The 144,179-nt window shown below is 43.7% G+C and overlaps 1 protein-coding gene across 16 annotated transcripts; it reads right to left on the bottom strand.

Moving 5' to 3' along the window:
* Window positions 1-62,958: 62,958 nt before the first annotated feature.
* On the bottom strand, window positions 62,959-142,679 carry MAB21L3 (mab-21 like 3). Of its 16 annotated transcripts, none has more exons than XR_014293414.1 (12): window positions 142,593-142,673; window positions 114,324-114,447; window positions 113,692-113,794; window positions 112,506-112,752; window positions 103,288-103,428; window positions 100,189-100,480; window positions 95,984-96,162; window positions 95,321-95,515; window positions 75,196-75,314; window positions 68,009-71,775; window positions 65,597-67,596; window positions 64,738-64,815 (listed from the first exon to the last, which is right to left on the bottom strand). XR_014293414.1 is itself a non-coding variant. In XM_082614117.1 (11 exons), the coding sequence occupies exons 6-11, from the start codon at window positions 112,551-112,553 to the stop codon at window positions 90,717-90,719; spliced, it is 1,089 nt and encodes a 362-aa protein (XP_082470243.1). In that variant the 5' UTR covers window positions 112,554-112,752; window positions 113,692-113,794; window positions 114,324-114,447; window positions 115,888-116,025; window positions 129,941-130,117; window positions 142,593-142,673; the 3' UTR covers window positions 89,082-90,716. The 16 variants fall into 16 exon arrangements, 13 of the variants coding, with proteins under 13 accessions (XP_082470238.1, XP_082470239.1, XP_082470240.1 ...); XR_014293415.1 differs by having other exon boundaries at window positions 75,200-75,314; XR_014293413.1 differs by lacking the exon at window positions 65,597-67,596 and having other exon boundaries at window positions 64,735-64,815; window positions 75,200-75,314.
* Between the last annotated feature and the right edge of the window lie 1,500 nt (window positions 142,680-144,179).

Below are 144,179 nucleotides of genomic sequence, written 5' to 3'. Positions count from 1 at the left end.
GAATCCAAATCGGAAAAGAAGAAGTAAAGCTGTCACTGTTTGCAGATGACATGATACTGTACATAGAGAATCCTAAAGATGCTACCGAAAAACTACTAGAGCTAATCAATGAATTTGGTAAAGTAGCAGGATACAAAATTAATGTACAGAAATCTCTGGCATTCCTGTACACTAATGATGAAAAATCTGAAAATGAAATCAAGCAAAATGAGAAGACAGAAAAACACACAGCAGGTGAAGGAGCAAGATAAAAACCTACCAGACCTAACAAATGAAGAGGTAATAGGCAGTCTACCTGAAAAAGAATTCAGAATAATGATAGTAAAGCTGATCCAAGATTCTATTTCCAAGATCCATAATCTTGGAAATAGAATAGACAAAATGCAAGAAACAGTTAACAAGGACCTAGAAGAACTAAAGATGAATCAAGCATCGATTAAAAACACAATAAATGAAATGAAAAATACTCTAGATGGGATCAATAGCAGAATAACTGAGGCAGAAGAACGGATAAGTGAGGTGGAAGATAAAATAGTGGAAATAACTGATGCAGAGCAAAATAAAGAAAAAAGAATGAAAAGAACAGAGGACAGTCTCAGAGACCTCTGGGACAACATTAAACGCACCAACATTCGAATTATAGGGGTTCCAGAAGAAGAAGAGAAAAAGAAAGGGACTGAGAAAATATTTGAAGAGATTATAGTTGAAAACTTCCCCAATATGGGAAAGGAAATAGTTAATCAAGTCCAGGAGGCACAGAGAGTCCCATACAGAATAAATCCAAGGAGAAATACGCCAAGACACATATTAATCAAACTGTCAAAAATTAAACACAAAGAAATCATATTAAAAGCAGCAAGGCAAAAACAACAAATAACACACAAGGGAATCCCCATCAGGATAACAGCTGATCTCTCAGCAGAAACTCTACAAGCCAGAAGGGAGTGGCAGGACATAATTAAAGTGATGAAGGAGAGAAACCTGCAACCAAGATTACTCTACCCAGCAAGGATCTCATTCAGATTTGATGGAGAAATTAAAACGTTTACAGACAAGCAAAAGCTGAGAGAGTTCAGCACCACCAAACCAGCTTTACAACAAATGCTAAAGGAACTTCTCTAGGCAAGAAGCACAACAGAAGGAATATACCTACAATAACAACCCAAAGCAATTAAGGAAATGGGAATAGGAACATACATATCAATAATTACCTTAAATGTAAATGGACTAAATGCTCCCACCAAAAGACACAGAGTGGCTGAATGGATACAAAAACAAGACCCATCTATATGCTGTCTACAAGAGACCCACTTCAGACCTAGAGACACATACAGATTGAAAGTAAGGGGATGGAAAAAGATATTCCATGCAAATGGAAATCAAAAGAAAGCTGGAGTAGCAATTCTCATATCAGACAAAATAGACTTTAAAATAAAGACTATTAGAAGAGACAAAGAAGGACACTACATAACGATAAAGGGATCGATCCAAGAAGAAGATATAACAATTGTAAATATTTATGCACCCAACATAGGAGCACCTCAATACATACGGCAAATACTAACAGCCATAAAAGGGGAAATCGACAGTAACACAATCATAGTAGGGGACTTTAACACCCCACTTTCACCAATGGACAGATCATCCAAAATGAAAATAAATAAGGAAACACAAGCTTTAAATGATACATTAAACAAGATGGACTTAGTTGATATTTATAGGACATTCCATCCAAAAACAACAGAATACACATTTTTCTCAAGTGCTCATGGAACATTCTCCAGGATAGATCATATCTTGGGTCACAAATCAAGCCTTGGTAAATTTAAGAAAATTGAAATTGTATCAAGTATCTTTTCCGACCACAATGCTATGAGACTAGACATCAATTACAGGAAAAGATCTGTAAAAAATACAAACACATGGAGGCTAAACAATACACTACTCAATAACGAAGTGATCACTGAAGAAATCAAAGAGGAAATTAAAAAATACCTAGAAACAAATGACAATGGAGACACGACGACCCAAAACCTATGGGACGCAGCAAAAGCAGTTCTAAGGGGGAAGTTTATAGCAATACAATCCCACCTTAAGAAACAGGAAACATCTCGAGTAAACAACCTGACCCTGCACCTAAAGCAATTAGAGAAAGAAGAACAAAAAACCCCCAAAGCTAGCAGAAGGAAAGAAACCATAAAGATCAGATCAGAAATAAATGAAAAAGAAATGAAGGAAACGATAGCAAAGATCAACCAAACTAAAAGCTGGTTCTTTGAGAAGATAAACAAAATTGACAAACCATTAGCCAGACTCATCAAGAAAAGAAGGGAGAAGACTCAAATCAATAGAATTAGAAATGAAAAAGGAGAAGTAACAACTGACACTGCAGAAATACAAAAGATCATGAGAGATTACTATAAGCAACTCTATGCCAATAAAATGGACAACCTGGAAGAAATGGACAAATTCTTAGAAAATCACAACCTTCCGAGACTGACTCAGGAAGAAATAGAAAATATGAATAGACCAATCACAAGCACTGAAATTGAAACTGTGATTAAAAATCTTCCATCAAACAAAAGCCCAGGACCAGATGGCTTCACAGGCGAATTCTATCAAACATTTAGAGAAGAGCTAACACCTATCCTTCTCAAACTCTTCCAAACAATATCAGAGGAAGGAACACTCCCAAACTCATTCTACGAGGCCACCATCACCTTGATACCAAAACCAGGCAAGGATGTCACAAAGAAAGAAAACTACAGGCCAATATCACTGATGAACATAGATGCAAAAATCCTCAACAAAATACCAGCAAACAGAATCCAACAGCATATTAAAAGGATCATACACCATGATCAAGTGGGGTTTATTCCAGGAATGCAAGGATTCTTCAATATACGCAAATCAATCAATGTGATACACCATATTAACAAGTTGAAGGAGAAAAACCATATGATCATCTCAATAGATGCAGAGAAAGCTTTCGACAAAATTCAACACCCATTTATGATAAAAACCCTGCAGAAAGTAGGCATAGAGGGATCTTTCCTCAACATAATAAAGGCCATATATGACAAACCCACAGCCAACATTGTCCTCAATGGTGAAAAACTGAAACCATTTCCACTAAGATCAGGAACAAGACAAGGTTGCCCACTCTCACCACTCTTATTCAACATAGTTTTGGAAGTTTTAGCCACAGCAACCAGAGAAGAAAAGGAAATAAAAGGAATCCAAATCGGAAAAGAAGAAGTAAAGCTGTCACTGTTTGCAGATGACATGATACTGTACATAGAGAATCCTAAAGATGCTACCAAAAAACTACTAGAGCTAATCAATTAATTTGGTAAAGTAGCAGGATACAAAATTAATGCACAGAAATCTCTGGCATTCCTGTACACTAATGATGAAAAATCTGAAAATGAAATCAAGAAAACACTCCCATTTACCATTGCAACAAAAAGAATAAAATATCTAGGAATAAACCTACCTAAGGAGACAAAAGACCTGTATGCAGAAAATTATAAGACACTGATGAAAGAAATTAAAGAAGATACAAATAGATGGAGAGATATACCATGCTCCTGGATTGGAAGAATCAATATTGTGAAAATGACTGTACTACCCAAAGCAATCTACAGATTCAATGCAATCCCTATCAAACTACCACTGGCATTTTTCACAGAACTAGAACAAAAAATTTCAAAATTTGTTTGGAAAAACAAAAGACCCCGAATAGCCAAAGCAATCTTGAGAACGAAAAACGGAGCTGGAGGAATCAGGCTCCCTGACTTCAGACTATACTACAAAGCTACAGTAATTAAGACAGTGTGGTACTGGCATAAAAACAGAAAGATAGATCAGTGGATCAGGATAGAAAGCCCAGGGATAAACCCATGCACATATGGCCAACTTATCTTTGATAAAGGAGGCAGGAATGTACAGTGGAGAAAGGACAGCCTCTTCAATAAGTGGTGCTGGGAAAACTGGACAAGGACATGTAAAAGTTTGAGATTAGATCATTCCCTAACACCATACACAAAAATAAGCTCAAAATGGATTAAAGACTTTAAATGTAAGGCCAGAAACTATCAAACTCTTAGAGGAAAACATAGGTAGAACACTCTATGACATAAATCACAGCAAGATCCTTTTGGACCCACCTCCTAGAGAAATGGAAATAAAAACAAAGATAAACAAATGGGACCTAATGAAACTTCAAAGCTTTTGCACAGCAAAGGAAACCATAAACAAGACCAAAAGACAACCCTCAGAATGGGAGAAAATATTTGCAAATGAAGCAACTGACAAAGGATTAATCTCCAAAATTTATAAACAGCTCATGCAGCTCAATAGCAAAAAAACAAACAACCCAATCCAAAAATGGGCAGAAGACTTAAATAGGCATTTCTCCAAAGAAGATATACAGACTGCCAACAAACACATGAAAGAATGCTCAACATCATTAATCATCAGAGAAATGCAAATCAAAACTACAATGAGATATCATCTCACACCAGTCAGAATGGCCATCATCAAGAAATCTAGAAACAATAAATGCTGGAGAGGGTGTGGAGAAAAGGGAACACTCTTGCACTGCTGGTGGGAATGTGAATTGGTACAGCCACTATGGAGAACAGTATGGAGGTTCCTTAAAAAACTAAAAATAGAACTACCATATGACCCAGCAATCCCACTACTAGGCATATACCCTGAGAAAACCATAATTCAAAAAGAGACATGTACCAAAATGTTCATTGCAGCTCTATTCACAATAGCCCGGAGCTGGAAACAACCTAAGTGTCCATCATCGGATGAATGGATAAAGAAGATGTGGCACATATATACAATGGAATATTACTCAGCCATAAAAAGAAACGAAACTGAGCTATTTGTAATGAGGTGGATAGACCTAGAGTCTGTCATACAGAGTGAAGTAAGTCAGAAAGAGAAAGACAAATACCGTATGCTAACACACATATACGGAATTTAAAAAAAAAAAAATGGCATGAAGAACCTAGGGGTAAAACGGGAATAAAGACACAGACCTACTTGAGAATGGACTTGAGGATATGGGGAGGGGGAAGGGTAAGCTGTGACAAAGCGAAAGAGAGGCATGGACATATATACACTACCAAACGTGGGGTAGATAGATGGTGGGAAGCGGCCGCATGGCACAGGGAGATCAGCTCGGTGCTTTGTGACCGCCTGGAGGGGTGGGATGGGGAGGGTGGGAGGGAGGGAGATGCATGAGGGAAGGGATGTGGGAACAGATGTATGTGTATGACTGATTCACTTTGTTATAAAGCAGAAACTAATAAAAAAATAAAAAATAAAATAAATAAAATAAAATAAAAATTTTGTGTGTGTGTAAATAAATATTTATTTTATGAACGTAGAATTGTACAGTATGTACTATTTTGTAATCTGCTTGAATTACATTGAATAAAACAACTGCATTCAATAAAACAGTTGAGATATTAAAAAAAAAAAAAAGACTTTGTGTGGACTTGTGCTTTCTTTTCTCTTAGGTAAATTCGTAGAAGTGGAATAGTTGGATTAGACGGTAGGTGTATGTTTAATTTTTTAAGAAACTGCCATAGTGGTGGCACCATTTTACATTCCCATCAGCAGGCTTCAGTGGGTTTTAAGAATAAGATCTGGGGCACTTGTTATAACAAGGAGCTACTGCATAACATAGGGAACTATATTCAATATCTTGTAATAATCTATAATGGAAAAAATCTGGAAAAGAATTATATATGTTATATATATATATTCTGGAAAAGAATATATATCTATATGTAACTGAATCACTTTGCTGTATACCTGAATATTGTAAATCAACTATACTTCAATTAAAAAACAAAGAATAAGATCTGGGGTACTTGTTAGGCATTGAAAAAAGGGCCTTGGGAGATGTAACTAAGAATCTCGAGGTGAGACCATTCTGGGTTTAGAGCAGGCCCTAAGTCCAATGACAGGTATTAAGAGAAAGGCAGAGGGAGACAAAGGCAGAGATTGGAGTTATGCTGCCCAAATCAAGGAATGCCTGGAGCTCCTAAAACTGAAAGAAGCAAAGAAGATTTCCCCCCAGATCTTTCAGAGAGAATGTGACCCTGCTGACACCTTGATTTTGGACTGCTGGCCTCTGGAACTATGAGATTAAATTTCGTGGTTTTAAGCCTCCCAGCTTTAGTAATTTGTAACAGCAGCCCTAGGAAACTAATACACTCACCATAGTCTTTACACTGGCCATTGAGGATCTGAAGATTAAAAGGTGTGGATCCCACTCTTGAGGAGTGTGAAAAAAGAAAAATAAACTTACAGAGAACAATCACATCAAAGTGAGATAATTGCTGCGACTCGGTGTATGTAGTAAGGAGAGTGATGGCAAACGTCTGACCAAAAGCAGCAGCCCTGTCCTGTCCTCTCCTTTCTCCCTCCCCTCCTGTCCTTCTGTGGCTTCTTTTCTTCTGTTCCCTATCTCAATGAACAGCATCTTCACTATGCAAAGTACACAGGCCAATAATCTACAAGTCACTCATATCTCACCTTCCCCTAACCAATCTGTCACCAAAACCCTATTAGCCCCATTTATTTTATTTTCTTAATATTTCTAAAAATCTCCACTTCCCTCCATCTTCACAGCCATCACTATAGTCCAAGCCCCCATTGCCTCTGGCCTGAGCAAAGCCCTCCTATTGGGTCTACCTGCATCCCTCTGCTTTCCTCCCATCTGGTCCTCCCTCTGCGGCTGGAGTGAGCTTCTCACAGGGAAATCTGGTGGCCCGGTCCTGCCCTGCTGATGAAACTCCCTGCCCCTCCGCCCGCGGGTCTGCGTGGCTCTGGGGGTGAAGGGTAAGCTCCTCCAGCTGGTCTAGGAGGCCTTGCTGTGCAGCCCTGCACTTGGCCCCTCTTAGCTCTGCCCACTGGTCCACCATCTGTCCCGGCACACAAACCCTGGCACATTCAGCTCCTTTCACTGCAGGCTGTCAGGAGAACTGGAACTCTCCTTTGCCAGGCTGACTCCTGCTGCTTCAGTGCCATCCCCTAAGGGAGTGCTGCTTTGTCTCCTGAGGAGGTCACCCTCCTGTTTCCAGCTCTGAGAGTATTATGTGCCTCCCAGTGACAATTTTACATTTACCTGTGTCTCCACTGCACTGGAGTCTGCTTCCTGACTACCTGCAGGCTCCTTAGCCGTGGGGACTGTGACCCTGTTCACTCATTTTCATGTCTCTGAAGCACAGCCTGGCACCTGGTGCACGTAGCTGCTCAGTCCGTATTTGTTGAATGAACAAAGTGCACCATTGTTTATAATAGTGAAAAACTGGAGACAATTTCTTGGGAAGAAGTTAAATAAATTATGCTCTATCCATGCTCTGTAATACCACGCATGTCTTTAAAAACCAGCAAGGTAGAGCTGTATTTACTGATGTGGAAAGTGGCCTATGATAGACTTTGTGTAAAAAACAACAACAACAAAAAGCAAGTTTCAGAACAACCTTAGGGCGAACCATTGTTTTAAAATCAAAAGCAGTATATATAAAATATGTTCTCCTGGGCCTGGGCGAAGGTGTGGAAAGACCGCACCAAATCGTTAACATGCTTTGTGGTGCCCTGGAGCTAGGGGAAGGAGACGAGCCATTCACAGTATTTCGTAAAGAATTTGGAAAATTTTGCACTGTTTGAACTTTGTATTTTTACAAGTATGTATGAGTTTTGTAAGTCAAACGTGTTTATAAAGAGTGCAAGGAAGACAAGACGCCCCGGGGGGGGGGAGGGGCATTTCCTGCCACCACCTCCTTTGTCTGCCCTCAAGCCCCATAAGTGCTTGGCCCTACCCACCTGGCAGTACACCTGTGCCCCTGCCCTCTCACCTGTGCCTGTGTCTTCTTACCTGTACCCCTACTTTCTCATGTGCACCATGCCCTCTCCCCTGTGTCCGTATTCTCTCACCTGTACACCTGTCCTCTCACCTGTGCCCCATCGTCTTACTTGTGTCCCATCCTCTTACCACTTCCCCAGAGTGTGTGGCTCTTTTGCAGTTTCATGAAGGGCGAAGCCCTTGGAATATAGTTAAGCTCAAGTCAATTCATATGAGTGAGCTTACCTCCCCAACTGGAATGTAAGCTCTCTGAAAAGTAAAGGAACTAATGTATTAAAAAAAAAAAAATTGAACTCCTACCCACTGGCAGGCATGTCTATATACTTTAGCCCATCAAATCCTCACAAGAACCTTGTAAGTAGATAATTTTATCTCCATTTCACTGAACGCTAAGTTCGGAGAGCTTGTCGGTTGCCCAGGGTCTCACAGCCAAGGACTCAAACAGAGCTCTGATTGGCCCCAACTCCGAGCTTTCTTTGCCTTGGCTCCGGGGACACAACTACACCACATCCTCCCATGTACTTCCCAGCTCATTTCCTCCAAGATGATAAGTGCTGGGTAAACGTTTGCATAATAATGGAGGTTGTTTATCCTTCAGCCAGTGAGTCCATTAACTAGTCTTTTTATTCACTTTCCATTAAAGCTTCATCTCCCCAGAGCTTAAAATAGGATTGGAAATTTGCTATGTTTGACCTATTTTCACTCATTAGCATAATTTATCAAATTAGAGAACTGAGAAGCTCTTGGATAAAGAGGGGGGAGCCCAGGCAATCTCAGGGTGGGGAGACAGGGTGCCACTAAGGGCCAGGGGTCCTGGGAGCATCGAGGGAGAGAAAGGAGGAGGGCTGCAAAAGGCTCAGAAGTTGGGGTGGGAAAGAGAAAAGACAAAGCGTTTCATGGCAGAGTGGAAGGATCCCTCAGACTTAGTAGAGGAAACCTGGACTCACATCCCAGCTCTGCCGCCCATTGGCTGGGAACCTGGGGCAAATCAGTTTACCACCTGAGCTTCTGCTGCCTCCTCTGAAAACGGTGAGAGGTTACCAACGTCACCAGGGTGATAACACCAGTTCTAATGAGATGTCGTGTGTGAACGCTGCTGGTAAAGAACTAAGACTGAGGCATTTACAATGTTCCACATCTACTTACATAACATTATCTTCTTTACTTTGGATTGAAAGTTCTCAGTCTGAAAGATGGGATGTTATGAAATCGCAGTAAGTGCTTTAGAGCAGCGGTCCCCAACCTTTTCGGCACCAGGGGCCGGTTTTGTGGAAGACAATTTTTCCATGGACGGGGCGGGGGGATGGTTCAAGCGTAACGCGAGCGATGGAGAGCGAGCGGCAGGTGAAGCTTCACTCACTCACCCACTGCTCACCTCCTGCTGTGTGGACCGGGGGGTTGGGACCCCTGCTTTAGAGGCAGGGATCATCTTTACACCCCCTCCCCCATCTCCTGGGACCTAGAATGGTCCCTTGCACATAACAGGTACTCATAGAGGTCCGCTTGAATGAATGATGAATGAATGAATGAATGAATTTAACTCGTAACTGCTCAAGCAGTGGCCCTATGCAATTATTGCTACCATACTCAACCCTCCTCCGGAGGGCCCTCAAGTACAAACCTGTGCAGCAACAGCCCCATGGAGGTAACTGCAATAAAGTGGGAGCAGCTATTTGGAGCGGGGCAAACATGGCGAGGAGAGTCCAGTTTACAGGTAAGAGGAGGCCCCTGAATCATCTCTTTGCTGGCCACCAAAGGTCTGGGGTTGGTGCAAGAGTGAGACTAGGGAAGGATGAAGTGACCTGACGATAAATGGAAAGGGGTCTTTAAATTATTAGCTGAAAGCAAAAGCAACACACAAAAATAATAATAGATCCTGATCACACGACTTTTTAAAATACATAACATGCATCCTAACACACAAACTGTGCTTATAGTCACTCTAGCTGATGATTTATCTAAGGAGAATAAGATTGTGTTTGGTGTTAGGGGCTTAAGATAAAATGTTTCCTTTGTGTGTGTGTGTGTGTGTGTATGTTTTCTCTATATTCCAGTAAACATTGTGCTGGGTTTCCATCCATAGGTTGTAACACACATACTGTTCATTTCCGGCAGCAATTCTGGATTGATTTTGGCAGCAAAAGCACCGCTTGGGGTTCAGATGAGAGAATGATTTGGTACTAACAAAAGATGGATTCTTACAGAGGGCTGAATGATGCCGCCCCCAAAAGATACGTCTACGTCCTAATTTCCGTAACTTGTGACTGTTATCTGATTTGAAAAAAAGATCTTTGTAGATATAACTAAATTAAGAATCTTGAGATGAGATTATGCTGGATTATCTAGTGGGTCCTAAATACGATGACCAGGGTCTTTATAACAGAAGGACAGAGGATGGTTTCAGACAGATGGAAGAGGTGAAGGCGATGTGAAGACAGAGGCAGGGACTGGACTGATATGGCTACAAGCCAAGGAATGCCAAGGATTGTCAGCAGTCACTGAAAGCTATGAAAGAGGCATGGAATGGATTCTCTCCCAGAGCCTTAGAAGAAAGTCTGGCCCTGCTAACACCATGATTATGGACTTCTGTCTCCAGAAAGAACTGTGAGAGAATAAATTATCACTGTGTTAAATCATCCAGTGTGGGATATTGTTACAGTAGCCATATGGAACAAATATGATTTTGAAATGCTATTTTCCCACGGATGTTCAAAATGAAAGATATTAGCACTCAAACTTCAAACCCCAGTGGTGAAAAGTCCCCACGGAAGCTCAGGTCAACAGTCTCTCAGAGTAATTTCCCAGTGCTCCCCAGGCTCCCTGATTCTTCCATCAGACCTTTGCCCCTTTCGCCATGTTGGGGGTCTTACGTAACCTTCCCCTGAAATGTGCTCAGCTGAGCCCCACACCCCAGCTCTTAAGAATGTCTAGTACTATGTCTCATCTACCCAAGTTCAAGGACTCTAAGGCTTGGGAAAGTCTAAGATGTACCTGAAATCTCCATGATGCGGGCACGTTGATTCTGACGCTGGGAGCACAGGGACTGTCTTTGTAGCACCGTGCTTGTCCCACGGTGTCTTATCACTACCAAGCACTAGATAACTGCATGCTGAATGGTTAAATCTAGCATATATCCCTACGCGACCTGCCTGGCTAAATGGCAAATGGGACGAAACTGTGTTCTAATTTCCTCCACATCTTCAGAAGCTCCTATGCCCCTAAGCACTCAGGGCCCCTGTGCTGGTCTCATCTTCTCTCTGCAGGGCCCATCTGCTGCTCCTCTCATCCCACCCACCAAATGAACCTGTCCCATGCCTGTTGATCTAGGCCTTTCTCTAATGCTAGGGACAATTATCAGTAATACATTAATTAGGTCAGAGTCCAGAGAGGAAAAGACTGAGGAAACATGTTTTCTATCTTCACATATCTGAAGAGCCATCCACTTAGAAGGGCTGGGGGTGTAGGTGGAGGGCAGGTTGAAATCCTAGATATCTAGGATTTCCAAGACAAAAGTCTGAAGGGACCAGATTTGGTTTTATGTCTGAGATTCAGAGGTGTACAGCAATAGGGTGGCCTGCCTTATGAAGAGGTGACAGTCCCATCCTCAGAAATATTCAAGCAAAACTATTGTCCCAGTGATCATCAAGTTGGGCTAGACTGGACTCACTGGCTGGTTGGGTTCCTCTTCCACCTTCACCACTGTGTGTATGCCCCCTTAGAAGCCATATGATTGGTGGAAAAGGATGCCTTTTACAGACCAGGGATGGCCATTTGTGGTTAGAGTCTCAAGTAGCATTGTCCCTGGTTAGAATCTCTAAATAAGCTCTCACGGGCCATTTGAACAAGTCTCTTGGATAATGTTACATTTTCTTATCATGATTATTTTCATTTCAGGTAAAAGATGCCCAATTCAAATCAACTTAAGGAAAAAAGGGAAGTTTTTCATATAACAAACATAATTCGCTCAGGTACTTCTGCAGGACAGCGGTGGAGCTGGCCTCAGACACAATCCGTCCGAGCCTCCCTCTCCATCTCTGAACTCTACTTCCTCCATTCGGAACCCAGGACCGCAAAGAGCTCTAGGCTGACTTCATCCTAGCTGGTAGCCCAAGGCAACAGGGCAGTACAATCTCTTCTTAGGGATGAGCTCTGATTGGCTCAGCCTGGGTCACGTGTTCACCCCTTGGACAAATCACTGTGCCAAAAAATTGGAGACCATGATTGGCCAGACCTGGGTCACTTTCACTCTTTTAGCCCCAGAGAGGGGACTGCGATTAGCAGCCAATCCAGAATCACATGGATAGATAATCAAAGGAAATTGCCTGGCAGATAAAACAACAGCCACCCATTACTGTGTTCAGTAGTTTAAAGAGCACTTGCGTACACATGATGTCATTTGATTTGCACTATAATCCTGTGAGGAGTGTAGATCACACATTATTTTTCTCCACCACACGACGCTACCTCACCTTACAGAGGTAGCTGGTCGCACATTCAGCAAAATACTATGACTTTCTTAAGGAATTTGTCAGGAGGATAGATTCATTAAATGTCCTTTACTGTCATCTGATACAGTCCTTGCACACCACCAGCTCAAGCTATTTCAACTTAACTCCTGACACTAGAAAACTCCCTTCTGAGTTTTCAGATAGCAGGTCCCTGGGAAGTAGAGCCTGACATCACACAGAGAGTGAATCGGTAGCAAAGCCATCACTTCACTCCCTGGTGACCCACTTCTGAAGCACAGGTCCTCCCTCTCTTCCCCAAACTGTTCCCTGGCTCTTCCTCTGCCAGGAAAACCAGAGATGCCATTAGGAAAATTAGACAGGTGTTATTTCAAGCAGAACTGCAGTTGGCAACAGGTCATTTTCTGATATGTGCACTCATTTTCTTTATTCTTTTATTAATTCATGCATCCATTCATTCACACACTAAAATGTACTGAGCACCTTACACTGATTAGTGATCAGGCTAAGCAATTTTAATAGAGATCCCAAAGTAGAATAGCTTAAGAAAAATAGGACTGTATCTGTTTCTCATATAAATGTTGGGGTGAGCTGTTCAGGGGCTAGGGAGCTTTGCTAGGGACCCAAGTGCCTTCCATCTATTTGCTCTGCCATCTCTGCTACCTCTGTGTCCCAGCCCATGGGAAAGGGAGAGCACAAAAGGGACAAGCTACTCTTATTAGGAATGAGAAGTGGAAGGTCGTCTAACTTCTGCTCTTACCTCTTTGCAGAAACTGGGTAGGGCCATGCCTAGCTGCAAAGGAATCAGAAAGGCAGCTCTAGCCAGGCAGCCATGGACTCGGCCAAGACTTACTAAAAGGAAGAAGGGGAGAATGGGTAGTTGGTACAGTAGCATTGTCTGCCCCAATCTCCCCGACGTCATGCAGGGTGCTAGATAAGATGACAATTGCACGGGGCTGCTCTCAGGTTGCTTGTCAACTCATGAGAACAAAGTGCCTTGTTCCCTAGTAGCAATACAAAGCAGTACGGAAAGAAGCAATACAGAGAGCTGAAAAAGTTCAGAGGAGAAGGAGGGATGGCTTGAACTTGAGATAATTATTCTGACTCCTGAAGGAGGGGGCATTTGTGCTGGCTGGCCTGGGCTTGAAAGGCGGATATAAACCTGAAAATGGAAATGGGGTGACGAGTGCAAGCAGAGCGAAGAGCAGTGATTACTGCAAACCAAAGGACAGGTTTTTACATGAATGAGGGACTCCTTGGCTACCCCTCCCTGACAGCACTACATACCCACTTCCCCGTTCCCCACTCCGTGTACCCATCTGTGTTAGCGCCGGCCAGTCACTGGCATCCTCCTTGGTCTGGAAGACACAGAGGCATGCAGATGTGCAGGATATCTTTCAAGTCATCTTCCATCCCCTCGGAGCAAGAGAGGCCTCGAGGCCTAAGGAGACAGGCCAGGCTGTGAGTCAGAGTCAAGAAACCTGCAGTCTAATAACTTATTCATGACAAACCTTTTCAGAGTTTTACAGTTTACAGAGCGTGCTGACCTGTAGAATTTCATTTGATTCTCATCTCAACTCAGAGGGACTGGCTCAAGGAAGACATCAGACAGGAAAATGCTTGGAAAACTCAGCAGTGCTACAGAGTGGAAAACATCACTATAGCAACACTAAAATCTTTTTATTTCAAACTTCATTGATTCAGAATTGGTGTTAATTTGCACAAGGGTCCAGGCTGAAAATTATCTTTCTGCTCACTATAATTAAAAAGCTCTGCTAAATGGCCAAGATTGCTAGCGGTGGGTATTGCGGCACTACTGTAAGCGTATTGCCCTTCAATTACTTTTGAACAATGCTCTTTTCATTAAAGTAGTTCTGACGGGACTTGTACAAGGCAATAAAACTTTGTTCGTCATTTCTTTGAGCTTCTGAATATTCTAAAGAGTAAGAAAATTACTAAGCAAATGAGTTTGGGGCCTCACAGAGAGAATGTGTTTAAGAAAAGACTGGACAACCATTTGGCCAGCATGTTGAAGAGGAGATTCTGGCACCAGTTTGCAGTTTGGATTAATTCTGGCAGTGAAAACACTTCCTTTTCCTTTCCCCTAAAATCTCCATAAAAGCTCCATCAAGCTGACTCATGCAGAGCGATTCTGGTTGCAGTGAGGGTGGATCCTCTTGATTTCTCACCTCTAACCCCACTCCTCTCAAGGCACCTTTGACCAGGTGCTGAAGCACTCCAAAACTTGGTGACATTTAGAATGTCTTTGAATCCTGTGTCTATAAGCTTATGCAGAACTACAGTAAATGACAGCCAACACTTAGCTTATTCTGTTGCAGGTCTATGCTAAGTGCTTGTTTTCACAGATGAGGAAACTGAGGCTTTGGCGGATTGCAGGATTTTAGTTCCCACGACCAGGGATCAAACGCACGCCCTTGGCAGTGAAAGCTCAGAGTCCTAACCACAGGACCCCAGGACAGTGAGAGTCTACTTTCTCTCTCCAAGTGTTGGCCCCAGGGGCTCTTCCACATCACTATGGAGACCGCCCTCCCCTCCTCCTGGTGTTGCTGCGGGAACATCTGTAACCTTATACTATCAGGCCCCCTGCTGCCTCCATGGCCCTGCCTGACATCCTACTCTCTGTGGATTCTTTTCAGTTTCTCTTTCTGCCCCCAAACCCACCAGCCCTCTCTCCATAACCTCCAGTTCACATTCCTGCTTGGCTAGAAATCTCTTGCAATATTACTTGCCCACTGCTGGTCCAAACAGCAACAGCCAGATGGTCACAGTCACATGGTATCACAGTGGCTTCTGATGAAGGAATGTCCCTTAGTAGAGGGCTTTGGACTGGTTCCATAACTCCCACCTCCCCCACCTGTCCCCAACCCCCTGAAAAGGGAAGTGTAGGCATTGGTGCATGAGGAGGCCTATCCTGCCCAGTTAGGGACTCTGCTTTCAGACACAGGCTCTGAGTAGGAGGGGCCTTAAAAGTCATCTAGTCCAAAGTCCCTATGAGACAGAGGTCCCTTGTACCACAGCCTGGCCAAAGCATCATCCAGCCTCTTTTTAAATACCCCCTGTGACAAGGTACCCATGCCTTCCAAAGCAATCCCGTCAACCTGTGGTCTACCCTGCCTGTAGAAGGAAATTCTCCTTCTATTGAGTTTGAATCTGCCAGTAGCCTGTATTCTGCCAAAGATAGAATCACTGGTCCTATTCTATTCTTCCAGGGCTTAATGGGCCAGTTTAATCCCTTTTAAATATCACGCCCTCTTAGATAATAGAAGACAGTTTCCTTGCATTTTCCCTTCAAGAATCCAAATCCCTCCAGTTCATACAAGCATCCCTCATGTGACTTATATTGAATTACCTTAGCACTTACCATCCTCCCTGGAACCTGCTCCCATTTACCTATTTCCCTCTTAAGATGCGGCCCCAGAAGAGGAGCAGTTCTCTAGGTGACAAGTTCCCAGCCAAGTGTGGCTAAGCCTGCTCCCAGTCCAGATTTCTGGTTGTTCCTCTTATACTTTACTCTAGCCAGGGGTTCCATGGTCCCTGCTGAGTGATCCTGCTGAGTGGCATACTATGTTCAGCAATACTTCTGTTTTCAGGATGTGCATATTTATTAAAACTGAATCAGCCAAAGACCACCAGGGACAACTGTGGTCTGGGACGGACACACACACGCACACGCACGCACGCCACAGTCAGATCTCCTGGCTTGCTGCAGTGAGGGAGGACACTCCAGAGGAACGGTGGCCGAGAGGAAGGAGAGAAGCATCCTCCACCAGGAGTGTGTTCCTGCAGAAGGATCCTGAGGGGGCTGTGAGGGGAGAGCGCTCTGCTCTGGACTGGTTGCCTTCTGATTCAGACTCAGGGGAAGTGGAGGGATGAAGGGCTGTTAAGAGACCACAGCGGCTTAGTAACTGGGTGTCTTCAGTACTGAGTGGGTTTAGCAAAGCGGGGTCTGGGGCACCACTGGGAAGAAAGTGGTGGTTGCTCATTTTACAGCCACTACAAGACCTTGGGAGAAACCAGGTCACCTGTTAAGTTTGCAGCTGCTTTTATCTGCGTCCTCCCAGCCTGATTAACTAGAGGATTCTTTTTTCTCTTTCAGTCTGCGCTGATTTTCACGCTTTCAATCCCAGCTGGATATGTATTCTTTCAGTATGTTCATGGATTCAAGGGGCTGCCGTGTGTTTCCAATGAGAGCCCCAGGTAAACCACACAGGCCCAGTGGTGGTTCTTGCCTGACCCTGTTCTTTTTACTCCTCCTACTGTCATTCTTAGGCCTCACTTGGACTGTGGCCACAGTCTCCAAGTCCCCCCAGACCTCTCCTCTGAGCCCCAGATCCATTCATCCAACTGTCTGCCCAATAGGCCCACTGGGAAGTCCAACAGGCCCTTCAAATTCAACACCCCCAACTCACCTCTCTTGTCTCCCCCCAGCCACCCTTGATCACTTGCGCCTGTCTTAGGGTTGCTATTCTGTGCACTGTGGCTCCATCCACCCAAGCATCCTCCTTACCCAAGACGCCTCCCTCCCCACCACGTACAAACTGTTGCCATAGCTTATTGGTTCTTCCTCCTAAATATATCTTTTAAACCTGCTTCTCTTCTCTCTCGGGTCCTTTGATCCTTTGCTTGGATTCATATAAGAGCCTCATGGGACTTCCCTGGTGACACAGTGGTTAAGAATCCACCTGCCAATGCAGGGAACACGGGTTCGAGCCCTGGTCCGGGAAGATCCTACATGCCGTGGGGCAACTAAGCCCGTGTGCCACAACTACCGAGCCTGAGCTCTAGAGCCTGTGAGTTACAACTGCTGAAGCCCGTGCGCCTAGAGCCCGTGCTCCGCAACAAGAGAAGCCACGACAATGAGAAGCCCGTGCACCGCAACAAAGAGTAGCCCCTGCTTGCCGCAACTAAAGAAAGCCCACACGCAGCAACAAAGACCCAACACAGCCAAAAAATAAAAATAAATTAATGTTTTAAAAAAAGAGCCTCATAACCCACCTCCCCCCTCCAGTCTCGTCTCCCTCTAATCCACCGAATGCCCTGCTGGCAGAAAGGAATCTTAAACATGCAAATCTGATCCTTTCCCTACCTGTGTAATGTCCTTTCATAGCATCTCATCACCTGGCGTGAGACCTGAAATATCTTACACAGCCCACGAGGCTTTTCATCTGATGGGCCCGTTTTCCCAACCTTGTTTTCTACCAACCTTCCCTTCGCCAGATGACCCAGCCACAGAGAACCACCGACTCCCTGGACTGGCTGTCTTTCACCCTCTCCCACCTTTGGGCAAGCTGTTCCCACTGTCTAGGATGTCAGAAATACTGATGACATCGTTACCAATGGTAACGATACTGTTACCATTTATTGATCACATACCGTAGGTCAGGCACTCTGCTAATGAATTCACGTGTATCAACGTAACAATTCTGTAAAATTGGTGCAATTGTTATCTCCATTTTACAGATGAAGAAACTGAGGCTTAAAAGAGGTTACGAGACTTACCTTAACACAGCTGATAAGTGGCTGAGCCGGGATGTGAATCCAGGTTTCAATGAGACAGATTCCACTGCCTCTCCTCCTGCATACGTGATAAATTCTAGTCATGCCCTAAAACCCAACTGCCACATCCCTGTATCCTGAACCTATCTCTCGCCTCTCCTTCATAAGCAGTTAGTTTCCCACCTTCCTGCCACTGCATCTTGTAACTGTGTTATATCAACCATCTCGCTGCTGGCCTGGGACTGTGGGTGGTGCCCACCCATGCGTCACAGCCCTCCTCAGCTAAGCAGCCAAGCTCCACACCGTGGGTTTTGCCTACAACCCAGGCTGTGGCTGACCAAACGTGGAACAGACACCTAACCCCAAAGGGCTAGTGTGCGGGCTTGGACTACGCCTATGTTTATCTGCCTAAACTGAGAGCTCCTGGAAGGCCGTGCCGGCCGTGGAGGTGCTCCACTCAGATCTCCTTCCAAAGCTGCTGTGGGAAATGTAACTGGCCGACAGCCTCCAGCTGCTGCCTTTTATATCCACCATGGTGTTCCCGTTTCTCCCAGTCTGTCCTCAGCCAGTGAGTACACTGCAGGTACTGGGGCTGGTCTGTTCCTGCCCCAAATGGGGTTCCTCCAACTGGCAGTCTTGGCTCAGGAAGCTCTCTGTCGGCCTGGCTGAGACCTTCTCCGACCTGCATGGCGTCTGATGCTCTTCCTTCCTGCTCTCCTTTCACAGGTGTCAGTCGTGCATCAAGCCTGAAGACTCTCCCCACCTGCTCCTGCTCTTTCGTCCTTTAGCTTTCATTAGCATTTCCCCCACTAAGTTTCTTGCACATCACATTCTGTTTTGGTGTCTGCTTCATGGAGGACTCTAAAACGACACAGAAGCAGAAACCATCTTTATACAGCTGACACATAGCAAGTGTCCAATAAATGTTTGCTGACCAAGCAGTCTCCCTGACTGTTGCTGGTTCTCCCCCACCCATCCCTATACCACTGCCAGAACAGTCCTCCTAGAAAGGACTGTGTGCACGTCACTTCCTTTCCTCCCCACAGGCAAAGTAATAGCAGATAAAAGAGGAAAAGATACAGTGGTTTAAGTATTTTTAAATGTGGCAATTAATATTAATAGTGATAGTAGTGATGTGGAATGCAATTTCTCGAATTGCATTATAAGGAGAAATTCAAAATGGCAGGATAACTTTTGACCATTGAGTCATGAAAATGGGTTTAAAAGTGGTTTTAGAAAATGGGAACTTCACTGGAGGGAAACTGCCTCTGTTCCTCCCACCCAACATGATTCCTTTGGGAGCTGTATGTGCCAGGCTTGGGTGTCTGCCTGATTGCCTTATTGTTCTCCCCCTGGGAAGAGCTCAGAATACTCGGCTATCCCCTGAAGCACCTGTTTCCCCTGTCATTAATCTTGAATTCAGGTTTCAGGGTCTTCCACAGTTGCCCACTTCCTGTGGGTGGCATCAGGGCTGCCAAGTGTTCACTCCAAGGGGGTACCATTCCCATCATAATTTTTCTGGATGGCAGCCCCTTGAGTCACACAACGCACAGCTCTGTGTGGACTCCTCTTCCCCAGGGCAGCCTCCAGAAAAATTTCTTTCTCCCCCAGACTCTACAGCTTGAAACCAACCCAAAACAATTCCTCTGTGATCAGATGCATTCTGCTTTCCCTGGCAAATTTCCTTGAAAAAGACTCTTCATGTAGTGTTTTTGGCATGATAGTCCAAGACAGGCTTATAATAAGCATCCTCCTGAAGACTTAAATACAGTCTCTGGCTCTGCAAATACCATTATGACAGACTTGCATTCTCAGTCCCAAGAAATGTTGTGGGCACTGGAGCTCAGAAACGTCCTAGGCATGGAAGCAGGCTTTATTCTTATTCGTGTCTGGGATCCAAGGAGAAAATGGCGGGGTTCCAAGTGCCAGTTCACACGACTCTCTCACGGAGGCCGAGGGAGGGTCTCTGCAAGTGTGCTTCTGTGATGAGAAGGTGAGCAGAACACATCTGGGTGGGTCGCGTGGTGCCTCTGGGCCACGGGGCTATGGGAGTGCAGTATCAGGGTCTCAGGTTAGCACGTTAATGGCCAAAAGCAGAAGCTGGGGAAAGGCCTCAGCATTGCTGAGTGGTCAGAAACACTCATGGTTACTGCTGGAATTGGAGACATGGGGCTCAAGTGACATCGGAAGGTTACCGAAGGGTTACCTCGCTAGAACCACGAAATTGAAAGGGTAAGCATCAGGCTCCCTGTGTGCCCCACCCTCCCCGACTCCCAGCCTTCCCTCATTCTCTCCAGCTAGTTGCCCGGGGCCCTATCCAGCCATTCCTGGGGCCTAAGGCAGACTCCTCCTCCCGAAATCAACTCCGATACTTATTTCAAATCCACGTGTACCTTTGTTTCACAGAAGATGAATGTGTTTGAGGAATTCAAGTAAAAATACAAAAATTTTGAAGCCTTGTATTTATGTTAGGAAGGAAGGCCTAATTGAAAGGACTTCGGTTGAGAGTATTTTTATAAATCACACCCAGTTTGGAAAGCTAGCTTTTTCATCCATTGAGTTCCTTAAGGCCTGGATAAAACTGCATTTTCCTAAGGAAACTGTGGAATCCTTGTAAGTTGCCTTAGCTTTCAGGATTTTTCAGAGAGGGACACAAAGTTGGTGGCCCATGAGTTGGCTGTCTGGGGGGCACTGTCAGCGCCCTAGTGCTGGCACAATACCGGCCTGGACAGTGGGGTGCAGTGAGGTAGGGCCAGAGTCCCAGGGGATGCTGCTGCCATGGCCAGAATGCTGGCAGTTTCCAGGGCACCCCTTTTCCCCCCAGGGCAGCCACTTGTCTGTTTCAGCCCAACCTGGGCTTCCAGTCTTCACCAGAGGCACAGTCTGGGAGGGACAAGGCAGAGGATTTCCTCCCGTGAGCAAATTCTCCATGAGTGGCACCTTTGCGATCATTTTTACAAGGTGATATTGTAACACAATGGTTACTTACACTGGAGTGAAAATTCATTGCCAGAAGCAGAGGGAAACTGAGGGTCAGCCTGCTCAGCTAGCAACTGACACCTTAGTGGTTGTATTAGTCAGCACCAGCTGCCGTAACAAATACAACAGTCTGGGTAGCTTAAACAGCAGACATTTATTTCTCACCGTTCTAGAGGCTGGAAGTCCAAGACCAAGATGCCAGCCAATTCAGTTTCTGGTGAGAGCTGTCTTCCCAGCTTGCAGACAGGGCTACCTCCTTGCTGTGTCTTCACGTGGCAGAGAGAGGGGAAGCAAGTTGTCTGGTAACTCTTGTTATCAGGGCACTGATCCTAACAGATGAGGGCTCCACCCTCATGGCCTCATTGAATGCTAAATACCTCCTTATAGGCACTATCTCCAAATACAGTCACACTGGGGGGTCAGGGCTTCAACATATGAATTTGGGGGTCGGGGGGGATAAATTCAGTCCATAGCAGTGGTCAAACAGTGAAACATTCAAGAATGATGGTACCCTTTGAGGTATTTGCTTCCCTTCCAATCAAAGTCTCAGGCCTCATCCTCTGGCCTACCCACCTGAGGCTCCTTCCCCCATCTTAGAATCTGGTCATGCTTCTGCCACATCACCCAGGGGCAGGGTGGGCACCCCTGAGGCCTGGTGCAGGAACACAGGCTGGCAGAGCTGTCTGGACAGCGGTCTGTGGGGGGAGCCCAATGGTCAGGCCCTGGTGAGCCTGGAGGAAGGGGAAGAGGAAGCAGAGGGACAAATCTCATCTGTTACTTAGCAGAAGCATGAAGCCACCCGCGGTCAGGACACAGCAGCCTTCTAAAGTCTGTCCTTGGGCAGACTTCCTCATACATTTCACAGGTTAAACCATTGAAACTTGGGGGCTTCCACATGCCTGGCCTGTAATGTGGAGACCATTCATCATGTGTTAAGGCCAGGTTAATCTGCTAAATAAAAAACACTTGGGTTGGGGGAGGGATGAGTGGGAGTTTGGGGTTAGCAGCTGTAAGATATTATGTATAGAATGGATAAACCACAAGGTCCTACTGCATAGCACAGGGAACTATATTCAATATCCTGTGATAAACCATAATGGAAAAGAATACGAAAAAGAATGTACATATATGTATAAGTGAATCACTTTGCTGTACAGCAGAAATTAACACAACATTGTAAATTAAGTATACTTCAATAAAAATTAAACAAACACCTGGGATTTATCTATCATTACCAACAGCTCAAATTATAGGCAAAGAAAAGTCTCCAATCCCCTTTATTCTTCCTGTTTCACCCTGGAAAGTTCTGCGGTCTCTATTCCTGTTCTCCTCAGCCTGCATTCCCACCCCTACTGCTGGCTGCTGTCCTTTCTCTGCCTTTGTTTTATAGCAGTGAATGGTAATGCCCCTCAAAAGCTCAGGGGACATTCTTCCATTGTTAGAGAATCCAGCTACGCCACTCAGGCTGCCCCCACTCAAGACTGTATTCTTCGAGCCATGAGTCACTGCTGCCATCTTGTTCCTGTGCTTCCTGCGAGGAGATAAGAGGAGGAAAAAGAAAGGGGGGGGGACCTGGCCGGCTCATGGAGCACCTGCAGGCCTGGGTGGGCTCCGGCCATAAAAGTCTGCAGAAGATGGAAAAGGCAGGAAGGGGAACTGGGCTGTTGCCCTGAGCAGGGGCAAAAGCCATGCCTCTATGGGGGCAGGGGTCACATTGGGCCGCACAGTCCTCTAGGTAGGGGGCCTAGGGCAGTACCATTAACACAAACGGCTCTGGGCTCCAACAGGTCTGGCTTTGAAGTCCAGACCTACTGCTTCTAGCATCCTGGACAGGTTCCCCAGCCTCCTGGAGCCTTCCTTTCCTCATCTGTACAATACGGAGACCGGTCCCCTTCATAGGATCATGGTGAAGGCTGAAGGACATGACCTATGCAAACCACCTAGAACACGGCCTGGCATAAAATAGGAACTGGGCATTTAGTAGGTTACCTCTTTCTCTCTCAGATCTTCCTTCTCTCCTTCCTCCTCCTAATGGGAGAGCAATCATCCCTAAGCAAGAGTACCATCCTCAGAAAGGTTCAGCAGTGCCCAGCCATCTCACAAATGCTGGCTGCCACACACACAAAGGGACTGTTTTTGCTTAGAAACGGAAACAACTGGGGGAAGGTCTGGGAACAATGAACCTTGCCCTACACCAAGGGGGACCTCAGCCCTCTCATTTGTTTGATCTCGACTCTGTTTGGCAATGGTTAATTCTCACATCTCAGATTCGTGGCAAGAATCTGAATCTCCATTTAAAGGCAGCTTTTATCATTCAGCTCCATAATCATCATTCAATATTTATTATGTTCAGGGCCTTCTTCCAGACATTATATATTTCCTTCAGTCTGGAAAGTGGAAGGCTGAGAGGGGCTGCTGAGAGGTCCATAAAGTCCCCAGGGACGCAGAGGGCTTGGGAGCAAGTCCTTGTTCCCCCAATCCCAGCAGCGTAGGTCCAGGAAGGGATTGGTGACATTGGAGCAAGAGGACTTTTAGGTTATGTGAAAGGAATCTATTTCATTTCCAGCAAGTAATAAACTCACAGAATTCATTACCCAAGAGGGAGCTGAGTGTAAGCATAGAAAGTACATCAAACGAAGTTTCAGGCAAGTTCATGGTTGGCTGATCTCTGTGTGGGGTGTCCCCTGACCTTGCCACCAGGAAGGACATCCAGCATTTGGCAGGACTTAAAGAAGGAGAACTCTGTCCCCTTGGGCCTTGGGTTCTGGTCCGTGCAGCAATTCCTATGCCCATGAGATTGTCCTAAATTTCTTAGATTTGTGATTTTTCAGTGTCATTCATCTGAACTGGGGGAGAAAGGGGGTAGCAATCCTGGAGAGAGGGGACTTTCAACAGTGGCATAAGAATCTCCCAGGCATCATACCTTACTGTGATTTCTCTTCTTGTCTAAAATTCCAAAGGCCTACACCCTTTTAAGACTGCAGCAATTTCATAAGAGCATGGAGCGTTTGCATTGGAAGTGAGTTGCTGGACCATTCCACTTACTGCAGTTTCTGCCCTGAACAGTTCTGTGCAATAGCAATTAGATTCAGAAATAGAAACAGTGACGATGCTAGAAATGCAGTGGCTGAGCTATGTATTTTTGAGGCAAAAAAAAGTCTATATACCTGAGGACTGAACGTTTACTTATTTATGCAACAAATATTTTGAGCACTAACACTCAGCCATGTGCTTTGAATACAAAGATGGATAAGACATAAAAATATCTGTCTTCTGAGAGGTTAGCCAGTAGGGAAAACAGGCAAACAGCTCTCATGTTGTGGGTGTTATGGGAACAGGAAGAACAGTGGGTCCATCCATCTCTATCTGCAGGAGTCAGGATTCGAAGGACCCCCAGGGGTTCCCTGGTGAATGTGAGAAGGGGAAGAGGGGTTCACGCAGACAGGAGAGTGTGGAACATTTGAAATGCTCAAAGTCACTACAGGTGGAGCTCAGGCCACCTGAGACAAATGGGAAGGAGGTGAGTCTGGAAAGAAGACACTGAGGGTGGTGGTCCAGGCTAAGGAGCGGGGCGCTGATTTTTGAAGGGAAGCTGGGATGTGTATAATCAGATTCTAACCGTAGGGAGATCATGGGATGACCTAGATGAGGATGAAGCTAGAAACAAGGATGGGAGTAAGGTGATTTGCAGGAGAGCAATGACTGGGGACCAAAACAAAGCCCTGAGGCTGGGCCAAAGGTAAGATCAACGGGCATAAGGGGAAGGGAGAGAAAGGGGGCGTTTGGGAACGACTTCATGATTTCTTTGAGTGGATGGAGGTATCATTGAATGGTAACTGAATGCTAAGGGAAGAATGTGATGGAGAAGATAACGATTAAGTTTGATATGCTGCACTTGCTTTCTGTATGAGGCAGTCAAACTGAGATACCCGTCAGCTGGTGTATATAGAGATCCAAGTCCCAGAGAGAGATGTGGTCTAGAGATCCCCGGTCCCAGGGGCATCAGCAGGCGGAGATGAAAGTTTGCCAAGGGAGAGTCCAAACGTGGACAGAGGAGTGAACTGAGGGTGCTGCACCAGAGAACGCTGAGGGCAGAGGAAAGTGAACTCCCCAAGGAGAGCAAGCAAAGAGGTGGGAAGAGACAGGCTTCTCAGAAAACAAAGGAAGGGTGATTTTTGAAGAAAGGGGAAGTGTTTGACAGTGTCAAATGATGCAGAGGTCAAGGAATATAAGGACTGAAGAGAAGCCATTAGACCTGGCAATAAGGACCTGGGTCCTTATTGCTGACCAGGTGGAAGAAGATTCTGTGGGAGATGCGGGGATAAGCCAGAAGGCAGTGGGTAAAGGAGTGAATGAAAGGCAGGAAGTGGTGACAGCAGGTAGGCTATTCCACCCAGAAACTCAGCTAGGAAGGGAAGGAGAGAGCTTGGAGGATGAACCAAGGAGGAAAGTTCAGTAGAGGATACTTGAACATAATCAGAAACAGACAGTTAAGGAGATGTAAGAGAGAGAAAATTGGAGCAAGCATGCGGAAGATGCTCAGAGTGGAGCTCAGCTCTCATGTGTCAATTTTCCCTCCCTGTTCCATTCCTTCTCTGCAACCCTATGACATCCATTTGGACCACTCATCCGTCTTCAGACACTGCTTTGCATTATGATTATTTGAGTGTATATCTTATCTTCTGTAATTAATTTTGTATTTCTTTCAGGGCAAGAACCCTGTCTTAAACATTTTTGTTGTAATCCATGGAGCTTTTATTTTTTTTAATAGAACTGAGTTTCATAGTCTTTTTTAAATTAAGGCATAACTTACATACAGTAAATTACTGGACACAAAGATAGTACAGCTTGATGAATTCTTACATACGTATAAACCCATGAAACCACTATTCCAACATACAAATATTTTCAGCACACTTGAAGGCTCTCATGGTCCCACCCAGACGGTATCCCACAACGAAGTAACCATCATTCTGACCTCTACTGCTATATAGTTTTGCCTGTTCTTGGTCTTCTTATAAATAGGATCACTTGGTGTATGTCCTTTGTTATCTAATTTCTTTCTCTCAGCAATATGTCTTTTGTTGTGTGCAATGGCTTAAGTTCTTTTTTTTTATCTGTGAAGTAGTCCACTGTGTAAATATATACCACAGTTTTTCTATCTGTTGCTAGATGCTAGGGCTTCTTCCAGTTTGGGGCTATTAGAAATAGTGCTGCCATGAACGTTCTTGGCTACATACATTGGGGTCATAGCACTCATTCTGTTGGGTGTATGTCCAAGAATGGTACTGAAGGGTAATAGGTTGATATTTGTTCAGCTTTAGTAGATGCTGCCAAAGTGTTTGTGCCAATTTATATTCCCTTGCAGTGTATGAGTGTTCTGGCCCTATAGTATTTTTAAATAAAATGCAATTCAATGAGGAATGCTTAAAACATTGAAAAGAACAACCGCTTTTAAGAACCATCAACACTTCAGAAGTATCTATTGATATGTTAACAATTACTGTGTAAATAACAGATCACTTCCCTATCCACTAAGACTTCTATCATAGAACCCCTGGTTGGTCCAGTTTGAATTGAGGTAAGTTCTCGAATATAAAATAAATGCATTTCTATATAATTAATTTCTATAATGTACTATTGTCACTAATTTTAAAAAAAGCTTTCTTGCCTGACATTCAGATCCATGAGATTTTATTTTTTTATTTTATTTTTGTTTTGTGGTATGCGGGCCTCTCACTGCTGTGGCCTCTCCCGTTGCAGAGCACAGGCTCCGGACGCACAGGCTCAGCAGCCATGGCTCACGCGTCTAGCCGCTCCACTGCTGGTGGGATCTTCGCGGACCGGGGCACGAATCTGTGTCCCCTGCATTGGCAGGTGGACTCTCAACCACTGCGCCACCAGGGAAGCCCATGAGATTTTACTTTAATACTCCATTATGTATCTGACTTTTCTGGGAGCTGGCAGAACCGCCTTATCCTAACATGACGTATGCATCCTGGATGTCTCAAGAGTCAGCGTTAATTCAATTATTTATTCGTTTGTTCACTCTGTAAATATATATTGAGCAGCTACTCTGTGCTAGGCACTGTACTAGTCACTGGGGTGTGTGGGGCGAGGGATATAAAGAATCCTCTGTTATGGATGCTGCCCTCAAAGAACTTGGTCTAGAAGAAGTCTTGGATACAAAGAACTTAATGCAGAGGAGAAAGTTAGCAAGCCTCATACTTCATCGAAAGCTTTTCTATGAGAGCAGAGCCATACCAACTTCGGTGGAAGTTTAGCAAAAGAAACTGTCATTTGATAGGTCAGTTATCTGTCTGAGTGGAGACAGCAAGTCCCCTGAGGGCAGATCTTTGTTTTCAAGTCACTTGAGTGTTCCCTCAATGTAAGCTTCATAGGTGCCCATTATCTAGAGGGGAAAAGAAATGACAAGAACCTTACTGGGTTTGACAAAGCCTGCTCTTTTAAACACCCCTATAGGGAGAAACTTCCTTGCTTGAAGTCAAGGAAACTCTGGGAACCCAGAAGTCCTAGACCCTGACATGCTTATAATCTTTCCAATTACTGAGATGGTTCCAGATGGTGTTGGCTGGCAGTAAAGGGCCCAAGGATCCCCAAGAGTAACTCATTAAACTCAACGCTAGGCCTAGATGGTTGCCACAGGAGTGCTGATTCTGGCACAGTGAGCAACCAAGGACAGAAGCTTTGCTCTCTGGACCCACTATGCCAGCACAAAGGACCTACTTTGGAAACAGCAGCTGAGTATGCGAGTGTGATCTTGGAATCCAAGTTAGAGCATCCTTAGCTGAACATCATTTGGGAGAGAGTGGGAAGTGAACATTTAAAAGCTGAATTCCTATTCACACTTCAAGCTGCTGAAGAGCTTCCTACCAATTATAGGCTTAGCAGATACTACTGGTTATTGTGGCAGAGTTTTCATCCCATATTCCCTCCAGACCCCTTTACTATTTCTTGAGCACATGGGCTTCTGAGGCCTTCCTACAGGAAAACTGTCAGAGAAAAATGACTGCTATGTATATTCTGCCTCTAACAATATGTATTCTGGGATTTTTTTGTACCATCCTCTTAGAAATACTTTTACTTTTCTCCTGTGTTGAAACTTCTGCTCCTGTTATATCTTTCCCTTTCTCAGGTAAGGTTGCAAGGGAAATACATTTTTTGAGATGTTGCATGTCTGAAGATGTCTTTATTCTATCTTTGTACTTTCTGGATAATTTGGCTGGGTATAGACCTCTAGTTTGGAGAGCATTTCCTTTCAGAATGTTGAATGCATTGCCTCATCTTCTTTCTGTTTCCAGTATTGCGAAGTCCAAAGCCATTCTCACTTCTGATTCTTTGTATGTGACTTTTTTCTTTCTCCAGAATCTCGTAGACTCTATTTCCTCCAATTTTTTGAAAATGTCCAGTGAGGTACCTTAATATGGATCTATTATTATCCAACGTGTTGGGTATTTGATGCATTGTTTTAAGCGGGAAACTTTTGTCTTTTTTTATCTCTGGGAAATCTGGGGGAGTCATTTCATTTGTGAATATCTTCTTTCCGTTTTCTGTTTTTTCTTGTTCTCTCTCTAGAACTCCTATTATTTACGTATTGGACTTCTTGGACTAGTCTTCTAATTTTGCTTTCTTTTCTTTCCAATTTTTAAAAATCCCTTTGATTTTTTACTCTACTTTCTGAGAAACTAACTATTGAGTTTTTTATTTCTGCTGTTTTTAATTTCCAAGAATTCCTTTTTGGCCTCTGAATGTTCCTTTTTTGTTTCACCCTGTTCTTTTTTCTTGGATGCAATATGTTCTCTTATCTCTGTAAAGATGTAATTTATACACACTTTAATTCTCCTCTCCTTGCATGTTCTCAGTTCCCACACATACTACTTTTTTTTTTAAAGTCTTTATTGAGTTTGTTGCAATATTGCTTCTGTTTTATGTTTTGGTTTTTTGGTCTCGAGGCATGTGGAATATTGGTTCCCTGACCAGGGACCAAACCCTCACCCCCTGCATTGGAAGGTGAAGTCTTAACCACTGGACCACCAGGGAAATCCCCACCCATACACTACTTTATTTTTAATTGTTGTTTGTCTTGGTGTTTATTGTCCACATTATTAGCTCTCCTCAGATAGTAGTATTGGGATATCTGTTCATGATTAAGAGAGTGGAACTATTAGTCTGATTGGAAGTTTTTAAGTTGATTGAAAACTCTGGGCAAGTGGGTGAAGCTTTGGACTTTGTGCTGCAATGAGGATTGTTGGAGAACCTCCTGTGTCAGTATTCCTACTCTGTCCCTTGTAGGTTACACAGATTCCCTAAGCACTCTAAATGTTTAAAAGAGAGCCTGACACATAGCAAGCAAGTACTCAATACTTGTTATTATTCTGAAAGCTACTGTTATTGTTATTGTAGAAAATACATTCACAGAGAAGCAAATATATACACAATTCAACTAATCAAAAGCCAATACCCTTGCTTGGATCTTCGTAGAGATTCACAAAGGTGCAATCATTCTCAGAGAGCTGGACACAAACTTTAAATGGTGCTCTGATGCTTCATGGTTGGGTGGGTGATAGAGAAGGTGAGTGGAAGGAAGATGTTTGGGGCCAACCTAGGAGACGTGGGGAGGCAGCTGATTGAGAAGGAGGAAGTGGCTAGAAGGAATGCCAAGTGGTCATGGTGGCTTCCAGAGAATACTAGTGGTTTCCTCATTTAAGCTGGTATCTAAACAGTCGTTATCTTTGCAGTTCTAGTGGAATGGGTTTTGGCACACTTGGGGGCAGATCTGTTAATTAGTTCCATGTCTCCTTGGGTGGCCATCAATTTTATGGGTGATAGCACCAGAGGACCAGCTCTGCCAGGGGAGAGAAGGAATATTCCATTAATCTAGCTATGGGTTATTAAGCCACTCTTTCTTCCTGTCCCCGACAGATTGTGAATAACACTGTGTTCTCTCCCACCCTCCTCCTCTGCCTCCTCTTCTCTCTCCACAGCCTGGGGAGCATAGTGAATCTAGAAAAGCCTCGCTGTTCTCAACCCTGGTGGGTCCTGGCCTGTCTGGCCCTTGGTAATGGGAAGGACCCCCTTTTTCCTCCTTCCTACACCTGTTGGTCCCCAGCCACCTGGGAGTCCCCTCCAGAAACCTGACTTGCAGCTTCTGCAGTGCCGGACCGCTGGCCAGAGTGGTGGATTCCTCCTGGGAGCTGGTGTAGCCTTTGGCAAGAGATCAGCTCCTCGGGTCGTTGATTTCAACTTCTCAGCATCTTGTCTCAGCTCTTCTTGTGTGTCTGCTTCTCTCAATTCAATTCTAATAACTTTATTGGCACAAAGATGCAGAGAAAGGACTGCCAAAGTCAATAATCAAGTTTCTGCAACCGAGATAATTTTTTTTTTTTTTGGTGGCTGTTTCGTGCAGATAAGAATTGTGTGGGCTCATATTGGGTTTTATCTTTGGATTATTCTCTCATAAGACAACACATATTAGGGGGTCTGAGTCAGATCATTTCTCTCAGTTATACAGCCTCATTATTCTCTACTTCTTGGTTTATGCTTGTTTGTTTGCCTGTCTCTTTTTTTTTTTTTTTGCATTACGCGGGCCTCTCACTGTTGTGGCCTCTCCCGTTGCGGGGCACAGGCTCCGGACGCGCAGGCTCAGCGGCCATGGCTCACGGGCCCAGCCGCTCCGCGGCATGTAGGATCTTCCCAGACCAGGGCATGAACCCATGTCCCCTGCATCAGCAGGCGGACTCTCAACCACTGCGCCACCAGGGAAGCCCTGCCTGTCTCTTTTTAACACAATTATTTTAATGACAAAAAAAATCAGGTAAGCGAATTTTTATTGATCACCTACTATGTCCTAGGCAGTGTGATGGGGTATTTAAAAACATACACTATATTTTATCGAGAGTAGGAAAAAGCTGGGTCAGGCTATGAAGAAGTGATGAAATGTGATTGCCCATTTATCCAAGGCAATTAATAATATAATTCCTATCAGTTAGAGAGGAAAGAGAGCTGAATGGTTAAGTGTGTGGGTTCTCAGCTCTTCCCCCTCTTTATGTGACTTTGGACAAACTTCCTTGTGCCTCAGTTTCTTCACCTAAAAAAAGGGAATAATATCAATAGCAATACCTCTTAGGGTTGTCGTGAGAATCATGTAAGATTGAACATAAAGCACTTAGAAAAAGCCCTGGCAATCAGTAAGCACTTAATAAATGTTAGCTATTTTTATTACTGTGATTTACAGAGACCTTAACAGTTTTCTTATCCAAGCTCCTCCTCTTCCCAGTGAGTATCTAGGGGGCCAGGAGACTGACTTGCCCAAAGTCACAGTTTGGTCTCTTTAACTGCAGACAACGATGCTAATGACCTCGACACCATGCTGCCCCTTGGTCAATGGTGTGAATTTTGATTCTAGAAACTCAAGCGAAATTTTGGTGGGGGATTCCTCTCCAGCCCACCATACCATGAATAACCACTCACAGAGTATGCTGGGACTTCCACTGTCTCCGACTCACTTGATTTCTTGGAGTGGAATTACACAGACATGACCAGCATCCGACTGAATGATGGTACCTCTGGTTCATACGGTGTCAGGATGGTACAGTGGTTAAGAGCCACAGTCTGGTGCCAGACAGACTTGATTCAAATCTTGGCTCTTCCCTTTATACATGCTCTGTGATCTCGGACCAGTTACTGAACAGCTCTAAGCCTCAAGTAAACATGGATAGTAATGACACTACCCCTCACTGCATCGTCATAAGGATGAAACACAGTAGCATATAAAGAGCTCAGCCTGGTGACTGGTACAGAGTAATTCTGAATACGTGGAAATTAATATGGTCTTTATACTAGTTTTTGGTACTTTCTTTTACCCATCCTCATTTTATCCTCAAGACATCCCTCTAAGAGAGGAAAGAGAGATTCTTTTATTCCCACCACCTATTCATAAAGGTTAACTTAGCATCATAGCTGGCAGTGGGACCTGAACATACAAAGGCTTCAGTGACCCTAAAGCAGTGCTCCTTCTCCTATACTTACACCTCAGGACTAAGAAAACCTGAAAATGTCCTCGAAATCAAGAGGGGAGGGGAAATAAAGAAGAAAAACTGGGAAAATTAATAGGGTCATCACAAACTGAAAGTCAGAGTGATGTTTTTGTTAGACACATTAAATCAAAATGCACACAAATGAAGCAGAGATGGAAAAAAGAAAGTTCCATGTAGCCCCAGAAGGACCAAACAACAACAAGGTGAAGCACGCTATCTATAGAGAAGGACAGACAAACCAATAATCAGAAGCTCCCTTGTAAGTTAAGGCCAGGAGAATGGTGTAGGGAATTAAACACTTTCAGCTTATCCCAGATCTGGTGCAAAAACAAGACAGGGAGAGGGAAGGGAAGAAGGCCATGGAGTGAAGGATCAGATCATTGTCTGCAAAGACTGTGCATTGTCACGAAAATGGTTCTGAAGATGAATGTGGTTGCTAAGATCATAAACTTTGCATTCATGTAACCACAAGCTAGGAAGTCAGTGCATTCTGGGATTGTTCGTTAAGTCAGGACGCAATTGGATGAGAGGAGGGAAAGGTGCCCATTTGCTATAGATCCTTCTTTTCCCTCTCTTCCCAAGGTGCTGCGAATCTGGAGGTCCTGCACAGTCAGCTGTCTACTTGCACTGGGAGAGGCAGGGGAGAGTCCATGCACTGACGGCCTACTCTATGGAGACAGGCGCCAGGTCTGTCCACCTGGGACCTCAGCACCTTGGACAGTTTGCCACCTTCTGTAACTCTTTGTTGATGGATCCCTTGGGAAACTCTACTGGGCATTTTGCTATCCAGTGGTAAACGGACAGCTGCCAGGGCAGTATGGCTTGACAAGGAAAGAATGCTATGAAAATCTGAGAAACAGGAAAGGAACCTGGGTCTTTTACACTGAAAGAAAGTAATGATGGGAAGGAGTATAAGGTGAAGAGTGAGAGCTGGGTACCACGGTGAGGGAACAGGAGCTGGCATTCCTGTCTTGAAGGGTCTGAGGGACTTGGAGCAGACTCACAGAGGGGACCAATCATGGCCTGGGATAGTCCCAGGGGTGGGTGCTTGCCTGGGACAAGCAGAGGAAGAAGCAACTGGAAGACTGTCCTGGTCTTTCAGCTACATTGGCATGTCCCGACTTCACCTACTGGGAATAGTGCTTGTCGATGGGTTAGGGGTATTTCAGTGGGTGCCTTTTCTCAAATCAGCTGCTGAAAAAAGGTACAGGGCTCCTCCATGAGCTTGAGGAGGACATTTGCTTATGGAGAAGGAACCTTCTGCTCCCTGAAACCACGAAGCCTACTTTCAGGCCTGTCCTCATGGGGGGCACTGTTTTGAATTCAGTAAATTAAATTGGGAAGTAAGAGTCATCACGCTGTTTGGATTTATTGCCATTTGAGTTTTTAAGCCAACATTTGTAAAGTGCTGTGTAATTTAAAACAATCTCATACATTATCCACTTGGTTCTTGAAATAACTCTGCTAGTTCCATTTTATAGAGGTAAAATCAAGGTCTTAAAGATTCAAATAAGGTCACGCAGCTAACAAATGTCCATCAGACTTCCTGATTTTGCTGTTTTGTTTTGCTTATTTCCTCACACATAATTTTTTTCACTATACCAATCAAGGTTATCATGAGGCTATAACTTAAGAGTTCATGAATGAGTGACAGGGCATCAGTGAATCTCCTAAAATTATTTGCAGAATTTGCATAAGAGGGCATATTTGCTCTTTTTTCTGGGGGTGGGGGGGAGAGGTCACAGTTTGAGCAGATTCATGAAAGTTTTCATGATACATGAAACATTAAACAGCACATCATAAAAAGAAAAACTATTGCTGAACACTTTTGCATCCAACACGTACCCCCATCCACTCCAGTGCAAACTTAGTCCAAACTAAGCCCTTTATAATTATTCCAATATTTGGAATTGGGCTACATAAAACACTCAGATCAATTGAATCTTCAATTTTATTGGAATGTTTTGGCTCTGTGTAGACACAGCCTAGCTCTCTCTTGTCCTAACTGTTCCCTGTGCCTTTTCCTCCCATTTACCACCCAGCCTGGGGAGGGGAGAAGGTAGACAGGCAAGAAATGATGTTTCTGGTCCTCTTTAGAATGCTAGCCTCCAGCCCACCCTCTTTAACAGACATTCTTGGTTTCCCACCCAGAATCCCAGTTTGTCTGTTTTTCCTCAGGGTGGTCACGGACTTTCCTGAACTTGGCCCTATTCCCAGGCCCAGCACATCAATCTTGATAATCTCACCAATCGTGGTAATTTTATTCCCCCTTGCTAGGAGCTGGCTTAAGAAGGAACATGTGGGACTTCCCTGCTGGTTGAGTGGTAAAGAATCTGCCTTCCAATGCAGGGGGACTCGGGTTGGATCCCTGGTCGGGGAACTAAGGTCCCACATGCTGGGGTTGGGGGTCGGGGCAACTAAGCCCTCGCACCACAACTACTGAGCTCGCACACCTCAACTAAGAGAGCCTGCGTGCTGCAAACTACAGAGCCCACGTGCCCTGGAGCCTGTGTGCCACAGCTAGAGAAGAGAAAACCCGCATGCCACAACTAGAGAGAAGCCTGCAAGCTGCAACAAAAGATCCCGCAAGCCTCAAGGAAGATCCTGCGTGCCACAACTAAGACCCGACACAGACATAACTAAATAAATAAATAGATAGATAGATAGATAAATAAATCTTTTTTTTTAAAAAAAAAGGAGGAACATGTAACTCAATTCTGGTTAACAAGATCGGAGGGTAACTCTTCTGGGAAAGATTTCTAACCTTTTAAAGAACTACAAAGAGTATAGAGGTCTCTTTTCTACCTCTGAACATGGTTGCACACAGATCTGATCCTTGGAGCTGTAGCAGCCATCTTGTGGCCACAAGGGAAAATGGCCAACAAGGTGAAGATGGCTGAGCAGAAAGTACAGAAAAACCTTAGGTCTTTGATGAGGTTGTTGAAATATTGAATTAACCAAGGAGCTGCCCTCCTTCTAAATCCTGTTATATGAGATAGCAAATGCCCTCATTGTTTAAGCCATTTTGAATTGAGTTGACAGTGACTTGCTGGCAAAAGCATCCTAATTAACATGAGTCCCTTGCCATGGAACTCCTTCTATGGAATGTCTGAAAGTAAGATCATTTGCTATTTTTGAGTTAGACCTGGCTTACAGAGAATAAAGAGCCAGTGTAACTGGATGAATGACCAGAATAGGAGGGGTTGGGTAAGATCTCATGAATTAACCTATATGACCCCAAATTCCAAATTTTAGAAGAGACTTTTGAGATAATTTAGGTGATTTTTTAAATTCTGACCAATGGACCCCTACAGTTATTCAGGGATGCTTTAGAAACCTACAAATGTTTGATTCAAATTCATTTAGAATTGTGTTCTACAATTTAAAATTCCTCAATTAAAAAATCACAGTTAAATATTTCACACATCAAATGCTTATTATTGGAGACAACCCAGGCATTAAATTGTACTTCTGTGTATACAGTTCCTAACATAAATATTTTGTAAATGTTCATTTATTCAGAATGTGCAGCTCTGTACTGGTTCTTTCTATATTATTATTATTTAAATGCAGGCCTTCCCATGTCTGTTTACATAAAATTATACACATGAGTATCAAATATACCATGCATGGGCCCTGTGAAATTGTCAGGTGAAATATACCTTTACTCAGCCCCTGTGTGATCATGGTATAAGTTTTTAAAAACTAATTAGGAAGGTGTTGTGGTGCAAAGATTGTGTCACCTTACATATAGTTTTAGCACCTATTATAAAATGTGAATGCTTCTCTCTTCCTTTTAAAGATAATAAGCTCACCTTGGCAAGGTAAAGCTTCTGGGTTAATCCTAGAAAATTGGTCAGCAAAGACATTATACCTAAAATACATATTCAGTGTTCCAAGCAAAATAAATTTGTCTATCTTAAAATTTTGAGTAAATATCTGACAGAGTTAAGCAATGGAGAAGCTGAGACATCACTGGACATAACTGCTCACGGTTGTTATTACGATGTATCCAGCACTGTTCTAAGGTCTCACCTGTATTGACTGATTTAAACCACCACGAACCTTGTAAGGTTGGTACAATTATTGTGCCCCGTTTTACAGATGAAGAGTTGAGACAGAGGCACTCAGCCAGCAAGTGGTAGGTAGTCCAGGATTTGAACCCACAAAGTTTGCCTCCAGAATCTGGACTCTCATTCACTACATCGTATTTTCCTTCAAACAATGAAGATTTACTTGGTTGAAAAAGCTGTTCACTGACTCCCTCCCTCCAGATTGGATGTTTGCCAGTTAAGGAATGAGAGAAGATCTTACCTGCTGTTATTGACTCCACTTTGAAGGGAAATTCTCCTCATAGCCTTCTTTCAAACTTTTGGACCTGAAATTGTAGGGTGAAAAACTGATATATTTGCAACCATTTATTTGTGTGAATTAAGATTCTTCTCAGTACTGTGCAACTAAAACAAATTTTTAAAATACATTGAATGAGAATTATTTACAAATTGCTAAGATGTGGAAGCAAACTAAGTGTCCATCAAGAGATGAATGGATAAAGAGGACGTGGTACACACACACACACACACACACACACACACACACACAATGGAATACTACTCAGCCATAAAAAAATGGCTGAGCAGTATTTCGCCATTTGCGAGAGCATGGATGGATTTGGAGGGTATTATGCTAAGTGAAGTAAGTCAGACAGGGAAAGACAAATACTGTAAGATATCACTTATATGTGGAATCTAAAAAATACAACAAACTAAATATAACAAAAAAGAAGGTGACTCACAGTTATAGAGAAGAAACTAGTAGTTACCAGTGGGGAGAGGGAAGGGGAGAGAGGTAGGGGACTAAGAGGTACAAACGATTATATATAAAATAAATAAGCTACAAAGATATAATGTACAACACAGGGAATATAGCCAATATTTTATAATAACTATAAATGGAGTATTACCTTTAAAAATTGTGAATCACTACATTGTACACCTGTAACTTATATAATATTGTACAGCAACTATACATCAATTAAAAAATACATTGATGAGGCTGATATAAGATTATAACTGTCATTGGTTTCCCTTGTTTTCAAATTTTATATATTCATTGGAACCTTTTTTTTCTTATAGATTAACGTGGTGACAAGTAATTGTTACAAAACTCAACTTATAAAGTGAATTTATGGTAATGTCCACCTCTGTCCTATTTGATGATGTGGACCTGTCCTTCCTGTTTTGGGCAATGAACTCTGGAAGGTTCTGCGGCTGGTAGAGAGCAAATATTAGAAAAGCACTTAGGAGCAAGGAATAAAAATTCAGTGGCTTAAACAAAGAGGGGTTTGTTTCTTTCACATAACAAGAAGTCAGGAGGTAGGTGGTGCTGGTGACGGTCTGGCAGTTCAACAGTATCAGGGCCAACATCTCTGTGATTCTCTTGGCCTTTCCCTCGTGGGCACGGGAAGACTGGTGTCAGCGTAGCCGACACATTCACCCTCTAGACAGGAAAAGGAGCGAGGACAGCACCTGTCTCCTCTTTCCCTTCCATCAGGAAAGCAAAATGTTTATAGAAAATTCCTGCAGCTTCTGCTAACATCGCACATGCCAAATCTGTCACCTGGTTACTTCCAGTGCAGGGAAGCTAGAAAAGCTTCCCTGGGCTTTATAAACAAGGTGGGTAAGAGAAATGAGGCTGGGAATGGATGCTGAGTCAACCCCAGAAGCTGCCACAAAGAAAAACGAAGACTTTCCAGGTTACCTTGGGCAAATGGTCCTTTAGGGAACCAAACGATGTTGGCTTTGAGGGATTTAATAAGTAGGACATACGTACACACATTTTAAAACATTTAATTAACTGCTTATTATGCATCTAACACTGTACTGGGTGCTGGAGAGTCTCAGAGGTTTGACTGTAGAGGCTTCTCCCACCTGAAGGAGGAGATGAACTTGCTAACCAATTTTCCACTGTGCTAAGGAATCATGGGAAATTCTCAATCTCCATTTTTGTATAAACAATAGGGTTAGATCTCTAAGAACACTTCAAACTCTAGAGTTCTCTGATTTTGCATAAAAAAATCACTTAAGATGTTCTCTGTCCCTGCTTCAATGTCACTATCAGTGTTACTGTCAGCAACATGTAATGACCCATATTTTTCTAGCAGCTTACGTGTCATGGCATTAATTTGATATGATGGGAGCAACCAGAATGTTACACGGGAATTATATTTTAATGGGAAGTAGTGCTACAAGCTTCAGAAGCAAGGACAGATGGTAGAAACTTGGAAAATAAAGGAAAAAGTCAACACTAACAGAAAATAAGGATTTAGACGATGAAGCTAGTATCAATAAGCAATTTATAAAGATGAATTTTTGTCCTTCTAAGATTCTATCAGTCGTTAGACCCCCTTTTAGGAACAAGTGGCATACCTGTTTCTGAAGGTGGTTGCTCTTCGTACGACCTCAGGTACTTACCCTGAGGGACCATGTAGACACAGTCCTTCACACATTCAGTAAACCTGCAATGAGCACCTATTATGTTCCAAGCACTGTAGTAGGTCCTTGGGACATAAACACAAAATAAGTCTTGGTCCCTTACCTTAGGATGCTTATGTCTACTGGAAGAAAAATGGATACTTTGACTAAAAGTTGAAATTCACTGCTACAAGCTGCCATAATAGAACTGTGCAGGGGAGACCCTGCAGCGATCTGGGTCAATCCCACCTGATGCAGGCATGGGGCAGGGAGGGGTAGGGTGGTGGAGGAATGGGAAGAGTCTTCACAGGCAGAGGAGAGGTAACTTTTGAGCGGTAGGACAAGTGCAAAGACATGGAAATGTGTTTGGAAAATTACATGTCATTTCATGCATCTCCTAGAATACAGTGTACATGGGGGAGAAGGGTGAGTGAAGCATTTGGAGCATTTAGCTCATTTTGAAAGTGTTTTGGGTACCTTATACACAAAAGGATAGGCTAGTAAATTAAGGGAAAGCTTTGCTGGATATTGGTTTTTCTTGATTTCTTTTTGCAACCAGCTTTTATTTCTACTATCTGTTTATTACAGGGGCTGAAGCCTGGGAACTACTCATCCCAGCCTCCTTTACCTCCAGGGTTTTGAACACCATTAACAGTCAGCCAGTGAGATGCACTTGCTCATATTTGGGGATGGAAAGGAGCTGTGTCATTCTGTCTCTGGCAGTGGCTTGTGTGTGTTTGGGCTTTGGCAGAAACAAGGATTTACAGAGTTCTCAAAGCATCCCTGTCGACTACCCCCTTCACTACCGTAGGACGGCTGTGATCATCAGTGGCAGCTTCCTGCAGTTTCCTGACCCGGATGTCAACAACAACTTTCTAATTTGTAGGACCACAGCTGCCACGGTGAACCTAAAAGCTAGCAGTAGCTCTCCCTACTCTCATTTTTGCAACAGTTGTGTAAGCATCCAATCCCCTCTATTAAATATCGCTGCTTGAAATACCAAGAGCAGTTTCTCTTTTTCCTGACTGAATGTTGACTGATGCCATATAAATATAAATGAAGGTAAGGGACAACACCATCCTTAGTGGCAGGCAATATAATTGTTTATGTAGAAAATCTACAGTTAAATTTTAGAACTGAAAAAAATGTTCATCAAGGTTGCTGGATGTCAATATAAAAAAAAATCAATGCACACATCACAAACCTGGATGTCATCCTTGACTCTTTCCTCTCTGTACCTCCCACATCTAACCAATCACCAAATCTTGTTGATTATACCTACTCGATATTTCTAAAATGTACCAACACCCCCCTGCCACCACCCTCAACCAGACCACCAACATTTTCTCCTAGATTACTTAGTCCATCTGGGATGCTATTTAAGGAATACCATAGACTGGGTAGCTCATACACAACAGAAATTTTTTTCTCCCTCTTCTGAAAGCTGGGAAGTTTAAGATCAAGGTGCTGGCAGATTGTGTGTCTGCTGAGAGTCTGCTTCCTGGTTCATAGATGGCTTCCTTTTCATTGTGTCCTGACACAGCTGAAGGGACTAGGGAGCTCCCTGGGGTCTCTTTTATAAGGGCATTAATTCTATTCATGAGGGCACCACCCTCATGATCTAATCATCTCCCCAGAACCCCACCTCCAATTACCCTCACACTGAGGGTTAGGTTTCAACATGAATTTTGAGGGGACACAAACATTCAGTATATAGCAATCACCATATCAGCCACCTAACTGGTCTTCTGGATGCAGTATTATCTTTTTGCATTCCTCACAGCATAGCTGGAATGGTCTTTCTAAAACACGAACTCAATCCAGGCATTCTCCTGCTTCAAAGTCTCCTCATTACTCTTAGGAACAATTCCAAACTCCTAAACATGGTTTGCAAAGTCCTTCACAATCTGCCCCCATCTGCCTCTCTAGTTTTATTTCTTTCTACACCACACTTCTCTCTTGAGAGCTCCAACCATACTGTAATTCTTCCACATTCTCAAATAAACCTTTTCATAAGCAGTTGTCTCCATCTGGGACATGGCATCCTTCTCCATAGCCCCACCCCACCCTCTCCTTGCCCCTTTAGCTCCTAAACAACCTTCAAGCTTGGGATTGGACCTCATTTCCTCTGACTTGGTAAACTAGGCCAAGAGTCCTACCAAGTGCTCTCATAACTCCCTGGACCCCCAGCCCCATCACGGCGCATACCATACTTTATTATTGTTGCTTGTTTAATTGTTCTCCTTCAGCCAACTGTAACCTCCACAAAGGCTGGAAGTGTGTGCATCACTGTATTTCTGGTGCTGACACACAGAAGATGCCTATTAAATATATGCTGAAAATAAACCCCTATTCTAGGTCCTTTTCAGAGGTTGGATTAAAGGATGAGGGGGTTTGGGGAAAAGGGTGAAGACCACCAAGCCTCTACTGATGGGTTATGGTCCTGCACAAACCACCACAGAGGACCACAGTGAAGTTCATTTGTATCTCAGTAAACTCCAGAATGAGGTGAAGTACTTGCCTTGGGGGCACAACTTAGGGAGGTACCAAAAAGCTCAGGAATTGAGATACAGAATACTTTACTGAATGTGATAGCCATAGCAGAGCTGGAGGCATAAGTAAAGACCAGGAAAAATACTGAGCCTGTCTATATTCAAAATTTGCCTATTTTGTATATTTTGTTCTTCAAGTTTTTGCATTTTGCTTTTAAAATACTGCATTAAAATACTATTTATTCTACCGATTACTGAGTTTTTTGGCATGCTCTTAAATTTTGTACCTCAAGTAAGTTCATCACTCACCTAACCATAGTCCCAGCTCTAAAGTATCTGTAAGGTGTTTTACCAGACTCACATGGTGAGGCTTTTTCTGTCTCCTTGTTCAATATAATGTTTGCTGTAGGTTTTTTTATATATATATACCCTTTATAAATTAAGAGCTTCCCTCTTATTCCTGGCTTACCAAACATATTTATTAGGAATGGTCATTGAGGTTAATAAGTACTTTTTAAGTATCTATCAAGATGATTATTCATGTCTCTCCTTTAAGAATGTAGTGAATTCAACAGCCAAGACATGAAAACAACCAAAATGTCCATCAACAGATGAATGGATAAAGAAGATGTGATACATATATACTATGGAATATTACTCAGCCATAAAAAAGAATGAAATAAAGCCATTTGCAGCAACATGGATGCAACTAGAGGTTATCGTACTAAGTGAAGTCAAAAGACAAATACCATACACCGATACCAAATACCACTTATATGTGGAATCTAAAATATGACACAAATGAACCTATCTACAAAACAGAAACAGACTCATAGACATAGAGAACAGACTTGTGGCTGTCATGGGGGAGCAGTGTGGGGGAGGGATGAAGTGGGAAGTTGGGGTTAGCAGATGTAAGCTATCATATATAGAATGCATAAACAACAAGGTCCTACTGTATAGCACAGGGAACTATAGAAAGAATATTAAAAAAGAATATACATATATATATAAAACTGAATCACTTTGCTGTACAGCAGAAATTAACACAACACTGTAAGTCAACTACACTTCAATTTAAAAAATAAAGAGAATGCAGTGAATTACATGGATAACAAGTTATATTTTTCCCAATTATTTTAATCATAAATAAACAATATGCGTATCTATGGATCAATTATCTTCTGTCATTTGAATTATAACCTTAGGTCAAATCCCCTATTAATATTCTCATAAATTAGTGTGTTGCCATTTTATTTTCAGCTTTTTCATTTTAAACTTTTCCCAAATGCAGCACATGTTTTTAAAAAATGCTATTATCAATAGCAGCAGTCTTCCTTCACTAGTGGTCTGGGGGAATTTAACAGGTTTTCATTTCCTAGTGCATCTTGTTTTCTGTCACATTTTGTGCTTGAGGGAGGGCCTGGAAGTACTGACAGTACAATAATCGTTAAACCTGAAATTTTCACTACCTTTTACGAGAAATAAGAGAAAATCTCCACACATGGCAGAATTCTGTCAGGGAAATTTACTGCCATAGAATCCTCTAACACATCTGAATGCTGCAGAAAAATAAAGTTGGAGCTTAGGTAGCCAACTCTTTTATGTCTTCTCTTCATATCTTGGCTGGGAATATAAAGTAAAAAATTATTTCATGACTGACTCACCAAGGGCTGTTCAGCCTCTTCTTTCTTTTCTAGGAGAATCTGTTGACTGTTGATTAATTGGATAAGTCAATGTGAAGCCCTGCATCAGAAGGTGCAAGATGGAACAGCTGCACAGGGTAAAGCCAAGGAAGTAAATAAGATTGTCCAGGAGAATTGTGGACAGTGGTTGTGGACAGTGGTTGAGGAAGTGGGCTAGACTCAAGTGTAAGCTTCAGGAGAGCAGGGGCCTCGTCTGTCTCCATGGCTGCATCTGCTGCACGTAGCACACGAGTACTCAGTAAATACCTAGCAATGGATAAAAGAATGAACCACTAAATCCTGCCAGACTCCACCGTCAAGGACTAAGCTAAGGGGAGGAACATGAGAAGGGATCAAAATATCCAGCAACACAGCGTCACGAATGCCAAAGAATGTTTTAAGTGGAGGGAATAGACATTGTGTTAAATATTGCCAAGAAGTTGTAGCAATTACAAAATGGTTGATTAGAAGTAAAAAAAGAAAAATACCACAGCAATGACTTAAAAAAATAATGGTTTTGGGACTTCCCTGGTGGTCCAGCAGTTAAGACTCCATGCTTCAAATGCAGGGGGCACAGGTTTGATCCCTAGTCATGGAACTAAGTTCCCACATGCTACACAGTGTGCAAAAAAAAAAAAAATGCTTTTGATGTTGTTGTTTGTTTGGTGAATGACAGGAAGTTCAGGAGGTAGTCTAAGACGGGGCAGTGGCTCAACAATGCCAGAGACCCAGCTCCTTTCTCTCTGCCCTTCCCAGTGTGCTGGACTTCCTTCTTGTGTCACAAGATGGCTGCTGCACCTCCAGGTGGGTCCACATCCGCAGCAAGAGGAGGCATGGGCAAAAGGGTAAGGGGCAGGCCAGCTGAGTCCGTCCATTCTTCTCAGGAACACCAAAACTTTCCCAGAAGAAGCTTTTACTTTCCTTTCTTTGTTGAGATCTGGGTCACATACTCACCTCTTGATCAATTCCTGACCAAAAGTCTTGAGATAGTGTTACCCAGCTATGGCTCACCGTCTGACGCACATAGAAGCCAATACTACAGCAGCAGCTTTTGAAAAAAGAAAGAGCTTTATCACGAGATCGGGAGACAAGGAGACAGGAGGCAAGACTCTCAAACCTGTCTCTATGATCCAGGGTTCAGCATGATTTTTAAGGGGTTAGGAGACTTTCAAATTTGGAAGCTGATTGGCTAGTCTTGAATTAGTCCATGAGCTACTCATGCTGCTGGAAGCCACATTTTCCTCACTGAAGAACTTCTGGCTTCTTAAAGGGCTCTGGCGGCAACATCTCTACCCTTTGAGTTCTGTAGACTGAAGAGTCTTGGTTCCGGGTCATCCTAGAGACAGGAGTTCCCACCTTGCCCATGCGCAGTGCTGCCTCTGTGAAACAACTCCAGGTTTGATTAATCAACAACCTATTTAAGGAGGCAAAACCAGTTTAAGCTGGTCAGTTTTACGTGTTTTAATCAGATTCGTTCCCTGCAGCTGAGGAAGGGCCTCACCCTGCAGTCAAGTGGTCTCCAATGGTGACTCAAAAAAATGGGATTCTGTTGGAGGGAAGAAGGGCAAATGCGTGTTGGGCGAACAATGGGTGTTGTCTGTTGCAAATGTTACGTTTTTAAATGACCCAAGCAGGATCGGCAGCATAATTTGCGGGGTTCAGTGCAAAATAAGAATTTAAGATTCCCGATTCAAAATGCATTAAGAGGGGCTTCCCTGGTGGCACAGTGGTTGAGAATCTGCCTGCTAATGCAGGGCACACGCGTTCGAGCCCTGGTCTGGGAGGATCCCACGTGCAGCAGAGCAACTGGGCCCGTGAGCCACAACTACTGAGCCTGCACGTCTGGAGCCTGTGAGCCACAACTACTGAGCCTGCGCGTCTGGAGCCTGTGAGCCACAACTACTGAGCCTGCGCATCTGGAGCCTGTGCTCTGCAACGGGAGAGGCCACAACAGTGAGAAGCCCGCGCACCGCGATGAAGAGTGGCCCCTGCTTGCCACAACTATAGAAAGCCCTCGCACAGAAACGAAGACCCACCACAGCATAAATAAATAAAAATAAATTAATAAACTCCTACCCCCAACATCTTCTAAAAAAAAAAAAGAGTCCAGCTATTTAAAAAAAGCTATTAAGAATTTCAAAACCACAACAGTGAAGCATTAAACCAAGCACGGAGGCCCTTCTGAGTGTGGAACCCTTCTGAGTGTGAGGCCCTGTGCAAATGCATTTATACCATGTCCATGAAGTCGGCCTCAGACCCAAAGCTGCCCATTGAGCTGGGCAGTTGGGAGATCATTGGTCAATTCAGGTGACTTGGGGAGGAGAGAAGCGGAAGAGAATGCAGTAGGCAGAGGATTGAATGGGAGGTGAGAAAGTGGAGATGGCACCAACATTTCTTGTAGAAAATAGACATGATGCAGTGGGAGAAAGATGGCTAAATAGGGAAAGAAAGTAGAGAGTGGGCAGAGACTGCATGTCCCCAGCAAACCACTGCCCAAGCATTTTCTTTTTCCTTTTTTTAAATAAACTTTTTAAATTTTTTTATTTATTTGTTTTTATTTTTTGGCTACATTGGGTCTTCGTTGCTACACGTGGGCTTTCTCTAGTTGTGGTGAGCCGGGTCTACTCTTCGTTGCGGGCTTCTCAATGTGGTGTCTTCTCTTGTTGCGGAGCAAGGCTCTAGGTGCACGGGCTTCAGTAGTTGTGGTTCATGGGCTCTAGAGTGCAGGCTCAGTAGCTGTGGCACACGGGCTTAGTTGTTCCGCGGCATGTGGGATCTTCCTGGACCAGGGCTCAAACCCATGTCCCCTGCATTGGCAGGCAGATTCTTAACCACTGCACCACTAGGGAGTCCCTGCCCAGGCATTTTCTCTCTCTCTCTCTCCTAGGCCAGTGTGTGTTGGAAACTGGGCGTGACTTTCATGTAGGGCAGCTAGAGAGGGGCTGGGGCTGAGAGCTCCACTCACCTTTATCAAGGCCCATGCCACCAAACCAGGAGACATTGGATGCAAAGGAGAGAGCCCTGGGTCAGAAAAGCTAGGTTCAAATCCCAGTTCTTCTAGGGACTAGCAAAACTGAGTCCCTGTCCCTTAATTAGCTCAACAGAGGATAGCAAAACATGTGTCGTGTGTTTTGTATGAGAGTGACTTGCTACAGAGGGAAAGCAGGGTTGTTGCCCTTTGAGCAGACACCCTCCATACAAAGCCTGGGCATCCCCTTCCTGCCTATTCCTCCACATTATTGACCCCAGCCCCTCAATACTTGTTATAAGAAGGTGTGTCAATTTTAAGAGATTAATTATATAATGATACTGTAAATACAAGTGGTGGGTGAGATGGAGTAGGGGATTGTGTTTGGGGAGGGGAAGGAAGAGGTAGACCAGTTGGTTTATGTAAACCCACTCTGTTCGCTCCCACGTCCCACCTTTGCCATGCATTGGAGACTTGGGCTCTGGGTTTATGCCACTTGGTGATGTAATCAGTGCTTCAGTGATGTCACCCCCATCAATGCCAGGAGACATAAATTTCATTTCCCAGATGCAGCAGACAGCTTCTGGGCAAACAGTGACTCTAGCAATAAATATTGGCAGAGAAGAGAGATTTTTAATGGAAAAGCTTTGTGAACCTAGAGTAGCCAGGCTGTAAATCCCAAAACAAAGAGGGATTTAATACTTTAGATCAGAAGACAGAGTCATCAGAAGCAAAATAAATAACTCCAAAGCCCATTTGAAGCAATCAACTATTTAAATCTAAGTATTAAATAAAACCACAGCTAATTCAGGTTAATATATATATATATATATATGAAAATGAGACAGAAACCCCCTGTCTAGAAAGAAAAACGCCTTGCCTAGGCTCTGAGCTGTGTGGCCAGGCAGAGGGCCATGTCCTCCCCAAAGGAGGGAGAAAGCAGAGACAGTCAGGAGATGGTGGGCAGAGCCCCTCCTCTGAGGCCAGGAAGAAGGATGGGGCCAGGAGAGTCACAACTTTGGATCACACCAGATGGAATCTATCTGATGGCTACAAAAACTGAAAGTATGAAGGGAGGATAGCAAAACAAAACAAAAAAGGACATGTTGTAAGCTTACGTAAAAATCAGAAAGTGTCCCCTGAATATCATATGTCAGTAAAATACATTAGGAAACTGAGTTCTATGACATATTAAGTAATTTAATGTGAATTTCACATTGTATTCCTCTGCAGTGAGTTCACTTCAAACACTGAGTGATGCAGGAAGAAACCTGAGGCTTGTCTTCATCCTAAAAGATGTCTGGGCACCTAACACCTAACAGACCCTGACACTAAATCCTGGTTCTAGGAATGACCTCCACCACCTGGATGGAAGGAGTGTCCTCTAAGGTCTGGAGTCCTGAGCAGGCAGAGGTGAAAGAGGATGCTCAGCTCATGGCTGAGAGTCCCAGCTAGATGCTGATACACTCAGGACAAGAACCAGGTCTTATTCATCTTTATATTCCTCCTGCTCAGCACATCACCTGACCTTTGGTGCCCTCAAAACTTGAATAAATGAACAAATAAACTCTGGATAAAATACCTATATCTGAGTCTTGGCTCTGCTACATAAAGGCCGTGTGACAGTAAGCAAACTCCAAAGCTCTTCAGACTATAATTTCTTTAGGGAAGTCATGCCTGGGGTTGTAAGGAATAAGTCAACTAAAATGTGTGAAAGAGCCTGATAAAATGCACCCAAAAAAGTAAAAATTCAAGAGGAATCACTGCTAACATTAGAAATCCTTTTCCTGACCACTTATTATCTTTCCTTGCTACCCTCTCTCTCTCCCAGGTTCACACAAATTTATGGTCTCCCACACTGACCTAAAGTGCACTGGCGTGATCGTGGGTGGGGGAGGGAGATAAATCAGCCTCAGGTTGCTGACGGTCTACACAGCTCTCTCTCACCTAGAAGTAACAATATTTCTAAGAGTGCATCTGCAATGTTCATGGACCCGGAGACTGCCCCCCTCACACCCTGGTGTCCAGAACAGTGGCCATGTATTAGATGGATCTGTGTGTGTGTGCATATGTGCACACACACACACACACCACACCAGGAAGGAGTGTGGATGATCCAGCTGTTGAGGCACGGTATCTCCCAATGGCTATTAAGTGACCCAAAAGTACCCATGGAAGATCTAGGTTTACTCCCACTGAAAACAGGAAGTGGGCCTTTTTTGATGCCAAGGGTCAGTAAACTATAACCTGTGGGCCAAATCTGGCTTGTTGCTTGTTTTTGTATAGCCCACAAGTTTAAGAATGGCTTTTACATTTTTATTTTATTTTTTTTTTATTTTTGGCTGTGTTGGGTCTTCGTTGCTGTGTGCAGGCTTTCTCCAGTTGCAGTGATCAGAGGCTACTCTTCGTTGCGGTGCGTGGGCTTCTCGTTGCCGTGGCTTCCCTTGTTGCGGAGCACAGGCTTTAGGTGCGCGGGCCTCAGTAGTTGTGGCTTGCAGGCTCTAGAGCACAGGCTCAGTAGTTGTGGCACATGGGCTTAGTTGCTCCGCGGCATGTGGGATCTTCGCGGACCAGGGCTCGAACCCGTGTCCCCTGCATTGGCAGGTGGATTCTTAACCACTGCGCCACCAGGGAGCCTGGCTTTTACATTTTTAAATGGTTGAAAAATCAAAAGAAGAATATCTCATGACTTGAAAGTTCCACGAAATTCACATATCATTGTCCATAAAATAAAAATGTATCGGGAAATCACCCCACTCCTTTGTTTACATATTATCTGTGGCTGTATCACAGTTGAAATAGGGTTACAATAGAGACCATATGGCCCACAAAACCTAAAATATTTACCACTGGGTCCTTTACAGGAAAAGTTTGCTCACCCCAGGAGTAGGTCTTTGATTCAACAAACTTTCAGTGAGAATAGATTCTGGTGAGTCAGACTCTGGGCTCATCCCCAGGGGTCCACTGATGTATAATGCACTGCCTCTGTCCTTGTAAGGCCCAGGGTCCAGTAGAAGAGCATACAGGTTAAGCACATAGTCCTCTGTGTTCCTAGAGATGCATGGGACCATCCATCCTGGGACCCTGGTTTATATAGAGATCCCAGTTTGGGTAATGTGGCTCCTGCTAGAGGTCCTAGCCATTCATGATCTCATTGAGGGTACAATTCTGTGGGAGAGCAAGCTGATCCCTTGAGGCATACCCAGCGGTCCCTGTGAGTGCTGCAACTAAGACCCGATGCAGCCAAAAAAAATAAAGAAAATAAAGAGTTCGCATGCTGCAACTAAAAAAAAAGTGAGTCTTAAAGGTAACTAAGGATGTAAAAGAAACATCTCTTGCTGCTGAATGGCAGGGACATGAGATGGTCAAAAGGAAAGGCCCCAAAAGCAGTAACTGGCAAGGAGAGGAGGAAGAGCAGTGGGGCAAACAAGGTGACCCTACTGGAGCATCAAACTCTGGTCGGATGCATATGAGGGCTCAATGTGGAGGGTGAAGGTGTGTGTGTATGTGCCTCATCCAGGAAGGAAGATTGCTATGGCAAAAGCGTGGTTTTGGTTGTTTTGGAAAGAGGCCCTCAGGATGCAATTTGTAATCTTGGGGGAGAGTTGAAATGGGCTATGGAATTTAGAAGCAGGTGAAAGATTTCAATGGGGTGGGGGTGGCAGTTGTGGAGTTTGCTCTTTTGCACCTGCTTTCAGGGCCTGTTCTGCCCAGTTGGCTGCAGAGGGCCTCCGTTGTGCTGAGCTGGGCGGGGGGTCAGGGGGGACTGTGTTTACCAGTGTCTCTGCACTGTCCAAGGCCACCTGGTATCCTGAGACAAAGAATTCACACGGGGACAGGCTGCTTGATGTTGGAGTAGCAACATCAAGGAAACCCCCAAATGCATTGGTGCTTCTACCCGCACTATACCTCACTTTCAAGAAAGCTGCACATGAGCAAACTGTGTATAATTTGAATTAAAATACAAAGGCACATCTGGCTTCCCTGGTGGCGCAGTGGTTGAGAGTCTGCCTGCTGATGCAGGGGACATGGGTTCGTGCCCCGGTCCGGGAAGATCCCACAAGCCGCGGAGCGGCTGGGCCCGTGAGCCATGGCCGCTGAGCCTGCGCGTCCGGAGCCTGTGCTCCACAAAGGGAGAGGCCACAACAGTGAGAGGCTCGCATACCACAAAAAAAAAAAAAAAAAAAATACAAATGCACTAATGCAAATAACACTTGTAACTTGCATTTGTATAGTGCTTTACAATGCTAGAAGCTATTTTCAAAGGTATGATCTTCCCTATAGGTCTTTACAATAATCAGGGAGGTGGCTATTATTATCAGTTCTACTATTTTACAGTTAAGGACCGTGAGACTGAGTGTGAATCTATTACTTTGCACAACAGTAAGTCCAGAGGTGGGGAAGCTCTGGGTTAATCCAGTGGTTCAACATCATTAGCCATAAGGTCTTTCCATCTTTCCACTCCACGCTGCTCACCTCTTGGCCTTGTCCTCAGACTGTCTTCCTAGATCAGAAGACAGCTGCCACATCCTCATACCACAAACCCCGGCAGCATAAAGGGATTGTGTCTTCCTTGAGTTCATCTTTAAGATAAACAGAATCTTCACTGGCAGCCCTTCCCTGCAGACTTTTCCTCCTGCCACATGAGCTAGAATAGGGTTATAGGTCCACTCTTAATGGAATCGCTGGAAGGGAGATGCATTATCAGGATGGGCTGGGATGAGATGCACTGACTGTCCACTCTAAATTCATGGCCACTCACCTCAAGAAGGCTCTTATTGCCACCTTGCAGCACACTGGAGACTCCCAGACTAGTGCTTCTCACACTTGAGTATGCATCCGAGTCACCTGGGGGGCTTGTTCGAGCAAGACTTGGCACCAGCGTGTCTGGTCCAGGAGGTCTAGAGTAGAGCCTGAGAATCTGCATCTCTGACAAGTTCTCAGGTGATGCTGATGCTCTGGGTCTTGGGACCGTACGTTGGGAACCAGTGCTCTAGATCACTGACCTTTACTGTCTTAGACAACACCATCGGCCTCTAATCTGTTTTCCTCAAACATCTAACACCTCTCCCCACTTGCTTCTCCATCTCAACTAATACCTTGCTGCCCGTTTCATTGAGACTACCTTGCTGCTGCCGCCATCACATCTAACATGGTACTCATACACTCTGGTTTCCTTTCTGTTACTCTGGATGAGCGGCCATGCTCATATCGAAGGCCAATCCCTACATCTGCGCACTCGACCTCATCTCGTCTCCCCTATCCAAGAACATCTCTCCAAAAAGTGTTCCCCTTGTTAGCAAACATGCTCTGATATTGTCTGTCCCAAAACAAAATAAAACACAACCAAAAATAGAAAAACTGGACTTCCCTGGTGGCGCAGTGGTTAAGAATACACCTGCCAACACTGGGGACACGGGTTCGAGCTCTGGTCTGGGAAGATTCCACATGCCGCGGAGCAACTAAGCCTGTGCGCCACAACTACTGAGTCTGCGCTCCAGAGCCCGCGAGCCACAACTACTGAAGCCCACGTGCCTAGAGCCCGTGCTCCACAACAAGAGAAGCCACCACAATGAGAAGCCTGTGCATCACAACAAAGAGTAGCCCCTGCTCGCTGCAACTAGAGAAAGCCCGCACGCAGCAACAAAAACCCAGCAGAGCCAAAAATTAAAATTAATTTTAAAAAAAGAAAGAAAGAAAAACTCCCTTGACCCCAATCCCTCCTCAACCATTACCTCAATTCTCTGTTTCCCTTGACAGTGAAACTCTTGAGATCTTCATTCTCACTCTCCTCACTTCCTTTTTTCATCCTCTCTTGAACCCAGTCCCTTCCAACTTTAGTTTCCACCTTTCTGTTGAAGCTGCTCTTGTCAAGGTTAATGATGATGTCCTGGTTCCTAATTCTAGTAGTACTGAAGTCCCAGTACCCATCTTACTCAGCCTGTTAGCAGCATCTGACACAGCTCGTCCCCTCTCATTTGGAGCCACCCTTTCTACTGGCTTCTGGCCACCGCTCTCTCTTGGTTCTCCTCTCTCCTCTCCGGCTGTTCCCTCTCAGTATTTCCTCCTGAGTTTTCTTTGTTTCACTGAACTCTAAAGACTGGAGAGTCCTAGAGCTCAGTCCTCTCTACCTACATTCTCACTGGATGTAGTTTCATCTAGTGTCAGGATTTTAAATGCTGCCTACCTGTCATGATTCCCCCAATTCATATCTCCAGCCTAGATCTCTCCACTGAATTCCAGACACATAGACCTCATGGCATGTATCTCCATTTATATAGTGGATATGTCACCATGAACATTCCCCAAAACTGGGCTCCTGCTTCTTCCCCAGCAACCCAGCACACATATACCAAGTTTTTCTTCCTACTCACAGCACATGGGGACTTCACTCTTTCCGTTCCTCACGCCAAAATCTTGGAGTCATCCTCGACTCTACTCTTTTCTCTCCCACACCACATCCAAACCATCAGCAAATGCCATTGGATCTATCTTCAAAATGTATCCAGCGTCTGACCCCTGACCACAGCTTCTACTGCCACTGATTCTGATCCAAGCCATGCTCCTGTCCAGCCTCCACTGTTACAAAAGCATCTTAACTAGTCTCCCTGCTTCTTCCCTTGCCTCCCCCCCAATCCCCATCACCTATTCTTGACACGGCCAGCCAAAAGATTTCATTAAAATGTAAATCAGATTATGTCACTCTTCAGCCCAAAGTCTCACTCAGAGCAAAAGCCAAAATCCTTACAAAGGCCTGCAAGGGATCTGGCCCTGGAAGTTTATCTGATGTCATCCCATTCCCCTTCTCCCTTCTCTCGCTTCTCAGCTGCTAGGCTGGCCTCCTTGTAGTTCCCTGAACCCATCAAGCACATGCTTACCTTATACTTGCTATGACTCTGCCAGGGGTACTCCTCCTGCAGAAATCTCTGAATCTAGCTCCTTCACATTTCTGCTCAGATGTTTCCTGATCAGAAAGACTTTCCCTGACATCCCTAAATAAAATAGGAACAATTTCCTACTCTCACTTCCACCCCAACACTTTCTCTTCCCTTTAACTGACCCTAATTTATGCCTAACATATTCTATAGGTATCTGCTTATCATGTCTCCCTACTAGAATGTATGCAGCATGAGGGCAGGCAGTTTGAGCCCATACCAGGTACCCAATAAAATTTTTGAATTTATTAATGGAAAGGCAAGTTCCCACAAAAAACAACAAATTAGCAATTAAATCTTCTTTTTTTTTTTGCGGTACACGGGCCTCTCACTGTTGTGGCCTCTCCCGTTGCAGAGCACAGGCTCAGCGGCCATGGCTCACGGGCCCAGCTGCTCCACGGCATGTGGGATCTTCCCGGACCAGGGCACGAACCCGCATCCCCTGCATCGGCAGGTGGACTCTCAACCACTGCACCACGAGGGAAGCCCTAGCAACTAACTTATACTTCGGACTCTTGTGAGTTAGATTAGGGGTAGTCGGTCCCACAGAGCTCTGTCAACTTTATTTTCAGTCTGAGCTTCTGGATCTGCATGGCCAAGAAACAGACTCTGGACTACATTATCTCTCTGTAGGTGTTGTCATACTCAGAGACCTGGCCAGCAGGCTTTCCTCAAAAGAGCTCCATTTCGAAAAGGGAACCCTTGTACCCTGTTGATGAGAATGTAAATTGGTGCAGCTAGTATCGAAAATATTATGGAGGCTTCTCAAAAAACTAAAAATAGAACAACCATATGACCCTGCAATTCCACTCCTGGGTATACATCCATTAAAAAAAAGAAAACACTAATTTGAAAAGATACATGCACCCCAATGTTTACAGCAGCATTATTTACAATTGCCAAGATATGGATGCAACCTGAATGTCTATCCACAGATGAATGGATAAAAAAGATGTGGCATATATATATATATATATATATATATATATATATATACACACACACATATATATATATCTCACACATTCAGTTAGCCAAAAAGTTCATTCATGGTTTTCCATGAGATATTATGGAGAAACCCAAATGAACTTTTTGGCCAACCCAATATATACACACAAAGGAATACTACTCACTCATAAAAAAGAAATTTTGCCGTTTGCAACAACATGGATGGACTTAGAAGGTATTATGCTAACTGAAATAAGTCAGACAGAGAAAGACAAATACTGTATGATACCACGTATACATGGAATCTAAGAAATAAAACAAACTACTGAATATAACAAAACAGAAATAGACTCACAGATATAGAGAGCAAACTAGTGATTACCAGTGGGAAGAGGGATGGGGGAGGGGCAAGATAGGGGTAGGGGAGTAAGAGGTACAAACTATTAGGTATAAAATAAGCTACAAGGGGCTTCCCTAGTGGCACAGTGGTTAAGAATCCACCTGCCAATGCAGGGGATGTGGGTTCAAGCCCTGGTCTGGGAAGATCCCACATGCCACAGAGCAACTAAGCCCGTGTGCCACAACTACTGAACCCGCATGCCACAACTACTGAAGCCCACGTGCCTAGAGCCCGTGCTCCTCAACAAGAGAAGCCGCCGCAATGAGAAGCCTGCACGCTGCAACGAAGGGTAGCCCCCACTCGCCGCAACTAGAGAAAGCCCGCGTGCAGCAGTGAAGACCCAAAACAGCCAAAAATAAGTAAATAAAATAAATAAATTTAAAAAAACAGCTACAAGTATATATGGTACAACACAGGGAATATAGCCAATATTTTATAATAATTATAAATGGAGTATAACCTTTAAAAATTGTGAATCACTATGTTGTACCCTGGAAACATATGTAATATTGTACATCAATTAAAATTTTAAAAAGCACCATCTCCTCACAGATTCTCCAACTCCCAGTTCCTTTAGTATTTAAAGGAACTGCTGTCAGGGACTTCCCCGGTGGTCCAGTGTTGAAGAATCCGCCTTCCAATGCAGAGGATGCAGGTTCAATCCCTGGTCAGGGAACTAAGATCCCACATGCCACGGGGCAACTAAGCCTAGGTGCCTCAACCCGAGAGCCCACATCCACAAGTAGAGAGAAGCCCACGTGCTGCAACGAACGATGCCGCATGTCTCAATGAAGATCCTGCATGCCACAACTAAGACCCGACGCAACCAAAAAAAACCAAAAACACTGCTGGCAAATTCTTCTGGCAAGCAGATAATCCCTCCCTGATTGATCAAGTTCACAACCAACTAATTTTTGTACATTGTTTTCCCCAAAGCTGGCCACACACGTATGCCCCCACAAAGAAACCTACCTTGCGTAGTTCACCCCCTCCTTTCCTGCCACGAGATAATACACTCCTTAAAAACCACCTGATCAGCCGGATGAGGATCATTTTGGTGATTGCTTCCCGTCACAGTATAATCACCTGTACCTTGACAAGTAAACCAAGTATTCTATCAGGATCCTTTACTTTTTTATTGGCATTGATGTGACTTTCTTCTTTCGCATAAGCCAAAACTTTTTCTCATCCCGACAATGATGTTCTTTTGTTAAAAACAGAAAAGTTCAGCATCCTGTGAAAATGGCAAGAATGTCCATGAGGAACTGTCTGGGTTGGAGCGTTGCCAGCGTGGCATTTAATACCTGCCCGCACTATCAAGAGACCTGAAGTGACCTCCCAGGGTGATTTTTTTTTTCTCTTCTATGAAAGACCACACTAGAGATTTGGGAACAATCCATCAGATCATGAGATTGGCAAAAGGAGACAGAAGGACTCAACTGGGAATGAGACAGGGCAGCAGCCTGACCCCTGCTGCACCCCTCCACTGAAAGGGATTAAATTGAACTAATTGGATTAGAAGCTAAGGCAAGAGGTCTGGGATGCTGGGAGGGGTGGGGAAGGCTTTCAGTATCCTGCCAGTGGTAAAGCATAGGTGTAGCTGGTTGAGAGCAAGCCACCTGAAAATAAGGCAAATTCCAAACCCACGGGTGAAATATTTGCCAAATGAATCACTAACTCTCCTCTTTGTAAAAAGAAAGAAAAATCTCCTTAGGCAAGAAACTCAGAGCTAGCTGGGGGCGTTTAGTTTTGAAAGCAGTATGAAGGGGTAATCAATACATGCAGTCAAAATAGAAACTTCAGAAAAGAAAAAAATACAATAAAAAAAAAGAAAAGAAACATCCAGTCTGGAATAGGGCCAAATGCTATGAAAATGGCCTGGGGTCACCCACTGATAGGAGTGAAGGGAATTTAATGTCATAGATCCTCCTGATAGTTAAGTGATTAGAGTTTTTACTTGTGCTTGAGTTGGGTATTTCAACATTTTTTAACAGATGTAGAACCAGTTGTAGGTAAAAGTGCTTCATTAACTGCAAAAGGCAAAACCAAACCAAACCAAAAAAAAAAAAAACAACCAAAAAACAGAACTGTTGTGTTTGTTATCTAGCTGCTATTATCCAAATTCATAGTTTATGTATTAAAAAGCTCAGGTGAGTTCCTGTGTTACCAACATCTCAGTTTGTGCCCATGTCCAGTGGGTCATCATAGCTACTATGCCTGGGGGCCTCTGCTCATCTTGTGAGACCATCAAGATTCAGGTGTCCAGGAGAAATTAACACTCAGAACTTAGCTCAAAAGCAGAGCCTGTCAAACTGTATTGTGCCTTCTAATCACCTGGACAGCCTTGTTAAAATGCAGATTCTGATTCCTTGAGTCTGGGGTGTGGCTCAAGAGTCTGCATTCTAACAAGCTCCCAGGTGATCCCAGTGCTCCTGGTCTGCAGCCCACACTTTGAGTAGCAGGGCTTTGGGCTATGCAGTCTGCAACTTTGCTTCTCTTTTCAAGGATAGAATTTCCAAGTAGGTGGATTCAGGGGTAACTGGTTAGGTCAACTGTCTGGGGCAGTGGTTCTCAAAGTGCAGTTAGTCCAGGGACAGGCAGCATAGTCATCACTTGGGTAGAGAGAGGCTAATTCTTGGGCCCCATCCCCAGAGTTTCTAAACCAGAACCTCTTTGGGGGGTAGGGCAGTAATCTGTGTTTTGATAAGCCCTCCATGTGATTCTGATGCTCATTAGCGTTTGAGAACCACTGCTCCAGCACATTAAAATCACCTGAAGAGTTAAAAACAAAATCAAGACCTGAGTCCCATCCCAGAGAATCTAACATCCATGGAGATTCTACTGTGTAGTCAGTGTTGGGAATGGCTGGCCTGGAACAGAAAGCTGAGCCTGCTCATATAGGAGAATTAACTGTAAAGCATCTCAGTGAACCACAACAGGCTCCTTGCAGGTCTGGACATCTATCTGAACAGGGTGCACCCTGGGTCTCCAGCATGACTAGGTCAGAGTATGGATGATGCAGAATTAAGTCCTCACTTCCCTGGCTATCCCCTGTCTCTCCTTTTGCTCACCATGTGCTCCGGCTGGAGCAGCCTCCTGCTATGCTGCCACCAGTCTACAGTTTCACCCATCCTTAAAGACCCATGTCAAACCCAGGTCTTCAGAAATCCCTTCCTAAACTCTCTTGCTGGATTAGATTTATTCTTCTGTAGAGTTTCATGGCATGTTATTTGCAATTCTTATTTTCCTGTATTACCTTCATTTCTTGACTCTTCCTCTCCCCTGAATTGTAAACTCTTAGATACCAAGAACTGCATAAGATTCAACTTTGTAACTCTTCCTTCAGTGTAAGTGCTGCACTGTGAACCTAGTAGGCATTCAGTAAATATCTTGTTGAATCTGGAGTTAGAACAGCTGGGGTTGAGACTTGCCTTTGCAACTAGTGACTGTGTGACTCAGTTTGTTAGCTTTCTCTTAGCCTCGCTTATCATCTGTAAAATTAGGATGTGGAACTAGATGATGTTTAAGGTCCCTTCCAAATCTCAGATTCTATGCTTCTGCATAGTCTATTCTTATCCCTGGAAAAATAAGTCTACACATAAGCCCTACTGATACTGGGTGTAGTTGGCCACTGGGTTAGGGATGGACACAAATTCTTTGACCCTCCTCCCATAGACAGGTAGGGTGTATTTCCCCTCCGCATTATTCTGGGCTGCACTGTGACTTGCTTTGACCAATAATAGACTGCAGTGGACATGACATTGTGCCAGTTCTGGGCACAGTAAGTGGTTGTCCTGAGCAGGGTCAGGGTGAGGTGGAGGGAGGGAAAGGGTGAGGAAGAAATTGGGAGCGTTGGGACTCCAAAGAAAAACCTTTAATAGGGACTGACAATTGGGGCTTTAGGAGTCCCAGAACCCTTGGCATTAAGAGATCTGAACTGTAATAGGGAAGAACAAACCTGACTCTGTATTAGATCTGTTTCTTTTACTTTAACCTTTGTATTCTATTGCTTTTGCTACAAGTTAAGAATGTTGCCTATAGCCTGATATATACGGGATAGTCCATTCTCAAGGCTCTGACCTTTAAAGGTATAACACTTTTCCATTCACAGAGATAAAAAGTTGCAGAACAGAGAATAACATTCTCTTCTTGGAGGTTTATAGGAACCTTGTGACTCGCGGACAGAACAAAGTATTCTGGCACCAAGAAGTTTGCAGGATGGGACCTCCCTGGTGGCACAGTGGTTAAGAATCCGCCTGCCAATGCAGGGGACACGGTTCGAGCCCTGGTCTGGGAAGATCCCACATGCCACGGAACAACTAAGCCCATGCGCCACAACTACTGAGCCTGTGCTCTAGAGCCCCCGAGCCACAACTACTGAGCCCACGTGGCACAACTACTGAAGCCCGCGTGCCTAGAGCCCATGCTCTGCAACAAGAGAAGCCACTGCAATGAGAAGCCCGCGCACCGCAACGAAGAGTAGTCCCCGCTCACTGCAAGTAGAGAAAGCCCGTGCACAGCAACGAAGACCTGACGCAGCCCAAAATAAATAAATTAATTTAAAAAAAAAAGTTTGCAGGAGCCACCCACACCTCCTCCTTTTTTAGTATAAAAGAAGCCTGAATTCTAACTCAAGTAAGATAGTTTCTTGGGACCCTAGTCCTCCATACTCCTGGTCTGCTGGCTTTCCAAATAAAGCCGCTATTCCTTGCCCTGATAACCTGTCCTCAATTTATTGGCCTGTCATGCGGGGAGCAGTATGAGCTTGGACTCGTTAACAGAACCGTTACGTAGAGTCTGGCCACCTGGCTGGAGAGACTGTGCAGAGAGGGCTTGAGTCTACAGGAAGAGAGAGGGGCCCGTGGAGTCCACCCTTCCAGCCTTCCCTGCCAAGGTGCCACATGTGTGAATAAAACTGTTCTGGACCCTCCAGATCAGCCCCACTACTAGCTGAATATCACCAAGTGATCCCAGTTGACACCACCTGGAGCAGGGGAATCAGCAGCTGAGCCCGGCCCTCCTTCCTGAGCTACAAAATCACAACAATGTAACCAAACGGTTTGCTGTTGAAGTCACCAAGTTTAGGGTAGTTCGTCATGCAGCCATAGACAGCCGGGACACTGTGTTGATGGCATTATGTGAATTCTTTTCAGTTTAACGTGTAAATATTTGACAGTTGTTGGAGAAAACATACAGGAATACACACGTTCAGAATAGGGGGTTGTGGGGGCTTCCCTGGTGGCGCAGTGGTTGAGAGTCCGCCTGCCGATTCAGGGGACACGAGTTCGTGTCCTGGTCCAGGAAAATCCCACATGCCGCGGAGCGGCTGGGCCCGTGAGCCGTGGCCGCTGAGCCTGCACGTCCGGAGCCTGTGCTCCACAACGGGAGAGGCCACAACAGTGAGAGGTCTGCGTACCGCAAAAAAAAAAAAAAAAGAATAGGAGGTTGTGGAAGTGGATGACATTTTGTGCTATTTCCACTGACTTTGATTTCTCGAGTCAATTATATGGCTTTTGGACACATTTCTAGAGCAAACTGCACACCCACTAAAACAAGGGCCTCCTTGAGAGAGACGCTCAAGGCCTGTGCCGTAGCCCGCGGGCGCAGTGTAGGGACTTGTCCAGCGGATGTAGGGCGAGGCAGGGAATTGTAATGAAGGCTTGAGAAGGTGGAGCCCTCAATCAAAGAGAGCTTTGTCTGCTCCTGAACACAGTGTGGCCATTTCCTCAGGCGAAATGTTCAGTTTGGGAGAGATTTGCAATTTGAAAAGGTGGATTTTATTTCCTCCACTCCCCAGCTAATTTAAACTTCCGCCGATCCCAAGGGAGATTTTTAGTGCAGTATAATAAGGAAACTTTCAGCATCACAGCCTCTTTTTCTGAATGTGTTTCTTATGTAAATGCTGCATCAGAGCCATTTCCCTCTTCTTTACACTTTAATTCTGCTTTTAAAACCTGCAAAATAGAAACAGAGAAAGACACCTTGAAAATACTTTGGGTTTCATCTCTTTTCCATTTTTACCTCAGGCTCCCCACATTTTTTTTAATCCTTGTTCTTCAAGTCAAGCATATTTAAAAATCATCTCCTGTTGAACTGGGAAAGCAGGGGAAAAAAAAAAAAGATGATTCCTGTACATTTAGGATGCCCAAATATACCATGAAATGCAGGGCACTTCATAATGATCTAATAATCTTCAGAAAGCTGCAGTGAAGTCAGGTGGCCCTGAGCATGGGCATCAAGGGACATTCAAAGAGGCCCCGTACGGGACCCCGGTGCTCCCCTCCCCCATATCACAGTGGTTTCTGGAGGCAACGCGGGGGAAGGGGAAGAAAAACGCCAGGCTGAACAGGTCTCTTTCAAAAAGGTTTTCTTTTCTTCCTGGCTCCCTTCCACTTCCCCACCGCCTGCCTACGTGGAATTGGCCACGATTTAGCGTTTGTGGTCCGCTCACAGCACCCCATACGGCAACTATCATACAACACCTAACTGTAGTGAAATGTCTATTCGCCTGCTTGGGAGCATAAACAGTGAGGGGAGGATAATATCTCATCTCCATATCTCTGCACACAGCAAAAATAATAAAGAATAAAAATACGCTTAAGGAATGAATGAATGGGTTTCGATTCCAACTCAGGCACTTCCTAGCAGCCTGTCCTTGGGCAAGTTCTTTCACCTCTGAGAAGACCCTCGTTTCCTCTTCTGTGAGATGCGGAGAGTAGCAACCACCTCGTGGGTAGCTGTGAGGGATCAAGGGGTAACTTTTACGAAGCGTGCGGCAGAATGTGCCAGGCACTCAGTAGCTTCTCAGCTAAGGTCCAGCCACTCCTCTTTTCCCTGTAAAGCCGAGCCCACGGATAGAAAGGGCCCGGCTTCTCTAGGGGCTGCGGGGGGCCGGGGGGCGGGGCTGCAGGGCTTGCACCCACAACACCGCTCTGCCTTCTTGGCTGTCACTTAAATCAGTTCCCTTAAGACATGGCTCTTTCACCTGAAGCTTAGATTCTAGTTAAAAGGCAAATCCTGGGGAGGGACGAGAAGGGGACACTTCAGGCCTGAAACCTCACTGTGGGTGGAATAAGGAGAGAGAGGGGGTTGGAGGAAACTGGGAATGTTGGGATTCCAAAGACAAGAATCAGGAGGGGCTGCCTGGTATACAGGAGAGATCACGGTTCCCATCCGAGCTTTTCCTGCTGCTGGAAGAGTGTAAATTACTTAACCTCTGAATTGTACTTTTCTGATCTGTAAAAGGGGGCTGTAAAAGCTAATATACTCTGGGGGTTAAATGAAGCAGTATAATAAATGCTTAGTAGATGGTTAGTGCTCACGCACAGTGGGTGCTGGAGAGAGGAGAGCGAAGCGCGGGCGGGCTCCGCCACTTAGCAGTAGGTTAAGTAAGGCTCTCTTTGTGGCTCATCCAGGCCATGTTATTATTTCCTTTCCATCGCCTCAATTTCTCAGGCTCTGCTCTTCGCCTGGGGCCAGCTGTGACCACAGTGACAGCCACCTAAATTAATTATGAGAGAATGTACCTTCTCCATCCTCAAATCCCAAACCAGAGACAGAAGCGAGGGTACAACAATAATATTTCATACCAGCGGAGACAGTGGGCCTCAACCTCAGCTCCAGGAAGGAAATGGTGAAAACATTCCACCATTCAACTGAAAGCTAGGAGAAAATACCAGTACGTGGGAGGCGATTCAGCGGGCGGCGGCGGGATGCGGCGGGGAGCCACCCGGCGCTGGGGGCGCAGGTGGGAGCCGGCCCGCGCCCCACGCCAGCCCTCCCCACCCTACCTCCCAGGGCGGCGTCAGTAAAACCTCCCGGGCCCTGTGCTTCCGCCCCTTTTCCTCCCCGGCTCCTTCCTTCTCTTCCCACCTCAACCGTGCCCGCGGCTCCCACGCCCCCTCTCCACACGCCCCTGCGGGGATGGCGGGTCCCACCGGCTGCAGCGCGGGCGCATCGGAGCGCGGGGAGGGCCAGCCGCAGTGCGGCCTTTGTCGCCCTCTCCCCACCCTTCCCCTGGCTCCACCTTCTCTTCCTTTCTCTTTCCCAACTTTCTCCTTCCCCTTACTCTCCTCTCCCGTACCATTTCCCCCTTTTCTCCCCGCCTTCTTCTTTCTTCCCTTACCCCGCCCCCACCCGTGCAGCCTCCCTTCCCACCTCCACCCCCAGTTTAGAACGCCCCAGGAGAAGGCCGGTGCCCTGACAGCGATCCCAGCACCCCGCTGACCTTTTCTCGCCTTGCTATGAGAAGGAGTTGGAGAGACTTCTTTGCAGCATGCTTTGGCTGGCTTGTCCCAGTCGGCCCGCTGAGCTGTTGGAGACCTGGAGCCCGAGCCTCCTCCTGCGCATTGCACAGCACCCTCACTGTCCTGTGTGCCCACTAGGCTGGCCCCAGACCCAGTAAATTAGTCAGCCTTGGTGGTCCCCATACACAACCTCTGAGAGCTGCATGTGGGGGGACGGGGCGCGGGGAGCGAAGTGTAACAAAGCAGAGACAGCTTCTCCTGTCCCTGCTGGCCTCTGGGGACAGAAATGCTGCCACAGGGCTCAGGTTCACCCCAGTTGGGGTGAGGGTGAAGGCGGGAGAACCAGCTGCACCCCTGGGGTGGGACTGAAAAGGGGCCTCTCAATGCAAAGACTGGAGGGCCTTCTGGCGAGGCTGGGCCCCAGAGCAAAGCCTTATCCAAATTCAGTGCCACACTCTGGAAGCCTTTGACATTTCCTCCTCTATGGGGATGGGTTTCTCTATAGGTCACATTGCTCCAGGAAAGAAAGAAGAATCGTGATCTGAATTGTTGTGGAAAGTGTGTATTTAAAATCTTATTAAGGTTTATTTTTAGAGCCCGTGTCTGCTGCCCTTATCACCAGAGATGAATTCTAGAGGGGTCTCTCTGCTTTACTGACCTTTAAGACTTCAAAGATGAGAGAAGAGCCGGGAAAGGCAGGTCCTGTCCTGGGAGGGTAGGTTTTTGCCATGCTTGCAGCCGTCACCTGCCTTGACAGGGAGGCGGCCCTGGGCTGGGTCCACCAGGCATCCTAGATGCACCCAATAATTCCAGGACAGTGTGAATCCTTTCCAGGGGTGAAGGGCATTGACGCTCCCTTCCTCCAAGGCTTGACACCACAAACGACAGGTCTCCCTACCCTCCCTTACCCCCCATGCCCTGCAAACCCTGGGAAAAGGCCAGATTGACCTCTGGCATTGTCTTAATAGTAGCAAACAATTGTTGAGTGCTTTCTACGGGCCAGATACTGTCCTAAGTGCTTTCCATACAGTAACTCAACTCTCACCATCACCCTGTTACCATCCCCACTTTACAGATTAGAAAACAGCAACAGAGGGCTTAAGCACTTTTGTCTGACGTCACAGAGCTTTCTGATTGTTTTCCCTCATCCTAAGAGAGTCCCCAGCTGCGGGCACCCTGCCTAAGCCCCACTGCCAAAGAGCATGGTGGGGGTGGTCAGTCACATCCGGAAGCCTGGGGCACAGGTGCTGAGGAGGAGGGAGCGCATGACATCGCGCAGGAGAACTGCTGCAGAGGGAGTGACTTTGCATCCGCCCTCTGGCAGCTGATGCCAAGAGCTGCCTCTCCCTGCCAGGCTGCAGAACCCATCTCCCACATCTGCCTCTTGAACTGGCACTTCTCTCCTGACAGCCCATCAGCAGCTTCGCCTTTCCCTCTCCATCAGAGTCCAAATAGTCACAGGTTGTCACAGCCCTCACAGTCCCCAGTTCTCCCAGCATTGAGGGCACCATGGAGGCTATGAGTATAATCCGCAGAGATCGAGAGAGGAGCCCTGAGGTATCCCGGAGGGCGATGCTGCTCCCCACTGGAGCCAATCAGAGGCAGAATGACTAGAGAGGGGAGGGCCCTCACCCATGCCCACCTGGGTTGGGGGGAGAGGCTCAGATCAGAAGGGGATGCAGTGTGGAATGCTGAGGTTCACGGACATGGGCCTGCCATGGCGCCGAGGACTCTTGGGCACTATCTTTTCTTTAGCTCAAAAGCTGCCTCCAAACCAAATGTTTGCCAGCTCCCTCTGATGGGGTCCAGGGGGCAGTCCACATGGGTGGGCCAGAGCAGGAGAGGAGAGCAGAAACCAGTGGGAGTAGAGGAAAGCTGGAAGGGCTGTTCCTACAGGAACAGAAGCCAACAAAGAACTAAGCCACCTCAGTTCTTGCCTGCTCTGCGAAACAGGGCCCAGATGGTCTTGGAACATTGCTGGGGGCCTTGGAGCAGCACAGGAGGAATGCCAAGGTGGCTATAAGCCACTAGGGTTGTGTTGAGAGCCTCTAGGAGAGTCAGCCCACTCACACACACATGAATGCACAGCTACATACCTCCAGCCTCTCTCTTCCACACACAGACTTTGACACACTTTATGCTCATGTTGGTACATACCCACATTTGACATAAGACACACACACACACACACACACACACACACACGTGGGGGACGATAAAGACACAAAGGGACAATCAGTGAAGCACACCCTTGTGAAATACACCTTTGTCTGTTTACACAGACAGGCCCAGCCCCAGAGGTACACCATGACAGATTCCAAGATGTGTCCACTGGGTGTTCCTGGGCAGGGTCCCCGTGGCCTACTGCTGGCCGTGCCCGGACAGCTGGTCCCAGAGCCTGGGCGTCCAGTACCCAGTTGTCCGTAGCTCATTTACTCAAACCAAGTCTGGTTCTAGGAAGCTTTGAGAATTCCAGGAATTGCTCTGGAGGTGCTGGGCTTCCCACAGGGACGTCAGGCACACCAGCTGGGGTTACCTGAGAAGCTCTGGGAACATCTCAGGGAGAAAGGAGAGCTTTGTCCGCTTTGAATGGCCTAAAGCTTCCACAGGGCTCCTCTTCTCACGTGGGTGGTCGTCAGCGCTGATCGACTGTGTCCTCGGCTCCACGCTGTCTGCTGGCCTGGATGCCACCTGTCATGTACCCCCAGTTTATTCTGTATGTAGATCCACACCGAAAAAGCACCAGACCTGGGGGCTGAATAGTACGAAGTTAAAAGCACAAATGATGGAGTCAGATGGCCCGGGTTTGAATCTGCGCTCTGCTGCTGACTGGCTGCGTGACCCTGTGCAAGTTACTGAGCCACCTTATTCTCTCCAGGCCTCAGGTTTTCTCAGCTGTGAAATGAGAACAATAATAATACTTACCTCCTAGGACTATTGTAAGAATTAAATGGGTACATTTGAACAAAGTGCTGAGTGCTGTACACTGTGAGTGCTCTAAAGAGGTGGTACATGGGTGAGAGGGCTGGAGGCCCAGGGGCAGGCGACAGGGTGGCCGATAAGGAGAGGAGTGTGGGACCGGGAGAGGTAAATGGTCTGAAACTGACCACAGACCTATGTCTCTGTGCTGTCAACTTTGATATTCTGGAGAGAAAATAAATAAGAGCATACTCTGTGAAGAATCACAGAGTACAGTGTGCTCAACCAGAAAGCCTCAGAAAACAGGAACACTCTCTCATTATTATATAATAATAGCAAAGGAAATGCCTCCTTCTCAAAGGGACCCAGAACACTTAGAGATTGCATAGTCAGAGACCGACCAGCGCGGGCCCTGCGCTGCGGGGTGGAGGCTGCTGGCTTACCAGCTCGGGCTGCTCCTGCAGTGGGGACAGCAGCACGTGGGCTAAGGGCATCCGGGGGACCCTGCCACACACACACACCCCACCACCCCCATACTCAACCTGAGGGCTGCATCCTCAGAACTCCCACAGCGGGTTCGCTGCCACATGGCCAACCCACACGGAGAGGCAACTGACCTTGGAGGTCACCAGCAGCTTAGAGGCCTTGGAAGGGCTCCACAGAAGGAGGGGAGCTCTCTCAACCCACTGCACTGTCAGCAGGAGAAATGAGCTGACGGGGTGCAGGCCTGCCTGCAGCAAATTGGCACTTCCTCTCCGCCTCTCTTGCAGGCTAAGTTTGTGTCTGAGAAGGTCTCAGGAACAGAGCAGCTAGAGGGATGCTCCACAGGGGAGGGCAGGAAGTGACTCCCCTTCTGTCCAGCGCAAGCCCTGGCTGAGTTGTGGACTCCACTTCCAGGGCGGAGAAACCCAGGTGGGCACAACTCATGGGTGAGGGCCTCCCGTGTCTGTCCAAGCTCTGGATTGGACTACACGCAGAGAGAGTATGAAGAAGCAGAGACCCACGGAAGGATTCCGTGAGGCCAAAGCAATTTCAGAGAGTTGCTGACTTGATAGGGCCACTGAGGCAAAAAAAAGCTGTCCAGGATCAAGTGTGAGTCTGGTACCATGAAGGCTTGATACTTTTCTCCACTATTAAATATATTTGGTATTTTCCTTTTAGGAGAAAGTGGGAAGCATGTGGCTTCCGACTTGAGGAGTTCTTTTTTTTTTTCTTTTTTTTTTTTTTATGGTACCAATGTTGCATCTCTCTGTGCCTTTATTCAGTAGTCAGGACTTCCTCTGACCACAACCAGGAAATGTTCTGATTTTTTTAAATTAATTAATTAATTAATTAATTTTGTGCTGTGTTTGGTCTTCATTTCTGTGCGAGGGCTTTCTCTAGTTGTGGCAAGTAGGGGCCACTCTTCATCGCAGTGCGTGGGCCTCTCACTATCGCGGCCTCTCTTGTTGCGGAGCACAGGCTCCAGACGTGCAGGCTCAGTAGTTGTGGCTCACAGGCTTAGTTGCTCCACGGCATGTGGGATCTTCCCGGACTGGGGCACGAACCCGTGTCCCCTGCATTAGCAGGCAGATTCTCAACCACTGCACCACCAGGGAAGCCCTTGAGGAGTTCTTAATGCCCTTCTTTTGGCCAACCTGCCTCCCTGGGCTCTCAGATACCCACTCTTAATGCTTGCAGCTGATCCTAAGCAACTTCAGCAAAGGATGGATGGATCATTACCATTTCCTGAACACTCCAGCAATCGGCACCAGGGAACCCCATAGTCACAACCCTTTTTGACTGGATTTCTGTGAGGTCTACGTCTCGTACAGGTGTCATAAGACAAGTAAGACCACTGTATTCCTGGTGATTCATGTAAAGGCAGGTACACAGTAGGTGCTCACAGTTTTTCAGTGCCTTCCTATCACTGATAGCATAATAAGAGCAATGACCTCAGCAACAACAACTATCACCACCGTTCGCCAAGGGCTCATTAGTGGCTGGCACAGTTCTGCATGCTTTGTATGTACTGTCTCATCTAATGCTCTCAGCAGCCCCATGGGACAGGTACTCTTCCCAACCACATGTTACAGTTGAGGAAGCTGAGGCACCAAAAGGTTAAATACTTTGCTTAAAGCCACACAGGTCCTAAGTGACAGGGCCAGCATCTGAATCTGGTAGAGTCCAGCATCTAGCTGTGAGGCACAGACTTCAGCGTCCCCCTCCAGCTTCAGCCCGTGACACTCTCTACCTCATGTCCCGCTCACAACTTTTGCACCCCTCTGTCTCTCTCTCTCTCTCTCTCTCTCTCTCTCTCTGTCTAGGCTGTTTTCTACCTCATCACTCTCCCCCCACTTTCGCCTGGCTAATAGCTTCCTCTCTTTCCAGACTCATTTCACCTGCTGCCCCCTCTTGGAAGTCTCCCCCATCTGCACGCCCTCAGTCCCAAGGCTGAGCTGGGTGACCCTCATTTGTGCTTCCTAGCAACATGTGTATGACCCCACTGCACTTGCTGTGAAGGTGCATTTATTTTCTCCCACACAGGTCAACAATGATGTCTTATCCATCATGGGATCACCAGCGCCTGGCAGCGTGCTTGGTACTTGGTCATTGCTTGCTGAGTTGTGAACATTACCTATAAAGGGCCAAAGAGTAAATATAGACTTTGCAGACCGCATGCAGACCCTATTGCTGCCTCTCCTCTTCCTCTTCCCAGTTCTTTAAAAATACGAAAACCATTCTTAGCTTGAGAGTCACCCCAAAAAGCAGGCCATGGGATAAATTCTGCCTGCGGTTCACAGCCTGCCAGCTCCTCTGTCATTGGGTAAGATATTTCTAAACAAAAAAATTACTAGTCAAACTAATTCAGTGATTTTCATGTGAGGGCCATATGGGTATTTCAAAATGGCAGGAGGAGGTTAGGTGGATGTGTTTGGTTGTCACAATGACTGGGGAGGGGGGTTAGCAACACTTGGTACCCAGGCACCCGGGACGCTAAGCATCTGGCAACGCTCAGGGTGGTCCTGGGCAATGTGACAGCAACTCACCAAGGGACACGGGCTGGCCGTTTGATGCTTCTTTCTCACGGCTTCCGGTAACGTGAAATAATGTTGGGAATTCACTGAAAGAAAAGGCATTAGAGAACCAATTCCTTTGCAGATCCAATTGTTTAGGTAGTACAAACAGGAGGAATGAGACTGTATGCCTTGAGGCAAGGACCCTCTTGGGTTTTTCATGGGATCCCAGGCACAACCTCAGGACCCGCTGTAGCTTACTGTGTCTTCCGAGGACTGCCCTGAGCAGGGTTGTCCCGGTAAGATCACCTGGGGAGTCTGAACGGAAGCAGGTATTCCTTAAACTGTGTCATAATCGGTCCTGAGCAGGCCAGATCCATCTGCGAGGCCTGTCCCCTGTTGAATTGGGGGAGGCACAAAACTGCAAGTGGGCAGGCTGAATTGAAAATGGACAACCAAGTGGCAGAAACCATGCAGTGCAGCGGCTTGGTTAGTGGTCAATCCAGGAAGCCCAGAGCAGCCTGTGGAATAGCCCACATGACTCCCTCTTTCTCCCCCACTTCATCCCACTATATACTTGGAGTTTGAGCACATGTTGCAACTTAAGTAACATAGGTAAAATCTCACATACTGTCATCATGAACACTAATGAAATATTAGTCTAAACTATTACTCAGATGCTTGCAGGCACTGTAGAAAAATGCACCAATAAATACAAAAGGGTTCAGTCGTCTTTTGAAGAGCTTTAAACATAGTCCTCTAGACCATAGAGACAGAACTGGGCATAAGAGTCTAGGTTTGAGCCTACTTCTAGCCCTTATTAGCCATGGGTGAGTTCTTTACTCTCTTGGAGTCTTCACTTCCCCATTTGTAAAGCCAAAGTGATTGATCCCTTCCCAGCCTTTTCTCTGGGGGTGATTTTGGTAATGCAAAAGAGATGAGGCATGTTAAGGTCATTTATGAACTATAAAGCACCATAAAAAATAGAAAATCCCTCAGGACATCTTGTTTTAGCATAAATCAGAAGCTAGTTCTTTATAAAAATTCTTGCTGCTTTAGAATTACCTCCCTTTAAAACAAACTAGTTTGCACAAGAAAACAGGTCATGTCGACCTTTCATCTGGGGGCCAGATACTAAGGTACCAAGATTAGTTCCAATTTTATAGCATTATATGGAAGTTCCAAGATAGGACTTCATAAGGCATTGGGGTGATTTACACTGTCATTGATTTATTCATGCAGTTCATATCCATACCTTGGTTCTACACTTGCCCAGCAATGCAAGGTGCTCTTAAGATTGCTATCTTATCTTCCCCGTGTCATGGCAACCCCATGAGGTAGGTTTTATTATCTCTGTTTTGCAGATAAGGAGACTGAGACTTACAGAGTTTAAGTAACTTGCCCACAGAAATTCAATGAGAAATTAACCATTTTCTTTAAAGACAATTTTTTTAAATAAAATTAAATCTAGTTATTTTAGTCTTTGCTAGAAGACTTAAAACAAGTATTTTCTTCTTGTTAAATCACCAACACATGTATAATCATTCTTTAGTATAAACAAAATATGCAAGTGCAAAATAAATTGATGGAAAAAATGCAAATTCCAAATTTTCAGAAACATTGGTTTGGTTTTGTTTTGGTTTTATGTGCTGAAAGCAGACCCTGCGAATCAGCTTTTAAAGAAAAATGGGAAAGGAAGTGAAATATGACTGGAAACTTCAGGAAGAATGAAAAAGACCTGGTTATGGGGACTTATGGCTGTTAATTCTCACTTTCTCCAGAAGTCTTTCTTGTTGGTTGACCGCTCAGGTGTCTGGAAGGGATGGGAGCTATTTTCACCTCACATTTTCCCCTCTGTTCCTTCAGGCAATGAGCTGGAGACCTCCAGCCTGAAGCAAATGTTTTCTTTCCCACCCCTTGTCATTCTACTCTTCTCTGGCTTCAGCGACTCCAGTATTTCCTGGCTTCTGTGGGCCAGAGAGGCCAGAATCCCAAAGGTAATTTAACTCACGGTCACAACCTGGCAGCGTGTTCCAGGGTCTGCCAATGAGTCGCTTGATTGTCTCGAGTCCTTGACTTCCACGTTCTTAGCTCAATTTCTGACAAAGCTGAAGGACCAGCTCTGTCTGTGAGTTTGCAGGATGTGAGGGAGGTAGAATACTCTTTTGACCTTCGTTTTTATTTTTATCACCCCCACCTTTACCTCTGCTGGCCCAGAAAACACACAACAATATCCCTTTCTCTAAAGGCATTGGGAGCTGCCTCTCACCTTTAGAAGACCCTCAGTCTACTGAGTCTCACGAGTCCATTCGCCAGATATGTGTGGACTGAGCAGGTCAAGTGTGCCAAGTGGCAGTAGGCTCAGTTGGGCATGGGAGGAGAGGTGCCCACAGGGCAGGAGCTACTGCCACTGCCCAGCAAAGTTCTGTCTAACTAGAAATGGCCTTCCCTAAGACCATCACTATAGAAATTGTACCCATTTTCAAGGTCCACCTCACACTCTTGACCTTGACCACCTCAGCCGGAAGAGCCCCCATTGCCGTGCTGCTCTGCACCACGCAGAAGCATGTATCACCGACCACCATGCATCCCACTTATTTGCCAAAGTCTTGGCTTCCCTCCTAGACAGTCAGTTCCTTGAAGGCTGGAATTAAATCTCATGCAGCCTTGGACCCAAAACGGTACCTAGCTTAGTGCCTTGCACACATGAGGTGTTCAATAAGCTACTGAGTTTTAAAACTAACAGCTTTGGGGGCTTCCCTGGAGGTGCAGTGGTTGAGAGTCCGCCTGCCGATGCAGGGCACGCGGGTTCGTGCCCCGGTCCGGGAGGGTCCCACATGCCGCGAAGCAGCTGGGCCCGTGAGCCATGGCCGCTGAGCCTGTGCGTCCGGAGCCTGTGCTCCGCAACGGGAGAGGTCACAACAGTGAGAGGCCCGCGTACCAGAAAAAAAAAAACAAACAAAGCAAACAAAAGAAAACTAACAGCTTTTAAAGATTTCTGCAGTATTCCTAGGTCAAATGGTCATAGAAGCATATGTGAGAAAATCTCTACACTCTTGGAAATTAAATAAAACACTTAAAAACAATCCATTAGTCAGAGAGGAAGTCTCAAGGAAAATTAGAAAATATTTTGAACCAAATGAAAATGAAAATATAACATATCAAAATTTATGGAATGTACTTACAGCGGTGCTTAGAGGGAAACTTATGGGATTAAATGCTTATAGTAGAAAAGAAGAAAGATATCAAATCAATCATCCAAGCTTATACCTTAGGAAACTAGACCAAGAAGAGCAAAATCAATCCAAAGCAAGCAGAAAGAAGGAAATAACAAAATAAGAGCAGATATCAGGGCTTTCCTGGTGGCACAGTGGTTAAGAATCTGCCTGCCAATGCAGGGGACACGGGATCGATCCCTGGTCCGGGAAGATCCCACATGCTGCAGAGCAACTAAACCTGTGCGCCACAACTACTGAGGCCGCGTGCCACAACTACTGAAGCCCATGTGCCTAGATCTTGTGCTCCGCAGCAAGAGAAGCCACCGCAATGAGAAGCCTGCACACCACAACGAAGAGTAGCCCCCGCTCGCCGCAACTAGAGAAAGACCGCATGCAGCCACGAAGACACAACACAGCCATAAATAAATAAATAAATAAATAAATAAATTTAAAAAACGAAAACCGTTTGAAAAAGAAATCTTGAGACTTCCCTGGCAGTCCAGTGGTTAAGACTCCGTGTTTTCACTGCAGGGGTTGCGGGTTCGATCCCTGGTGGGGGAACAAGATCCTGCATGCTGCGCACTGTGGCCAAAAAGAAAAAAGAAAACAGAAATCTCCGGGGCCATATGGTCTCACTGGTAAATTCTAACCAACATTTCAGGAAGAAATAAGGGCAAAGAGAAGAGGAAGAAACACTTCCCCACTTATCTGATGGGGCCACAATTACACTGACACCAAAACCAGATGAAGACATTACAAGAAAATAAAACTTCAGATCCATACCTCTCATGAGCAAAGATGTAAAATTCTCAACAAAATATTAGCAACTTGAATCCAGCGATGTAATACAATAATAACACAGCACGACTAAATGTCCTTCAGTGAATGAATGAGGCAATGATATTCTTCTATATTCTCACTGTGGTGCTGGTTGCACAAATCTATAAATGTATCGCAAGTCATAGAAATGTACACACACACACACACACAAACCAGTCAATTTTACTGTATGTTAATTTCTACAGTAAAGTTTAAAAAATTGTGTGGTGTGTGTGTATGTTATCTTTGTGACGACGGTAACCAGCATTTGTATTATACTTTATTTTTTTGTTGAAGAAGAGTTGATTTACAATGCTGTGGCAATCTCTCCTGTACAGCAAAGTGACTCAGTTATACACAGAGACGTTCTTTTTTTATATTCTTTTCCATTATGGTTTATCTTTTGATACAAAGTGTGCTTTCAAACACATTTCACAAAATCCCCTCAACTACAGTCATATGAGGTATGTATTACTGGTCTCATTTTTGCAGACGGGGAATCTGAGTCTTAGGTGAAATGGCCTCCTGTGTATTAATGAGGAGAGTCAAGCTACAGGCGCAGACCCTCAGTGGAAGGTCTTATAAGCCCAGATTCCCACTAAGACTCCCCGGGCTCTGTGCTTGTACCACCCGATGGTGATGGCAGTGAAATTCCTTGTCCCCTGGATAGAAAGCGAATCCAGGAGCAATCCTGCACAAGGGCAGTGGCTGCTGGGACCTCACTGGAGAAGGGGTTGGGAGCTCACAGCGCAGGGAAGCTGTGGTCTTAGCTCCCGGCCACGGCGGGTAACTCCATCCCCTTGAGAGTTCAGTTCACCTGCAACAGAGAAGCCTTCCACTCTTTAAATGCCTGCTCTCCATGCGTTTTTTTTTCATCTTATGATTTTCTTTCCTACAGTGAGGGTAAGGTATTCTACCATGTTCCAAGGAAGCAGCGGGAGGTGTGAGTGGAGGAGCGAGAATGAAGATTGCCGTAGTATCCCATCCTATCAATATTTTCTCTAATTCCCTGCAACTTCACTAAACCCCTTCTCTGAGAGATCCTCCCTCTACTCCTCACCCCCACCCTCCTCAAAAAGCACGTGAGTTAAGGGCGGAGGAGAGAGCAGGACCTGGGGAAGCACACCCCCTGGGGTCTTGTTGATTGAGGTGGTCCAGAGGAGTGGGTTATGTGCCAGAAACACACCAATGAGAAGCGTGCTAACGAGAGATTGCATTTTTTTTTGTATATCTCTCCCCTCTTTCAATTCAATTAGTATTTATCAAATACCCAGAGAGGTATTTGATACAAGTAATTGCTTATATCCCTTCTTCATCAGAGAAGTAGATCTTACTGGCCAAAAGCCATTTTCAAAGGACTTAATTTGAAAATGGAATCACAGCTCAAGGCGCTGCAGGAAATTTTGCCAAAATGCTAGAACCCATCAGGAAACTCTGGACAAGCAAGGGGCCAGTTTATTTACCAGTGGTCACCCTATTGAAATCACATCTTGCTCGAGTGATATAGTACATCAGGCTTGATTCTGGCTGCAGCATCCCAAGGCTGAGTCATTCCCTACCATTCCAACCTCACGGGAGTAAGTCTGGCATGGGGGCTGCAGGGATGAGAGAATTCTGGAGGGCACAAAAGATGTAAAACTGAGTCTGGGGCTTCCCTGGTGGCGCAGTGGTTGAGAGTCCGCCTGCAGATGCAGGGGACACGGGTTTGTGCCCCGGTCCGGGAAGATCCCACATGCCGCGGAGCGGCTGGGCCCGTGAGCCATGGCCGCTGAGCCTGCACATCCGGAGCCTGTGTTCCGCAACGGGAGACGCCGCAACAGTGAGAGGCCCGCGTACCGCAAAAAAAAAAAAAAAAAAAAAAAAACTGAGTCTGAGGCTATGTTGGAAGGGAGCAGTAGGCTAAGGGAGAAGTTTGCAGGGTCTTTGTAACCTGTGCTTTGTGAGCAGAGGGTACGGGCAAGCCATATTTCATATACCAGCACTAATAAATCACAGCAAAGGGCAAGAGATGACTTCACCTTGTTTTTCTGGGAGCATGAAGCACAGGGACATGCTTTTAAGGGAAGCCAATTGTGTGGCTCCCGTGCTTGAAGCAACAAGTCCTAATGGCTGGAGGAGGCACAACCCTAGGAGGACATATTTTAAGGACGAGTAAGAGAGAACCCAATCGCTTCTCAGGCAGCCTGAGGTTATCCTGGGAACCCAGGACTCTTTCTTCCTCAAGAATCAAGAATGGTAGATTTAGGGGATTCCCTGGTGGTCCAGTGGTTAGGACCCTGCGCTTTTACTGCCGAGGGCCTGGGTTCAATCTCTGATTGGGGAACTAAGTTGATCTCGCAAGGTGGGGTCGGAAAAAAAAAAGGTTGATTTAGAAATAATATTTTAAAATATCCTTATATCCAGAAGCTTTCTTCTTTGGAGGGCAGATAGCCTGCCTTAGTGTTCTGCAAAGAAAGCCAGTACAAGGCCCTAGAATAATCCTGAATTGATTTCAAGATTATGGGGTGCTTTATTTTTAGTTTAAGAAGCAATTTCTCACATGCTATCTTATTTGATTTTCCATTTCTGTGAGGCAGGTTTTATGATCCCCTTTTGAGGAAGCTAAGGGTCCGGGGGATTAAGGAACTTGCTCGAAACTCTCCAGAGTCACATGGTGAGGCAGGGATGAAATCCTGAGTTTGTACAGCACCCTTGCCCTGCCCTATGTCGCCTCTCCTACTTGGAGTGAGGTTCTCTCAGTGAAAGCCATCTCTAGGGATTGCAAAGTTGACAAATGCAAGATAAGAACATACTGTGAATTTAACAAATTCAGCTCCACTGCTGGCTAGGAGTATTTGTTAAATGTTTTCCAAATCCCTGTCTTCTTTCCTCCCTTCCTTTCTTCCTGTCCTTCCTTCCTTCTTTCCTTCCTTTCACAAACACACACTGAGGGGCCACTACACAGATGGGATGATGTTGGCATCCTGGAAGTTCCAAAGAGAAGTGAGACTCAGATTCTTCCTTCAGAGGGTTTACCAGGTAGTGTTTGATGACAACGAAGCACGTTACAAGTAGACTGTAATCAGGGCTGGTGACTCCAAGAGTTCCCCCACCGTACTTATTAGAATCGATAATTTTCTTGTCTGTTTGCTTGTGTGTGTTCTGTCACCCTCAACAGTAAGCTCCCTGGGAGCAGAAACTCACCTACCTTATTCGCCCCCGAATTCTCAGTGCCCGGAACAGAACTTGGGGCACAGTTGATACTCAGTAAATACTTGCTGACTGAATGAATCCAGGAGAAACTGATCCTTCATGGAAGCCTCCTAGAAAGTTTCAAGGAAAACATAGCATTTGCACTGGGCCTTGATGAAGAGGTCATTTTTATAGGCAGGTACGGGAGTTGTCCGTGTTCCAGACAGAACAGGAAGAGCATGGGGACAATGAACAGTAGGCTGGGTGAGGGACGCGAAGTTTGGCTGAAGCAAAGGGGGCGTGCGAAGGGGGCATCAGGTTGGGCCTACATGGCGGGGGGGCAGGTGGTAGTTTGTTCACTTGGCCACAGGAAACCATTCAAGTGTCTGTAGTGGGGAGAGGCTGGCTAGAGCCCGGGGATTAGTGTGGTGACCCAGTAGTGACACTTCCTATGGGTGGAGTGGAGAGTGAAAGCAGGGGGGCTGTTGAGGGTGTGAGGGCAGCAGTGAGAGCTCCTGTGACAGGTAACAAGGGCCTGAACTGGGTAGAAGTCGTGAGACTATGCAGAAGAGGGGCACGTCACATAAGACAGCCTGTTCAGGTCTCAGCAACTGAAGGAATTATGGAGGCTGAAGGACAGCAAGTTTGCAAAGATGGTTTTGAGGTGCCCAGCTCCCGGGCCAGGAAGAGAAAAGGGGAAGTCAGAGGAGTTAGGCTGACAAGAGGGGCAGAGGGGAGGGATAATGTGTCTGCTTGGGGCATCTGAAGATAGAGGGCCCACTGGGCTGTCTAGTGAGAATGTCCAGTCAGCTGTCAGAATGTTAGAGATATGGGTATGGCTGACAAGCCCTCTAATCACTGAGCCAAAAATAGTCAGTGGAACAGAGCTGGGGGAGCCTTTGACGGCAGCCTGCAGAATTACGGGCCGCAGAGCACTGGCCTTGGAGGGGACCTTGGAGCTCACTCGTCCTCTGTACAGAAGGGGAATCTAAGGCCTAGAGGGGTGGGGTGACTTGCCCAAGGTCACACAGCCAATCTGCCTCCTGAATTCTTACAGGAGGTCAATGAACTTTAAGGTGATTGAAATGTTAACGTAGAACAGTCCCTAGCTTGCATCTCTCTAAGTGCAAAGCTGATTGGATCTCTGTGGGTAAACGTAGCTGCCACCCAGATAAGAGCAAGCTCCTAAAAGAATCAGGTGCAGGATGGGTGGTGACTTGGATTTTATTTGTTTTTTGTTTTTGGTATGCTTTGTCTCCTAGGGTCTCCTACATATAGCACTGCCCCCTCCCCCCGGGGCCACAGCTATAGATGATCAACTTAGAGTCCTGAATTCATAACCTCTCACTGAGAAAATGTTTCCAAACTCCTGGGAGATGGAAGGCAAGGAAGAAAACCAAGCTTTGTCCTGAACCCCAAATTCCTTTCTTCCTCACTGAAAGGACATTGGTCCAATTACAAACTCCAGGATTTTTAAGAAAAGCAAACAAAAGCCCAACCACATGGCAAAGGTCATCTGGCCTGTGGAGAGAGTGAATGATTAACTCCTGCGAAAGTGAGTTTTGAGGATTTTTCATAGCGTTCAAAGGTGCTGTTTAGAAAATTTTAGCCCAGGGCAAATTGTAAGAACAGTTCTCTCTCTCTCTCCCATCCTCATGCCATATCTCTCCCATCCTCTCCACCCATCCCCCCTTCCGTGAGGACCTTCACCCCTGTCCATGTGAGGCGTGTCCTATGTCCAGAGCAGAGGGTGTGGGTCCCTTCCTGCCAGGCCCCTCTCCCTTGGTTCCTGCAGGCTGGTTTGGCTGCAGAGCCAGCAGGAAGGGCAGAGGCTTCCACTTGGAACCCAGGTCCTAGTCTGCTTTGCTCCACGTGTCTCTACTGTCACCTACACTGTGAGAAATTCATTAGGCCAAGTGCACAAAACATGGCCCTGTTCACCTCCAGCAGGGTGACCTTGCGGGAATTTCCCTTACTCCCTCAGCCTCCATTCAGCTCACCAGCAAAATGGGTTGATGATGCCTACCTACCTCAAAGAGCTATTGAGGGGATTAAATGAGAGAAAGCATAAAACACTCAGCAAATGTGCCTGGCACAATGGAAGTGTCCACATGTCTTGTTGGACGTCCTTTCCTTTCCGATCCTGGAACATTCACCCTCTCCTCAACCCTCCTACCGGGACGCCTCTGGGCTTCTACTTTTCCCTCGCCTTTTCCTACAGGCATTATCTAAGGAAAAGGGGACCACAGGAGCACAGCAACTTTCTTCCCTCTCCCGCGGCCGCTTCAACCTTACAGGGAAGGCGGGCGAGCGACCTACAGCGGCACAGATAGGTCTGTGCTGGAGTGGCCATGCCTCCCCTCGTGCAATAAACACTCCCCACTGCAAAGGGGGGCCCAGGGAGCACGCCCCGCCCTGTGGATAAGAACAGCCTTGCTGGCCACTGGGTGAGCTGTGGATGCAGGGTCCGGGTGGGGCCGCTGGGAGCGGGTGCTTCAAGCTCCCGACAGCTGGAGAGGGACAAGCGGCGCCGAGGTCCGCAGTGTCCCGGCCTGTCCCCGCTGCCGGCTGGCTCTGGGCTGGCGGAATTTCCCCAGGTTCCGAGCTGCGGAGGCGGGTCCGCTCGAGGGAGCCGCGGGCGCCCCCTGCTGCCCTACACCGCAGCGCCACGGCCGCCCCGCCCCACGGATCCCTATCTTTTCATCACCCACCCCACCCCGTCCCCCGTCCCCCGCCCCCCACCCCGGGCAGCCCAGCCCGCGGAGGGTTTTACCAGGCCCGCCCTGCGCAGAGCCGAGGGTGCCCGCTTCCACCCTCTTTCCTTCTCCTCCTTACTCCTTCAAGAGCCCAAGTCCTGGGTGCCAAGGGCACCAGTCACTAATGGTAGCCCCTGGCCACAGTCAAGGGCAGGGAGCATTCTTGATGCCCCTCGCATCTCACCGTGTGGGCAAACGTCCCGGAAGGAGGCAGGAGAGAAGAAAGCGCAAGAGGAGAGGAGGGGCCCCGCCTGAGCGGCTGTGGCGATGGGGATAAGCGCAGGGCAGGAGCCAGAGCTCAGCTCCCTTTGACCCCTGCCACCACCCCCGCCCCCGCAAATGTCCCCAGCTGTGCCTTTCTCTCCCAGGGCAGCCTTGCTTGCTCGTCTGGTCTCCCAGGTCTCAAACGACGCGTTGGGGCACTCCCTAGCGAGCACGCAATATCCTGGGTGCTGGACCCAATACCCTAATATCCCTCTGTGCCCTGAAGAGGGAAGTGACATTTCACGTGATCACGAAGGGTTCTGCATTAGGCTGTCCAGGCGTTTTGTTCATTTACAACCACATTCTCTCTCACAGGAGCACTCCCACTGGTCTTTTGCACCAGTGCTCAAGGGGGTAGGTCCTGACCGGAGAGTCACAGGTTACAACGTCCAAGCACAGAAGATATTAAGTTCACAAAAGAAGTCACACAGCCAAAAATAAAGCTGGCTGAATGAGCGGAAACGCATGGTCTAGACTCGGAGACTTTCTGCCACTACTATTCGTTGCCACGCTTGGCAGGAAGGGAGGGTGAGGGCCTGAGGGCCTTTCTGACATGCTTTGTTTAAATGCAAAGTGTGTGTGTGTGTGGCTTACAGTCACAAAATACATGTGTTGGATGCTGGCTGAGTAGCTGTATCTGGCAAACACTCTACAAAAAATATGTGCCCGTATCCCCACTGGCAGTGGAGGGAGGCTGAGATGCCACCGTCGCGTCTGCAGCATGAGTGAGCATCCTGGCTTTGCTGCACCACTGCTGTGCTCTGCAACGAGAGAGGAACCAGGCCCTTCCTGGAAAAAGGCTTCTGGAGCCAGAGGTAATTCTTCTTTCTCTAAAGCTAAAGATGTGATTCTTCAGCCCCTCAAAATGTTACTTTGTGCGGGAAAGAGCCTGGCCCGAGAGTCAGAAGACCTGGGTTCAAGTCCAGGCCTTGCGAGGAAGCAGATGCCTGTCATGGAGCAAAATCATTCACTCCTTCATCCATTTAACCAATATGCATCGAACACTTGCTATGCACCAACATTGTTCTGGGTGCAGGAGATACAGCAGTGAGCAAGATAACTAACCCTCTGTTGGCACAGAGCTTACATTCTAACAGGGGACCAGCCAACCCACTAGGGGGAGAATAAAGCAGGGCAAGCGCAGAGGAATGGGTTGCTAATTGTTAGACTGGTCAGGGAGGAGTGGGCAAGGGATTTCTGAGCAGGGGGGCAGACAGGTATAAAGGCCCTGGGGCAGGAACTTGGCGTTCACTTGGTGTGTTTGAAAGAAAACAAGAGAGCCAGTGTCCTGTCCGCAGCACAGAGTGAAGGGGAGTGGTAGTGGGTGAGGGCAGAGAGGGGAGCGGCAGATTGTGTGGGTCTTGTGAGCCATGGTAGGAAGTTTCAAGCTGGTGGAAGGATTAGAGCAGGGAAAACACATGATTCGATGTGCGTGTGGAAAAGACCACTCTGGCTCTTGTGTGGAGGAGGCTTTTATGGGATGGGGTGAGGTGGCATGAGTGGGTGTAAGGGACCAATTAGGAAAACCCCGCAGAGTCTAGAAAGGAGAGGAGGACGAAGTGGCCTGGCAGTGGGGCAGCTTGGGGGTGTGGGGAGTCATACTTGGACTATATTTAGAAAGTAGAGCCAAAAGGATCTGCTGGTGGATTGAGGGTTTGGGTGATGGAAAGAGGGCTCAAGGATGACTCCTGGGTTTCTGGCTGAAGCAAGTAGTTGAATAATGATTCTATTTACAGAGGTGAGGGCAGGGTTGAGAAGGGAACTCGAGAGTTCAATTTGGGACATAATAAATTTGAGCAAATCATTTTCCATCCTCTCTTTTGGCCTCTGCCTTCTCAGCTATAAAATAAAGAGGATGCCCACGTGATCCCCAGGATCTCTCTGTGGTCATTAGGGTTATTTTTCTTAATTCTTCCACATTCTCATGTCTTTTAAACCCACCAGTATATTTTGAATTCAGAGAAAAGAAGTGACAGGACTCTTCTAATTCTTCTTTGGGGAGAGAAAGAGATAGAGATAAAGAGAGAGAACAAAAGCAAGTCTCCGTGTCCCACAAGGGTTCCCACCCATGCTGTTGTCCTAACAACCAGGAAAAAGGAAACAGGGTGGAGGGTGAAGGGAGTGAATCAGAGCAGAGGGCACAGATGAGAAAGAATCACCAAAAATGTATGACTGGCCAGTGTGACTTACACTTCATTTCCTACATTTCTTAGGTTTGCACTTGAGAAGTTTCAAGGGCTTTTGAAAGGAAAAGCACTTTAGCCTTTGAATTACAAACTATCTCAAAGTTTGTGATTTGAGCCCAAATAGTCATTCAACCTGTCTGAACCTCGGTTTCCTTTACTGTAAATGTAAAGACCTCCACTATCTCTTCAAGCTAGAACATTTTGTGATTCTATTGCTTTTAAGCAAAGAAAAAAATCTGAATGCATGTCAAAGTCCAAGAAACTTGAGACCTGGATGGTTAATTTTTGAAAAAGTTTTGCAAACATTTTCATTCAACACATTATTTATGGGGCACTTACTATGTGCCTAGGGTTGTAAAGATACAACCTTGAAAATACAGATAAAAGTCCTTCCTTATGGGGCTTTCCCTCTGGTGGTAGATAGATAAATAGATAGATAGATAGATACATAGATATATAGATAGATGATAGATAGATAGATCAATAGATAGATAGGGCATCCAGGTGGTGAAAAAGCAGAGAAGGAGGGTAGAACATGTCAAGACTTGGGTGAAGACGGGATGGGGACTAGTGATACTATTTTATGTAAGGAAGTTAGGGAAGGTCTCCAGACAGAGGGAACAGCAAGTACAAAAGTCCTAAGGTGAAGTCACATTTAGAGTGTTCCAGGAAGAACAAGGAAGGCAGCAGTATGACTGGAGATGAGTGTGAGAAAGGGGAAAAGGAGGAGGAGATAGATTTATAGAGGCAGGGGCTCCAGATCATCCAGGACCTTTGGATTTTCATGTGAGTGAGATGGGAAGTGACTGGAGGATTGTGAGCTGAGGACTGACATAGAATTCTGAGTATCCCCTTGAGGAGTTTTCTATAAGAAATACATGATTCTGCCTGAGCCAAGTCAGGGTGCTCACGTTTGGGGGTGGGGGCAACACGTTAGGTTGGAACAGTCTGTGAAATATCAGGTGGAGGCGGTCCGTAGGAATTACCTGGAATTCACAAGGAAGGCTTGGCTAGAGCTATGCACTTGGACATCCTGGGATGATAGATGGTATCTGGAGCTATAGGAGTGGGTCAAGTTGCCTAGGCTGAATGTGTAGAGTCTGAAGAGAAGAGAGCTCAGGACTGAGCCCTCAAGAGAGGGATAACAACATTTAGGGGTGGGCAGAGAAGGAGTCAGAAAGGAGACTAGGAAGGAGCAGAGGGAGAGGAGAGAGAGGGGCGTCACAGGAACCCAGAGAAGAGTGGTGCAAGGAGGAGAGGTGGACTGTGCTGAATGCTTCCCAGAGGTTGTGCAAGATGGGAATGGAGAAGTGGCATTCAATTTGGCATGCAGGGTTGGGCAGAAGTGACGTTTGAGTTGATGTTTGACGCTTCTAGCTGCCTTGGGTCATGCTAAGTAGCCAGTAGTATAGCAGATTAGGTATTCTGGATGACTCCCCCACCACCACCTGAAAGAGCTAAAATGCTGGGTTATATATATATATATATATATATATATATATATATATATATATATATATATATATATATTTTAAAACCTTTATAAATGTCTCCCTGAGATAGAATGAAAGTAATAAATCCATAGACTTCGAAAATGAAGCAGAACTAGGAACGCTGGCAGGTGAGTGAACAAGCTCGCTTTTACCCTGAGGGTTTGCTGACCCTTAGAGATCTGGACATTTCATTGGCAACTGTGCAAGTCTAGGGGACAAATGAGATCATCTAGGGCCTGCCCCAGGTGGGAAGTCAGATAGTATTTTCCTGCATAAATCTGGACCTCAAAAGGCTGTATCCTCAGAATAAAGGTGAATAAGGAATAAATGTGGCATGAAGAAGGCAACTAGCTTGCCTTGACCTTGGCACTGGGTGGAGGGAAAAGAATCCTCCCAAGATTTGCAGCCATGAGCTAGCCTCAAATATTTTCTGTCTGAATTTATCTGTTGGTTGGCCTGAAAAATCTCAAGCATTTAAATTTAATTTAAATGGACTTGGGTTGGTAGTGCTCTCAGATAACTGGCAGAATTTAAAAAAAACCCTTTCCAGGTACCGCAAACAACTTCAATCCAGACCTCAAACAATTCTCACAGGTAAAGTTTTAAGAAAAAATGAACAGTTCACCTTAAATATTTATAAAACACACAAGGAAACAAGGTCTATGACTGGCAATCAGTAAACAAAAACAAAAAATAGACAGCAAAACAACCAGTCAAAGATTTCAGATATGGAATATAAAACAATTATGTTTAATATGCTTAAACAAATAGAAGAGAAGCTTAAAAACATGAGCAGGAATAAGAGATTTTAAAGAATGAACAGGCAGGCTTGAGAAATAGGGTCAAATGAGAACTGAAAATAAGAACTGTAACACTAAAAATTTAAGACTCAGTGGATGGATTAAACATTAGCCTAGATGCAGCTGAAGAAAGAATTAGTCAACTAGAAGACAGATCCAAAGAAATTATTGAGAATGCAGTTTTGAGTGATAAAAATGCAAATTATAAAAGAGGAGATAAAAGTATAGAGAGTAGAATGATAGAGTCTACTATACATGTAAATTGGATTTCCCTTTAGAATGGAATATAGAGATAATGGGAAGGAGGCAACATTTAGCATTAAATGCTGATAATTTTTCAGAAATACTGGAAATAATTCCTCAGACTCAGGAAGCCTAACAAATCCAAAGAAAAAGAAAGATGGGAGGTGGGAGGGAAGGGAAGAGAGAGAGAGAGAGAGAAAAGAAGAAGAAGGAGAAGGAGGAGGAAGAGAAGAAGGAGGAGGGGGGAAGAGATGGGGGAGGGGGAGGAGAAGAAATTAAAAGCAGCCAGAGAGAAAAAGCAGACACCCCACAAAGAAACACCAAATAGTCTAGTGATTGACTTGTCAAGAGCAACACTGAAGCCAGAAGAGAGTGGAAAATATCTTCAGTGTGCTGAGAAAAATTGTGTGAACCTAAAACAAAACACTCAGAGAAACTCTCTGTCAAGAATGAAAGTGAATAAGGACAATTTCAGACAAATAAAAACAGAGAGCTTACTCTTGTGGACTCTCACTATAGGTCATGTCAGAGCATACAGTCCAGGCAGAAGGAAAATGATCCCTAATAGGAAGTTTGAGATTCAAGGAATGGTGAGTATTGAGAGTGGCAAATATGTGAGAAAAATAAGAAAATAATAATGATTCTTTGTATTATTTATAAAATGATAGTGTAATATTATTTTATACTGTAATATAGTTATATTTTAAAAATATTTAAATATTTTAAATATTAATTTATAATATTTTATACATATTATAAGATTTATAATACAAATAGATAATAGTATATTATAATACATTTATAAAATAAAAATAAAATTTCTGTTTTACATATGTGTGTGTATGTGGCGGCAGGGGGGATGGCCAACAGGCGAGAACCAAAATCCTGGCTCACAGCAGCAGGTGCCATGGGACGGGGAATGACAGGAGCCACGCCTTCTAGGTTCCTTGTTAAAGAGGAGAGTAAAAGTGTTGGCTAACTTTTGACTCTAGAGTTTAGTCTATATGGATAGGCTTTGTAACCATTAAAAGGATAGAGATAGGATATGAGCCTTCCAAACTAGTAAGGGGGGAAAAGCAATGAAAAAAAGAAAAAGAAAAAAAATCAAGGTTTTAAAAGGCAAGAAGGTGAGGTGGGAGGCAGAGGAAGACATGGGTCAAGTAGAAAGTAAATAACAAGAGACAAACGAATCCAAATACATTATTCACTGGAAGAGACGCACATGGATTAAGCATTAGAGTTGCAGATCTCAACTGTCAGATGGGATTTTTTAGAAAATCCACCATTTACAAGAGACAGTTATCAACTACACAGAGACACAAATAGGTTAACAGTTAAAGGATGGGAAAAGATATGAGGCGACAGGGAGGCAAAATAAAGTGATGTCCCTATATTAAGACCAGACAAAATCAATGTTTAGGCAAAACATTTATAATAGTTTAAAAAAGGTCACTTTATAGTGACAGAATCTTTAACTGGGAAGACATAAAAATTCTAAATCTGTATGTCCCTAATAATATCATCTCAAAGTGTGTTAAGTAAAAGTTTGACAGAATGATAAGGAGAAATTGAAAAATCCGCACTCAATGGAAGATTTAAAAATAACTCTTTCAGGACTTCGCTGGTGGCACCGTGGTTAAGAATCCACTTGCCAACGCAGGGGATATGGATTCGATTCCTGGTCCGGGAAGATCCCACATGCCGCGGAGCAACTAAACCCGTGCGCCACAACTACCAAGCCTGCTCTCAAGAGTCCACGAGCCACAGCGACTGAGCCCGTGTGCCACAACTACTGAAGCCCGTGGGCCTAGAGCCCATGCTCTGCAACAAGAGAAGCCAACACAATGAGAAGCCCACGCACCGCAACGAAGAGTAGCCCCTGCTCACCACAACTAGAGAAAGCCTGTGTGCAGCAACGAAGACCCAACGCAGCCAAAAAAAAAAAAAAAAACTCTCTCATGCAGCCAAAAGGCAATTTGTGATACATGGAAAATTTGAGCAGTGCATGATCTGACATTTTTTCTTTTTTTTTTTTTTGATCTGACATTTCTTGAACATTGTATCTAAACTTTCAACCCTTCTTTGTATGACATAAAATAAGGAAAAAATGCTAGGCTAAAAAGCTGACCTCGAGGGGTATCACAGGATTGAGGCCTTTCAGACTTTCTCTGACTATAATTCAATTTAGTTAGAAATCAGTAACAAAAACATAATTAGGAAACACAATGAATTTGAAAATAATACTTTTTAAAAACTTCTAAGCACCTCATAATTCAAAGAGGAAATCATGGCTGAAATTAGAAAATAAATAGAACTGAAAAAAGATGAAAACACAATATACCAAAAGTTGTAAAATTCCACTAAAGTGGTGTGAAGAGGAGATTTATATAGTTAGAAAAGAAGAAAAACTGAAGATTTCTGAGCTAAGCATTAATTTAAGAAGTTATAAAAAGAACATCAGGATAAACCTGAGGAAAGTAGAGGGAAAGAAAGATATGAGCAGAAATGAATGAAACAGAAAACAAGTATACAATGGATAAGATCAACAAAACTCACAACTGATTCTTTGATAAGTCTCTAACAGATTATCAAGAAAGATGTGTATAGATATATCAGAGTTTAAATAGATAATAAAATATTATGAACACATTTGTCAGTAAATTTGAAAACTTAGATAAAATGGGTAAATTTCTAATAAAATACAAATTGATAACACTTGCTCAAGAAGAACTAGAAAACCTGAATATCCTTTATCCCTAAAAGAAAATAAATAGTTTAAAATCTTCTGACAAAGAAAACAGAAGGCCCAGTCGGCGTCTTAGGTGAGTTTTACCAAACTTTCAAGAATAATTTATGCATGAAATAGAATAGAATAGAAAAAATAGAGGGCACTTCCTAAACCTGGTGAAAGGCACAACTATAAAATTTTAGAGAACAATATAGGAGCATATCTCCATGACCTTAAAAAAAATGAATGGGAAAGATTTCTTAACACACAAAATGTGCTCCATTATAATGGAGAAAATCACTGAAAATTCACCTATGTTAAAATGAAGAATTTAGATCAGTGTTATCACTTCAGAAAATATGTTGACATTACCTCATAAACTTAAACTCACATTTATTCCTTGAACCTGAAATTTCACTCCTATGTATGTACCTTTAAAAGACTTGAGAGCATCAGAAGACATATATAAAACTGTGCATAAAGACAGTTCAAATCACTGAAACTATAAACAACCCAAATGCCTAATTGCAGTAACATAACTATATAAAGTGGCATAATCTTAAAGAGGAATATTATACAGCAGCTAAAAGGAACACACCACTCCACATGCATCCACATGGGAGAGTCTCAAAGGTGTACTACGGACATAAGAAGCAAATCACAGACGACTTTGTTCGGGATGGTTCCATATACATAAAGCTTAAAAACAGGCAAAACTAAAAAGACAATTGGGATATACGCAGGTCACATTTTTTTTAAAAATGATTTCTGATTGCATCTTTATCAAGAACAGTATTTCTTTTATTTTCTTTTAATAAATTTATTTATTTATTTTTGGCTGGGTTTGGGTCTTCATTGCTGTGCATGGGCTTTTCTCAAGTTGCAGTGAGTGGGGGCTACTCTTTGTTGTGGTGCGCGGGCTTCTCATTGTGGTGGCTTCTCTTGTTGCAGAGCACGGGTTCTAGGGGCACGGGTTTCAGTAGTTGTGGCATGTGGGCTCAGTAGTTGTGGCATGCGGGCTTCAGTAGTTGTGGCTCATGGGCTTAGTTGCTCCGCGGCATCGGGGATCTTCCCAGATCAGGGCTCCAACTCGTGTCCCCTGCATTGGCAGGCAGATTCTTAACCACTGCACCACCAGGGAAGTCCCGCAGGTCACATTTTGTTGATGTGAAAATTTACTTTTTCACCTTTTAATCTCTAAAATTAGGATGCATCTCATCCTCTAAAATTAGGATGCATCTTATAATCAGTGGTGTTTTGTAATTACCCTTAGCAGCACTTTTTCTTTCTTAGACATGAAATAATAATGCATCTCACAGTTGTTGGGGGCTTAGGTTCAATGAAATATGATAGGTGGTAGAATGAAAGAAAAGCAGCAGAATGACTAACCTAAAATTTGAGATCACAATTACCTATGTTCAGGGAGAGAGGGAGCTAAGGAACGGAAGGGTCGCCTAGGAGAATTCTAAAGTATTGGCAAAATGTTATTTTTTTCACCTAGACAGTGAGTATATTGGTATTTGTTTTACTACAATTCTTGAAACAGTTTAGACTCTCACACGTATGATATTTTTTACAATTAGAAAAGTGTGAAGAGGTAAGGAAGTGGAGACATGTATAATATTCGGGAAGCTGGATAGAAAGGGGGGAAGAGAGGCAGGTGGTGGTTGGGGGAGGGTGTGGAGGATGCTACAGGGAAGACGGCCCTGAGAAGCTGAGGGGCCAGCCCATCGCACATGGAGAAATCAGGAGAGATATTCCTCTATTGCAGCAAGAGTGACAAAGGAAAAGATGGGTTTATGGAATATGTGGTGTATTTGGGGCATGTTTTCCTTGTGATGGTTTCTAATTTCTTTGTGAAGAATTTATCTGTGGGGTGATGGTAGTTATCAAATGGACAAACGGACATGAGGAGTAGGCATCTAAAATGCTACACATTTATTCCACAGTTACTCCATGCCACGTCTAAACAAAGAGTTTTGTACATCCATTGCTCTGTTTATTCCCCCCATCAAAGCAGTGAGGTATATATTCTCTTATGATGTATTCATTTCCCAGGGTCGCCATAACAATATACCACAGACTTAAACAGCATGGCTTAAACAACAGAAAATTATTTTCTCACAGTTCTGGAGGCTGCAAGCCCACGATCAAGGTGCTAGCCTTGCTGGTTTCTCCTGAGGCCTCTGCTCAGTTTGCAGCTGGCCTTTTTCCTTTGCACCCTTGCCCATGGGGTCTCTACCTCTTCTTCTAAGAACATCAGTCCTATTGGATTAGGGCTCAAACCCTAATGGCCTCATTTTAACTTAATCACCTCTTTAAAGGCCTTAGCTCTAAATACAGTCACATTCTGAGGTACTGGAAGTTAGGGCTTCAACATGTGAATTTGGAGGCTGGGGGACACAATCCAGCCCATAACAATGCCCATAAAGAAATGGAGATTTAGGGAGGTTGAACAACTTGCCAAGGGCATGCAGGTACAGTGTAAGAGCTGGGATGCGAATGCAAGCAGATCAATTGCAGTCTCTGAATGCCAAGGATTCCTCTAAAAAACAGTCTGGTGCCGAGAAGAGTGGAGATGCATGAGAAAAGGCTTTTGGAGAATTAAAAAAAAAAATCTTCCGAATAAAGGAGTACTATTATATTATTAGACTTTCAGAGCTGTGCAATCTGTCCCAGGAAACAGAATAGTTGAACTGTCCTCTCATACACTCCCTTTTTAAATCTGAGCTTTAATCAAAAAGACTGTAGTTTTTGGCCAAAATGGCAGTAAAGGCCAACAACTCATAGCATCCGCTGTAGTCCTCAGTCCCTGGTTCCCTTTTTGGAGAAGCCCGGTGTAAATTATGAGCTGAGGAGGGCGACACCTGCTGGGCTCTGCGGTGCATGGGTGGGAACCTGGCTCTTTTCATAGGCAGTCCCCCACTGCTCTCTGCTGGCCAGCAGTTAGGAACACCCAGGAATGTGCAGACAGCCCTACTTCATCCAAAAACTACAAATCCATAGGGAAAGGTGGGAAGAATCTACTGGAATCAGACTGTGGTAATCTCTCATGATCTTTTGTATTTCTGCAGCGTGGAGTAGGTCAGTCCCACTCCTTTCCATACATATACATACATTTCAAATCAATGGTACAGTCAACTTTCACTTGGCAATCCGTGACTGTGCAGCTGTTTTAAAATTGTCAGTTGTTTTCATCATTAAAAAATATATATCTGCCACCTTCTCGAAAATGATGTTTCTCAAGATCCAAAAATATGAGAATTCGAATGCTGGTTTTGATGACTTAATATTGGTTTGTTCATACTTTCATGTTTTCAAAAACTATAGACTGATTGTAAGTTTGTTCAACATTTTAAAACCATGATTTCCTATGTGATAGTCCATAGGAAAAAAATACTGTAACCAAGTGGTGGGATAACCCCACCACTTGGTTACAGTATTTTTGTAAAAATAATTGTTTTCATTTTCATATGTGACTTTTATTTAAAAAAGAATCAGCAGTTCTTGCTTTTAGAAATTATTTATCTGGGGAAAATGTTCTAAGTAATAAAGGATTCCCTTGAATTGAGAAGCGTAAATAAGTGCCAGAAGAAACTATGGATCTCCCGAGAGCTCCTAGAATTCCTGGTGTGTGTGTGTCACAGGATGTGTGGCCTTGAGGACCTCAGTGAAATTCAAAATGAGTGGGCTCAAGGGCCTTCAGTGTCCCCATCCTCGTGTGGGTCCGCAGACCCCCTTTACACAGTTGCCGGAATGGGCATTTAAAATGCAAATCAAATCATAATACCCTTCTGCTTCTGGAGAGGTCAAATATCACACATCTGATTTTAAGGTAAAATACAAATTCCTTACCAGGTTTACAAGGCCAAGTGATCTGGCTCATGCCAGCCCCTCTAAGTCTGCCCTTGGCCCTCTTTTCTTCCCTTTCAGCTGTTTGCATTTTCATCCTTCAAGGATCTCTCTGTGGCTCTCTTTCAATATTCTGTTTATTTTCTTCAGGCCACTTGCTACAATTTGTAACAATCAAGTGTGTATATCTGTTGTTCATTTCCTGTCTTTACCATTAGGCATCATCTGCATCAGGTAAGTCCTTGTCCATCTTGCTTTTGCTGCATCCCCAGTACCTAATGCGTATATATTTATCAATGAATGAGGAAGTGAACCACTAAGTGAGCAAAGGAAGGAACTGAGAGGTGAGTGACACCAAAGTCATTCAATGCAGATCACAGTACCAAGTTCATTCCATAAATAGAAGGATGTCTCATCCCTGACCCACGGCATGGGAAGCAAGGAAGCGCAGTCACTGGGGTTGCTGCACTCTCATCTTTGACTGCACCAGTCATCAAAACCACTCCTCCCTTCTTAGAGAATACCAGGGAAGCAGGCAGATCCACAAGCCTGAACCACAGTTTAGGAGAACTGGAGGGCACACGGGCAACACAGGCATGCTAACCCATCAGACGTAATCATTTAATCAGTGGTGTAGATACTGATCCTGAATGCAAACACCAGCCACTAAACCAACGAGTAACACTTTGTGTTGATCCAGCACCTTCCCCTTGAAAGGGCAGCAGCACAGTCCGTAAGCTCGCAGCCCTGCTCTGAGGGAGGCATATGAACAGTCCCATTTTACAAATGGAAAAATAATGAGCCCGTGGTCAGTGGGCTGGAGAACCACTCGTGGGCAGCAGGCTGACGCCTGGCCTTCCGGGGGTTCTTTCTACATCCTCCCTGACAGACAACCAGAGCCTGAGCAAGGGAAAATAAATTCAGAACTGCCATCAGTTCGGAAACTATGGCTCGGGGAAGCTTGATGAGAGCTGTCTCCCAAAGAGGTAGCTAGTGGGGGCAGAAATGCTTGCTTGGCTGCAGGGAGGCCTGGACCAGACATCTTGGGGCACAGTTTTCCCCCCTGAAGTGCTGCTGGGTTGATGGAATTTTCCTCTGCCATCCGTTGCTTCTCTCCTGGGCAGGATCCTGGCCTCTGACTGAGGAACGATCCACAGAGAGTGAGGTCAAGCTTGAATGAAATGTCCAAGAGCATCCCACGCAGGGCAGCATCAGGGCAGGCTGATCTGGGGGTTCTTCAGGAAGAAGGCCAGCTTCTGGGCCAGGGCCCCCAGCTCGCCTGAATTGGCATACCGCAGGAGGTTGCTCTTCCGCACGAAGTAGTGTTTCAGAAAGTGCTGGCTCACGCACTTGTGCAGCTTCCTCACCAGGCGCAGGAACGCTCTGCTGAAGACCCGCCAGTCCTTTGGGTGGGGATACTTCTCACAAGTCCAGAAGAGCACTGTCTGTGGAAGGAAGAGGCGGTGTCAGACATCGTCCCGGTCTATTGAGGAGAGTGTCTTCAGGAACGTTCCTGAGCTCACGTGGCCTTGGAAGGAGGAGACAGGAGCCCCAGGGGCAAGCTGGGTCTGCCGTGGATTTATGATCCCCAGCCTTGGATGGGCTCTCAGCCTCCTCCTGCTGGTCTCCTATGCCTCTTTGGTAATTTATTCTCTCTCCACTGGCATTTCCAATGATCTCCACTCTCCTAAAATTCACGATTCCCCACACCTGGGAGATGACTTTGCCTCCTTTACAGGGAAAATGCCTCGTGCGTGCAAACCAGCCATTGTTCCTTCATTTGGTATCTTCCTCTCCGCATCCCCCTAGCCTGGGAAAATCCCTCTGCAGGGCTGGGATCTCCCCTTCCAGGAGCTGTAAATGATTGAGTTTCTTCTTCCTCATTGGCTTTTAAATCTATTAAAGCTTTCCTGCTCCCCAAGTGCCATATCTCCCTCCTGCCCTCACTCTCACCTCTCTGCAAATCCACATTTCTGCAGAGAATCATCTTTATAATTTGTCATTTCCTCTCCTCTGATTTCCTGCCTTGACCCACTCCAACATGGATTCTTCTGCCATCAGTCCTCAAAGGCTGCTCTCCTTAAGGTCCAGTGATCCCCATGTTTGCTAAATCCAGCAGGCTCTTTCCAGCTCTCACCCTACCTGACCTTCCAGTGGAATCTGGTTCTCTCATGCATACCCTCACTCTTGAGCCATTCTTCACTTGGCTTCCAAGTGGGTTTCTCTGAGCAGTGTGGCTATGCCTTGGCGTGCTCACCCTCCACCTGCCCTAATGCTGGAGTTTTGGGGGCTCCATTCCAGGCCCTCTTCTCCCACTAAATATAGATAACTTGCTATTTCTTTTCTCCAGTTCACACTTCTTCTCTGACCTCCTTACCTGGTATCTCTTGGCCATCTGAAAGTTATCTCAGTCCATACGTCCAAACTGAACTCCTGGCCCTCCCCCACATACCTCGTGTGCTTCCAGGGTTGTTTATCCAGGCTGTTACGCAAGACGCAAACCTAGGAGTCATTCCTCTCCCTCACCACCTCCAATCAAGTCCTGCCAATCCTCCTGCCTAGGTATTTTTCAATCCACCCAATTCAATCACCCTTTCCCACCGTGTCTCACCCGGACCTCTGCCACAGTCTGCACCTCTTCTTGTCACCAGCCTATCTGTCGTCATCCACACTGCAGCCAACGTGATCTCTTTGAAATATAAATCTATGTTTCTTCTTGTCTAAAATACTTCACAGTCTTCCCATTTTTTGTTAATTAAAAAATACCATCCTTAGCATGGTTTGGTTGACAAGGTTTGGTCCCTCCCTTCCTTTCCAGCCTCATCTCGCCCTGTGTTCTCCCTCGCTCTTTCCTTCTAGCCACACTGGCCTCGTTTCATGCTCTCTTCTATCACAGGGCCTTTCACAACCCACTTCTTCCGTATGGAGCGTACTTCCTTCCCCAACTTGTCCAGGAAACTCATCCATCAGATCAAACTTCCCTATGACACCCATTAAGCACTCTCTTCATCCCATACTTCTCATATGAAGCAATGACGACAGTGGTGGTCGTTCTCCTATGTATTTAGGTGATTCCCTACTAGATGGCAAACTCTATGTGAGCAGAGGACTAGACCTATTTGTATTCACGCTGATGTTACTACATTCAGCAGAGGGCCTGGCCCACCGGAGGCAGTCAATTGACATTTATTGACTGAGTGAAATAATTAATGTTTGGGTTTAGATGTTGAGTATTTTGAAAATATAGACTTTCCTAAAAAGTAAAAGAGCAGTTTTAGGTTCACAGCAAGATACTGAATGTGTTTTGATTTGGAGTACATTGTTTTGAGTAAATGAGTTGGAGATAATTTCATGCTAGTCAAGATAACCTAGATAAAAAACATGTTTTAATTCCTCTTGTAGTTAAGCTTTTCTCTCTCTAAGCAAACAGAAGCAGTTAAGCCTATTAGAAGCAAGTCTCTGTGCCTTTGAGCAGGTTTAGGAATAAATAAGCCAATGAAAGATAAGCTCTTCACATGAAATTGCTATGGGGGAGAAGCCTCTTTGGGGAGGAGGTAAAGACCTTCTAGGAGGTGCCCATGATTGGCACATCTTTCCTGATGCTGTTTTGCAACCCAGTGTCTTCTACTTTCCCCAGACTAAAGTCTTGGCAAGGATCCTGCACACTCAAGCCATCATCCAGGATGGTATCTCATACCACACTACCAGCAGCCACATCCATCCCAATGCCTCCATGTGAGAGAATTCTACCCTTGCACAAGGGTGGAAGACGAGGGGAAAAGACAGTCAGTACTGTTTCGATTTCTCAACAAATAACCCCCTTTTAAATGCTCATTCTTGAGAATGCACAATTTTATTATGCCGTGTAGGTGGGTTAGGGAAGACTAAAACAGGGGACCTTTAAGGAGTTGTCCTGAAATCCTCTAGATGATTTAGAAGCCACTGGAATACAAGTAAATCCTGGATGGAATGCAGTTTTGAGAGCAGTCAAGGGCTGGGAGGCCCGTGGTGGCCCTATTCAATCTTTCTAAAATACTCATGGTACTTAAAGTGTTTTCATCTATCCTAATTGTGGAGCAGTGAAGTCAGTGGTTAGTTAAAAGTATGAGATTTGATATGAGACCGCCTGGAGTTTCCTTCTCAGCTCTGACTTTTCCTAGTGTGGCCAGTGGAAAGGCAAGTAAGAAAGAAGCTAAATCCCTGAAATGAATTGGACTAGCTTCAGAAAGCACGTGTCCTCTATCCAGGAGAACAGGTGTGTGTTTTTAGGGGGACATGTTTGGGGACACTTTAAGAATGTTGAAACTGGAGAAAAAGGCCCCAGTATGTGCAAATGAGATGTTAACAGATTCTTGGGCAGGTCAGGGAGAACAGGTTATCAGAAAAGATAAGAAAGCAAAGTAAAGATGAACAATTTTGCTGGGGGGAAAAGTGGAGTAAAATGTGAAGTCATTCATTCAGATGATCAGCAAATATTTACTGAGCAACTACTACATACAAAGCATTGGGAGAGATACAAAGGGATCGGTATGAGTTGCCCTTAAATAGCTTGTGTTAGGCCTGAAAGAGTAACACAGGGTTGGGAAATGGTTGTCTACTGGATGAGAGGAGGCCCAGGTAGGAGCATGCAATGAAGGCACCGCACACCCCAGGGACCTGTGCTTACCTGTGTAGTAGGTTGGGGAGAAGGGTTGAAGCTCCAGGAGGGATACTAGCTGGGCTGGGGCTACTAAGAGTCTGAGACCTCCCCCCACCACAGTGTGCTGCACGCAGTATTACCTGAGCATCCAGTTAACCATGGGTGGTCAGAAATATGAGAAAGGAGCTGAGAGTGTGATCAAAGGCCATCTCCCCAGGGGGGACCCCCTGATCCCCCGGTCCAGGTCAGGTTCTGCTACCCTGAGCCTTCCTAGAGCAACACTGCTCTCCACCCTGGCATTACCCCACGTGGCACGATTCCACGCACACCTGCAGACTGACTGACCAACGTCTGTCTCCCCCGCTGGACCACAAGGTCCATGAGAGCAGGAACCACATCTGCGTTTGTTCACTTTGTACTGCCAGGTGTAGAGCACACAGCAGGTGTAGGGGGCAAGTGACTGGCCCACAGGGATCTCAATAAACATTTGCTGAGTGAGTGAGTGAATGCATTTATGGCTGTCTAATGGTAAGTCCTTGCCTGGTGATTTGCAACCCAGAAATTCAGGTTTGCTGCCAGGTTTGTCGGGTACCACAACATTTCCTGGTTTTCTCCTCTGCACAGAGTGCGCGTGTGAGTGTGTATGTGTGTGCGCATGAATGGCTGCACTTGGGCTAGAATGGGGAATGAATGAGTCATAACATGAGGGAAAATGTGAATCCATCTCAGGTTTGAGGAACTCCCAAGATTTCACCAGACTGTAGATTTCTCAGGGGCAGAGACTGCATGCTGTCATTCATTTCTGAACCTCAGCCGGGTTTCTGGCACATAGTGCGCGCTTGTGTTGGTTTGTTGAGTGAAATAAAAGGAGGGGAGACGGAGAGGGAGAGAAGGCAAGACAGAAAGGAAGAAAGGGAAGAGGGAAACTGGAAGAGGGAAGAAAGGAGGTGGAGGACAGGGATCCTGGGCAGGGATGGTGTGGACATGCACGCAGCTGGGGCTGTATATCTCCATAAGGAGTACGAATTTGTGAGATGGCAAATATGGACACTAGGCCCCCTCCTACTCGTCACACACACCCCCATTGTGAGTGGCTCTGGTGACCCTGCAGAGGCCGCAGAGGGACCCACCCAGCCCCAGCCGCCCTGGCCCTCTAGGCCGGGGCGGAACACTCACCTGAAGGTGGTAGGACGTGATCACAGGTCTTTTCCCTGGACACCAGATGTCCTCCTTCATCTGCCTCATGGCCTGAAGACACTTCCTGCGGCAGCCCCCGTCTTCATCCAGCTGCTCCAGCAGCAAATGTTCAGCCCGCAAGAAGCTCAGCTGCCAGTGATAGTTTGAACAGGCCAACAAGCTAAACCCAAATGACTGGGGAAGAGAAAAACAGCAGGAAACAAGAAGGATGATGCTGGTTGAGGAGAAAGCCATCTCCGAAGCAGTCCACTAGGAGGGGGGACCTGCCACTGGGCGGGCAGCACATCCCACGTGGGGACACGGAGGGAGCCTCAGGGGAGCCCCTTGCACGCAGGCAATTAACTGGGGAGGCTGTGTCCACTTTCTCTTGGGCAGTGGTTCTCCAACTTGAGCCTGCCCCAGAATCACCTGGAGGGCCTGTGAGAACACAAATTGCTGGGCCCTGCCCACCGAGTCTCATTCCCTAGGGCCAGAGCGGGGCCCGGGAATCTGCATTTACAACAGATTCCCAGGTGCCGCTGCAGGTTCTGGGGATCTAATGAAATTTCAATTTTCCTTCCGAAGCTGGTTGGTGGTTAGTGATGCTGTGGTTTGGTTAAGGTGAGAGCATCTCTGGTGAGCCGGGACCCTGAAGGCTAATACCTTGATGCACTGCACTCTCTCTGCAGAAGGCCAGCGCTTCAGACACGAAGGCCACCGGGCTTTCTTGGACCAGGCGGTGGGGATCTCCACTGAGGGGGTAAGCTCTAGTTCCACCCGACCTGTGGAGGTTTCCACGGCAACTCGAACTGCAGGGCGGTCCATTAGCATGCTGACCTTACCTGGTGGTAAATGACAGACAATGGGAAGACAAAGCTTGGCTCAACACTAGGGTTCAAAGAAGGAATTTGTGAGCTGTGGCTCCTACCAGCTCCTTGTAATTGGTGGGGCAACTTTCAGAGTTTCAGTAGCACACCAGGGCAGGGTGTTTATGTCAACACTAGACAATTAGCTAAGTAAATATTGATAGAAACATTGCTAGAAAATCTCATTGTTGGTGGGGTTTACTTTTTTCTTTCATCCTCCTCCCCTACCTTTTCTAAAAAATTAATAGACTCTTTCCAGAAGGTTCGACTGAAAGAGACAGAGAATACAAGGAAAAGGTGTAGCTTTTGCTACTGTAAGATGAAATCCAAGCACTTTTCTATAACCCCTCCATTCCACCCAGATGTCGACCCCATTTAGGACAGCCTCAGACCCCTTACTTATTCATTTGCCTTTGGTGGAGTTCAGCTTAACCTGTCTCTTTACTAAGTCACAGTCTCAGAGGTGGTATTTGTTCCCACCACCCATTAACCAGCCTAGCCTCAGATGGATTTATCATCATAAGCCTTGAAATCATAAAATACTTCAAAGTGTGGCATAGCCGCTGGCTTGAATAGTCAAGTAAGCAGAAGGAAGCCCTCCCTGTCTTTTCCAATCAGGCAAAGAGAGGGAGAGAAAAGGAATGGATCTGGGAAAGTTTTCCAGCTCATACATTAGAATTCATTTCCAGTTTGTTCCCCTTTCTTTCAACAGATACACAGTAATATTTTGTTTGTTTGCTTGCCTTCATCGTAGATAAGGATGAGCCTTCTTGAATCGGGATCTGTTATTTTGCTTTTCCTTGCTCAGAGAAGGAAACGGAAACTCATTTATTAATTGTGTTAGGCTGTTCAAAAGGAAAACACTCCTCTCCTTGGCTGGGGTGTGATAAAGAGCTTATTGTCTGCATCTCATCAGAGCTGCGCAGACAGGAACATGACAACGTCTGGCACTTCAGCATTATTTACTGAAAGCACCTCATCAACCTGGCTCAGTTTGAATCTCTTATATGCACTTTCACTATTAACAGTGTCGCAGAGTGAGGTGGTTGAGCAAATGTTGGCACCAGCCTGCCTGGCCCACACCCTACTTCGGCTACTCTGCTAACTCAGTGTGTGACCTTTGGCCTGTTACTTAATCTCTCTAAATCTCAGTTTTCTTGTCTGTACAACAGTTAGAAAAATGATCCTAACTCTAACAGGGTTGCTATGAGTATTAAATGAAATAATCCATGAACGCACCCTCTACATGGTAAAAATCCATTCAACACGAGCTATTTCCATTACAGAATCTTTCAGAACTATTCTGTCTAGACAAGCAAAAGTACATGCAAATTCTTTTCTTTCTTTACAAGTGGAGTTGCATATTATTTAGCAATTTGGTTGTTCACTTAATTATGTTGCACGGGCATTTTTCATAACTCTGTGTGTGCATATATACACCACACACACCCCATTCTTTTTTTAATTCTAATGTATCTTTTACTTCAATTTACTCCACCAATGAGAAATATATGCAGATGCAAAAGTCAACAAAGTATTTTAAAAGGGAAATGAAAAGGAGGGATTTCTGTTAAAGTAATATGTTGGATTGGAGATCCCCAAACCCACTGCCAATAAGACATACAAAAGTTTAAAAACAGTATTTGTATGTAATGAGACTGCCAGAAAGTAGGAGAATCATTTGAAACTAGCAATGAAGCAAGAACACCTACCCAGGAAAGTACTAAGTGGGAGAATTGCCAAAATACCCTCATGACGTTAAGCCTCGGTACTTACAGCTTCTGTGTATAGAAACTGCACAGAGAGGAAGAGAGGAGGTCTAATAGGCTGAGCCTGGGGCTTATGCTAGGTGGTAAGCCTCACAAACCTGGAATCAGGAAAAGCTGTACCTTGAGGGAAATTATGAACTAAGAGAAATAGACAGATTTTCTGTGGGCTCTGGATAGTTGATTTAATACAAACAACAACAACAAAAACCAAGCTCTTCCCTCCTCCCTAGAATTTCAAAGGCGTTAGTCATCATCTAGTGTTTAGGGCCTGTATGTTTACATTCCCAAGTCATCTAGGTACGGTGGTACTTCTGAGAGTACCAGGAAAAATCAAACACAAGTCTTCTTGGAGAAACACACCCCGATATGCACGTGGAGTGTGAATGGTGTTGCATAGACAGGGGGTGTGGGGCTCCAATCCATTATCGACACACCTCGTGCTTTTTAAAGGCCGGATGATAGTCCATTAGGCAGAGGTAGCATAATTGATGAAGTCAGTTTTCCTTTGTTAGCCATTAGATGATTTCTAATTACTTACTATTACAAAGCCAATTCAGTAGATATCCTCATGCATATTTCTTTGTGTATCTGCAGGAATGTATCTTTAGAACTGGAATTGTTGAATTGCCAAGTAAGCACATAACAAAAATAAAAATGGACTAGCTGCCCTTTGAAAAAGGAGGCACCAATTTACACTTCCAAGAACAATGCATGAAAATGCCTATTTAACCATACTCACTCCTGCACTGAGCATGATTATATGTCAGCCTACTAGGTGTTTTAGTGTATATTTCTTGAAATGTATGTTAGATGGAGCATTTTTTATTTTTACTAGCCATTTACATTCTTTTTCTGTGAGTCGTGCTTTTCGGTCAGTATTTCTATTGGTCTGCTCATAGCTTTTCTTATTGGTTTATAAATACTCTTTTATAATTAAGGAAATTAGCCATTTTCTCAGTTTGAAATTCACCTTTTTACTCTGTGTGAACAGAAACATGTGTGTGGGCAGGTGTGCACATATGCTACACTGTACAGTAGCTTAGGATTTTGGGGTTGTGAGAAAATTATAATTCAAAAAGATTCATGCACCCCAATGTTCATTGCAGCATTATTTACAATAGCCAAGGCATGGAAGCAACCTAAATGTCCATCAACAGATGAATGGATAAAGAAGATGTGGTGTGTATATATATATAAAATGAAATATTGCTCAGCCATAAAAAGAATGAATAATTTGCAGCAACATGGACAGACCTAGAGATTATCATACTAAGTGAAGTAAGCCAAACACAGATATCACTTATATGTGGAATCTAAAAAAAAAAAAAAAGATATAAATGAACTTATTTACAAAACAGAAATAGACCCATAGACATAGAAAACAAACTTATGGTTACCAAGGGTGAAAGGGGCGTGGAGAGGGATAGATTAGGAGTTTGGGATTAACATACATCCACTACTTATAAAACAGATAACCAGCAAGGACCTACTGTATAGCACAGGGAACTATACTCAATACACCGGAAACTAACACAACATTGTAAATCAACTATACTTCAATAAAAAAGAAAAGAAAAAAAAAGATTTTGGGGTTGTCAAACATAATCAGTTCCTTATGGCTTCTGGCTTTTTGTGTTTTGGTATGTCAGTGGTTCCCAGATGTGCTGTCCCAGCACACTGGAATACTGCAGTCAGTTGGAGGGTGTTGTAGTGGAAATGTGTTAATAACAAAGATCTGAGGTTGATGAGTAATTTGCGAAAGTACCCAGGTTTTGAAGCTAACATCTTGGAAACGGTGCATAACCCAAAGACTGTCTTATCTACGCCAGGGCAGTAATCTATTGAGGCCACGGAAGTGTGTTGTGAGTATGAATTCCATTCTGTGTGTCACAGCATAAAAAAGAGCTAATTCATATTATGGGGATTAGACAGATGTAAAAAGCACATGATTTTTTTTTTTGGAGTCATTCATTCATTTAATTATTCAATTAACACATAACTATTGAGGATCTCCCAGGTTCCAGGCACTGAGCTAAGTATTGGGTATACAGTAGCAAATAAGACAGATATTAGACATATGAACTTACAAATTAATATAAAATTGAAAAGAAGCACATGATTTTATCCTCAATCTAGGGGTGTGAGCTTCAGGAAACACCCGAGCACAGGGGTTTTTTTTAGAGCAAAATGGAAATGCCAGACATTTTCCTTGTACATTTCCTGATTGGCTCACCTGACAGGTGACAGGTTTCAATTGCGTTTTCGACCAGTTTCCGGAACACCTGGAGGACCTTGGCGGGCACAATGTCTCCATCAATGTTCACATCTGCCTCATGCCACTGCCACAGGCTCTTCAGAAACTGCTCCACCTCCAGCCACTGCTGCAGGCCCTCTGGGTCCCGCAGGGGGCAGGGCAGCCGGGCGCCCTGCAGGGTGTAGTAGCGCCAGCGCTGCTGCCGGGCCTCCCTGTACCCGGCCAGGCCTCTCATCGGGACTGTGATGAGGAGCTGGGTGGGGGCCAAAACCTGGCGTTGGGAAAGGAGGGAGAAGGAGTGTGAGTTCGTAGACTCGGGAGGTGACAGAAGCCCTCAGGGAGCCGCCCTGCTGACCCAGGCCGCTCAGTTAACCACTCAACCCTTAGCAATGTGACAAGGAGGACAGAACTGCGCCCACCTGCCCGCCTGTTGGCAGAGGATTCCGTCTCTGTTGTGCCACTAGCCCATTGTAACGCTTCGGGCAAAGAAATTAACTCAGTGAGGCCTGGGTTTCATGGATCTGCAAGGAAAAAGAGTGAAGTGGACCCGGAACTCTAGAGGCACCTAAAGCTTGAGGGGAGGGGGACAAAAAGCAGGGAGGGGAACTAGTAGTCACTGCTTTCTGCACCTACCAAGCACTGCAATTCTTGTGCATGAGCCTATCTCATGTTCACAGCTACACATGAGGTAGGCTTTGCTAACATTTCCCAGATGAGGAACCTGAGGCTCAGAGGGGCTCCAAGTCTCCCCAGGGACACACAGCCAGTCAGTGGTAGAGCCAGAACTTGACTTTAGGTCTTCCAATTGCTTGTTCAATGGTTAATTGTCTCTCCTGAGCTGGTTCTTAGTCAAGAATCAATGACCCGGGATGGGTGAAAGATCCGGTATGAATTAAGGGTGGGAAGAGATGGGAGAGGATGTGAAAGAGTTCTGCAAAATGCCTCCCTTTCTTTTTGCTTGTACTGATGACCCACAGACAGTGTTAATGACTAATCCTTACAGAATCACAGGTGACATGAAAGCCTGTTTGTTGAGACAAGGTGAGCTATTGAGATGATTCTAAGTTTAATGGGAAGAAGTAAACACTAAGAATCTACTTACTCTGTTTCTACAGGAACCGGGAAAGCAGTGGTCAGGCCAATAGTCCAAGAGATAGAACAAATTAGTCCACAGTGCAGTACCACCAAAGGGAAATGACCTTTAATCACAGCACACAGCAGCCCACTCCACCCTGCATGTTTCCCCATCACTCAGCTATACACTGGAAGAGCCACCTCCTTTCCACGGAAAGTTCTGACAGTGGAATTTGAATAACCTTTGCCCAGGGACCAGTCAGTGGCGAATTCAGGGGTGAACACCGAAATCAGCAATAACTCATTCTGCCTCATTTTCATGGAACAGTAGTATGGATGCTTTAGATGATGGGTGCACATGACTTCTGGTGTCCATTGAAATGTGGTGGGATTAAAACAAGGGAGGGGGGATCTAAACTATGGCATTTAAAATCTATATATTTTGGGGGACTTCCCTGGCGGTCCAGTGGTTAAGACTCTGCGCTTCCACTGCAGGGGGCACGGGCTCGATCCTTGTTCGGGGAACTAAGATCCTGCATGCTGTGCGGCGCGGCCAAAACAAACAAACAAAAACAAACAAAAAATCCCAAATCTCTACATTTTTTGAACCCACTTGCATGTGAATCCAAGAACACAACTATCATGTTATTAGTCACAAAAATGGTGGTTAATAAATGCTTATTGAATTTGGGCCAAGATAAAATAAAAGCATTTTTATATGCCCCACTGTAACTATTTTCAAAACTTATATAATATGCAGGATACAGTATATATAAATGCATGATATACTTTAAGCTATGAATTCTAAGTGCGACCACAGAAGGAAATTTCTCCAGATATAGTTCTAGGAAAAGTGGTGTTATGTTTCTATTCCTAGTCACTTGCCTATATTTGTCCTGTTTAGGTTGGCAAAGTAGTAGAGGTGGGCAGATGATGTTCTGACATTCCAGGATCCAATCTAATTTTATAATTTTCATCCTGGAGTAAATTTCCTAAAGTCTGATTCTGTCCCCAAATCCAAAAGTCCCAGCATCTTGTGGGTGGTCCTTGTACCCATCAAACTTGAAATGTACTAGACTAGCGATGGTCTTTCGTTCAGGTACTAATTATTTTGCTTCCTCATTCATTCAACAGAAGTTGAGTGTCTATCATGGGCCACACACTATGCTGGGTGCTAGGAAGGGAGCAATCAAGAAACATGATCCTTATAAGCAAGGAACTTATGGTCTTGTGTGAGAGCTGGGGCATGCATACACATAAGTTTAATACTTATATGAAAGGGGTTCTTGTGTGTCACAAGAAAAATCAAGATAAAGGAGCACAGGGATTTAGAACGATTCAGAGCCTCATTTCTCTCATCTCTAAAAGGGAGCAAACCATAATGTCTGTTCCACTAGGTTGTGTGCAGGTTTGGGTGAGATCATTTCTGTGAGACTGGCTTTGCCCACACTACAATGTTGCATGAATGCTGGTTGTCACACACGGGCCCTGGGGGCTTACAGCTCTGTGGGATTCCTCAGCAGGGACAGAGTTGCCAGGCTGCTCCTGCAGTTCCTAAGGGCCACCTCTTCCACTTTCTTCCTTCCCCCACCTGTAGCCCATCCACTATCACTTTCAACTCTTTTCTCACCAATGCCTTGAGTTCCCTCTACCCAGTCCCCAATCTATTAAATGGGTGCTTAATAAATGAATGTGTGCTTAACTGAACTTTAATTGGTACAGTGGAACATGCTTTGGAATCAGAAGCCACAGGTGGAGTTCTGATTTAAGTGCCTAATATGACTTGATCAAGTCATTTGACTTTTTTAAGCCTCCATTTTTATCATCTGTAAAGTAGGAATGTGGGGCTTCAACTGCAGTAACATCTATGCAATGAGTGTAAATGGTAAATACTAAGAGATCTTGTTAGTAACCTTAGTGGTGCGAGTGCCTGACACATGCTGAGACCACCCCCCCGTTTCCTGGCTCGCTGGGTGGGCACTTAGAGCCAAGTGACCCACATACCTTAATGTTCTCATTGTACGTGTCAGAGTAAAGGACGGCTTGAAATCGAATGTCTTGGTAGCTGATTTCTGTGGTCAGATGATGGACAATTTTCTGCACCTCTTCCACCATCTGGGAAATCCACTGGCGCCTCAAGTCCACCTGGGTGTGAAAGGATCAGCAAAGGCAGTTATTTCCGGATCAAGCCCCAAGGAAGTGATGAGATAGGGCACCAAGCAGTCAGCTCAGAAAATCCTGCCCTTCCAAGAACTCCGGGAGAGACGAACTTAGGTCTGATGACACTCGTTGGTGCCTCAGTGTTCTCTTCGGAAATAGAAGCGTTGCTCAATATTTATGTAGTACCTGCCTTGCGGTAGGTGCTTTCTAGGTCCTCGGCATGACAGTGAACAGGACAGCAGCGAACAAGATAGAGATACTTGCTTTCTAGTTGAAAATACAGGACACATGCATATGTGTGTGTGTATACATACATACATACACACAAACATATATACATATATGTGTACACACATATGTATAATGTAAGATCAGGTATAAGTCCCAAGAACAATACAATAGGATAAGGGACTAGAGAATAAAGGGGCTGCTATTATAGACTGGGTGGCCAGCGAAGGCCTCTCGAAGGAGGTGAGATTTGAGTGAGCCCTGATGACAGCTTGGGAAAGCAAATTCCAAGGCCCCTAAAGCAGGAGTAAGCTTGGCAAGGCTCAAGGGCCAGCAAGGAGGCCTTTGCTGTGTTTATAGGAAAAGAAGAAGGAGGGTGATAGGAGATGAAGTTGGAAAGGATGGTGGGGGGTGGGGGCCAGGCCATCCCACAGGGTTTTGTGAAACATGGTGAGACTCTAAAATGGGATAAGAATGCCTGCTGTCCAGGTTGGTGAATATAACATAGTCTAATGCACATGAACATGCGGCGGATTGTTTTCTGTATGTCATCAATAAATGATGGTTCCCTTCTCCCCTGCGCTCACCCCCTCCTTTGGCTCCTAGACCCTTAAAAAAAGGCGTGCACTGATGTTTCTTCTGAATCTGCACGGCAAGTCTCCAAGAACTGGAAGGGGCTCTTTGTTACACTGCTCCGGAGGCACCTGCAGGCTGGTGTATGATAAGCATCTCCCTCAGAGATGCTGCAGAGCATGTGTCTTATATGACCTTAAGTATGATGATCAGTTCTATACTAGCTTTTAATATCATCTTCTTGCTACCAGCAGCCACCCACCCCTCTCTGTGTGTTCATCTCACAACATTCATCATGGGAGAACGGACAAAGGGTAGCTTTTTTGCGCATCTGTAAACTATCAAGATTCTGCATCTTTTAGAGTATGTAAGTGGAAGAGAGAAGGTAGTCACAGAGAGGGGCAGGTCATTTGCCACGCCCAAAATAAAGGCAATTGCTTGTAGAAGCATAATTAAGGGTCTCTCCAGTGTAGGACTTCTCTGATGTGCTGGGATTCAATTCCATTTGACCAATTTTTGTTGAACATCCACTTCATGCCAGGTTCTGTGCCTACAGTGTTGTCAAGAGGTTGACAGATAAGATGATAAAGCAAGACCAATAAACTGGAAATTAAAATTACAGCCATTAGTGCTAAGTATAGGTTTGCAAAGGATGCTAAGGGTACACAAAAAAGGGAAACTGCATCTAGCCTGGAGGCCTTCCTGAAGGCATGGTATATCAGAGTTGTACCTTGAAAGGTTAGCAGGAGTTAACTAGAAAGAGAAGGTTGTTCTAGAAAGAGAAAATGGTAGATATCTAACACAAGGAGCACAAGGGAGAACTGCAATTGTTTCTACTTTGTTGGAGCAGACATTGCCTTGGAGGAGAATGGTGAGGTGGGAGAACAAACGGTGAGAGGTCTTGAAAGTAAAGGAAGAAGAATTTCAAGAACAAAGTCAACAGTAAGTGGCTGAGTGAGGTAAGGCCCTCAAAATGCCTGTAGAGTTTGGTAACTAGAACAGGATTGATGTGTTTGGGGAAACCGTGGGCATCAAGCCAGATGGCAGTGGGTTTAGAGAGAATGGGAAACCAGCAAGTGAAGTCAGAGTTAAGCGACTCCTCCCACAAGTCTGGCTGGGGGCAGGAAAAAACAAAAACAAGGACAGTAACGGGTTTTTTTCAAAAGGACACACAGGTTCGAACATGTTTAGATGCTGAGAGAAAAGAGCCAGTGAAGAAGGAAGAGGGCAGAGAGCAAAACCCCTGAGCAAGGGTTTCCTGGCTAGGAAGCATTGTGGAAATCCAGAAACCTGGTGAGGAGCTCGTCTCCGTGGGTCAGAAGGAAAAGAAGATGGGTGCAAATGCAGATAAAAGCATAGAGATTTCCTGCCTGATGTCAGCAGGAGACAAGGCAGTGCGCTGACAGTGAGGTGAGAAGAGGAAGGCAGGGGACTTCAGGGTGACAGACGTTGGCAGTAGCTTCTCTAAGGGATGAGGGGCCATTTGGGCACATGGGTAAAGGTTGCCAGGCAGAACCAAGACTCAGCTGTGGGTGCATGAGGCCATGGGATACCAGTGGGCTCATTTATAAGAGGTTGTCCAGTACCTCCTGGTCCTCCAGGGGTAACAGTGGAGGTGCTGAGATTAGAGTTTGCTGGCAAGGTCTGGAGAAGAGCAAGGGAAGAGGTCAGTGGAGGGCCATGTTTTCGACCCTGGGCAGAGAATGGATGAAGCCAGTTTGGTAGATTAGGGGACATTGGACAAGTTCAGGGGCCAGACATCTGATCAGGAATAGTGGGAAAAAGTAAGACAAGGGCTAACTAGATAGAACATTGCAGTCAGAATGGCTGGGAAATAGTAATCTCGAATAGTTAAGTTCTCAGAATCTGTTGAGGACTAAGGCTAATTTCCCAAATCTTCCAAGTCCACTGATGTGAGTCCATAGAACTTGACTGTTAGTAACACAGTGGTGACTCTATATACGCAGATACATTTTGTTTCCTATGTTAATAAACTAATGAAAAATTCATTACCGTATTGATACTATCAAATATATATATATTTTTTTGTGGTACGTGGGCCTCTCACTGTTGTGGCCTCTCCCGTTGCAGAGCACAGGCTCCAGACGCGCAGGCTCAGTGGCCATGGCTCACGGGCCCAGCCGCTCCGCGGCACGTGGGATCCTCCCGGAGCGGGGCACAAACCCGTGTCCCCCGCATCGGCAGGCAGACTCTCAACCACTGCGCCACCAGGGAAGCCCTATCAAATAATTTTTAACTGATAAAAGCTTGAAAGTGTGTGTGTGTGTGTGTGTGTGTGTGCGCGCACCTAGTGGGAACAGTTCTCCATTGTGAACCTCATCTACAAATTATGCCGCCATTGGATGGTAGAATTTTCTTACCGGCAGGACAAGTTCAGACTCCCCTTAGAAGACACCTATAATTTCTCATTCATTATTCCTCTTTATGACCTGTTTTGACGTGTGAAGATAAAAGTCGGAATAAGGAAATACTTCTCTGGGCATAGAGCCACAAATTCTGGTTTTAATTTTCTTTATCTGTCACTTTTGCTGCCATTTAAACTCAGGATCTTAGAATTGGAAGAGTCTCAGAAATCATCTTGTCTGGTATCCTTTTACAGAAGGCCAGAGTGACAGGGTGGCCCTCCTAATACCGCACTGGTACTTAGCAGTATGACTAGACCTAATGCCCAGGTTCCCCAGCTCTTCTTTCTGTCACACTGTGCTACACCCTCAATTAGGAGTTCCAGAAATAATACCTACCTTTATCCTCTTTCTGAACCTGACCATGCCCTCAATTTGGAGTTCATGAAATAACAAGTCCAAAGTTGTTCTGGCATGCCGCAGACACATAAGGGCAACACAGCAGGGGCCGGACAGTGATGCAGGGCTTAACCAGAGCTGTGGAGGGGGAGCCCTGCCTTGGACAGGCCTGCCCCAGGACCCAAGTCACTGGAGTTAAGGGGGAGCCACTTTCCTGTTAGGTGATGGGCAGCCCCTTCCTGCCTATGTCTCTGGATACACTTCCTGCCATTGGTTCTTAGCAAACAGGATCACAGAGCTATGCACTGGCCCCCAAAGGGGTTTGGGCTGGGGGTTACCCAGGCTCAGTCCCACGTACCTCTTGTCACTCCCATGGTCTAAACCACAACCCAGAAGCCCCAGGCTGTTTCCCTCCGCTTGTCCTGACCATGCCTATTGAGGTACGGTAAGAAGATTCCATTTCACTGTGTGGAAAAGCAGGAAATGGGGCCTGAGGCAGCTTTACAGGGAGCAGTCTTGGTGAAAGAAGGAGGCTCCACCGCAGGTAGAGACCTGTAGCCAGCCCAATGTCAGAATCCCTTTGCTGCCTCTCAAACTTCAGGAAGCAAGCTAAGATACCAGTTGTAACCTTGAAGCAGCCTTGTCACTAAATTTATTTCACGGCAAAGCTTTGAAACAAACTTAAGGAGGAAATATGATAATTTAAGAAGATGGATAAAAGCCCATTCGGTCCAAGTTTTTTTTTTTTTTGGCTGCTCCCCACGGCTTGTGGCATCTTATTTCCCTGACCAGGGATTGAACCTGGGCCCTAAGAGTGAAAGCGCCAAGTCCTAACCACTGGACCACCAGGGAATTCCCTCATGCAGTCCAAACTTGACCTCGAGTCCCTGTTTAAGTTTCATTCACGTCCTCTGCTGATTAGGTCAATGCACAAAGGTTGGGACTTCCCTGGTGGTCCAATGGTAAAGAATCTGCCTTCCAATGCAGGGGATGCGTGTTCGATCCGTGGTCAGGTAATTAAGATCCCACATGCCAAGGGGCAACTAAGCCCACGCGTGGCAACTACTGTGCCCGTGTGCCTCAACTAGAGAGCCTGCGTGCCGCAAACTGCAGAGCCCACGTGCTCTGGAGCCCGCACACCACAACTAGAGAGAAGCCTGCACGCCTCAACTAGAGAGAAGCCCGAGTGCCACAACGAAAGAACCCGTGCGCTGCAATGAAGATCTCGTGTGCTGCAACTAGCGTCTGACATAGCCCAAATAAATAAATAAATAAATAAATAAATAAAAGAGACTTTGTCTTAAAAAATAAATAAATAAAGAGAAACACTTTGTTTCTAAAGGGAAGCATTTGTGGGCGTGGCAGAGCAAAAGCAGAAATGAATTGTGGTAAATTAACCAGGCCCATGATGTTAGATGTGGTTAGATCATCTAATCCAACCCCTGCATCGCACTGACCCTGCAAAAGTTATGCCACACTCCTTAGCATGCAGATTCAGTCACTCTAACTAAGCAGAGTTTACGCAGAAACAGTCATTAGAGACTGCTGGCACCTTTAAGGTTGCCATCCATTTTTTGTGGGCCTTCCTCCAGGGCTTGTCTATGTGCCCACATGCATGTCCACCTCCCCAGGCACAGCGTCAGGCCCATTGTTGTCCCACATCATTTGCTACTATTAATAGCTCAAGTTTGTGAACAATTTCCTGTTTCAAGTATAAATTATTGAGAATTCAAGGTTATTCCTTATAATTACATCAGTCTGACTCACTTGTATTCCCACATGCTTTCCTGAGAGGGAGGTAGGGGGTATGCTAAATAGTGCACCAGGAATGCCACACAGGCCTGGCCACACCCAGGAGCATGTGGCCAATGTGAATGTCATCCATGGTGAGTGCCACTGGGGAAGAAGGCGGAGAACTTCCTTCTAGACAACAGAAAGTCAGACTTTTAATTCTGGAATTGCACTAACTCCAATAATCAGTTTAAAACAGTGGTGGGGTGGGGGGCACAGACACTGACTGTCTCTGTCTTCCAGGGGTTAATAATTTAAAGGCATGGAGACTTAAATTCAGTGATCCATACAGATAAGACATCACATTCTCCATCTTTGTAGACTACTTCTTCCATGAGCCAAATGCCTGGGCCCCACAGGATATTTGCAGCTCCCAAACAGCAGAAGCCATAGCAACAGCAGCACGGTGGAGCTAAGACTGGTGAGGCGTTGCTGTGCGCAGGTTACTTTATAAGGGTTAGCTCCTTTGAGACTCCCGAGAATCCTTTAAGGTGGATGCTATGATAATCCCCATTGTACAGAGGACGACACTGGAGTTCAGAAAGTGTAATGACTTACCCAGCGTCCCGGAGTCCGTAAGTCACAGAACAGGAATCCACACCCAGGCAGTGCCCTTGTTCATAACCACTGCACCGCTCTGCCTCCCCAAGGACAAGGAGACTGGGAATGAAAACCGCTAACTGCTTGAATGGGGTTCCAGGAGCTGGAAGGCCTCTCCTCCACTTGTTAAAACCCTGGCGCAGTGGTTGAGAGTCTGCCTGCCGATGTAGGGGACGTGGGTTCGTGCCCCAATCTGGGAAGATCCCACATGCCGCAGAGCGGCTGGGACCGTGAACCGTGGCCGCTGAGGCTGCGCGTCCGGAGCCTGTGCTCCGCAACGGGAGAGGCCACAACAGTGAGAGGCCCGCGTACCGCAAAAAAAACCACAAAACAAACCAAACAAAACAAAAAACCCTATGCATTATGCACGCGCTAAGGCTTTGTCATCACTCTTTCTGTGAAACGCCTCTCCCATCAGAGGTCACACTGCTTTCTTCCCCTCCAGCACCTTGTTTAAATCTCTATGTAGTGGGCTTCTCTGGTGGCACAGTGGTTGAGAATCCGCCCGCCAATGCAGGGGACACGGGTTCGAGCCCTGGTCCGGGAAGATCCCACATGCCGTGGAGCAACTAAGCCCGTGCGCCACAACCACTGAGCCTACTCTCTAGAGCCTGCGAGCCACAACTACTGAGCTTGTGTGCTGCAACTACTGAAGCCTGTGCACCTAGAGCGCGTGCTCCACAATAAGAGAAGCCACTGCAATGAGAAGCCTGTGCACCACAATGAGGAGTAGCCCCTGCTCACTGCAACTAGAGAAAGCCCGCGTGCAGCAACGAAGATCCAATGCAGCTGAAAATAAAATAAAATAAATAAATCTCTATGTAGCGCTTGTGATGTTAAGCATTTGCTGTCTGCATGGGGAACTTCCTCCTTTTACCTTTGGGGTTATGTGCAAAATCTGCAGGTGAGATAGGGCCACCCTTAAAGATACCCAAACACAAAATTTCTCTCTCACTAAGCAGGCCACATCCAGACCTGTGTTTTGGGCACTGTGTTTTCCACTGTGTGTGTTTATGGTGATATAGAGGGTTTAGCAGATGAAATGTGGTTTGGTGTAAAAAAGGCATAGGCTGAAACTGCAGCATCTTCACTAACTGTGTGACTTTGGACACCCTATTTAATCAGCATGAGCCCTGCTTCCTCCTCTGTTAAAATGGAGGTAATATGCACGTGTCACATGATTGTTGATTAAATGAGACACTGTAGGGCCTCAACCTGCTAGCACCTTTAACACTCGTCTTGCATTATTTTCAATGAGCCCTTGTAGATACTTCTGACCACATACGTGCAATGATACTATGTGAATTCAAGGGGAATAAAGATATCCAAGACACTGTTCTTCCCTCTGGAAACTTATAAAGAATAAAATGATATACTATTTAAGTTGCCACCAAGATAACAACAGGAAAGGCGTCAGGAGTCAAGATACAATTGATCGCCAAATAAATATGATCAGTGATCATTATGATGGGAGTTCACAGGAAGACACAAACGTTTTGTGTTGGGGTGTCAGATTAATCTTTCATGAGCAAGTGGACTCTGAGCTGAGTTTGAAGGATGAGGATGAGCCAGAAAAATGAAGAAGAGACAGGATATCTCCCCAGGTCGGGGGGAGGGACGCTCTGGCCTGAGACCTTCTCAGGGCACAGTTCTTGTGGGACAGGGCTGTCAGACTCAACCACCTACGGGGCGGAGTAGGGGACACACATGGGGCAGGGGGGTGGGGAGGCGGGTGTCAGACCCCAGCAGTGTCGCAGTCTCCAGTGGGACAGACACTCAGCTCCAGCCCATGGCTGCCAGGTAGGAAACTGGGACCTGTGGTTGCCAGATAGCCTGATTTTTTTCCAGAGAAGATGGAAAGCTGGATTTCTATGCAAAATCTTACTACTTTGAAATGTTTGTAACAAATGTGACAAAATTTAAAAATTCTCTGCAGGCCAAAGAAAACACATGCTCAGGCTGGATTCAACACAGAGAGCTTTTGTTTAGAATTTCTGTGATTGAAGATGCAGGGAAGCAAAGGGTAGAAAGATAAAGTATTATTTGAAGGCCAGGCTAAAATATCTGGATTTTTTTCTTTCAGAAAACACAGGACAATGGGGAAATGCCAGCTAACTTCCCTTCCACTTATAGCCCCCAAAAGGAGAAATCATTTTGTTTGCTATAATGCGGTAGGCGGGCCTCTCACTGTTGCAGCCTCGCCCGCTGCGGAGCACAGGCTCCGGACGCGTAGGCTCAGCGGCCATGGCTCACGGGCCCAGCCGCTCCGCGGCATGCGGGATCCTCCCGGACCAGGGCACGAACCCATGTCCCCTCCATTGGCAGGTGGACTCTCAACCACTGCGCCACCAGGGAAGCCCTGCTATAATTTTTATTATGATAAGTTTTCCCTATTTATCCCTCTTAATGGTTTTGCCTAAGAAATCAACTTGACTTATCATTATAATAATGAACTCTGCTTTGTTTACTCGTAAAGGCATGAAAACCTTAGACTAGTGCCTAACTCTTTGTTTAAATGTTTTAGTTTTAAGGGTGGCTCTGTGCCTTAATCACTTCGGCTGTAAATGGAAAGGCTTAAACTAGATAATATTTAATGTCCCTTCAAGTTCTAACATCCAAAGAGCCTATGACTCTATAGAGAAGAAATTAAATTAGTTCTTAATTGATGCATACTAAAAATATAGTGGTAATACATACATATTTTGATCTAGCAGTTTTACAGTTTTCAAAGAGCTTTCTTATTTACTCTTTTTCAAAGACCCTACTAAGATTCTGTTATCACTCCCATTTTACAGAGAAGAAAACTGAGGGTCAGACAGGTTAAGTGTCTTGCTCATGACCACCCAGGCATCAGTGGCAGAGCTGGAGTTCCAGCCCAAGTTCTAACTCTTCCTTCCACATTCTATTCCCAACGTACCTCTTGCACTAGAACCTCAAAGAGAGGACTGAAATATGGTAAGTCCCTGAACACTCTTATGGGTAATGGTCTTGAGTTCCTGAGGAGCATTTTCTGTATCTTTGGAAACAGGCTGAAATTCTTTCTGCATCAAGGTTGGTGGGGCGGGAGGGTGGGAGGGGCGCATGGGAGAGACCCGTATCTGTCCTTACCTTATTCAGCAGGCAATCTTCTACGTTTCCTTCCATTAGGGATTTCATGTCTTCTTGGTCTATGCTGAGCAGAGCAGCAACGTCTTGGTTTGTCTCTCAGCAGAGAGAGCACTTGTGCGTAGATTTCTCAGTGATACTAATCTCTGGGTGCTGACTTTCTCTGGGAATGTGTATGTGGACCACAGACTTGCCTTCTCAATTCTTCGTTCAAGCTCTCATTTCCAAATTGTGAGCATCCATCTTTCATCTTTTGGGAAATTAAAAAAAAAAAAGAATTGAAGAAGGAGAGTTGATGAAACTGCATTTGAGTCCAGCCAAATTTTACTCTATTTAGCTCTGTTGACTGGTGCGTTGACCGAAGGGCAATTTTCCAAGTTGTATTTCCCACTCAAATACTCAAAAGTTCCATTCAAGATGGAAATGCCCTGTAGTTGGCTTCTTCTGAACTATTTATGCTCTTATCCTGACACTAGATACACCTTTGAGCTCAGTATCTTATATCTCCTTGTTCTAATCCTGTTGACAGTAAATATCCCTTGCCCTCCAATCCAGAAAACCCCACAGATGGATTTACCTTCTTTACAATAAACAAATAAGAAACTGCCAAACAACCAGCCTGGCACCCATGATTATGCCTACAAACAAGTGATCAGGACACAACAATTCGCATGTGGAAACACACACACACAGGCATGGACACACACAGGCACATACACACACACACACAGGTATGGACACACACACAGGCACACACACAGGCACATAAACACACACAGGCACATACACACACAGGCATGGACACACATAGGCACACAGAAGCACACCCAGGCATGGCAGGACAGGATCCTTCCGCTCACCTGCTGACCTTTAAATCTCCCTCTTCCCACCTGAAAGCTAGCAGTAAAAATAAAGTCAGTGTAAACAGGCTCCTCAAGAGTCGAGGAAACACTCACATCTGGTTTTGCCAGCAAAACTATGTTGGAAAACAGCTCAGGCAGCAAATTCCCAGTCTGGCTGGCTGGGGCTAGTTTTATTACAGAAAAAAAATTTCACAATGGCTTGATCTCCCTGAAACTGGTAAACATCAGAGTCTGCTATCAGATGATCTAAAGGTATTAGAGCACTTCTGGGAGCCCAGCTCAATTCGGAGCAATGTTCCAAAGGCAAGTGTTTTTTCCAAACCCACCTCTGAGTGCATCCTCTGGGTGCTCAGCAACCATGTTGGGCGCCCAGGCTGCTCTGCATTCTGTAACCACAGCATTCGCATAGCTTCCCGAACTTGGCACCATCTGAAAGCCACATCCACATCAGAGCTCTGGCTGCTCCGTGCTCCACCCACCTCACTAATCCCAGTGTTACGTCCAGCTTCTGCAGCTCCCCTCTGGCAACCTGCAGTCTGATATGAATACGGTAAAGCCACCCCTCCTCAATACCGCCTCGACTTTTCATTTTCTTCCGTTTGTAATTTTAAACCTCCTTCTTTTGATAGCAAATGTTCCCGAATATTTCAGAATCTTCTTCTTTTGCCTTCTCTTACTGCTGGTCAGTCGTTCCAAACTACCAGTTTTTCACAGACCAAGAGTCTCTTTCCTCTGTGCTTCTTGCAATTCAGAGTTGTCTTTCCACCTCATTTTCAACTTCACCAAAGTCCTCCTGTTTTTCCCAGGTGTTCTTGCTGTTGTCCTTCTGCTTCACTGTAATCATTAATGCAGGAGTCACTTTCCTCTGGTGGGGTCTTTCCTACTATTCTAAGGTTACCCCAGTGGTCTGTCATCAGATGCACAAACTTTCATCCTTTTGTGCCTGTGGTGGCCTTACCTCAATTGCTCCAGTACTGCAGCTGATCAAAATGCTGAAAGTGGCATTATTCTCTCGTGCTAGGGTCCAGTGACACTCGCCAGATGTGAGCGGGGAAAGCAATGAACAGGGCCAACTGAGGAGCCTGGGAGAAGAAGAAGGAGCACGGGCTCAGGGTGGCTTACTAGAGTCTAATTTTACCTGGATGCTGTACCCAGGAAATGGGGTGTTGTATAAACACAACCAGTTCCCTGCTCCATGATGTTCCTTACGGGCAAAGGTTCTGAAATACAGGGCAGTCCCACAAACACAGGTGCTCTGACAGATTGGCAAAGACAAAGTTTCTTTGTAGATAGAAATCTCTGGCTAATTGGATATTGGATCAGCAAATATTTATTGAGCAACAGATTGCCCAAGGCACTGTGCTGTGTCACTGAGAGGGATTAAAAATGGAATCAGATTCCCCTCTTTCCTCCGGAAATAAATATCCTCGTTTCTTATGACTCACACCAAATGCAAGTATGAACATGTAAACCAACCTTAGCTCAGTTTCTGTTGTGAGGACCAAGAAGTTATTCTTTAAAGTCAGTTTAACAAGGCATTCAAACCCTAAACCATCAATATAAGAAGCCCTGGGAAGATCATGTCACCTGGTTTACCAGCAAAGGTGTTTGTTACTGATTTATCTTAGTGGCCAGGATTTTCATACCAAAAAGGGGAAGGGTTGGCTTGATTCGGATCAATCTGAAATATACAAATTTGTTCAACTTCACCAAGATTACAAATTCTGACTTATTCTTTCAAAGATTTCTTTTAATCCCAGGGTGACTCAAATCTGACAGTTCAGAGGACCAAGTAGAGATAATTGTTTAAGCTGTGAGGAAGCCTCCAACAATGAACAGACCCTGTCTGTTCTGTGTCACCTGTGTAGCCCGGTACCTAACACAGGGGTCCCCAACCCCTGGGCCGTGGACCGATACTGGTCTGCGGCCTGTTAGGAATCGGTCCACATGGCAGGAGGTGGGCGGCGGGCGAGCGAGCGAAGCTTCATCTGCTGCTCCCCAAAGTTCTCGTTACCACCTGAACCATCACCCCCCCACACCCAGCCCCACACCCTGTCCGTGGAAAAATTGTCTTCCACGAAACCAGTCCCTGGTGCCAAAAATGTTGGGAAGCACTAACCTAACACATAACTGACCCTCAATGAATAGTGGTGAATATTTCTTTGCCTTAAACATTAAAGTGACCATTCTAATAAATAAAATACTTTGAGATGCATAAAACAGCAAAGATGACCTGTTACAACATAGTATATACTCAGTGACCCCAGATTGGGCTAGAGGAAAGGAAAGGAAAATATCTAGATCTGTGTCCATCTGGCTGTGTGTCCATCCACTTATATTTCTGTGCGCTGGAATGTCATTTTGGATCTTCCTCACTCAAATGGCCCAATGCTGAAAGGCAACCCAGAAACTTATTTTTAACAGAGACCAGCTGTCGATGTAATAAAACTCCTGCTATGGCTTGGATGACACTTTATTTTCAAATTAAATAGTAAGGTATTTCCATGTTCATATCTCTCTACCTGGTAAACAGAGTTATATTTTCATCTGAAACTTTTCCTTAACTCAGGGTGCAACTCCCTTCCCTCTGTTCAGAGTCATGTGAGGCTGGCATATTTTTCAGTTGACATCACCAGGAAAACACTGGGCGTGAAGAAAGCCTTTAAAGAAGAAGACATTTGGTTTTATTAATTTGTTATACCATGAAACTAACTGGTTCACCTAAGTTTCTGTGATACCTGAGTTAGGAAGTGGCAGGAAATAGGTGATGGGAGGAATTAATTGTTCCTAGTTCTTGGGAACACAGGGGACTGCTTTTCCTCCCCCCTCTATTGCTCATGACACATGACAAATTTATCTGTTTTTAGTTAAAAGAGACCCAGTCAGAAGATAAAGACATAGAGATCGAGGGAACAAAATAGAAAGTCTAGAAATAGACCCACACAAACACAGTCATTTGATCTTTGATAAAGTGTAAACACATTTCAGTGGAGGGAAGATATTTCTTTCCACTAATGTGTATTGGAAAAATTGGTTGTCCATAGGAAAAGAAATAAACCTTGATATAAATCTCATACCCTACATAAAGATTAACTCAAAATGGATCATAGATCTAAATGAGAAACATAAGCTAAATCCTTGTGATCTGAGGTTAGGCCAAGAGTTCTTAGGAATGATAAAAAAAAAATGATAAGTTAGACTTCATCAAATTTAAGAACTTTTGTTCTTCAAAAGATACTGTCATGAGAATGAAGAGACAAGATATGCACTAGGAGGATATATTTGAAAACTACATACCCAACAAAGGACTTGTATCCAGAATATGTAAAGAACTCTCAAACTTAGTAAGAGAACAACACAACTTAAAAATGAGTAAAGGGCTTGAACAGACACTTCACCAAAGAGGATATAAGGATGGCAAATAAGCATGTGAAAATATAGTCAGTATCATTAGACACTGAGGAAATGCAAATTAAAAACACGAAAAGATACAATTACATACTTAATTGAATGGCTAAAATGAAAAAATGGTGACAATACCTAGTGTTGACAAGTATACGGAGCAACTGAAACTCTCGCACATTTCTGATGGGAATGAAAAATGGTTTGGTAATTTCTTATGAAGTTAAATATATATTTGACCCCCAGCAATTCCACTCCTAGGCATATAGCCTAGAGAAATGAAAACCTGGTTTACACAAAAACCTGTACATGATTGTTCACAGCACTGTTATTTGTGACAGTCAAAAGTTGGATGCCACCCCAAGGCTTCTCAACAGGTGAATTGATAAACTGTGGTACATCCATAGCATATAATAATATACAACAATAAAAAGGAACAAATTATTGATATACATAACTTGGATGAATCTTAAATACATTGTGCTGAGTGAGAGAACCCAGTTTCAAAAAGTTACATATTGTTTGATTCCATTAATTTGGCATTCTCAAAAATTCTTTAAAAAAATTCAAGTTATAGTGGTGGAGAACAGATCAGTGGTTGCCAGGGGTCTTGGGGTGAGGTGAGGGTGTGACTACCAAGGAATAGCATGAGAGAGGTTTTTGGAATGGTCTAACTGTTCTGTGTTCTGATTTTGGTGGGGTTTTCATGAATCTGTAGATATGTTAAAATTCATACAACTTTTCACCAGAAAAAAAAGTATTACTATAGATCATTTTTAAATAAAGAAACCCAAAGATATTGATTATAATGAAAATACAATCAAGTTACCAGGTCCTCATAGATAATACATTTTGTGTTATTTTATGGGAAAATGTAAGTATTGTGTAATCAAATAGTATCTTTTTTAAAAAAAAATTTTAGAGCAGTTTTAGGTTCACAGAAAAATTGGGAGGAAGGTAGAGATTTCCCATATACTCCCTCCCCCAAGACATGCATAGCCTCCTCCATTATCAACATCTGCCACCAGAGTGGTACATTTGTCACAGTTGATGAACCTACACTGTCACACCATTATCACCCAAAGTCCTAATTTACATTATGGTTGACTCTTGGTGTTATGCATTTATGGGTTTGGACAAATGTATCCATCATTATAATATTGTACAAAGTATTTTCACTGACCTAAAAATAACCTGTGTTCTGCCAATCATCCCTCCTCCACCCCCAGCCCCCACCAACTCCTGGCAACTATTCTTTTTTACAGTCTCCACAGTTTCACCCTTTCCAGAATGTCATATAGTTGGAATCATATAGTATGTAGCCTTTTTAGATTGGCTTCTTTCGCTTAGTAATATGTGTTTAAGTTCCTCCATGTCTTTTCATGGCTTGATAGCTCATTCTTTTTAGTGCTAAATAATATTCCATTGTCTGGATGTACCACAGTTTATTTATCTGTCGCCTACTGAAAGACATCGTGGTTGCTTCCAAGTTTTGGAAATTATGCATAAAGCTGCTACAAACATCCAGTTACAGGTTTTTATGTGGATGTAAGTTTTCAGCTCCTTTGGGTAAATACCAAAGAGGGTAATTGCTGGATCGTATGACAAGGATATATTTGGTTTTGTAAGAATCCACCAAACTGTCTTCCAAAGTGGTTGTACCATTTTGTGTTTCCACCAGCAATGATTATAATTTTCTGCTGCTCCACATCCTCTCCAGCATTTTGTACTGTCAGTGTTTCAGATTTTACCCATTCTTATAGTTGTGTAGTGGTATCTCATTGTTGTTTTAATTAGCATTTCTCTGATGACTTATAAGGTGGAGCATCTTCTCATATGCTTATCTGCTATCTGTATGGCAGTGGTGAGGTGTCTTGCTAAGGTCTTTGGCACATTTTCTAACTGGATTTTTTGTTTTCTTTTCTTTTTTTTTTTTTTTTGTGGTACGCAGGCCTCTCACTGTTGTGGCCTCTCCCTCCCGTTGCAGAGCACAGGCTCCGGACACGCAGGCTCAGTGGCCATGGCTCACAGGCCCAGCTGCTCCACGGCATGTGGGATCTTCCCGGACCGGGTCACAAACCTGCGTACCCTGCATCGGCAGGCGGACTCTCAACCACTGCGCCACCAGGGAAGCCCTCTTCTTAAATTTTAAGAGTTCTTTGTATATTTTGGGTAATAGTCCTTCATCAGATGTGTCTTTGGCAAATATTTTCTCTCAGTCTGTGGCTTGTCTTCTCATTCACTTGCCATTGTCTCTCATAGATCAGAAGTTTTTACTTTTAATGAAGTCCAGTTTATTCATTAGTTCTTTCACAGATGGTGCCTTTGGTATTTTATGTAAAAAGTCATCACCATACCCAAAGTCATCCAGGTTTTCTCTTAAGCTATATTCTAGGATTTTTACAGTTTTGTTTTTTACATTTAGGCCTACTATCCATTTTGAGTTAGTTTTTGTGAAGAGTGTGTCTAGATTCTTTTTTCTTTTTTTTGGCATATGGATGTCCATTGTCCCAGCATTATTTGTTGAAAATATTATGTTTCGTTGTATTACCTTTGCTCTTTTGTTAAAGATCAATTGACTATATTTACAGGGGTCTGTTTCTGGGTTCTCCATTCTGTTCATCCATCTATTTGTCTATTCTTTTGTCAGTACTACACTGTCTTAATTACTGTAGCTCTACAGTAAGTCTTGAAGTATTGTCAGTCCTCCAACTTTGTTCTCTCCTTCAATATTATGTTAGCTATTTGTGTCTTTTGCCTTTCCATATAAACCTTAGAATCAATTTCTCAATATCCACAAAATGACTTGCTGGGATTTTTATTGGGATTGCATTTAATCAAGTTGGGAAAAACTGACATCTTGACAATGTTAAGTCTTCCTATCCATGTACATAGAATATCTCTTCATTTATTTATGGATCTTGTACCTAAGTATTCCATTTTGGGGGGATGCTAATGTAAATGGCATTGTATTTTTAACTTCAAATTCCACTTGCTCATTGCTGATATATAGGAAAGCCATTGGCTTTGTATATTAACCTTATATTCTGCAACCTGTCTATAATTGCTTATTAGTTGCAGGGGTTATTTTCTGTTGATTTTTTCAGATTTTCTATATAGAGGATCATGTCACCTGAGAACAAAGAAAGTTTTATTTTTCCTTTTTAAATCTGTATACCTTTTATTTCCTTTTCTTGCCTTATTGCATTAGCAAGGACTTCCGGTATGATGTTGATAAGGAGTGGTGAGAGGGGACATCCTTGCTTTGTTCTTGATCTTAGTGGGAAATCTTCTAGTTTCTCACCATTAAATATGATGTTAGCTGTAGGTTTTTTGTAGATATTCTTTACCAAGTTGAAGAAGTTACCCTCTATTTTTAGTTTACTGAGAATTTTTATCTCAAACCAGTGTTAAATTTTGTCAGATACTTTTTTTGTTTCTATTGATATGATCATGTGATTTTTCTTTCTTAGGCCATTGATGTGATAAATTATATTATTTAATTTTTGAATGTTGAACCAGCCTTGCGTACCTGGGATAAATCCTACTTGGTCTTGGTGTATAATTCTTTCTATACATAATTACTGATATTTTGTTGAAGATTTCTGCATCTGTGTTCATAAGAGATATGGGACTATAGTTTTCTTTCCTTGTAATGTCTTTGTCTCATTTGAGTATTAGGGTAGTGCTGGCCTCATAGAATGAACTAGGAAGTATTCCTTCTGCTTCTATCCTCTGAAAGAAATTTTAGGGAGTTGGTATAATTTCTTCCTTAAATGTTCAGTAGAATTTACCAGTGAACACACATCGGCCTGGTGCTTTCTGTTTTGCAAGGTTATTAATTATTGATTCAATTTATTTAAAACATATAGGCCTATTCAGATTGCCTATTTCTTCTATGAGTTTTGGCAAATTGTGTCTTTCTAGGAATGGGTCCATTTCATCAAGGTGATTAAATCTGTGGGCATAGAGTTGTTCATAGTATTTCTTTATTATCCTTTTAATGTTCATAGGACTTGTAGTGATATCCCCTCTTTCATTTTTTTTTTTTAAATTAATTAATTAATTAATTATTTTTGGCTGTGTTGGGTCTCCATTGCTGCACAGGGGCTTTCCCTAGTTGCGGCGAGCGGGGGCCACTCTTCATCGTGATGCACAGGCCTTTGTGGTGGCTTCTCTTGTTGTGGAGCACGGGCCCCAGGCGCACAGGACTCAGCAGCTGTGGCTCACCGGCTCCAGAGCGCAGTCTCAGCAGCCGTGGTGCACCAGCTTAGTTGCTCCATAGCATGTGGGAACTTCCCGGACCAGGGCTCAAACCCATGTTCCCTGCACTGGCAGGCAGATTCTTAACCAATGCACCACCAGGGAAGTCCCACCCCTCTTTCATTTCTGATATTAGTAATTTCTGTCCTCTCTCTTTTTTTCTTAGTCTGGCTAGAGGCTTATCAATTTTATTGATCTTTTCAAAGAATCAGTTTTAGTTTTGTTGATTTTCACTATTGATTTTCTATTTTCAATTTCATTTATTTCTGCTCTAATTCTTATTCTTTTCTTCTGTGTATTTTGGATTTTTTTCCTAGTTTCCTAAGGTGGAAACTTAGATTATTGATTTTAGATCTTTCTTCCTTTTTAATATATCCATTCAATGCCATAAAATTCCCTCTAAGCACTGCTTTCACTGCATCCCACAAATTTTGATAGGTTGTGTTTTTTCATTTAGTTCAAAATATTTTACAATTTCTCCTGAGATTTCTTCTTTGACCCATGTATTATTTAGAAGTGTGTTGTTTATTTAATCTCCATGCATTTGGGGATTTTCCAGTTATCCGTTATTGTTTTTTTAGTTTAATTCCATTATGGTTTGACAGCAGACATTGTATGATTTCTGTTCTTTTAAATTTGCTTTATGGCCCAGAATGTGGTCTGTCTTGGTGAATGTTCCATCTGAGTTCAAGAAGAATGTGTATTCTGCTGTTGGATAAAATAGTCTGTAGATATCAATTATATTTGGTATTTTTATTAGATAAATATTGTTTTTTAACAACTAACAACTTTTAACAAGTTGATGGTGTTATTGAATTCAACTATGTCCTTACTGATTTTCTGCTTGCTGGATCTGTCCATTTCTGATAGAGGAGTATTGATGTCTCCAGCCACGATAATGGTGTCATCTATTTCTCCTTGCAATTCTGTTGGTTTTTGCCTCACATAGTTTGACACTCTGTTGTTAGGTGCATACATGTTAAAGACTGCTATGTCTTCTTGGAGAATTGACTCCTTTATCATTACATAATGTCCTTCTTTACCCCTGATAACTTTCCTTGCTTTGAAGTCTGCTGTCTGAAATTAATTATTCCTGCTTTCTTTTGATTAGAGATAGCATGGAGTATTTTTCTCCATATATTTACCTTTTATCCTTATATTTAAAGTGGGTTTCTTGTAGACAACATATAGTTGGGCCTTGGGTCTTGTTTTTTGATCCACTCTGACAATCTTTGTCTTTTAATTGGTGAATTTAGATCATTGACATTCAAAGTGATTATTGATATAGTTGGATTCATATCTAACATGTTTGTTACTGTTTTCTATTTGTTGCCCTTATTCTTTGTGCCTGTTTTTGTCTTCCACTCTTTTTTCTGCCTTTTGGGGTTTTAATTAAGCATTTTTTGTGATTCCATTTTCTCTCTTTTCTTAGCATATCAGTTAATTAATAAGTTATTTTAACATTTTTTAAGTGGTTGACCTAGAGTTTGCAATATACACTTATAACTAACCCAAGTCTACTTTCAAAGAACACTATACCACTTCACAGGTGGTGTGAGTACCTTATAATAACGAAATCATCCTAATTTCTTCCTCTCATCCCTTGTATCATTGTTATCATTCATTTCATTTATATATAAGCATACATAAATGTGTGTGTATATATATAAATGTATTATATATATACACACACATATATATAATATACAGAAATACACATAGTCAAATTCATTGTTGCCATTATTATTTTGAACAAATTGTTTTCTGTTAGATCAATTAAGAATAAGAAAAATAAGTTTTTATTTTCCTTCTTGTATTCCTCCTTCAATGCTCTTCTTTTTTTTATGTAGATCCAAGTTTTTTACTTATATTATTTTCCTTCTCTAAAGAACTTCAACTTCTTTAACATTTCTTGCAAGGCAAGTCTAATGGTAACATATTCTCTCAATTTTTGTTTGTCCAAGAAAGTCTTTCTTTCTCCTTCATTTCTGAAGAATACTATATTGGTGGTTTTTATTCTCTCAACACTTTAAATATTTCACTCCACCCTTTTCTTGCATCATTTCTGAGAAATCAGATGTAATTTCTTTGTTCTTTTATAGGTCAGTATTTTTTTCCTTGTCTTTGATTTTCTGCAATTTGGATATGATACACCTAGGTGCAGTTTTTATGGCATTTATTACACTTGGTATTCTCTAAGCTTCCTGGATCTGTGGTGTGGTATCTGCAATTTATTGGGGGGAAATTACCAGTCATTATTGTTTCAAATATTCTGTTTGTTTCTTTTCCTTCTGGTATTCTCATTATGTGTATTTACACCTTTTGCAATTTTCCCACAGTCCTTAACTATTTTTTTTATAGTCTTTGTTCTCTCTATTTTTCAGTTTTGGAGGTTTCTATTAAGATAGTCTCTAGCTCAGAGATTTTTTTCCCTCAGCCATGTCCAGTCTACTAATAAGCCCATCAAAGGCATTTTCATTTGTTTCAATGTTTGGGTTTTTTTTTTCTTCTCTAGCACTTCTTTTTGGTTTTTAGAATTTCCTTCCCTCTGCTTACATTACCCATCTGTTAGTATATGCTGTCTACTTTATCCAATAGAACCCTTAGCATATTAATTATAGTTGTTTTAAATTCCCTATCTGAAAGTTCTGACATCTTTGCCATGTCTGATTCAAACTGTGTTTTTTGTTGTTTCATATGCCTTGTAATTTTTTCTTGTCAAACATAATGTGCTGGGTAAAAGAACTGATGTAAATAGGCTCTAGTAATGTGGTGGTGGGAAAATATTCTAGAGTCCTATGATCAGTCTTTTAGTGAGCCTGTGCTTTGGACCATGGACTTCACTAGTGTTTCTCAGGTTTTTTTTCCTACTTCCTGAAGTGGGACAGGATGGCTAGACTGGACTGGAGTTGGCTATCCTCCTTCTCCCTTATGGAAAGTTAGAGCTTACTAGAGTTTCCCTTCTCTCAGGTCTGATAATAACCCAGCAGGTTAGGTTTTGGTTAACCAGTTTCTGCTGAGGACAGGCCTTGCTAAAAAGAATAGATTGCTCTGGTTCATTTTCCCTCCCCTGCAGGAAGCACGAGGGATTTTTGGTTTTGTTTTGTTCTTTCTGATATTTACTGTGAGGATCTGGTGGAGAACCTAAAGGTAAGTCTCACAAAATTGTGAAGGCCCTCCCATGACCAGGTCCCTGGAGTTTTCTGCATTGAGCTTCCAGCAATTCATCAATTACAGTGCAGGTTTCCCTACCTTGGTGCTGGTTCCCATGGTGGTTTCTATGTCCATGCCTCTGCTCTGTGACTCCCTGTATTTGCTTGTCTGTCTCTTCAATTTGGGGGAGAGTGGTCTGCCTTGTGTTATCTCCTCTTTTACTAATCCAAGAGGAGTTGTTGATTTTTCAGTCTGCTCAGCCTTTTTTGTCATTGTAAGCGTCGAGTAGTAACTTCCAAGCTCTTTACATGTGGAACCAGAGACCAGACATCCAATAGTGTCTGTTTTGAACTCTCATTATTAGATCTCAAATATTGCTAGTTATTAAAATGCTAATAGTAATTTAAAATTTTAAAATCAGACAGCTAACAAGTCAGATTTAAATAATTAAGTCTAATATTATGAGTGAAAATCAGGCAGGTAATTCTGCATAAGTAAATGTGCTATTACTGCCTTGGACAGTGGTCTTTCTGAATAATATATTTTAAACAGACATTTTGGAAATTTTTAAGAATATGTAGAACAAAGAGGAGAGGGAGAAAAATATGCAGTGAAATTAACAGTTGTTATTTGTGGATGGTGGAATAATTATGGGCTTGTTTCTTTTTGTGAATTGGTTTTTATACATTTTCTACAAAGAGCATATGCTATTTATAATCAGAAAAAAGGTGTAAATGCTACAAATGCTATTTAAAATAAAACAAAATGAGTTCATTTCTTGATGCTTCTTTTTATATTTGCTTTCCAGTTTTGCCAACATTATTCTGCATAATCAGAAAACAGACCCAATCTTATAAATGTTCAAAAGGAGGAAAATACTATTAGTGCAACTGTAACGTATATATTTCTATGTTGGTTTTCTTTATTAAGATGTATCATGCTGAGGCAGGAAAGATATAATCAGAAAAAGAAACACATGTAGGTCAGCGGCAGTAAGAGAACATTCATAAATCATTTTGCAGTACATGTCTATCTTTTCAAGGTAGCTACACAATTTCAAGGGCAAGCATTTAATATTTGAAAGTACACTGGGAAATTTTAAAAGAATCTTCAGATGATACAACCAAACTCATTGCCCTCCTGCTTTGTCCAAGTCCTGTGTTGGGTGCCCAAAATGCAAAGATCCTATTGATTCCATAGGTTCCTCCCTCAGGTAAAATTAGAGAGTTGAGGCCATAGTATAAAGAGTGGTTACCATCAGTCCTATGCTGAAGAGTCAAGCCCCAGCTGGCCCAGACAGGAATTGCTGTAGGGAAGCATGGGAGGGAAGGCTGAGTGTACACCGAGGAGGTGAGTGATAAGAGAGGTAGGTGGGAGGCGGCATCCTAAGCCAGGGATAACAGCTGGGCACAGGTATAGAGACATAGCCAGGGACTGTGGTCAGAGCAGAACACCTGAAGGATGCCAGATTAACTTGAAGAGATTACTCAAGGCACTGAATTCAAGGCTAAGGTATTTTGATTTTTCCTTGTAGGCAATGGAGAGCCTTTGAAGGATTTTAGACACTGATAGGACAGAAGTTGTTCTTTAAAGTGATTTATTTTGCAGCTAGTTGTCTATGAGATTATCCATCTCTATTAGCTTGTCAGCCTTGCAGGCATAGATTGTGTCTGATTCACTGTTGTTGTGGGACCCAGGGCTGATACTGGCTGCTTTAACACCACTGTGCAAATCAGGAAGGGTGGCCCCTCTGGGTAGACTCAGTCCTACAAGGTCAATGCTTGGTGAGCTGACCATACCTGTGTGAAAAAGATCTTCCAGGAAGAAGCTGCCCTCACAAAGGTTTATGGCTTGACGAGGAAATAGGAGAGAATTATATACAATTTCTCTGTATCTCCCTAACAATATAGTGTGGAAATTCCCACCCCCTTACCCTGCCATGTTTACTGCTATAGAGAGAATTCACTCCTTAAGCAGTTATATAATAGTCTATAGTATAAGCATGTCACAATTTACTCCACTTCTGATGGGCGTTCCCTTTGTTTCCAGGTTTCTGCTGGAAACAAACAATGCTGCAATTCATCTATATTTTTTGAGAGTTTAGAATGGCTTAAATAATGTAAGGAATGTCTTTTCTTCAAAGCTTAGATAAAACTCAGCTGCCAAAGCATTTTAGCTTGGTCCTTTTAAAAATAAAAAAAATTATTTTTGAACATCTCTCAATACTAATGATATGTTTAATTTTTCTACCTCTTCTAGGGTCAATGTTGGCAGTTTATAGTTGACTCAAAAATCATCCATTTCCTCTAAATTTTCAAGTTTATTGTCACAAACTTTTATAGAATAATATTCCTTTATGATTATTTTCATTTCTTCATACTAAACCCTCGATGTTTCTCCCAAATCTGCTCTTTGTCCAGTTTTATGGAGATGAGAAAAAGGAACCATCATCATCCCAAATTTAAAGTCATCTTTGTCTTTTTCCTATCCTTCACCTCCCACATTCAATCTTCCATTCAATCCTGTCTGCCTCTAAAATAACTCTTAGGTCCATCCATCCATTCCTCCTGACCGCCATTGCCATTGCTTCTCTACCTCACCCTTGGGAATCTAATTCAAAGAAATAAATGATCATATATGAAGATACCAGATACAAGTAATAATGACAACACCATCAATAATAATAGCTAACATATATTAAAAACATTTTATATGCCAGATACCATTTAAAATATTTTACAAATATTAAGCCATTTTATCTACATGACAACCCAGTGAGATAAGTACTATTACTTTTCTCATTTTACAAATGTACTAGAAAATGTAAATACAAGGATGTTTATTACAGCATTATTTACAATAAAGACAAAAGGGTTGCCTATCATTGCTGCAATAGTTGAATAAAATGTGACCATCAAATGGAAGCAACCTGGGACTTCCTTGGTGGCACAGTGGTTAAGAATCTGCCTGCCAATGCAGAGGACATGGGTTCGAGTCCTGGTCCAGGAAGATCCCACATGCCGCGGAGCAACTAAGCCTGTGCACCACAACTACTGAGCCTGTGCTCTAGAGCCCACAGGCCACAACTACTGAGCCCGCGTGCCACAACTACTGAAGCCCATGCGCCTAGAGCCCATGCTCCACAAGAGAAGCCACCACAATAAGAAGCCCGCACACAGCAATGAAGAGTAGCCCCCACTCTCCACAACTAGAGAAAGCCCATGTGCAGCAACAAAGACCCAACGCAGCCAAAAATAAAATAACAATAAAATAAATTTTTTAAAAAATGGAAGCAACCTGAGTGTTCAACAACAGATGAATGGATAAAGAAGATGTGGTATATATATATATACAATGGAGTACTACTCAGCCATAAAAAAGAATGAAAATTTGCCATTTGCAGCAACATGGGTGGACTTGGAGGGTATTGTGCTAAGTGAAATAAGTCAGAGAAAGACAAATCCTATATGATATTACTGATATGTGGAATCTAAAAAATACAACAAACTAGTGAATATAACAAAAAAGAAGCAGACATATAGAGAACAAACTAGTGGTTACCAGTGGGGAGAGGGAAGGAGGGAGGGGCAATATAAGGGTAGGGGAGTAAAAGGTACAAAGTATTAGGTATAAAATAAGCTACAAGGATATATTGTATAACACAAGAAATATAGTCAATATTTTATAATAACTATAAATGGAGTATAATCTTTAAAAAAATTGTTTAGGGACTTCCCCAGTGGTCCAGAGGTCTCTTCCAAGGCATCAGATGTGGGTTCGATCCCTGGTTAGGAACTAAGATCCCACATGCTGCAGGGCAACTAAGCCTGAGTGCCACAACTAGAAGGCCCGTGCACCACAACCACAGCGTGCTCTGGAGCCCATGCACCACAACTAGAGAGAACCCCGCACACCTCAAGGAAAGATCCTGCATGCCGCAACTAAGACCCAATGCAGCCAAAAATAAATAAATAAATATTTTTAAAAGTTAAACAAAATCAGACCATCCACATCATACAACAGCGTGTAACTATTTAAAAGAATGATTTGGATTAGTTCTCAACCCTGGTTACACACAGAATCATCTGAGTAGCTTCTGAAAAACATGCTTGGGTCCCACCCCAAACCAATTAAATCAGTCTCTGGGGGTCAGTTAGGGTGACAGTCATTGAGTTATATTTGGCAGTTAACTTGGAGGGATGTCCATAACAAATTACTAAAGATGCCAGGAAGGTTGCATTTCATAATGCCATTTAAAAAATGTTATTTATTTATTTATTTATTTTATTAATTTTTTGGCTGCACTGGGTTTTCATTGCTGTGCGTGGGCTTTCTGTAGTTGCGGTGAGCGGGGGCTACTCTTTGTTGCCGTGCATGGGCTTCTCATTGCGGTGGCTTCTCTTGTTGCAGAGCATGGGCTCTAGGCACACAGGCTTCAGTAGCTGCAGCACATGGACCCTAGAGCTTGTGGGCTTCAGTAGTTGCGGCACATGGGCTCAGTAGTTGTGGCTTGCGGGCTTAGTTGCTCTGCGGCATGTGGGATCTTCCCGGACCAGCATTCGAACCCGTGTCCCCTGCACTGACAGGCGAATTCTTAACCACTGCGCCACCAGGGAAGTCCCCATAATGCGATTTTTTAAAACAACGACAAACAACCCCAATCTGAGTGTATATCTTTCTTCTACATTTATATTTGGTGTATATAGACACACTATTTGATATAGATAAAAAATATATATACTTATATAAAATGTCATATATTATATATAGTATATATATATCATATATAATAATACATGGGAAAAGTATATATATATGAACATGAAAAAAGTACAGATATATACACACATTGTTGTTATTAGTTAAGAAATGGGGTACAGGGCTTCCCTGGTGGTGCAGTGGTTGAGAGTCCGCCTGCCGGTGCAGGAGACACTGGTTCGTGCCCCGGTCTGGGAAGATCCCACATGCCACGGAGCGGCTAGGCCCGTGAGCCATGGCCGCTGAGCCTGCGCGTCCAGAGCCTGTGCTCCGCAACGGGAGAGGCCACAACAGTGAGAGGCCCGCGTACCGCAAAAAAAAAAAGAAAAAAAGAAATGGGGTACAAATGGCTTGTAAGTGGGAGACAGAGAGGGAGGAGGCGGAGGGAAGATGGGAAGAAACTAAAAAAGCAAAAGAAGCTTAAGGCTGCTCTTCACCAGGTAAAACAGCATATATTCTGATAGTAGTTATCTCAAGAAGGTAAAATTTCAGGTAATTTTTTTTACAGTTCCCTGCATAAAACACATTTTCTATAAGCGTGCATCACTATATAATCAGAGAAAACTTTCACATTATCTTCTTTTTTTTAAGCTGTCTTTTGCTTATGGCTTTAGCACACACAGTGCTCTCTGCTGGAACAATGCTCCTCTGATTCCTTGCCTGGCTAACTGCTCCTTATCCTTAAGGCCTCAACTTCCATGTCAGTTCCTCAGAACTCCTTTGAGTTGGATCAGAATGCGTTCTGTCACTCTCAATCCTGTCCCACTGCCCTTTGATTTCAGAGCACTTATCACAGTTTGAGATTAAATGTGTGGCATTTAGACCACATCTGTTCCCTGCTCTAGAGTGGAAGCCACAAGAGGTCAGGGACCAGGTCTGCTTGGCTCTTAGTAAACTCCCAGTGTCTTGCCTAGGGCTGGACACACAGAGGTCTCAGAAAAACCTTGGTAAGTGTTTGGATCATTTCTCTGAACTTAATAACTTTCCACATGTTCCTACCTTGTGCTTTAATGAGATTTTGTGCTCTCTGATGTCTGGGACTGTGTCTTCCACCTCTCAGCACTCTCCTGAGTGCTCAGCAGATCTCTGGCTGATTGGACATGCTGATAAACCTTGATTTCTCCAGGAGCATAAGCATATTTCCTACCATTCCGCTGCTGCTGTCTCCTTCTCCTGCTGCTCGGGGAGAAAGATAAATGGGGATAAAGTTCCCAACTACCCCAGAGGTTTCAGTTCTTTTGAATACATTTCAGCTCTTTTGACTATACTTAGATGGTCATTAGTTGCCAAGTATTGTAAATTACAGGTCTTTTTTGGGGGGGGAAGTGGGGGAGGGCTTTCCCTCCTATCCCCTCTTATTATGAACTTATGTTGCCCCCCTGCTCAATTCATGTGTTGAATTCCTAACCCCTAGTATCTCAGAATGTGACTGTATTTGGAATCAGGGCCTTTAAAGAGGTAATGAAGTTAAAATGAGGCCATCTGAGTAGGGTACAAATCCAATCTGACTAGTGTCCTTATAAAAAGAGGGAGAAACACCAGGGATGCATGTGAACAGAGGAAAGGCCATGTGCAGACACAGTGAGAAGGTGGCCATCTGCAAGCCAAGGAGAGCCCTCAAGAGAAACCAAACCTGTTGACTCCCTGATCTTGGACTTGTAATCTCCAGAACCGTGAGAAAAGAACTTCCACTGTTAAGCCACCCAGTCTGTGGTATTTTGTTCCAGCAGCCACTGCACACCAGTACTCCTCTGTTGAAGACCTCATGTGGGTTCCCCAGGGCTAAACAGGCCTAAACAAAGGCACCGCCCTTTGTTCACTCCCTGACATCAGTCAACCAATTGCCCCAGGAAGGGCAACAACATTTCAGCTAGTGTCTTCTGAAGGGTGAGCTTCTTACTTTTCTGGGACATGTTTCTGCTACTCTTTCCACCTCTATCAGAAGCTGGGGACAGCTTTTTCTTTACTCAGGACTTTCAATCCTACGACCACAGAAAGCTCACTCTTACACCACAATTCCCTCTTTGTTATTTTTCTTCAAATGAGTCTCCCAAAAAGTCTTGATAACATAGCATTCTTTTTTTAAAAATTAATTAATTAATTAATTAATTAATTTTTGGTTGCCGTTGGGTCTTCGTTGCTGTATGCAGGCTTTCCCTAGTTGTGGTGAGCAGGAGCTACTCTTCGTTGTAGTGTGTGGTCTTCTCTTGTTGTGGAACATGAGCTCTAGGCACGCGAGCTTCAGTAGTTGTGGTGCACGGGCTCCAGCAGTCGCAGCTCGCAGGCTCTAGTGCTCAGGCTCAGTAGTTGTGGGGGATGGGCTTATTTGCTCCACGGTATGTGGGATTTTCCTGGACCAGGGCTCGAAACTGTGGTCCCTGCATTGGCAGGAGGATTCTCAACCACTGTGCCACCAGAAGTCCAATAACATAGCATTCTTGATTTAGACCCCCAACTTGGAACCTACTAAAGTAAAATCTTTCTTTTGAGCTTTCTCTCAGGACTTTAGGAAACCTAGAAAGCCCACAAAGGCTACATGAGGAACAATGCCCTTTCTTTCCTCTCAGAGTGCATGCTGGAGGCTTCATCACCAAAAGAAACACTCAGACCCCCTTCTCTGCTTCACTACTCAGAAACCACAATATCTGTTCTTGAAACATGATTAAGGAAACCAAATGCCAAGGAAAACATAGCTTTTTACCATGGGTTTATGGAAGTTTATAATCTACAGTCAATGTTGAGAAAAAAAAATTTGGCCTTTTGGGCAGATGTTCCTTCAATAAAAGTGATCAAGGTCAACCCATCCAGAGAAAACAATAACAACAATAAGAAAAGAATGAATGAAGTTTGATTCCTAAACATCAAGGAGTCTTTATTATTAAACATTAAAAAAAAATCATGGTGGAACAAAGTGCCAAGTGACTGGTACCAGTTGAAGTAACTCTTATATTTTGCTTTAGTTCCTAAATTTATCATAAAACACTAAAATTTTTCTTACTACCAAGTCTCTGTCTCAGTATGTAAGCCTCCTTAGGGTCATGGGATAATGGAGTGAACACAGAGACAAGTCTGATTTGCAGAACAATAGGATATTTTACTGTCTTCATTTTATACTCTAGCATCAAGAGAGGCAACATGATATTACAAGCCCTATTCAGAGGAAGGCTATAACAAAGTCCTATTAACAAAAGAGATGTAGGTTAAGTCCTATTCTTCCACACTGCAATGTCTATCACAGATCATTCTCTCCCATCAATCACTATGACAACCCCCATCAGTCATAAGCAGCCAGAATACTATCAACCAAGAAGTAAAGAGTAAGCCTTTATTCCCAGCTCGTGTGGGTTTATTTCAAATAATGATCTTGTTTCTCAGTAAATTCTTGCCTTATTACATCAAGTAGCCAGTCATTAGCACTGGAGAGATCCAAGGGCTTCTGGGCTCTTGGCACCAAAAACTGCTTAGATTCCGATTTCCTCTTTCATATCCAATTAAGGGTAAGATTACATAAATCCTCAGCTTCCCAGTTAAGTCTAACTATACCACAATCATTAAATCAGACTAAAATGATCTAAAATAAAAGGCAATGTTGAATGACACTGGGCAACAAATTAATCATACACAGGCCTTACTAAAAAGGAAATGAAAGAAATAGCATAAAGGCTAACCAGGTCTGCAGTTTTTGTACCTCAGCTTGGGGACCCAGTATAGCTCAACATAACTCCTTTTGATTAACTACTTCTAGAAGCTTCCTAAACCAAATATCTGTTAAAAATATTTCAGGTTAATTGAGACGACCCAGGTAAAGACAGAACAATCCATGGATGTAATTATGAGAGGATTATAACAGCTTTTGTCCACAAGCTGGGGGCAAAGTAATTATTCTTCATATAGTTTTTAACCCTAAATTGGGTAAAAGCCAATCACTCACAGCAAGACTGCTGTGTAAGGTGGATAGAAGAACACATAACTGACAAATCTGTCTGCCATTTGGAGGTCTATCAATAAGTAGTTTTTAATCTTTTGATAAGTGAAATTTGTATTTTCTACTTTAAAGCCTTAAGTAAAATCTTTCAGGGGAGCTGTGTGTATTGAAGATAAGCTGTAGAACACTGAGAACAATTTTCTTTACATTAAACATGGCGCCACACTGAAGAGTTCCAAACTCATGGAAGGGAAACAAAAGGACTGTTTTCATGATGAGAGAAACACAGACACTTAATTGTCATACAAGGTGATAATAAGTACAACAGTGATAAGTACGAGCAAGACCATTAACGGTGCTAAAGTAAATAAGATCAATACTGTCCAGCAGGTTAAGGAAAACCTCACTGAAAAAGGAACACTTAGACTGAGTCTTGAAAAGTTAAAAAAATTCTATGAGGGAGTTTAGTAAAATGATCTCTATTTGAAGATGACATAATCTTGTATATAAAAAATCATAAGGAATCCACACACACACAAATCTATTAGTGCTAATAAACAAGTTCAGCAAAGTTGATGGATATAAGCTCAAAACCAATATACTAAATCAGTTAAGTCAGTTTTATTAATATACACTTAGAAATGAACAATCTGAACATGAAATTAAAATAATTCAATTTATAATAGCATAAAAAAGAATAAAATACTTAGGAATAAATTTAACAAAAGAAGTATAAGACTTGTACACTGAAAATTAAAAAACACTGACAGAAATTAAATAATACTTAAGTAGGTAGAAAGATATTTCATGTTCATTGAATGGAAGACTTACTATGGTTAAGATGGAAATACCCCCCAGACTGATCTACAAATTCAGCACAATCTCTACAAAAATTCCCACTACCTTTTGGGGCAGAAATTGACAAGCTGATTCTAAAATTTATATGCAAGTACAAGGGACAAAGAATAGCCAAAGAAATCTTGAAGAAGAACAAAGTTGAAGGAATCATGCTTCCTTATCTAAACTTACTACAAAGCAACTATAATCATGACTGTGTGACACTGGCATTAAGTACAGACATCTAGAACAATGGAATAGAATTCAGAGTTCAGGGGAAAAAACCCATATGTCTACGACCAAATGATTTTCAATAAGAATGTCAAGACAATTTGATGGGAAAGAACAATCCTTCAAAAAATCGTGTTGAGACAATGGATATTCATAGGCAAAAGAATGAATGTGGATCCATACCTCATACCATATACAAAATTAAATAAAAATGGAACAAAGATCTAAATGTAAGAACGATAAAACTCTTTGAAGAAAATATAGGTGTAAATCTTCATGACCTTGGAATAGCGATTATTTCTTAGACATGATATCTAAAGCACAAACAATTAAAGAAAAATAGATAAACTAGACTTCATAAAAATTAAAAACTATTGTGCTTCAAAGATCACTATTAAAATGTGAAAAGATAACCTACAGGATGGGAGAATATATTTGCAATGTATATTTCTGAAAGAGTCTGGTATCCAGAGTCTATAAAGAAGTCTTAAAACTCAACAATAAAAAGACAGTTAATTAAGAAATGGGCAAAGGATCTGAATACACATTTCAACAAAGTAGACATACAAATAAGCCAATAAACACATGAAATGATATTCAACACCGTTAGTCATTAGGAAAATGCAAATTAAAACCACAATGAGATGTGACTTCACATCCAGTAGGATGGCTATACTCAAAAAGACAGACAATAACAAATGTTGGGAGGCTAAGGGGAAGTTAGAATCCTCATAAATTGCTGGTGGGAATGTAACATGGTGCAGCCACATTGGGAGACAATTTTGCAGGACCTCAAAAAGTTAAACAGAAAGTTATCTGATGACCCAGCACTCCTAGGTATATACCCAAGATAAATGAAAACATATGTTCACACATAAATCTGTACCTGAATGTTCATAGCAGCATTACTAATAATAGCCCAAACACAGAAACAACCTAATTGTCCACTGACTGATGAATGAATAAATAAAATGTAGTGTATCCATACAATGGAATATCATTTGGCAATAAAAAAGAATAAAATAGGGCCTCCCTGGTGGCGCAGTGGTTGAGAGTCCGCCTGCCGATGCAGGGGATACGGGTTTGTGCCCCGGTCTGGGAGGATCCCATATGCCGCGGAGCGGCTGGGCCCGTGAGCCATGGCCGCTGGGCCTGCGCGTCCGGAGCCTGTGCTCCGCAACGGGAGAGGCCACAACAGTGAGAGGCCCGCATACCGCAAAAAGAAAAAAAAAAAAAAAAAAAGAATAAAATACGGATAGATACATGCCACAATATGGATGAAGCTTGAAAACATGCTAAGTAAAAGGAGCCAGACACAAAGGGCCACAAGTTATATGAAGCATCTATAATAAGTCCATAGAGACAGAAAATAGATTAGTAATTGCCAGTGGCTGGGAACAAGTGGGAATGGGGAACCACTGCCAGTGGGTACAAGGTTTCTTTTTGGGGTAATGAAAATAATCTGGAATTAGAGAGTGGTGATAGTTAATGCTAAAAAAAACAGTGAATCATACATTTTAAAAGAGTAGATATTATGGTATGTGAATTACATCTCAATAAAAAAATAAAGAAAACATGGAGTCACAACAACTTTCCTAAAGCATTCTCTATATGCTTCCTGTTATAGGAGTTATCAAAACTGGATTGATAATAAAACTGATACATTTCTGTGTCTCCTCAACCAGTCTTAAAAGATCCTTAAAATTAGAATTTATTAGAAAGATTCTGTTTTCCTAGAGTCCAGCATAATGCTTAGCAGAACGTAGGCTTAAGGTATTTAAGCAACTGGAATGAGTTAGTCGTTGCTGGAATGAGGTGAAAAAGTGGTCGGATTTGAGACCCTAGAGGTCAGCAGCATCCAGATAATGGCTGGGACTAACATGAAGCGGCATCTGAACTTTGTCCTGTAGGTACTGGGGAACGCTTGAGAGTTTTTAAGCTGGGGAGTAAAATGATAACATTTGCATCTAGAAATAAATCCCTCTGATGGCATAAAGATGGCAACCAAATAGAGATATTAAGTTAGGAGGCACTGAGTGACCATAGACTTCCAATCAAATGACAAAATACACCCAGGCATCACAAACCCTCCTCTACTCTCACCCCCAAGCCAACTGAATTGACTAATGAAAAAATGTTTGTTTTTTAATTCACATTGGAACTAGCCTGCAGAGGGATACAAATTGGAAGACACCAAGAGCCAATTCCCTGTAATGATAGTGAGGATGGGATATATGTTATAGTAGGTGGGTATGGGTTCCGCCGAAACCCATTAATCACCCTAACTTGGAAAGCGAGGGTAGGATACTAGCTAGAGGAGATGTGTTTCACCTCTCCCACTTCCCAGTTGTGAGGCACCAGTCTCAGAGGCTATTGTATTGGAAGTCTCTGGGTGAGAAGAAGCCCAACCAGATTGTAAGCCTGCTAGACCTGGGAGGATAAACTAGTAAGAACCGGGATGCATGCACATTGACCCCCTGGGGTGGCAGCTAAACCAAACAGAAAATTAAATTCAGTAAACCAGACCCTGGCTTTGAGGTTTTGCCCAGCCTGAAGGAGACAAATTTGCTCTGCTGAAACAGCCTGCAGACCAAGCTCTGTCTCCCCTCCATTCAGGTCCTGGGACATTGAATTATTTAGGTAAACTTTTATCAACAATTTCCCAAAGATAAAATCCAGGGAGTAAAATTCTAATAGTATTCAGGTGAGGGGATTCTCCAGTAAGAATCCAAGAAATTTGCTGGCAAGCATCAGGACTGGATTTGTCCTTTTGGTTCATAAACACTTAATAATTAACATGGGATTGTGAAAATATTATATAACCTAAAAACATGGAGGAAGAGCATCATTCAAGACATGGAGCATGAGGATATTTGTGAAAGTACTATAAGAAAGAAGATTTAGGAGGTTTCTGCTTTCATGTTGTATATAAAATTTTAAAAAACACATGGAATTGATTAAATCAAAGGCAAAAGATAAAACTCTAAGGCAAGAGGGATCTGGCTGGACTAGTTTAATAAAGATTGTGAGAAATATAACAATAATCAAAGTGAATTTAAAACAATTAAAAACAGAAAGAGAAGAATCTGCATTACTGTAAGTCAAATTAATCATGTGGACAAAATTGAGAAACCTCCTCTAATGCAAAGAAAAAGGACAAAAATATTAACATAATGGGAAGATGATGGCTATAAAGAAAAGAAAATGGAAATCCTACATATGGTGTACCTTAAGAAGAGAGAAGAAATAGAACAGAAGCAATAATTAAATTAAAAAATAGAAGGAAGCTTCTTCCAATGAAAAAAGACCTGAATCCAGAGGATAAAGGACTCACATGTTCCATACAACATAAATGAAGAGACAAGATTAGTTAGGTGTGTCCAGGCAAATCTTTACAATTTAAATGATAAGTAGGGGGCTTCCCTGGTGGCGCAGTGGTTAAGAATCCACCTGCCAACGCAGGAGACATGGGTTTGAGCCCTGGTCCGGGAAGATCCCACATGCCGCGGAGCAACTAAGCCTGTGAGCCACAACTACTGAGCCTGAGCTCTAGAGCCCAAAAGACAAAACTACTGAGCCCGCGTGCCACAACTACTGAGGCCTGTGCACCTAGAGCCTGTGCTCCACAACAAAAGAAGCCACCGTAATGAGAAGCCCGTGCACTGCAACGAAAAGTAGCCCCTGCTCGTCACAACTAGAGAAAAGCCCACGCGCAGCAACGAAGACTCAACACAGCCAAAAATAAATAAATAAATAAATAAATAAATAAATAAATAAATAAGTTTACAATAAATAAATAAATAAATGATAAGTAAAGAATTCTACTGTATGCAGGATGGAGAAAAATAACCTTAAAAGGAGCAAAAAATGAGATAGCCTCAGACTTCTCTACAACAATGAGTGACACTGCAATCAAGCAAACCGACAAAGTTTTTGGGGAAAATATTTTTATTCGTCATGAAGACAGCAAAAATATCCTCAGACATATACAAATTTAGAAAGTATACCACTATGCAGCTATCGTGAAAAATTTACTCAAATTCATGAGGACAACTGGATTTCCACATGCAAAAGAATGAAGTTGGATCCCTACCTTAAACAACACACAAAATTTAACTCAAAATGGATCAACGACCTAAACATAAACACAGTAACCATAAAACTCTTAGCAGAAAACATAAGGGAAAAGCTTTATGACATTGGATTTGGCAACAGTTTCTTGGATATGACACCAAAAGCATAGGTGACGAAAGTAAAAAGAAATTGGACTATATCAAAATTTAAAACTTGTGCATCACAGGGATATCAGCTCCATGCTTTGTGAAAACCTAGAGGGGTGGGATAGGGAGGGTGGAAAGGAGGCTCAAGAGGGAGGGATATGGGGATATATGTATACATATAGCTGATTCACTTTGTTGTACAGCAGAAACTAACACAAGATTGTAAAGCAATTATACTCCAATGAAGACGTAAAAAACAAAAACAAAAAAACTTGTGCATCAAAAATCATTGTCAAGAAAGTGAAAACACAATCCACATAATGAGAGAAAATATTTGCAAATCATATATCTGATAGGAGAATGATATATAGGATATATAAAGAACTTCTACAACTCAGCAACAACAAAACAATTAAAAAATGGGCAAAGGACGTGAATATCATTTCTCTAAAGAAGATCTACAAATAGCCAATGAGCACATGAAAAGACGCTCAACATCACTAATCATTAGGGAAATGCAAAACAAAACCACAATGAAGTACCACTTCACACCCTTTAGGAAAACTGTAATTTAAAAAATCAGAAAATAATAAATGTTGGCGAGGATGTGGAGAAATTGGAACCCTTGTACATTGCTGCTGGGAATGTAAAATCGTGTAGCTGCTGTGAAATATAGCATGGCAATTCCTCAAAGAATTAAACATATAGTTACTACCTGATCCAGAAATTTCACTTCTGGGTATTGTACTCAAAAGAAATCAAAGCAGGGAGTTGGACAGATATCGCACGCCCATGTTCATGGCAGTATTATTCACAACAGCCAAAAGGTAGAAGCAATCCAAGTGCCCATCAATAGATGGATGGATAAACAAAATATGGTATATACAAACAATGGAATGGTACATGACGTTAGAAAGGAAGGAAATTCTGACAACATGCAACAACATGGATGAATCTTGAAGACATTTTACTGAGTGAAATAAGCCAGTCACAAAAGGACAAATATTGTACCATCCCACTTGTGTGAGGTACCTAAAGTAGTCAAATTCATAGAGTCAGGAAGTAGAAAAGTGGTTCCCAGGGGCTGCGGAGAGAAAGAATGGGGATTTAGTGCTTATTGAATAGAGTTTCAGTTTGGGAAGATGAAAAAAATTCTCGAGATAGATGCTGGTGATTGTTGTACAACAATGTGAATGTACTTAATGCCACAGAACTGTACACTTAAAAGTGATTAAAATGGTAAATTTTATGTTATGTATATTTTATCACAATAAAAAAACACAATTCATATAGAAAAAGATAGAAAATATATAATATAGCAAGAAAATACACAAGCCAGAAAACATAAGATGACAGAAGCCCGAAATATCAATTATGACAATAAATATCAGTGGGTTAAACTCCCTTATAGACTTGCATATGGAACACAGTCATTTCAATTTTCTGCTATTTTTAATAGGCATTGTGAATAGGTAGTAATCAAGTAAGAATCTTCATGTACAATTACTAACATTAAGAATAATCATATAAAGCATAAAATACTAGAAGTCCAAAAAGAATTTGGCATAAACACAGTTGTGGTAGGAAGTTTTAACACTCCTCTTTCAGTCCCTGGCAGATCAAGTAGGCAAAAATTAAAACAGAAACATGAATAGTCTTATCAAGTGCTCGTAAAAAACACGGAAAAATCATGGCAAAGAGAATCTTAAATATTCTAAAAAGAAACTGTACTGACTACATATTTTGACCAGTGCAGAACAACAACAAAAAGTAATAATGATTATATACAAAATAATTCCAACTACCTGGAAATTTTTTAAAAATAATTAGAAACAACAGAAACACAAAGACACTTCAGTTAATCTCATCAAGTAAAAAAAAGACAATTACAATATACAAAATAGGAATCAGAAAGATATAGTCACAGATATAAAGAGATTACTCTGTTAAACCACATACCAATTAATTCAACACCTGAATAAAGTGGATAATGTCCTAGAAAAAATTAATGAGGAAAATCGACTCAAAAGAAGTAAGAACATTTTAAGGGCAACCGCTATAGAATAAATGATAAAACTGTTAAGAAGGTGTCAGGCTCAATTTGGGTGACTCTTTTAAACTTCCAGGGAATATACAGTTCTCATAAATTTTTTTACAGAGCACCAGAAAAATATAGAAAATAATTCTAGACCCATACATCTAGACTTCACAAATGAAAACATTTGTCATTTTTTGCTAATGATTTTTTTTAAAAGTGTAATTGACATAATACTACTCATAAAGTTGAAGTCTTCTTACTTTCTGCCTTTCCCAAGCCCCATTCCCTCCTACCCACCTCCCTTCTTCTGCCTGAAAAACCCTGACCATGCACGAGCTCTGGATCCTTACAGGTTCTGAGATAAAGGTGGCATTTTTAATCTGTGGGGATAATATGAACCACTGAGATGAAAGAAAAATGCTCAGCTATTCAGGAATTAAAAAAAAAAAAAAAGCCAGGCTCCTATATCCTTTCATACACCAAAATAAATTCCAAGTAAATGAAGGAGTTACATATAAAAACAAATCACAAAAGAAACCAGAAGAAAAAGGAGATCAACATTTATCTAAACTTGTGTATATGAAGAACATATGCTGAAGGTCCTGAAAACTTTAAATAAAAATTAAAAACTTCAAAATTAGAAAACATAATTCCACAATATAGAATAAGCAGAGTATCCGAGTAGGCAATACATAGAAGAATAAATACAAATGGTTAATAAACATTAAAAAAAAAAAAAAAAAAAAAAAAACCCGGGACTTCCCTGGTGGCGCAGTGGTTAAGAACCCACCTGCCAATGCAGGGGACATGGGTTCGAGCGCTGGTCCGGGGAGATCCCACACGCCGCAGGGCAACTAAGCCCGTGCACCACAACTACTGAGCCTGCGCTCTAGAGCCCGTGAGCCACAACTACTGAAGCCCACGTGCCACAACTACTAAAGCCCACGCACCTAGAGCCAGGGCTCTGCAGCAAGAGAAGCCACCGCAATGAGAAGCCTGCGCACCACAATGAAGAGTAGCCCTGTTCACAGCAACCAGAGAAAGCCCGCGCTCAGCAACGAAGACCGAATGCAGCCAAAGATAGATTAATTAATTAATTAATTAATTAAAAAAAAACGATTACATCTCTAATTACAAAAACATGCAGGGCTTCCCTGGTGGCGCAGTGGTTGAGAATCTGCCTGCGGCACGGGACACGGGTTCGTGCCCCGGTCCGGGAAGATCCCAAATGCCGCGGAGTGGCTAGGCCCATGAGCCATGGCCGCTGAGCCTGCACGTCCGGAGCCTGTGCTCCGCAACGGGAGAGGCCACAACAGTGAGAGGCCCGCGTACCGCAAAAAAAAAAATGCAAATGAAATTCTAAGGATGAGATACTCCTTCATCTGGCCCGTCCCCCAATTTGATAATTTGGCAAAAATTAGAAAAAGGTAATAGTGCTTAGAAGCCTGCTGGAAATGTGGCCCTCATGTTTATTAACAAGGGCAATGTAAACTGACAGGATAATTTTCATCAAAACTTTAAAGAAATCCTGCCCATTGACCCAATGAGTCTGCATCTTAAAATTTATATGAAGGAAACATAAGGGGTATGCCAACTCTCTGTATGCCTCATTTATAATAGGAAACAATGGACATAAACTAAATAACAATTGGACGCTGGCAAATAAGTTACAATTCATCTATATGATGGAATACTTTGTAGCCTTTAACAGTTATACAGTAAAATAATATTTAATAACAGAAAAATGTTTGTGATATTATTGATAGATAGAAAAAAGTAGGTCACAACATTACCCATACACGTAGAAAAAGTTAAAATGGTTTTCTCTGGGTGGTGGGAGTGCATCCAATTTTTACTTTCCATGTTACCTTTCTTTCCATTGATTCTTTTTTTTTTAAAGTTAACATACTGATATTTTTATAATCAGAGAAAAGATATACAAATAATAAAACTCAATATTCAAAGTGGATGGCATTGAGATTGCTCAGGGAGAGTATATAAAGTGGAAAGGGAAAAGGGCAAGGGATAGAACCCATAGGAACAACTAGATACAAATGAGTGGTAATATTTGTTTGTTCTCAAAACAGTAAGACCTGTCCATCAACCTTAAGGGGGGTCCACATATTGTAACTGAATTTGCTTCCTGTTCCTTCACCTAAGGCTCCCTTGAGTTTCAACAATTTAAACACAGATGCCACTCTGGCCAGAGCACAGTCTTCCTGAGCACACCTACAGCCAGAAAGAATCCTCAAGAATCATCCCCTCTCCCTACAGCCCAGAGAATGGTGCAATCGGTGTTTGTGGCTTCCTCTCCCCAGTTCCCTTATAGAGCTCTAGATGGGAAACACTCACAAACACACACACACACACACACCCTAATTGCCTCTCTCCCACACTTACCCTTCCAAGCTGGTTCCAAAAGGGAAAGAGAGAAGATCTGCCGTCCAGGGCTAGAGGAAATTGATTTTATAGTCCTTCCTCTCCTCCCACCAGGAGGCTACCGGCTCCTCCCCAAACCAGGATTCCTCAGGAAAGTGGGAGGGGAAAGGGGGAAGGGAGCTTACAGATCTTCAAGGAAGATAAGAAGGAAGTGGTCTTACCAAAGTCTTATTTCCTCAGTTACATGATTAGGTGGCAGATGAACTGGGCCAGGTTGAAAATATGTTTTCTTGAAACATTCCTTATCAATTTCATTTTTGGAAAAAAATATGGCACCATGAGAGTTCACTTTATTTTTAAACATTTAAAAAAATGTGTGTATTAAATCCTTGTTTTAAAATCTTCGGCAGTTTCTAGGTAGTAGAATTTATTGAAGCCCTCCTACTTGGCAGCTGGAGTTTTACATACACATTACTTAGTAATCAGCACAAGGACTTATAATAAAAATGATATTATTAATATTTCATGTTAAAGAAAAGGAAAATGAGAATGAGAAAAAAAAATCTCTCTTGATTCTAAAACCATATTCCTGCAATACTGTGACAATTTCAGAGGGTACTTAAAATATCTTTTGGGAATATTCTGAACTACTCCAAAGCTAAAAGTTATTAAGAATCAAATAAAGAAATTTAATGAGGAATGTGGGGGAAAAAATGGTGACAGTCGGGAAGGCCTGGTCTTTACACTGGACTTTTAACTGATAAAGGGAAAGAGTATTTACAAGAGGAAATGTTTAGGTGTCCTTTGCTGATAGCAGCACGCTTACTCTCCCCAGATAACAGGCTTTAGCCTGTTAATTAATTTTAATTGTTGGCATAATTAAAAGCATAGGGTGAGGGACAGCTCCAAAGTTCCGTAACTTAGACTTCCTTGAAATCACTATCAAAAGTCTCAGCCTGCGACCTCACTGCTCAAGAAATTTTTCATTGAAAAAGAAATCCATTTCTGTCACTAGCAAGTTTCCCAAACTTGGATCCCAGAGGCCATCTCAATTTCACCAAGGCCTTTTCATCTTTGTAGTACTTAAATCCCTCTGGGAAGGCTCACAGCTTGAGAAACCCACCTGACTGACCTTTGACAACTCCAAGCCTACGACAATGCCTAGTACACAGTAGGCGCTCAGTGAATTTTTCTTGAATATATTTGGTGAAATGGTAGGTTAATAGTTGCCCTAAAGTGAATAATGAAAGTAACCTCAAAGGGTACTCCAGAGATACGGAGAATTTTTCCATCTTCTCTATGAGATCATAGCTGGATTTGGCCCATTAATGAGGAGTCGGAATCTTGATGAGCTTCTGAATCCACATTTTTGACTGACAAATGTATTCCTTTACTGATTTAATTGTGGAGAGAAAAAAACCCTCAATGCTTCTAAAATACAGGGAGAGTCATTAACCAATTAGAATCCTTAAAATGCTCTGCCTCCAGAAAGAGCCTAATCAAAATGTCTGGGCCTTGGCGTAAGACAAAATGGGATCTAGACTGAACACTGCCTCTTATTAGCTGTGACCTTGAAAAAGTTATGTAATGCCCCTAAGCTTCGTTGTT

Source organism: Mesoplodon mirus, assembly GCF_964341445.2.
Source record: "Mesoplodon mirus genome assembly, chromosome: 3".
NCBI lineage: Eukaryota > Metazoa > Chordata > Mammalia > Artiodactyla > Ziphiidae > Mesoplodon > Mesoplodon mirus.
This window is presented reverse-complemented; position numbering and strand designations above follow the sequence as displayed.

Excerpts from the sequence above, each read along its gene's own strand:
- MAB21L3 (XM_082614118.1), bottom strand. The coding sequence starts at position 112,553 with ATGAAATCCCTAATGGAAGGAAACGTAGAAGATTGCCTGCTGAATAAG. Across the intron at positions 103,429-112,505 it reads AAGATTGCCTGCTGAATAAG|GTGGACTTGAGGCGCCAGTG; the intron begins GTAAGGACAGAT and ends TTTCACACCCAG. Across the intron at positions 95,516-95,983 it reads AGAGAGTGCAGTGCATCAAG|TCATTTGGGTTTAGCTTGTT; the intron begins GTATTAGCCTTC and ends TCTCTTCCCCAG.